Source organism: Spermophilus citellus (genome assembly GCF_964194105.1).
Source record: "Spermophilus citellus genome assembly, chromosome: X".
Taxonomy (NCBI): domain Eukaryota; kingdom Metazoa; phylum Chordata; class Mammalia; order Rodentia; family Sciuridae; genus Spermophilus; species Spermophilus citellus.
Window position 1 is genome coordinate 105,854,924 of NC_138190.1, and position 108,779 is coordinate 105,963,702.

General features: G+C 44.1%; 1 protein-coding gene across 1 annotated transcript; it reads left to right on the top strand.

Moving 5' to 3' along the window:
- Nucleotides 1-19,862: 19,862 nt before the first annotated feature.
- FRMPD3 (FERM and PDZ domain containing 3) lies at nt 19,863-89,268 on the top strand (the record flags this gene model as incomplete). The annotated part of the gene is made up of 14 exons (XM_081278121.1): nt 19,863-20,013; nt 23,749-23,851; nt 26,725-26,770; nt 40,906-41,010; nt 44,947-45,054; nt 48,053-48,184; nt 50,112-50,231; nt 56,802-56,938; nt 57,274-57,400; nt 59,742-59,831; nt 61,961-62,140; nt 72,935-73,079; nt 83,553-84,374; nt 86,186-89,268. The coding sequence occupies exons 1-14, from the start codon at nt 19,866-19,868 to the stop codon at nt 89,266-89,268; spliced, it is 5,346 nt and encodes a 1,781-aa protein (XP_081134247.1). The 5' UTR covers nt 19,863-19,865.
- Nucleotides 89,269-108,779: the final 19,511 nt, after the last annotated feature.

Here is a 108,779-nt window from a genome sequence, read left to right on the forward strand (position 1 = left end):
ATGGGAGAATGTACATAGGTTATATAGAAATACTACACTATTTTATATAAGGGACTTTGAGTGTCCTTGGTTTTTGGAGGATGTCCTGGAATCAATGTCTTGCTGATACAGAGGGATGATTATATTGTAATTTAGATTGTAGGTATATTTGGGGTGGCTTATAGGGGCAAGCTGAGCAAGCTGAAGTCTCTCCCACAGCCTCCACTAGTTCTATGGTGGATCTCAGCTATTGAGGCAGAACACAGAATCTCCAGCTTTCTCATGGTCACCCTCTGCTGTATGACATGAACCCTGTGCTTCCTGAAGGGAGAGTCTCTGGTGGCCTCAAGTGGTTTCTACCCAGATACCTGCAGTTCTAGGGATAGATGGGCTCAGGTGGGAGGAAGCAGCTACTGCCAGAAATCAGAGACCTGGAGCCAAGACTGTACGGCTGGTTCCATTCAAGTCCCAAAAACAATCTCTCCCGCTCAAGGCCAGGTCATCACTAACCCGTGTGTCATAGGCACCACTGAGGGAGAATAATATTTCACAGAGCAGGGACTCCAGCCCAGGTGCAGGCTCAGTGATTCGGAGAAGATGGGCTTCAGTGCAATCAATTTGGGAGAGTCAACCAGGATTTCTTTTAAGCTTTACTTCCTAACAGCCCCCTCCCACCTTGGAGACAGACTAATCCCTGACATTTGTCTAGTGGCTTTATACTTTTCAAAGCTCCCTCACATCCATTATCTCCATCAGGCCTCTCATACACCCCCATAGATTAGGACACAGGAAAGTGTTATTATCCCTGTTTGATCAACAAGAAAACTGAGGTCCTGAAAGGATACATGCATGACTCATCCAGGGTCACACAGCTATTTAGTGAAAGAATAGGACTTTAAATGTTTTCTAACTTCCAGACCTTTGATCTTTCCACCTCTGATGTGGACTCCCCCACAGTTCTGTGGACATATTGTGCCCCCAGCACAGTGCCTGGGACAGGCTAGATGCTTATAGACATTTGGTACATTTATGATTGAATAGATTAGTAAGGACAAGGCAGGAAGGAATGCAAGATCTACAAGGGCTTTTTTTCTCTTTATTTTTTAATTCTTTTTTTTTTGCGGGGGGGGGGGGGTACTAGGAATTGAATGGGGATGGAGATATTTATCACTGAGCTACATCCCCAGCCCTTTTCATTTTCATTTTTAGACAGGGTTCTCTAAATTGCTGAGGTCAGCCTTGAACTTTCGATCCTCCTGCCTCAGCCTCCTGAGTCACTGGGATTATAGGATTACTGTACCCACCAAACAACCCAGATACTGGGCTCTTTTTTAAATGATCAGAACAGGATAAGCATACTGTTTTATTTCATCATCTTGACCAGAAAGGAAGGAGTAAAAGATCTTTCCCATTTCACAGATGTCATTGCCAAAGTATGAACATTTGGGGAGCTCCCACAGGGAAGCTATGGGGCTTAATCTCCCAACAAGGCTGACCTGAACTCACCCTTTGCAGAGAAATGAATACTGTGGGTCCTCATTCCAGAAGCAGGAAGGAGTCAGTAGGAACCCAATGGGAAGAAGATCCTCCCACTTTGTTTCTGCAAGCCCCTTCTCTCCCCAAATCTCCAACTACTGGCTTCCTGCAGTTCTGCTGGGAGGGGTGTCTGAGAATACTAGTTGCCCACTCCTTTATAACCTCAGCACCCCTACTCCTTGACACTTCTAGCATAACCCAGACCTCACAGGCTGAGAGCTGTTCTTCTGGAACACCACCTAGACCCAGACTCCAACCCCCTTTCCTTTTTCTGTCTTCCATGGGGCCTGACACGCGTAGTATGGGCATAATAAATGTTAGATGAGTAAATTTGTTCTCATGGTAAAGAGGTCTCTCCCTGGCTGTAAGCATTACAGTCAGGATCCTGCCTCCCAGGCTCCCACTCCACCTTCACAGGTAAACTGATCTGAAGTTGCCACTTATCCCCCTATTCCAGTCAGAAAAAATAGGGAAACAGGAGGTGAAACACAGATCTTTGAAAGATGCTTCACAGCAACACAAAGTGGTTTTTGACTCAGGTGCTTTGAATTTAAGGTCTCTCAGGTTTCAAATCAGGGAGATGTTCACTTTGCTCCTCTGTACAATGGAAAGGATGTTGGAGGGACAAAAATGAATGTAAAGCACAGTGCCCAGCACCTCAGTGCTCAACAAGCAGCAGTTGGATTATCCGCACACCCCTGTCCGCAACGGGAGGGGTCCTCTAGGGGGCGCCCACTGCCCCGGGCAGCCAGATTGCGGGAGGGTGAGAGACAGCAGACGTGATGTTTACCAGTCCCCTTCCTAGTTGGCCACCTCAGCCTAGGCTCTGGGGCAGAGCCAGTCGTCTCCTACTTTATAATTCTGGTCACAGCAGGGGCTGGGTTTCTAAGACAGGCGTGATCTTTCTCTTCTTACAGACGCTGCCCGCTGCCGCTGCTGCTGACGGTGCTGGGCACAGTGAGGGGCAGCGTGAGAGGGAGACGGTAAGAGGGAGGGTTCCCTGGCTGGGCAGCCACCCAGCCCCAGCCGCGAGGGAGCCTGGACAGTAAGTGCCGCTCGGAACAGTCAGGTTGGGACTCGTCTAGGAAAGGGCCAGAAAGCGGGGGGGGGGGGGGTCGGTGGGGTTGGATGATCTGCAGCCAAGTGCTAGGGTCCTCACGGGTCCCTCAAAGTGAGTTGGGGGCAGTGCTGGCTTGGGCCCCCTACTGGGTGCTCACCTCTGCAGAGGATGGATGGAGTTGCAATGGGAGCCCACATCCTTCTGCATCCCCCACTCTGATACCCTACCCCCAAGGATTCCTTGTGGTCTCCAGGCAGCCCAAGGGTCCCTTCTCCTCGGTGCTGCAGAAGAGGAAAATGCAAGGCAAGATGCACGGGGCTAAGGTTTTGGACGCCAGTGGGAAAGTGGTAGCGCAAGCGAGAAGTTTTCCTGCTGGGGTGGGGGAAGGAGAGAAAAAGAGGGGAAGAGAGCAAGTAGCTGGGGAGCAGCCCTTCCAGGTACTCTGAACCCACCCTTCCCACCAGCCTGCAAGGTGTGGTCCCCCGAGGGGAGCCCTGCATGGGAAGTGCAGGGAACTTCCAGCCACCCTCCTCCAGCACCTCCTCTTCCCCAGGCACACTGGCTGGCCTGCCCTCCTGGGACCTTCCACTATGGGAGCCGGGAAGGGGACAAGTGATGCCTCAGCGTTCTCAAAGCCCGGCAGGGCTGAGAAGCATGACCACCCCCTAGGTATTGAATTAATAATGTGCAAGAGCTTACCTGCCTCTTTCCTTGTCTGTATTAAATTCTGGGGAGAAAGGGGTAGACTGAGATCACAAAGGCGAGTTTATCTTAAGTCAGTCTTTTCTCTGAGAATGCCCAGATCTCCCAGCTGTTCTTCCATCCAGAGCCGCTCATGTGTACAAACTCTTTATCTAACTCTAGTAAGAAGTAATAAGAACCATAGCTGACGTTCACTTGGTGTTTTCTCTGTGATAGGCATGCTTTTAAGTGCTTACTTGCAATTATTTTATTTAATCTTCCCAACAATCCAGTGAGGTAGATACTAATATTATTCCCATTTTACAGATTAGAAAATTGAGAGATCCTTGAGCCCAAGTTTCCACAGCTAGTGAGGGGAAGACTAGGTTTTTTCTTCAGCATACACCCACCCTCAACCCCCACTAAATTCTGGACATATGAAAAGTTAGCCTTAATAAAGTAGTAAAACAGAGTTTGATTTCTCTATGGCCAAGCTTTTTCATTCCATAGATCTGAAGTCAGGGCCCAGGCCCTAAGAGATTTTAATCAGTTTTCAGTTTACCCCCATTACATCCTGTGGAAAAAGTCAAACTAAGTGGGTTATACTAAGACAGCAGATCCTATCAGTAGATGCCCGATAATACTAATAATAGTGGCTATGGAGCATTTACTTTGCACCAGCATATTTGGTCTATTTAATATTCCTGTATGAATTTTGAAGTTGGTGCTGTCATGAATCCCATTGTATAGATAATGGAACTGAGGGTTAAGAGGTGAAATAACTTACCACTGAGTTGGGATTCCAGCGCAGATCTGCTAATTCCAAAGCCCAGTTTGGAACTTCCCTTTGACAGATTTGTGTATGACGAAGGTTTGTCTTCCCTACAGCCCCCTCTCCCCAGGTATTTGCCCATAGCTCCACACTGTTCCTCTCCATTCCCCAGCCCCCTTCCACATCAAGGAAGATTGGCAGAGAAAGGGCTTCCTAGAGAAGATGGAGTGTTCTGCATGGATTTGGGTTTTGTTATCGTACTAAGTGCCGTGCCACTAACATCAATAAGTTGTTCTGCTTTATAAGTTTTATTAATTAGACAAGTGTCTGGTCTGCTGGCTTGGAGTTGTTAATCCGATATTATGACTCTATCTGAGTACCTCTGTTAGGAGTTATTTTCTGAAAAGTTTTTAGAGCTATATTTGCATGCTGGACAAAGTCATCTTCCCTACTCCTAGGGAGGGAAGGGGCTTGTTTCTCAGCCAGGACTTCAGTAGCAGATACTGCAGTCTATACTGAAATCTGAATGTGGCTAAGAACTGTGAGGCTGCCCCTGTGGGTTACATCTGGCCTTGCAGATGGGTTATTTGTAACTTCCCACCATTGCCCCTACCTGTCCATAGGGAGCCTCACATGGACCCTGTCTACTGTGGGCATAACAGGATGTATGAGCTTTATGGTTTTGGTTTCCATTACTATGGCTGGATCCCAGTGCAGGTGCTTGTGGTCCACCCTTCCTGCTCCTCCCACGAGAGGGGGGCCCTTCCATATGCAACTTTATGATGGTGCATAAGACATATGGCTGGTGACCCCAGTGCTGAGCTGTGTCTCTCATTGTCTCTGCAGCCTCTTCAGAGATCACTGCATCATTTTATAAGGCCACATGAAAGGAATCAGTGGGGAACAGCACTCAAAGTTTCACCTGAATTTATTCTGATTTCTTCTTTTAATTGTAGAGTCTTAAATACCTAGAGGTTTTCCTCCTTAGCAAATCTTCCTAACTGTTCATTTGCTGTCACATTTGACATTCATTTCTTGGAATGTCCTTCTCACCTTCACTGTCTGCTTGGCTGGGGTGGAGAGACTCTGCTGTCAGTGTGAAGGAGGCATACCTTCCCTTGTGCTTCCATAACATCCTCTGCTGCCCCCCATGGAGTCAGGTGACACTTAGTTTTATATTTGTTTACATACCTTGCCCCACCTTAGATTGCAAACTTCCTGAAGGCAGAGTCTGGGAACATGTAGGTGCTCAGTCAATTTTTGTCCCATATATGAATGAAGGAGTGAATTACTACATCTAAATGCTGGTGGAGGGAGCCCCTGACTCACAGCAAGAGACTCTGCTATCATTCATTCCCTTTGTAAGAAGGAGATTAGGAGCAGAGCTTGAATTATTCTACAACAGAGAGCCCCAGCTCTATGGATTTGAATCACCAGAAAAAAAAATGCATTTGAGTGCCAAAACCTGAATGCTGGGGGAAAGTCTTTCCTAGTTAATAGAATGTTCCTGGGGAACAGGGTTTGTCACCCCAAATCATTTTTCCTTACCATTTTTGAATCTTTCTAAAAGATCTGGGCCTGCTTTTCTACCTTTGTCCGGGATCTATCGATAAATATATGTGGCTGAGTTGGGAGACTGTGGGTTCTCAGGATTACCCAGGATTCGGTTTGCCCCAAGCCTGGTTGTTGGGACTCAATCTCCTCCCACCATCCCTAACCCTTACCTATTCTTTTTTTGGGGGGAAGGGGATTGAACTCAGGGACACTTGACCATTGAACCACATCCCCAGCCCTATTCTGTATTTTATTTAGACACAGGGTCTCACTGAGTTGCTTAGTGCCTCGCTTTTGCTGAGGCTGGCTTTAATCTCATGATCCTCCTGCCTCAGCCTCCCAAGCTGCTGGGATTACAGGTGTGTGCCACAGCACCTGGATCTTGCCTATTCTTGCTGTACCTAGAGTTAAACCCATGGAGACTTTGAGGCTTATAATTTCCTTACTGCTCACTTCAGGAAGCAAATAGCATGGGAGAGGTACAGGGTGTTTGGGTGCTAACTCATGCCCTCTGAGCTGGTAACTCAGCTGGTGCTCTTGCCCTTGGCTTTTATTCTTAGGTAGAGGGTTCACCAACCTCTCTCCCCATTTTGTAACCCCAGTTTTGGAAAGACCTTATCATTCCTTTCTCCCTCTCAGAAGGAAGATGCAATTACGCAGAGTCAAAGGGGTTTCATACTGAGGCTTCAGTTGGCACCTCTGGACACCTCCATAGGGGTAACAAGACTCTATCAGGCCTCTGTCACATTCTCTCCTATGTCTAGGGACTTCTTGCCCTAATTCCTGTCCTTCCCCTGGAATGTACTGATTGCGCAGGTTAGAGAGGGTACACAGGAAGGAGCTGGGGGGCTGTTCCCTCATGGGAGTTCAGGTTGGCACCTGCAGGGCATAGGGCCCGGGCTTCAGATACCACCTGCATCATGTCAGGCATGTAAGCAAAGTGTTGGGACAGTTGTGCCTTTCTCTGTGCAGCTCTGAATAGACTGGCTTCTCTCCTTACACACCCCCTTGAGGACACTGGTGAGAAGGATCTTGTGCCCCAACAGAGCCAGACATGAGAGATAAGCAAGGGAAAGACCCACTCACTGTATACACTGGGTCAGCTATAGGATCTTGCTTCCCAGCTAACCTCTAACCCATTCAGGCTGTCATTTTCCTGCTTCTTGCCACACGCTTTCTGTTCCCTTTGGTCTCTGAGTCTGTTCTCAACACCCTCCCTTTCAACTGGCCCAAGTCTGGCTCTTCCTGCAGTACCAGCTGCAGTCCTTGTCTAGAAAACCTCCTCCTGCTGCTTCTGGAAATCTACAGAAGGTTTACAAGGGGCAAGTAAATAACTTTGAAGGCTCCTGTCAACTCTGAGATTTTCTAGGAGTTGACCAGAGTCAGGGGTTGAAGATATCCAGGCTGTTGATGCCTAGCAGCCTCACAGAGAAGAGAAAGATGGCACAGCCAGCCAGCTGAATAGGCCCTCATTTGGCTTCAGGAGGCCTTTCCCAGAGCCTTGTGCAGCCAGCGCCTGCCAAGTGGCCCCCAGAGGGGTGCTATTTGAGCCCTGGGTCTTTGGCTACTGGAGGCAGCTACTTGGGAAGTTCCCAGAAGCTCCTGCCCACACCTGCTCCCCTGTCCGCCCTCCAAGCTTTGTTTACAGTTCATCCCTTGGCAGACTAAAGGCTGGGATCCAAGAGAAGAGAGAGAAGGGTGGCCAGGGACCCTCTCCTGGCTTGGCATTCTGTGCTAGAGCTCTGTGGCCCAGTCCCAGTCTGGCCTCAGAGAGCTGTGTGCACTGAGGGGAAGAATTTAGGCCTGCTGCTCCTTTCTTTGCCAATTCCACTTTGCCCATCATGACCGTTCCCTCCCACCTTCTGGATTTCTCCTCCTTCCTATTTGGCTCTTCTTGGTCTCCTTCTCTTTTACAACAAAAAAAATCAGTCTCCAGTGACTGGGAGATTGGCCTAAATCAGGAAGGTGTCTGGGTCTCTCCCTCTGACTGTTTCTCTTTGCTTTCTGCTCATTCCAACCCCATCTGTGAAACAGGTAGGGACTGGTCATGCTGTCGGTACAGCATAAAACCAGTCCCCCATCCCAGAAGAGCTTCATCACCCAAAGTCCTCTAGCAGAAAACTCTTATTGCCATTTGGCCCTTGAGCTGCATTGCGAACCCTCAGAGCAGTGCTGGGGGATAGCTTAAGAGCATTTAGAGAACAAATGAGGAACTGGAGAGGGTCCCCCAAAAGCTAAGGCCACCAGAGTTGGCAGCACAGTACCTCTATAGTGTTCACCTTCCCCAAGCCTGTCCTTTGTCCTTCATTGTCTCCAAGGCCCTGTTGTCTCATCTCTCCTTTTCTGTCTTGTATTTCGCTGCCTCTCCTGGCCTCTCCCCCTTGGCTCTGTCTGGCCCCCTTTCCTGCTCAGCTGTCTTTCCCTCTTGCTTGTCTTTCCTTTCATTCCTCATCTTTCCCCCTCTGGCTCAGTCATTCTGTTTCTGCCTCCTTCAGAAATATTTGGTGTGGTACATGGAGGGTGGGGGCTGGGGTGCCCAGGGCTCTTTGGAGTGACATGACAATTTCTTCAAGCTCCCATGAATATTTCATGACTCCAGTTCCCCCTTAGTGCCTTAGTCAGTGACAGGTAAGTGGGGGCTGAAATGCAAGGATCTCCCCACTAACTCTGCCACAGCTCAGCAACTTCAGACCTTATGACCCAGGGTGCCATATGGCATCAGCCTCACATCTGGCACAGCCCTCACATCTGTCACCCGGCTGGCAGCCCCAGCAGGGAGGGTTTAGGAGCGTGTCTGGGCCTATTAGACAACATGTCGGAATCTATTGAATGTGTAGCCACTGAGGGAAGGAGGAGGAGGAGGAGAAAGAGGAGCTGCTCTCTGAGAGGGTCCTCTACAGCTTCCTCTCAGAACCATTATGGGGTTGCTGTTTTGCAAGGTGACTTCAGGCCCCCAGTATTTGGGAAAAGATAGCTCACCTTGGTCTCTCTACCTACCCCCTTATAACCTGCTAGAACAGGTGACAGGTGTTTCCATTCCAGTCCACTGGGGAAAAGCTATTGTATAGACAACCAGAAAAAATAACCCAGGCACCAGAAGGTTTTCCAAAAGATGCTTTTCTAGGTTTTATTACAAGAGGAATTTGCAGGGCCATAAAGACTTGTAAGGTAAAGAGGGAGGCAGCCCTAGGAAAGTAACCAAATCATCTACCTAGAGACTTTCAGAAATGAGAAGGACTATCCAATACCACTCTACCCATCCCACTGCCTCTTATTATTCTGAAAGGGTAGTTTTCTACCTTTAAAAAATTCTTTCCCTGTAACTGTTCAATTTTCCTACCTTCAAACCTTAAAAGGGATGAAGCCGACTATCTCCCATTTCTTCTTAGATTGTAGCCTTGGACTCTTCCTTTGACTCCATAATCTCTCTATTTTTGTCTTTAGCCAGAGATGTTGAGGGATTTCTCCTATGGGTCAGACTCCCCATCTGGAAACCTGCCTTTCATGGGTTGAGCATAATATGTAGGCATTTGATACTGAGTTGCATGGAGTAACCAAAGGATTCTATTCTGAATGCCTCAAAATCATTCCTATCCACCTATGTATTGGTCCACTTATAAAATGTGCCAGGTGTCATAGTAGGTAGGAAAGGTATACATGGATCCTATTCTTAATGAGATTTACAACCAAATAAACACTTAAATACATAGTTACAAATTATGATGAGTTTCATGAAGGAAATGAACAGGTTGTAATCATAGAAAATAACCAGGCAGATTTTCCAGGAAAGACCTCTGTAAGGAGGTGACATTTAAGCAGAGAGATAAAGGATAAAAGATCAGTCACATGGAAAATGGACAAAAAGGTTTCCAGGAAAAAAAAAGGGGGCAGGGGATACCAAATGGGCTGGCCTCGGGTGACAAAAAGCTTGGTTGTATCAAGAAACTCAAAGGGACCAGACTAAAGCCAGCTACGATAAAAATATTATTGGGGGAGGGTGTGGCAAGGAGGGCAGGAGATCACACAGGGCCTGTGAGACATGGAAAAGGAGTTTGGTAATTATTCACTTGCTGTGGGGGATGGATGAGGGGTTTTAAATAGAGGAGTGTCAGGCCTTAACCTTACTTTTGCAACAGCTGTAGAGACCAGATTGAGAAGGGACAGAAGTCAGGGACACCAGTAAGTAGGCTGCCTCAGCAATCCACAGGAGGAATGATGGTGGCTTAAATTGGTGACAGCCATGGAGATGGAGAAAGCAAGTCAGATTTTGCTTGTGTTTGAAGCCACAGCTGTTACTGGGAGATTGGACACAGAGGATGCAGGAAAAGGGAGAGACAGGCCTCAGGAATGATGCTCTGGTTTCTGGCTTGTGTTATTGAAGAGATGATGGTACCACACACTGAGATGAGGAGTTCCAAGAAAGGCCTAGGCTTGAACTGGTAATCATCAAGAATTCAATTTTGGCCATGTTAAATTTGAGATTCCTGTGAGACATAAAGGTAGCGTTGTCAAAGTCTATGAGTTTGGGAGCTCCAAAATTGGTGTGATTAGAATGAAAATTTAAGAGTTGTCTACATGTAGATTGTATTCAATAGTAATCTTTTTTTTCCTTTTGGCATTACTGGGATGGAATCCAGGGCCTGGAACATGCTAGGCAAGTGTCCTACCACTGAGCTATATCCCCAGCCCTTGTAGATTGTATTTAAGTCCAGGGAACTGGATGAGATCACCTTGGGAAAGAAAGAATATAGAAAGAAGACCCTGGACTGAGTTTGAAAAATTCCAATATCCAGTGCTTAAATTGGGAAAGAGAAACCCACAAAGATGAAGGAAAAGTGGCAAGAGAGGTAGGGGGACAGTCAGGAGATAGTCACAAAATCCAAGAGAGGAGAATATGTCAGAAAAGAGGGAGTGGTCAGCCGAGTCTACAGTTGGTGAGAAGTTGAGTAGGATGGGGACTGAGCGATGACCTTGGAGGCCAGAGGGGACCTTAACAAGAGAAAATGTAGCATTATAGACGGGTAAGCCAGATGATAGCGGATCAAGGAGGAAAAAAGAGATGAAGTAGAGACATTATGTGTAGAACACTCTGCAGTGTGTAGATTTGGTGGTGGTAAGATGAAGGTGCTCTCATCTGATGACTTGCTTTTGGAGATCTCAGATGTGACTTTTTAGAATCTCACATGGAATGGTGAGGAAGATTGAGGAGAGAAGGGGAGCTATGAAATAGGCACTTTAGAGGGAGAGAAGATGGTGGCCAGAAAGTATTGAGAGTTCATGCCAGGTTTGAGATCATGAATTTAAAAATGAAAAACAGCTACCCAGGTGCATGGTTTCTCTCCAGCTACCTTGAGCCCACTGTAAGGCAGGCATGGAGAATACAAATGATTGAGTTCATCAAGGAATGGGGTTTTGCAACAAAAGTATAGCAGAGGGAGAGGAAATAAGGGAGCTGAAGATGTTTGCAATGAATGGTCTATTGCTAGTTAGACTATAATCTCCAATATGGACATGAAGGGAAGTGGATAAAAGAGAAGCTTGAAGGAGAGTTAAGAAAGTGAATAGCTAGTCAGGCATGGTGGCACATGCCTGTAATCCTAACTCGGGAGGCTGAGGCAGAAGGATGGCAAGTTGAGGCCAGCTTTGGCAACTTTTGAAGGCCCTAAGCAACTTTGAGGGATCCTATCTCAAAATAAAAAGGGTTGGGGATGTGGCTCAGTGGTTAAGCCTCTCTGGGTTTAATCCCTGGTATGAAATAAAGAAGAGAGAGAAAGAAAATGAATAACTAAGGGAAAGTGCTTATAGAAGGCCTCCCTGAAAAGGTGACATTTAAGCTGAGACACAAAGATTGAAGAGTTGGTCAGATAAAGAATGGGTGAAGAGATTTCTAGGGAAAGGGATACCAAGTGGGAAGTGAATTGGTGACCATAATGTATTCAGGTGATTTTACAGTGGAAACCCTTGTGGAGGGAAACTGGCAGAATAGATGGTTTAGAAGGGAGTGAGATGTTGGCAATGGAAATCTGGGAGGTGGCATATGGCCTAAAGTCTAGTTGGCTAATAATGGAGTGAGTTCAGTGGAAGAAGCAGTTGTTAGATCCTTCCTTATCACCATGTGGATGTTGAACTCTCCAATAATGATATCAAGAGTTGGAGTGGGCACAACTATTCAGATGGCTATTGTGCAAACAAAACCAAACAAAAAAGAGAAAATGGCTAGTGTTGGCCAGAATGTAGAGAAATTGGAATCTTTGTGCATTGCTGGTGGGAATTTCAAAGGTACAGCTGCTGTGGAAATCAGTATGGCTATTCTTCGAAAAATTAAACACCTATAATTACCAGAAGATCTGGCAATTCCACTTCTAGGTGCAATTTCACTTTCAAAAGAAGTGAAAGCAGGGACTCCAACAGTTATTTGTACATCCATATTCATAGCAGCATTATTCACAATAACCAAAAGGTGGAAACAACTCAAGTATTCATAGACTGATGAATAAAATGTGGCACATACATAGATTACTATGGAGTCTTAAAAGGAAGGAGGTTCTGACACATTCTACAACACAGACAAACCCTGAAGACATTATGCTAACTGAAATAAGCCAGACACAAAAGAACAAACAGTGTATAATTCCTCTTACATGTTGTTCCTACAGTAGTCACATTCACAGAGACAGAAAGTTGAGTGGTGGTTACTTGGAGCTGGGAATAAGGGGAATGGAGGGTCAGTGTTCAATGGGGACAAAGTTTCTGTTTGGGAAGAAGAAAATGTTCCAGAAGTAGATGGTTATGATGGTTGCCTAAGTGTGGATGTAATTAATGCCACTGAACTGTATGCTTAAAATGATTAAAATGATAAATTTTATGTTATGTGTATCTGACAAATATTTTTTTTAAAGAGACAGACTGGGTGTGGTGGTACATATCCATAATCCCAGCAGCTAGGGAGGTTGAGGAAGAAGGATCATGATTTCAAGGCCAGCCTCAGCAACATAGTGAGGTCCTAAGAAACTCAGAGAGATGAGACCCTGTGTCTCTAAATAAGATATAAAAAAGAGCTAGGAAAAAAATTTTAAAAAATAAAAAAGAGCTGGGAATATGGCTCAGTGGTTAAGCACCCCTGGGTTCAATCCCCAGTACCAAAATAAATAAATAAATAAATAGATAGATAAAAATTTAAAAAGAGATAGAGTCAAGGGGGAAGATCAGATGTCACTAGGAACTAAGTAACCATGGGGCCTATCTAGGTAGTCCACAGGTAGCAATGAGGAAGAAGAAAGAATGGTAGAGATAGGCAGCAGGCAGGTTCCTCAAAGGAAAAGGATTTTTTTGCAGAAAGGAGGAGGAATAATGGCCTAGAGGAAGCATTAGCAAGCACAAAAGACACCTACCTTCCCTCCAGGTCCTGGAGGACTTGACATTTGAGAGAGAAAAATAAAAACAAAATTTTAAAAGTCACTGTACAGGCTAGGGTTGTAGCTCAGTGGCAGAGCTGCTTGCCTAGCATGTGTGAGGCACTGAGTCCTCAGCACCACATAAAAATAAATAAATAAAATAAAGGTATCATGTCCATCTAAATAGCAACAACAACAAAAAGCCAGTGTACACTTGTTAGGGCTGGTGGGGAAGTAGTATCCTTGAGAAATAACCAGGTCTCAATTGGGAAAGAAAGTGATAGGTACTCTCAGTGAATAAATTAAGACTATGGAACAGTTTGCTGTTGACTGAGAGTTCCAGAGGACATGATGGAAGAGTTGGAAAGGGAAGAAAAGGGTGAGATTGGAGTATGAATAGACCCCTACAGTAATCTCCTCTTATCCATGGTTTCAGTTTCTGCAATTTCAGTACCTGCATTCAACCATGGTCGGAAAGTATTAAACGGAAAATTTTAGAAATAAACAATTCACATGTTTGAAATAACTTTATTACAGTGTGTTGTTATATTTGTTCTTTTGTTATCGTTGTCAGTCTCTTCCTGTGCCTAATTTTTAAATTTATTGATAGGCATGTATGTATAGGGAAAAAACAGATCTATAGACTTTGGTACTATCTACAGTTTATAGAGTTTGGTTTCAGGCATTGACTGCAGGGTGTTAAGAATAGATATAAGGGGCTGGGGATGTGGCTCAAGCGGTAGCACGCTCGCCTGGCATGCGTACAGCCCGGGTTCGATCCTCAGCACCACATACCAACAAAGATGTTGTGTCTGCCGAAAACTAATATATATATATATATATATATATATATATATATATATATATATATATATATATAAAATTCTCTCTCTCTCTCTCTCTCTCTCTCTCTCTCTCTCTCTTTAAAAAAAATAGATATAAGGATGAGAATCTGGACTCTGAGGAATAGCCAGAGACAAGGAAATTTCTTTTTGTTGGTGACTGAAGTTAACAGGAATGTGAAGCCTGATGGGATGATTCTCCCATACAAGAGAGTGACTTGCAGGCACATAAGAAGTCATTTGATGGCTAGCAGCCCTGATATCTCACTTGTTGCTGTGCTGGCTTTGAGGGAGTCTGCTCTTACAGATAGCACTGGAGCAGCTCTTAGTCCACATGGGCAGCAGTAGTCTACTGAATACTTCCACTGAGCCAACCGCATTGCCTTCTGGGAAACTGCTTGATTCACAGGTTCTCGGCAAAAATTGCATACAATAGTTGACTCTAGAGTTAGCCATTGTAGTTTACATTGTCGTTTCACTCAGTTTATATAGGTGTCTATATTTTAGCAAGTTACCTAATCTCTCTTCTCAAATCCTCAGTTTCCTTATCTATACAATGGCCAAATATACCACTTCACTCAGGGGGTTGCTCGGAAAATGATGTGAGATCATATGTGGACAGCACCAGAAGCGTAGTAAGTCCTCAATAAATGGTAGTCGATACTACTGTTTTCTGCACTGTCCTCTCTTTCGGCATCTTCCTCACCTTATTCCAGATGCCTCTAGTCCTCAGTGTATTCTTTAACCAAATTCTCCATCAGAGCTAAACAGTGCCCCATCTTCCAAATATTTGATTTTCCCTAATGCACCCTTCCCTATGTTACTTCATATGGTTCAGAATCCTCCATAGTCTCCCCTGGGGTGAATCTGATTCAGCCAGCTAGTCCTTTGTTTGCATGAACTTATGTGTCCTCAAAAGATAACAATTGTCCTTTAACTGAAGCCTTTGATGATATAATCCAATGGAATAAAAGCACATCAACTTCCCCCCTCACCTGGCTGTGGTTTAGCCATTGTCTGAGAATAGCATTCTAGATAGATCCTTGCTTCTCAGGGTCTGTGGACCAACAGCATGGCCACTACCCTGGAATTTGCCAGAATCTCAGCCCTTGTTCCAGACCTACTATTTGGGAATTATTTCAGCAATACCTCAGGCGATTCCTGTACCCATAAAAGTGTGAGTAACACTTCTATAGTAAGGAACAGCTAAGTGAAGTAACAGGTGAGGATTCCTTTACAGGAAGAAAAGCTGTGGACACAAAGAGGGGACCCAGAGCAGTTACTTCAGAGCCCTGGGGATGGAGCTCTCATTGCTGCCACTTGGAGAACGTGGCATCTCATGAGGACCCAGCTGCTAATCTGCCATGCTGGATCTCTGGAGCTTCAAGGAGAGTCAGGCTCCAGTTACTGGAATCAGAGGGCTAATTGGCCCCACGTGGCGCCAAATCCTGCCACTCGCAAGGGGAGTGACAAGACTCCCCAAGGAGCCAACCAAATGTAAAGAAAAGGGAGCCAAAAGCAAGGAGGGATGGAGAAATAAAAACAGACACCTTCAAATGTAACTCTTACAAATCTATCTCCCTGCCTAGAAGTACAAGGAGGAAGAGCATTAGCTCAGAACCATTTTGTCGTCTTCTCTGTTCTTCTGTCCTTTTGTTGCATCCTACCTAGCAACAGTAGTTAATATGAGCTCCAGCTACCAGTCCCTTTTTGGACAGTGATGGGGGCAAGGTTCAGTTTAGCCCACAGAGGAGTCAGGGCATCCAGATGGAGTCAGGTCGACTGAGAGCTGGGTCAGGGAAAGGGCTGCCTGGGAAACAAGGGGATGGAGTGCATTGTGGGGCTGTCTCTTAGAAGTAAGGAGTTGATGGAGGAAGGGCCAGGACTGTATGAGACTAGTGAGGTTTATCTTCGGCTCCCTTTCTCTGCTCCTCTGACCACCCTGAATAATGCTACCAGTAATATTGACACCTCTACATTTGTGTGATATGTTTAACCTCCCTAAGTGCTTCTGTAGCCATGATCTCATTTCATTTTCCCAACAACACAGAGTGAATGGGATCAGAGACAGGTTAATTATGATGTGGGCTGAGCATCCAAGCCGGGCCAGAACATAGAGTGCTGCTGGCCATAGGATCAAAGCAGCCCTGCAGTGGAGACTCTAGATACTGAGAGGGTCTAGGACCCTAAGAAGATGCAGGTGGGGGTACTGGGCTTGTGAGCTGTGTCCAAGAGATTTGGTTCCAGTTAGACTGCTAATGTGCTCAGCCTTTCCTTCTTCATCTACCTTGGAGCCTGGGGTGGAGGAGGAGGAGTCACCTAGTCTATTTGGCAGGACAGTGAGAGGGGATAATGGATGTGAAAGTACCTTTTCTCAAATGAGGTAATGGGTGTAGAAATGCAAAGGACCACATGGATCTAAAGTGTTGTTATCATTAGGCAGAAGAGAAAGGCTAGACCCTTACCTGGGTCACTGAATGAAAAGGATGAGCCTGGCACAGGGTGATGGGAGACCTTTAGGGATCTCAAGTAGGAAGGAGACAGAATTAAAGCATTGGACGCTTTGGTGCAAAAGAAGAGAAGAAAATAGCAGGTCCCAGAAATAAAGCAGGAGCAGGGAGCACAAGTTTGGCTGCTTCCCAATTTTGTCCAGGGTCGCCCTGTTTGAGGGGACTAGAAGCTAAACATCTTTCAAAGTCAAATTGCCTGTTTCCCCCAGGAGGGAAGTCATGTGACTCACGGACAGCTGAGCTCCTGTCATCCATCACTGCTTGCCTTCAGTGTCTCCCAAGTCTCCAGGCATTTAGCAAATTTCAGAGGGACTGAGCCGCAGACACTGAAAGATGCAAACCCCAGGAGGGAAGTAACAGCCTCCACCTGAATTGTAAAATGGCCTTCTGGTCTGTGAATGGAGGCATTCCCCCACCTGTCTACCCACCCTAGATGCCCAAGAAGGCCCAGACAGTGTGAGGAAGGGGCTGCTTACAGAATTGAGGGAGGATGCAGTTATGGATAATGAGTCCAGTCCAATTTGGGACAACCTTAAGCAGGGATCAAATAGGTTCCAGTCACATCTGGGGAAGTGCCTGTCATGGTGGGAAAGATACTGGGCCCCCTATGGGAAGATAGGGCATGCCCATGGGCAGTGCTTAGGTTCTTTTTTTTTTTTTTTTTTTTTTTTTTTTTTTTTTTTTTTTTTTAAAGAGAGAGTGAGAGAGGAGAGAGAGAGAGAGAATTTTTAATATTTATTTATTTTTTTTTTTTAGTTCTCGGTGGACACAACATCTTTGTTGGTATGTGGTGCTGAGGATCGAACCCAGGCCGCACGCATGCGAGGCGAGCGCGCTACCGCTTGAGCCACATCCCCAGCCCAGTGCTTAGGTTCTTATCTTTCCAGCCAATACAATCCCCACTTCCTCCATGGACTCTTCTCCACTTTTCCACCCCTCCTCTGAACACCCAAGTTGGCACTAGAGTTTGCCTGCTAATCTCAGCACTCTCAATCTCTTGTGAATTGGACACTAGTCTTCTCCTCCAGCTGAACTGGAAGCTCTTTTTGAATCTTTTTTTTTTTTTTTTGAACCCAGGAGAACTCGACCACTGAGCCACATTCCCAGCCCTAGTTTTTATTTCATTTAGAGACAGGGTCTCACTGACTTGTTAAGCACCTTGCTGTTTTGTTGCTGAGGATGGCTCTGAATTCGTGATCCTGCTGCCTCAGCCTCCTGAGCTGCTGAGATTACAGGTGTGCACCACTGCGCCTTGCCTAGAAGCTCTTTGTAGATAGGGATCTGTGACTTCTCTTGTATCCCACAGACCTCAGGACTGAATAGGCACTGAATAAATACTTGTTGATTGACTAACATGAGTTGAAAACTAATGCAAAATATTCATGTCACAAAAGGCTCATCAGTTGCTCTGGCTTTAGGAAGGCCCGTTTTTATTAGTGCTGGTGCTACCTCAAGGCCCACTAGAGACTGAAGTGTTCCCAACTTCAGAAAAAGGGGCAAAGCTAAGGCTTTAGTGGCCAGTGAGTGGGGGTACTGAGTATAGGACAATGTACCCAGTGCTTCCACAGCATGTGGGCATCTCCCTTGCCAGTGTTCTGCTTCTACACCAGGGGCTCTGCAGCCTTACAGGTACTTGTCCACCAACCTGCCCCACATGGTGCCCACATGATAAATGAGCTAGTGTTTTCTCAGGAAGAGGCCCTTTAGCACTGATGAGGTTGGCTGGCAGGAGTCAGAAGTCTATTTGAGAAGCGGTCCCCAGGATGAGGCAAGATGGCAGCTGCTGGAAGATGTTCTTTGGCTCCCTTCAAAACAGCTCCTGCCTGTCACCAGCAGCAAAAATGAGAGAGGTGCCCATCTGAAGCCACCTTTGCAAAGTCCCTGTCCCAGGAGGGTGCCTATCAAGGACACTGGCCAGCCACATTCCAACGTCTGAGTGTTTTCAGTTATAAAGTGATAATTTATCTCATCAGGGTGGGACCGAGAGAGCCAGCTTCTGAATTCACTTTCTGGAGGCTTGACCTCATCCTAGCATCCCCCCCTGTTCTCCTCTATGGGGTGAGAGACAGTCTCTAAGCCAGCTTGGGTGCAGCCTGAGTGGATGTGGCCTGATGCAAGTCAGACACGGTCTGTTTTCCTTCCCAAGTTCTGGTATGATGGCAACAACTCCAGTCTTCTTTGCTGGCCCATGAATTTCTCTTTCATACAGTTACTCTAAGTCTTATACACTTCCCCCACAAGTAGACCTAATGCTCCACTATAATTATTTGATTTGTGTCCAGATAAACAACCTAACTGCTTGAAACTGTTTGCCACTGATGAATTTAGTATTTTTAGCTAGTCAACAGTTACCTCACTCTCATAGTGTCAAAACCTCCTACTTCTTTTACAAACCTTGTATTAGTTTGATCAATTAACTTCTGGCCCTTTGTATCTTATTCTGAAGGGCCCCACCTGAGATCTTAAATTCAGAGAATATACATACTCATGCAGGGGAACCTAAGCCCATTTGGTAGGCCTAAAAGTCTAGGGCTGAAGTGGTGCCAAGTTGGGGAGCCAAGGCTCTGGGTCACTTGGCTCTGGACCCCTCTATTCCACCCCCACATGCCCTACTCTTTTTCTGGGCCATCATTCCCCTGGCGCCCTGTGCTCTCACAGTGCCCCAGTGCCCTCACCCTCAGGGCTTTCCATATGAACATGACATTCAGGCCTATCTCACCCTGGCCCTTGATGTAGAAGCTTTATAAAGCTCTTGTGTAATTCCTAAGCTTCAGTAACTTTTAAGTTGTGGGCATCTGGAGAACAATCTGTAATCTCTCCCAGGTGTTAGGGGAGCACTTTCTCTTCTGCCAGTTTCTCTGGGTTTCAGGTCTGTGAGCAGCCTCAGAATACAGCTCCCCATATAGCCCACAGGAGCCATTTTCCAGCTGTCCCATTAGGTGAAGTAATTTGGCATAATGTACCATTACGTAAAGTAGTGGTCCTAAACATGAGCATACATGTTTATATATGCCACCCCGATAGTTCCTTTTTAGATACCACCTAAGAGATATTAATGTTTCAAATGACACAAGGACTTCATGAAGATGCTCCACATTCTGGAATGACTTCACATTCTTTTCCCACTTATCTGTCTGTTTTCATTACCCATTCCCTCAAAGTTTTGATTTCCCTTAGGGAGTTAATAGCCAATTAAAATGGGTGATGCCAGTGGACTTCAGAATGACCCATTTGCACTTAGGGTTCTTCTGGCATCCCAATGCCTTGAAGTTTAATCTCAGACTTCATGGCACCAGTTTCTTCTACTGGCTCCAGGCCTGAAGACAAGTGACTTCTCCTTCCTAACTTCCTCTTTCTCCAATCTGAAATATGAGGCTGTCATCATTTCTGTTGATTTTAGAGGATATAGGAAATTAAGCTGTGACATCCCAGGTGCCATGGCCAGAACCCTAACCAGTGTCTCACCTAGCTGGTTCTGAGGTTTAGTTCCCTTTGCATCTTCTTTTGCTCCCATCTTCCCCTTCCCCCAGTCATGTGATGCAGGAAGAGAGCGCAAATGATATGGAATGTGAGCAACTGCCAGCAGGGACGCTGCGTCAAGTGACCATTCACCGAGACCCTATATATGGCTTTGGCTTCGTGGCCGGCAGTGAGAGGCCTGTGGTGGTTCGATCTGTGAGGCCAGGTAGGTGTCCCTCGTAGTGTCCCTCTAGCCCTAGCTCCTATCCCCCCACACCTAACTGGTCTGCCCAGAGAGCACAGTGCCCAAGTACACTGTGTTCCTAAAGAATTCATGAAGAGTAGGTAAAGACTTGCCTACCAATAACAGTGTTTAAGACTGATTAGCCCAAACCATTGAGGTAGCTTGGAGCCTTAGAGGCTGTAGTTGATTTTTTCATAGGACATGGGTCTTAATAAAGCTTCCCTTTGCATAGTACATTCAAAGAAGAGCCACAATGCTTTGGATGACAAAGTGCCATTTATTCAATTCAACAAGTATTTATAGATCACCTACTCTAAGCCCAGAAATGTGGTAGGGAAGTACAAGACACAGTTCCTGTCCACAAGAATCTAATCATCAGGCTGTGGAGACTGGTAAAAACTCATGAAATAAGCTAGGCACAGTGGTACACATCTGTAATCCCGGTGACTGTGGAGGCTGAGGCAGGAGGATTGCAAGTTTGAGGCCGACATTAGCAACTTAGTGAGACCCTGTCTCAAAACAGAAAATAAAAAGGGCTGGGAAATTATCTTGGTGGTAAAGCACCCCTGGATTCAATCTCCACTATCACAAAGGAAAAAAGAAAAATACATCAGCCACTAAAGACTGGAATTAGGATAGAGACCACAGATGGGATAGGAGGAGGGAGAAGAATAAAATATCTGAATGCCACAGTGGAAATAACGATAGCTACCATTGATTAAGCATCTGCTACTATGCACTTTACATCGTCTTGTTTAATCCTCACAGCCAAGCCTACAAGATAAGTGATACCTTTCCCATTGTACAAATGAGGAAACCGAGGCACAGAGGAGGAGGAATGATGTGTGCAGGGCCACTGAGCTAGGAACCAGCAGAGCCAGTGTTTGCTCCAGGGTCTATGTGTTACCATGAGGGGGATACAGGGAATTGATAGGGACCATGTGGAAAGGAACAAGCAAAAGCTCCCCTAAACTGTGAATGATACAGGAAAAGGCTGAAGCACTGTTTTGTTCCAAATCTGCTATCATTGACAGAAGATAGACAGAAAGGAGCTTTATTCCTGACTTGCTGGGCCTGAGGCTTTAGATGTTTACAACAGTTTCTCGCTCAGTCAAGAGAAGCAGCCAGAGTACAAACTGGTCTTGCAGAAATTTGATGAATTTTGCAATCCTCAAAGGAAAAGAAAAAAGATTGTGTAAACCCTCTTCAACTATATGCCACAGAGAAAAAAAATCAATTCAGGAGTTAGGGGCTGACCTAAGGCTCCCAAGACAGTCCTGCTGTTTGACAGGAAAGTTTTGAATCTTTGATCAGAAATCAAATTTGTCCTCAGAAAAAAGGACCAGGTAAAACTTGGTAATGGACCACCAGGCACCCCTGCTTTAGCTTCAAAGGGGACAGAATCATAATTTGTAGGGCCAAAGAAAGCTCCTAGGCCTAGAGAAGGTTAACTGCAAAAGGTATAAGATAAAGATGCAAGAGAAGCCAGGCATGGTGACACACACCTGTAATTCCAGCAGCTTGGGAGGCTGAGGCAAGAGAATCGTGAGTCCCAAGCCAGCCTCAGCAACAGTGAGGCACTAAGCAACTCAGTGAGACCCTGTCTCTAAATAAAAGGGCTGGGGATGTGGCTCAGTGGTCGAGTGCCCCTGAGTTCAATCCCTGGTAAACCCCCCAATCCCCCCAAAAAAAGATGAGGGAGGAGTTAGAGGGGTGAAGAGAAGACCCCAGGAGAGAGCCACAAAAAGCCGTGCAGTAAATGGCACAGCCCTATTAGAGATTCAGGCTGAACCATGTTGCAGCATCTGCTCAGGCAGCTGCCAAGTGGTTCAGTGTTTGAGGACATAAGAAAAGACAAAGAAGGATTCTACACAGGAGCAATTGCAATTGAGTAATCCAACAAACCATTCATGAAAGGATAGTAGATTGAATGTTACCAGTGTCATCACGGGCCCAGGCCTGCAGAGGAGGAAAAATTCTATGAGGACCTCTTCTGTAGTAAGGGAGTGATGGAGAGATGGAGGAAGGAGGGAGGGAAGGAAGGAATGCAATAAGTAGAGTGGCCTTCAACTAAGAGCCTCAAATTTTTGACAGAAATAGATAAAAAGAATGAAATGAGTTGAAGAAATTGTCCCTTGAAAGGATATGATAACTACCATTCATCAAATTCTAACCAACATCAATTAACTGTTTGAAGGACTATATATTCATCATCTCATTTATCCTCCCAACATGCCTATGATGTGTAGGTACTGTTATTTTTCCATTTAGCAGAGAAGATAAGAGAAACTCAGAGACATTCACTGTCTCACCCAAGGTCATATAACTGGTGAATTAATTGCAGGTTCAGGATTCGAGGCCAGGTCTGTCTGACGGCAAAGAGTTTGCTCTTCACCACCATGCTCTCCACTCCTGTTCTGGCAGGAGACTGTATTGGCCTAGAAAGTTCAAGGCAATTGCTATCAGAGTTGTGACTCCTGCTGGCCATGATGGCTCAGCCTTCCTCACCACATAAGGCCCAGGCTCCAGAGCCATTGAGCTGTCCTCAAGTGACATATTTGCTGTGTATGTTCATGTTTTCAGAATTCGGGCAGCACCCTTTTACGTAGAGAAATAGAGAAGTTAGGATCTGGCGTTTTAAAGTAGACACAAATAAGAGTTGAAGCTGGTTTAAACATTAAACATTTCTTTCTGGTTTGAGTCAGGGAAGATCTGACCTCTCATTCTCTGAGGCTGAAAAGCTTTTGTCCAAAAAGGTCTTTGCTGAACAGCAGAAGCAGCACAGCCTCATAGCACCACTCTATCTCTACCCTTTCCCCTAACCAAGAATTATATCTGTTGGGTACAGTGACACATGCCTGCAATCCCAGTGACTTGGGAGGCTGAGGTAGGAGGATGACAAGTTTGAGGCTAGTCTTAGCAAATTAACAAGACCCTATCTCAAAAATAAAAAAGGGATGGGACTGCAGCTCACTGGTAAAGCATGCCTGGGTTAAATCCCCAGTACCATACAAAAAGTATAGCTCTCAGCTAGATCTACTTTCTTAAGCTCAGCAGTAGAGATGGGAAAGGGAGAAACCAAATAAATTTTCAGCATTTTCCTCATTTATTAAACAGTAGCATCTTTCAATGTTAGAAAAGATTAAGCCTTTTAAGTCTTTCAGTCAACCCCTGTCTCCAAGCAAGTGAATACCTAAGCCATTCCAAACCAGAAAGTATGAATAATATTCATGGGCTGGGGCTGTGGCTCAGTGGTAGAGCACTTGCCTAGCATGTGTGAGGCACTGGGTTCAATCCCTGGCACCATATAAAAATAAAACAAATAAAATAAAGGTATTGTGTTCATCTACAACTAAAAGATAATTTTTAAAAAGATTCAAAGAAGAAGTTTCTTCCCCCTCCTCCTGTCACCTGTAACATTGCCAGCAGTCTGAAAGTCTGTGTTCCTCTTTAGAACCAAGCCAATAAAACACTAACCTTGTCTGAGTATGAGGTCTGGGCTTGGGACCTTTTGCTACCACACCATGCCCAATCAAAGGAAGCCCACTGGATTCTCTTTCATTTTTACTCTGTCCCCTCATTTTCCATATGCAGCTGCCAAGAGCATCATTTCCTGCAGGCCTTGCAAGTATCCCTCAGGCACTGTGGCTCTTGCCCAGACTTGTGCTTTCCTAGCAGTAGCTTGAAGCTCTCACGCCTCTCTCCTCTCCTCTGCAGGAGGCCCCTCTGAGGACAAGCTCCTGGCTGGTGACCAGATTGTGGCTATTAATGAGGAGGACGTGAGTGAAGCCCCCAGGGAGAGGTTCATAGAACTCATCAGGTAACAGGGGCCTCTGGGGCCTTGGCAGGAGCTGCGTAATATTCCCCACCCCTGCCCCACCAGAGGCCTAGGTCTACCACTATCCTCCCTGGCCCTGAAAGACGAGAGTTTCTAGGCAGAGCAGCCCCAAGCCAGGGCTCCTGTCTACCCAGAACTTCAGGGCACAGCCAGTCAGGGTTACCATAAGCCTCACACACTCTGGCTTAAACTTGCTGTGATGATATGAGTAGGCACAAAGAAGAATCTCCTGCTATAGCCTCACCTCTACCCTCCCCAACTAATCTCCTCACCTGAGCTGGGGTTACTGTGCAGTGAGACAGACAAAGTGAGTGTTGAGAGTAAGCAAGTCACTAAAGACATTATTCCCACCTCCTCACCCATCCCACAATCACACACACACACACACACACAGAGAGAGAGAGAGAGAGAGAGAGAGAGAGAGAGAAAATCAGATCCCTTCCCAGTGGATTGAGAAATGGAATCTACTCTTGTAGATTCTGCATTCATTGTTTGTAACACCTTAATGTCCATCCTCCCCAGATAGGAGCAGGTAAGAGAGGACGGGAACATTCAGGGGACCTCCACCATCTGTAAATGGAGAGTAATAACATTGTCTTTGCCTGTCCCTCACCACTATACACATTCCACCCACATACTGTGCAAAATCCCCTTCCCCTCACTCATACCACATGTTCATACACTTCCATAGTTTGTTGATAAGGAATGGGAGGATAGAGGTGAAGACTCTAAAGTCCATGTGTTAACGTTGGCTTTGGGGATGCTGGCTATCCTCAAATGGAACCATGTCCTCAATGTATTTCCCCCCCTCCCCAACTTGTATAGTCTGGCTCCAGCCCTGCCTCCATCTCCCTCAATCCTCCATCCCTGTTAATTCAGAGTATTTAATTTTACTCATTTTTATGAGAATTTCCAAAGCCCACTTGGTCCCAGAGCCCCTCCCTAGCTTTCAAAAGCAGACTTAGCATTCTGCATGTGGTATAGCACCCTCTTCTCAGCTCTAAAGGGGTTTGGAATGATCCATCCTGAAGTCCAGAACAAGTCTTCCTCAGCATTCTCCCTCCAGTTCAACATGTGTCTGGGCCCTGATAACCTTCAGTTTGCTTCTTCTCCAAGTTCAGTTGTCTATGCATTCCCCCACTCTTCACCCTCCACCCTCCACCACCACATTGAAATAGGGTGAATTCTTTTCACCCCTTCAGGGTATACTGGAATTCTTTAAGCCTGATCTCCTGGAAGTAGACATCTCTATACCTAGAACAAAGTAGCCTAATTTTTTTTGAGGGATTCCAGGGCTCTTTCAGGATCAAGCAGAACTTACTCTTTTGATAACTTCAGGGACTGGTGGGTCATTCATTCATTCCATGAATAATTATTCTTGAGCATCTTTTATGTGCAAGGCACCAGTCTAGGCACTAAAGAAATAGCAGCAAGTAAGAGACAAAAATCCCTGGCTCATTGGAATTTATATTCTGGTGGAGACCCACAGTTAGCAGTGAACCTGATAAATAATTGTATACTGTATTAGAATTCAATAAATGTTATTGAAGAATAGAAAGTAGATTGGGGTAAAGAGGGTTGAGAGTGCTGGACACAAATTTACAGATTGGAACTTTAAGCAGCATGGCCAGTTTGGGCTTCATTGAGAAGGTGTCATTTGAAGAAAGACTTGAAGGAGGTGAAAGTGTTGGAGAAAGCAAAGAGCCAGTAGAAAGAACCTAAGGCAGGAATGTGTCTGGCCTGATTGAGGAAGAGGAGAGAGGCCAATGTGACTGGCATCAGCTAAGGAAGGGGAAGAGTTGTGGAAGATAAGTCCAGATTATAGAAAGTCTTATAAGCCATTGTAAATGAATGGGAAACACAACTTGCGTTATGCCCCTTCCCTATTCAAGACAGAGGATTTTCCTTGGTTTTTTCCTTGTAACATAACTCTTCCTGGGAACTTCAAGACCTTGAGGCTGATTCATGCCTGGACTTTGCATGATGGAATATGAGAACTGCTCAGAGTCCTTAGGCAAGGGGCATAGGCATTTCTCAAATACCCAGCATCAAGGCTGTCTTAACTCTACTTCTTGAATGCCTTTATTCCCACAAACATTTGAACAAAGCCAACAAGGAAAGGAGAAGCTCCTTCAGGCAAACTATTTCCATTTATTTTAGTTCTTTTACAGGATTATGGATTCCTGGGAGAGAATTTTCATACCTCACAGGCTCTTTGATCGCTGGTATAATTCTTGTCGGAAGAGTTTCAAATTTTTCATCCTTTGAATATTTGCTATCTGCAGAGAGTCTTGGCTTCCATCTGTTGCTCCCTGGCTCTCATTTTTTTTTTTGCTCCCTCAATTAAAACAAATCTGCTGAATATGAGTCATGATGACCAAATGACCTCCTTTGGGTTTTTCCTTTGAGTTTCTCCTCCTGCTTAAATACCAAATTGCCAATAATCATCGTACATGGTTCCCAGGACCCAGTGGCTGGATGCCCTGTGTGTTCCATAATTCAGGCCTTTAGTTTTCCTTGAGAATGTTCTACTCTACAGATAAAATTGCTCCTAAAGTTTGAGGATATCTACAGAGAGGATGGGAGAAGAAATATAAAAAGAAGACCTGAAAAATGACAAGCCCAGAGGTAATGGTAATACCATCATCAGAGGCCTGCATGAACCAATATGGATGGTTTGTGTAAGCCTCCACAAATGATGAGAGGCAAGGAATCCATGCAGACACTCAGATTACCCCCTGTCCTAATCCATATCCTTGAATGCAACCCAGGGGAAAATTCTGGTGTTGCTTTCTGTACTAGATGAATACCTAGTGCATGATACACTGCTCTCCTGTTCCCTCTTTTCTCTGTAGGAGCGCTAAGGAATTCATCGTTCTTACAGTTCTGCACACTCATCAGGTGAGTGAGCCTCTTTGCCATCTGTTCTTCTTCCTGACTGACAAGAGATGACCCCATATTAGAAAGCAACAGCATGGGAAGATGGGGGATCAGAGATTAAGACCAACAAGAATGGTCCTAGGAGGCAAGGATGTAGGAGTAAATTTTATAGAATATTTTATAGAGATCTTGTCTACTCTAATATTGAAGGCTAAAGATTTTAAAGGGCTGTACAGGACTGTGTTCTCTCCCTTGTCCCCTGCTTTACCCACTTAAACTGCCTACTGCCTCCATTCCAAATCTACTTCTACTTCTTTTTTGCTGTGTATCATACAAATGTATCTATCCAGTGTCCAACTCTAATAAAGTCCTGGCAGATAGTGGGTGGTAGTCTTATTCATGCATATAAGTATTTACTAAGCAACCTATGACATCTAAGATACAGCACCATATGTAAGGAGTTTCATATAAAATCCTGAGAGGTACAGTTAGACAAAGAGGTTCATCTTTGCCCTGGGACAGTCACTAAGTGGCTGTGAGAGCTTGGGTGGGTCAGTTCCCTTTTCTAAACCTATTTTTTCATCTGTAAATTAAGAAGTTCATAGAACAGTATTTTTAAATAAGAACACTTATTAAAAGTAAAAATCACCAGGTACAGTGGTGCACTTCTGTAATCCCAGCACCTTGGGAGGCTTGAGACAGGAGGCTCATGAGTTCAGAGCCAGCCTCAGCAAAAGTAAGGCGCTAAGCAACTCAGTGAGACCCTGTCTCTAAATAAAATATAAAATAGGGGGACTAGAGAGTCAAGTGCCCCTGGGTTCAATCCCTGGTACCCCAATAAAAGTAAAAATCTTTTGAGCAGGGCACAGTGGTATGTGTCTGCAGTCCCACCTACTTGGGAAGCTGAAACAGGAGGATTTCTTGAGCCCAGGAGTTCAAGGGCAACCTGAGCAGCATGGTGAGACTCCATCTCAAAAATTAAAAAAAAAAAAAAAAAAAAGAAATGAAGACAGAGCTGAGGGCACTTGTGTAATATGTGTGAGACCCTGGTTTCAATCCCCATCACCACCAAAAAAATAATAATTAATTACATTAAATATTAAAAGTAAATATATTTTTATTTCAGGTCTCTCTCCTCAAGTTGAATTCAGAAACCCCAGTGTCCATTACTTACCGCAATCACACTTGCTCAAATCAAGTAGGTGTAAAACTTCTACAAGCAAAACACATAGCCTTTATTCCACTTCCAGCCCATCTTTCCCCAGCACTAATAGCCCAACCCCTGGAGGAGGCTACACCTGAAGTGGACCTTGAGGGAGGGGAAGGAATTCCCTGACATGGAGTAAGGAGAAGATTTTTCAGAGAGACAATATATCTGTGCAAAGCCAGCGATGTAGCACAGGTGTGAGGCCTGAGCTCACACCTTAAGAGTCAGGGGGTCAAGGCTCAAATCAAGCCCAACAGTAAAGGACTCACCCTGAGGCCCCCAGCCCTCTTCTGAGTCTGTGTGAACTTCACACACACACACACACATACACTCATGTATGTGATCATATATACATATATATGCTTACATATACTCTTATATACATGCAATAGACTCACATACACACACGTGCTTACATATACTTTCACTTACACACTTATACATTCACATTGTTGGACACAAACCCCTCATATATATACACCCACACATACAATGCTCCCAGGCAGACAGGCCTCACTCAATTACATTCTCTGACTCCAACCAGAAGACCCCACCCTTCCTGGGTGTTATGAATAGTTCCCTTCTCACTTCATTGCATGTGTGCAGTTGCCAAATGGTCAATAGGGAGTCAGTTCCCACTCCCTACAACCTCCTGTCTTGAAAATGGCCACCAAGAGCTGGGAGCAGTTGTGCACACCTGTAATCCTAGTGGCTTGGGAGGCTGAAGCAAGAGTATCTCAAGTTCAAAGCCAGGCTCAGCACTGAGCAAGGCCCTAAACAACTCAGTGAGACCCTGTCTCTAAATAAAATATTAAAAAGGGCTAGGGCTGTGGCTCTCAGTGCCAAGTGCCCCTGGGTTAAATCCCTGGTACACCCCCCTAAAGAAACAGAAAATGCCTACCAATGGTCCCCCAAAACATGCTTTTTGTATGGTTAGAATATATTAGTCTGATCAGAGACACATTATAGGGTACTCTGTAGGTTAGTCAGGTTTTCTCAAATGTCACCTCTTTGCAGAAACCTTCTTTGACTACCTTTTTTCTTTGGTATCAGGGATTGAACCCAGGGGCATTTAACCATTGAGCAATGTCCCCAGCCCTTTTTGTATTGTATTTAGAGACAGGGTCTTGCTGAACTGCTTAGGGCTTCTCTAAGTTGCTGAGACTTACTTTGAACTTGTGATCCTCCTGCCTCGGCCTCCCAAGCTACTGGGCAATTTGCCACAGTGCCCAGATTTGACAACTCTTTCTCTAACAGAGTATCTACCGTCATTATCTCCTGATACTGCTTAACTTTTAATCATTGGTAAAATATTATAGTTTTAATTTTTTATTTGAAATAATTGTGGATTCATAGAAAGTTGCAAATCTAGTACAGACATACAATGTATCCTTTAGCCTGTTGCTCCCAGTGGTTACATCTTCTATAACTATAGTGCAATATCAACATCAGGAAAATGACATTTTTTTTCAATGTGCATATATAGTTCAATGTGAATTTTACACATGCATACACAATGTGTTTCAGATGTGTAGGTTTATGAATCCACCAACACAATCAAGATATTGGGCCAGCAACAAATACATGAAAAAATATTCATCATTAGGAATTAGGGAAATGCAAATCAAAACTACACTGAGATTTCATCTCACACCAGCCAGAATGGCAGTCATCAAGAATACAAACAATACTAAGTGTTAGAGAAAAAGGAACAATTTTACACTGTTGGCAGAACTGAAATTAGTACAAACACTATGGAAATAACTATGGTGGTTCCTCTAAAGACTAGGCATGAAACCACCATATGACCCAGCTATACTACTCCTTGGAATTCATCCTAAAGAATTAAAGTCAGCATACTATAACGATACATGCATACCCATGTTTATAGCAGCACAGTTCACAGCCAAATTATGTAACCAGCCTAGATGTCCATCAACGGATGAATGAATGAAGAAAATGTGGTACTGGGCATTGTGCTGTACACCTGTAATCCTAGCAACTCGGGAAGCTGAGACAGGAGGATTGCAAGTTTGAGGCCTGCCTCAGCCATTTAGTAAGACCCTGTCTAAAAAATCAAAAAGATAAAAAAGCTGGGGGTATAGCCCAGTGGTAGAGCACCCCTGTATTCAATCTCCAATACCAAAAAAAATGATACTGAAAAAGTTTGTCACCAAAAAGGTCCCTTATGTCATTCTTTTACTGCAATATCCATTTCCCCTACTCCCTCTGGAAATCCTTGTCAACCACTTCTGCAATGTTATCATTTCAAGACTATTGCATAAATGGAATAATGTAGTATAATATCCTGTTGATGTTTGGGGATTGGCTTTTTTCACTCAGCATATGCCCTTAAGAGTCATCCAACTTGTCAATATTTTGTTCCTTTTATTGCAGTGTAGTGTTCCATGGTGTGACTGTACCACAGTTTGCTTATCATCCACCCATTGAAGGGCATCTAGACTATTTCTCTCTCTCTCTCTCTCTCTCTCTCTCTCTCTCTCTCTCTCTCTCTCTCTCTCTCCTGTTATGAATGAAGCTTCTAGAAACATTTGTGTGGGGGATGTTTTTTGGAGAGTGGTGTACTAGGGATTGAACTCAGGGGCACTCAACCACTGGGCTGCACCCCAAGCCCTATTTTGTATTTTTATTAGAGACAGGTTCTTGTTGAGGCTGGCTCTGAACTTGAGATCCTCCTGCCTTACCTCCTGAGCCACTGGGATTACAGGTGTGCACCACCACACCCAGCCCTGTGTATGGGGTTTTTGTGAGCATGATTTTTCATTTCTCAAGAGCATGATTTCTGGTTCATATAGTAAGTGTATGTTTAGTCTATCAAGGAACTTTAAGACTAATATACATTCCCATGAAATGTTATATTTATATGTGTATTATCTATATCCCTCATTAGAATGTGAGCTCCACAAAGGACAGGGAATTTTTTTTAATTATTATTGCTGTATCACCTAGCACCTGAAACAGCACCTGGCACAGAGTAGCACTAATAAATATAGGTTGAAGGAATGAAGGAAAACCAGCTTCCTAAAAAAAGCAACATAAACCCAAATGTCCAAACTTAGGTACAGAATAAAGAACCTAACACCCCCCCATTTCCATCCAACTTTCCTATCCCAGTGCCTCCAACACTCCCTTGCACCTAGTTCTAATACTTCCACTTGTCCCATCTCGTGGCCCCTTTGCTATGACCAGACTACTTTTCTTCTCTTCCTTGTACACTTTTTAGGTCTTCTGCCCTGCAGAGTTTTGTCCTTGCACTCTTCCACATCTCTTCTAATAACATCTGTTTCCTTTAAAATCTGGCTGGATACTCAAGTTTTCCAAATGGCTTTACCTGACTAACCCCAATGAGAGTTTCTCATTCATTCATTCATTCATCATGAAATAGTTGTATACCTGCTATTCTGGATAGTCTTTTATTTCTTTTCGGGGTGGGGGGCACCAGAGACTGAAACCAAGGGTGCTTAACTCCCAGCACTTTTTGTTTTGAGACAGAGTCTCACTAAGTTGCTTAGGGCTTCACCTTAGTTGCTGAGGCTGGCTTTGAACTTGTGATCCTCCTGCCTCAACCTCTGTTCTGGGCAATCTTATAGGCTGGGAATGTAGCAGTACTTGGGGCAGAGATGGTTGCTGCCCTCTCAAAAGTTTTCATTCTATTTCTTAGCCTTGTGCTTAGCCTGGGAGTATAGAAGTGAGCAAACACACACACACACACACACACACACACACACACACACACACACTCGCGCGCATGCATACACACACAGGTGATAGTCAAACCTTTAACAACCTGAGCTGGATTATGGTGGCACACACTCATAATCCCATCAACTCAGGAGGTTGGGGCAGGAGGATTACAAGATTGAGGCTAGCCTGGACAACTTAGTGATAACCTATCTCAAAGAAAAATTTTTTGAAAAAGGACTGGGGGTGTCACTCACCACCTTTGGGGTCAATCTCCAGTACTCAAAAAAAAATCTTTAATAACCTATACAGGAGCCAACCAATCAGAATGTAAACCAGCAAAAACAACTGGAACATAGTCTTGAAGGAATCCTAGTTGTACCAGGTTTTGGTCTACATTGGTAAAGAGGTCTCAGGGGAGAGGTCAGATGGCACCCAGGAAATTAGGGCAGCATCTACTTACAACCAGTGTGAAAAAAAATCTTTTAATATTTTACAACCAGTGTGGCCATTCCAGCGCATTCCAATTGAATGGCAGCCTTGCATGTGTTCATTTGATCATCATTATCAACAGATTCTGTGTTTGCAAATTTGCCTACTTGCTAAAATTTATAAGTAACCTGCAAAATCAATAATCACAGCACCTTCCTTGTCCTTTGCAGACATGCACAGAGCATGAAAAATTTGAGTTGTCCAGTGCACGCAGTTCCCAGCTAAAGTCAAACAAGACAACACCCAGCCTTCTTGAGTCAGCTTTCATATGGAGATGCCCAGAGGATGGAAACTGTAGGGGGCAGTGCATGGTAGTGAGAAGCTCCCATTCTGGGGCCAGTTGGACAGGGTTTGGATCCCTGCTCTGGTACCTGTGTGTGAGACAGCCACAGACAAGTCACTTAATATTTGTGATCCTCATTTTCTCTTGTGAAACAAAGAAAAAAGAATCTACCAGGATAAGTTACCAGGCATGCCTGTAACACCAGCTATTCCAGAGGCTAAAATAGGAGGATTGCCAGTTTGAGGCTAGCCTGGACAACTTAGTGAAACCTTGTCTCAAAAAAAGAAAAAAATAAAGGCTAAGGTTGTGACTCAGTAGTAGAGCACTTGCTTAGCATGGGCAAGACCCTGAGTTCCATTCCCAGTACCACATACATACACACAGAATACCAAGGTGAGTTGTTTGGGGGTGGGGTAAGATTATACCCTGTATGAAATCTGGAACAACAGTTCAGTATTTACTAATTCAGTGTACACAGTCACTGTATGTGACTAACAAGACTTGACTGAGAATCTTGAATCTTCTCTCTCAAGGTATAGTGAAATTTTCTTGACAGCCCCCAACATGTTCAGTGTTATATTCCTGCTTCTCAGAAAATAGTACTGTGTCCATCACAGGCATTTTGCTCCTCATGGGTTTAAGGAGACTACTGCCTCTTACTGAACTCTTGCCATAAATAAGCTTGATTACCATTTCTTCCAGAAAACAGCCTCCTGATGTATCTAGGATGTGACCTAGGAATCAATGTTTGTAATAAGATCCACAGATGATTCTGATGACCAGTAGAATTTAATAAACACTGGACTAGATAATCTCTAAGGCTTCTTCCTGCTCCTATATTCCATAACTGATAATGGTCTAATACCTACTGCTGCATGCAGTTGTAATGGTTCTTGGTCCTAGCTATTCATTAGAACCACCTGAGCAGCTCTTAAAACTATGGATACTCAGGCTCTAACCCTTACTAATTGAATCAGAATCTGAAAATGGGGCTCTTGAAAAGGTTCCCTCAAATGATTCTGATGTGAAATCTTTCATTTGACATTTTCCTTTTAACAGAATGATTTGTACCATGGAAGATCATTGTGGGGCTATTTTCGGTGTCCTTTCCCAGGACTCCTCAACTCATACTACATAGGCACTTACTAAGCCTCTGTGTATCTACAAGTGTTCCTTAATCTTTGAGTGACCAACTGTTTCCTGTGAGTGACTGAATATTTACAAGTCTTGGTACACTTAGGCCTTGGCCCATAGTAGGTCCTCAATAAATATTTTACAATAGATAAACAAAATACTGGGTTGTCACCTAGAATGGCTCTGGTAAAGCAGGTCCAGACAGTCCCTTCAAAGGAAATCCTAGTTTTCTGATACTGAAAACTTAGCCTATACCAAAAGAGCCTGAATCCCCAGTGCTTGGAGCCACTTGCCCAGGGGGAAATACAAAATAATGGAAACCACTACAGAAGAACTGGTCTTGCACAGAGCTTCTTGAGGTATAGTGTTTTTGACAGATGGCAGGTACTCAAACCATATTTGCTGAATTAATGAACTAATTTATTATTAATCTTAGCTATCAATTAATATATTTTATGTTGTGCTTACTGTGTGCTTAGTACTAGGGGGAGAAATGCTAATATAAAATATAATCTCTTCTTGTACAATCTGATGGGCGAGATAAGCTATATCAGTGTGAATTAATAGGGATACTGCAGGAAATCCAGGGAGGAGAATGGAGGGATTGGGGAAGGATTTAAGACCAAGTTAGAACCTGAACTAAGTTTTTAAAGAGAAATGGCTTTTAGCTGGTCAAAAGGGACACTGGGAGCCAAGTGTGGTGATGCACATCTGTAATCCCAGAGACTTGGAGCCTCAGCAATTTAGTGAAATTTTGCCTCAAAAATAATAATAAAAAAATAAAAGTACTGGCCCAGGGTTCAATCCCCAGTACTGCAAAGGGTGGGGGTGGGGGGCTGTGAAAGATAAGGAGGGGAGGGGAACAGCATGAAGTGAATCCAGAAATGGGAATAAACCCATTGTGTGCACAAAACTGTAGGCAGAACCACCAAATGCAACAGAAGGTGATATTGGAGATAGGTGAAGGAGGAGGTTAGAGTGAAGTGTAGCTTATGGGAGGCCTTGGAAGTCGGGTTCATCGCCAGACAGTCCTGAGTGAAGGAAGAAAGGCTGCCTGGTACCCTCATCAATGGCCTGGTGAAACCATGACCACCCTCCATTATCTTAGATGCCCACAATGGTTGCTATGGGAATTGATTGTAAGTAGGCTCAGGTGTCAAAGACAATGAGCCAGCAAAAAGGCAAAATCAGAAAACCATCAAAGCTTCAGGCAGGAACCTGAGTGCCAGCCATTTACAGTAATCAAAGTGGGGCTGTGGACCAACCTCTCCCAATCTCCCCTACCTTCCCTATCCTCTGGTAACCACCATTTAGCTCTCTACTCCTTGAGATTAACTTTTTTAAATTTCACAGTTAGATAAGAGGAATATATTCTGCTGTTCTTTTCCACAGTAGGGTGACTGTAGTTAATAATAATGTATAGTTCAAAAGAGCTAGAAGAGATTATCTTAAATGCTCTCATCACAAAGAAACGATAAAAGTTTGAGGTGGATTTGCTGATTCCCCTGATTTAATCATTATACAATGTATATATTATGGTTAGGATGTGAGGTATCCCCCAAAAGCTCATGCATGAAACAATGCAAGAAGGCTCAGAGGAGAGAGGTTGGGTTGTGAGAGTCTTAACCCAATCACTGAATTAATCCTCTGATGGGGATTAACTGAAGTGGTAGGGTGTGGCTGGAGGAGGTAGGAATTAGGGCATGGCTTTGGGGTATATATTTGTATCTTGCAAGTGGAGTCTCTCTGCTTCTTGATCACCATGCTGTGAGCTGCTTCCCTCTGCCACACTCTCTCACCATGATGCTTAGCCTCACCTCGAGCCCCAAGGAATGGAGACTGCTGTCTATGGATTGAGACCTCTGAAACTGTGAGCCCCTAAATAAACCTGTGCTGGTTGGATCCTTCAGTCACAGCAGTAAATAGCTGACTAAAACAAAACATGTTAAAACATCAAATTGTACCCCATAAATATGTACAATTATTATGTATTAATAAAAATAAAACTTTAAGAAAGTGGGTTCCTATCTTGCATGAAAAGGTTTGACCATATACCTGACTTTGGCCAAGATATGAATGATCACAGCTCTGAAATCTGTACTAATAGAGCCACCAAATTAAAAAAAAAAAATGGTCAAAGAATCACCAGCTGCTAAATTCATCCCTGAGGGAGAGGCAGGCTCTCTCTCCAATTCCTTATTCCACCTAGCTGCTGGCTTCATATTTGCTTCAAGGGGCTTGCAGTGGCCCCAGAGGTACTTAGCAATTCTACTCCTGTGTTTCAAGCCAAAATTCATTTTAGCCAGAAAGGGTGCCTGTTGCAAAATGAGACTCCCAGCTGCTTGGAGGAAAATAGGGTCAGTGAAGAGCTCAGATGTCCCAGCTTTAAGGCACTCAATTAATCTGTGCTTAATGGGTTAGGACATCTTCACCAATATAGATTCCTGGGCCCCACTCTCTCAGGGATTCTGCCTTTTTAAGTCTGATTTGGGCCTAGGCTTCTGTATTTTAACAAACACTCCCCAGTGATTCGATTCTTTGGGCAAGTTTTAGAAGCAGTGGATTAGCACATTACTAATAAGTTAGTGCAGCAGTCAGCAAACTTTTCATAAAGGGACATATGGTAAATATTTTTGACTTTTCAGACCAATGGAGGTAACCCCAAAGCAACCTCAGTCAATATATAAGTGAAGGTCACAGCCTGCCATGTTCCAATTACAGCTTTCTTTACAAAAACAGATAGTTGGGCAAGTTTTGGCCCATGCAGTCCAGCCATTTGCTGGGACCTGAAGTGTTTGTCACCCTTCCCTGATATCTCATTTGCATTTTGACCTGGGCTTTCCCAATTGTCAATATTTTAATTCAAAAGAGTGATCCTAGTATTAAGAATTTCAGGCCCCACAACTGAGCTTTGACGATGCTTCAGGACAGGGAGACCTCTGAGAGCTGCCTTATGTCCCCCAGTAAGACAGGCCCCACCTGTGTGTCTAAGCATAAGGCTAGACATGACTCCGTGACATCTAGCAGAGACCGGCTGGCAATGTGTGAGTCACCATTAGCAATCGAGGCTGAAGACTGAGAATATGATGGTGTCTTAGAGACCAACAAGACAAGGGTCAATGAGGAATGAGGCATAAACAAGCTAAAAATAGCTCTGAAACAGACACCAGAAATGATTATAATCCCTGAAAATATTGGCAATTCCACTTCCTCCTTTGTGGTTTTGTTCCTGTAAATATCTGAATCTATCACTTTATAGTGATTGAAACAAAACATCTCCAGGACAGAATTTAATTTAGGATTTGGGGGAGGATGAACAAAAATGCTGTTCCCCTCCACTGTGGGGGAATACATAAAAGGATACCAGTTGGAGTTCTTCATCTGTTCGAAATCATTAAATCAGAAACAAGGTGCAACCAGAATCAGTGGATGAAAGATAAGGAATAGACTTCCAGCTTCAGCCTGCTGTGGGGAGACAATCACTAATCCAAGGTTCAAGAACTCCGGGTTCTAGTTTCAGCTCTGCTCTTCAATTATTTTGGTACTTTGGATGAACCATACCTTCTTCCTAGGCCTCTGTTTCACATATAAAAATGAAGGGTAGGGTGCTGGGGTTGTAGCTCAGTAGTAGAGTGCTTGCCTCTACCACTGAAGGTGAGGCCCTGGGTTTGATCCTCAGCACCACATAAAAATAAATAAATAAAATAAAGCCATTGTGTCCATCTACAACTAAAAAAAAAAAAAAATTAGATGAAGAGTGTACTGCACAACCCATTTAGGTCTCTAGAGATGCCTTGCTCCACACTATGCCATGGAGCCATCTGATGGCAGATGATCACAGAGAAGAGAGAGGGTGGCTGTCAGGTACAACAAAGATTCCACCCACCAATTGTCTGTGGCACCTTGGTGGGAAGTCGGGTGACTGTGGAGATGGAGTCAAACAGCTCTGGCTAAGCAGAACTACAGATATTTCTGTCTTGCCCCTTCCCTTTACTTCTGCATCAGCCTGCAGCCCCCACCCTGGATTTGAGCACCCGGCTGTGCAACACACAAAGGCATTTATTGACTCCATGAACAATCGATACTGTAATCACTCTCTACAACCATCTCCAGCCCTGGATTTCATTGCGCTATATCGTCAGCTGCCAACAAATTGCCTCCATGGCTCAGGATAAGTCTAAGGTTCCTTTAGCTCAGCAGTTCTCAGTCTTAGCTGCACCTTGACATCATCAGAAGCTTTAAAAAATAATACTGATGCTTTGGCCTCAACCCCAGCTGTTTGTTTGTTTGTTTTGGTACTGGCGATTGAACCCAACAGTGTTTAACCACTGAGTGAGATCCCTAGCCCCCCCTTTTTTTTTATTTTGACACAGGGCATCACTAAGTTGCTGAGCTGCCTTTGACCTTGCAATCCTCCTGCCTGAGCCTCTTGAGTCACTGGGATTACAGGCATGCACCACCAAGCAGCTCCCAGCCCTTTTTATTTTGAGACAGGGTATCACTAAGTTGCTTAGGGCCTTGCTCAATTTCTGAGGCTGACCTCAAACTTGCAAACCTCCTGCCTCAGCCTCCGGGGTTGCTGGGATTACAGGTATGCATTACTGTGCCTGGCCAACACCAGGACTTCTGATGTAATTGGTCTGGGGTGGGACCTGGACCCTGGAAATTTTAAAAGTTCTAAGCATTTCTACTGTGCAGCCAGGACCAAGACTCACTGCTCAAGTTCCTGCTGGACTCAGGTAGAACAAGTAGCTTTTTGTAATCTGCCCTCTGTATGGAATGAGATTGCTGGTTCCAACCAGAGCTGGGCCAGAGGCCCATGACCAGATAAGGACCTTTGTTTCTGGTGTGTCTTTATCTTATGGCCCTGCCCTCCTATGGCTGATTTGGCAAATGAATCCCAACCACAGTGTAAATGGCATATAATAGCTTAATATATTGTCTTTCCAGCTGTCAGAGACCCTTGCAAGGGCCATAACAAAGAAATTCCTAATTGTAGGACTCACAGTCTCTCCATGGCAAGGCCCTTGGAGGAAGGGGTTTGAAGTGGCCCCAAACCTGATTTGCCCCTATTCTTTATCTCAGTAAATGGAAACCCCATTCTTCTAGTTGACTCCTCTCTCTCTCTCACACCCCATATCCACCCCATCAACATATGATCTTGGCTTAGTGTTCAAACTATATCCTGAAATAGCCCACTTTTCATCATCTCCATTATTAACCATTCCAGCCAAGCCGCCATCATATTTTAATTGTATTACAAATACAGTTACAATATTGCAGTTTGACATGCCTAACTGGTCTTCCTACACTGTAACTGCCCCACCCTTCCAAATACACACACTCTATTTTCCACATGGAAGCCAGAGACATCTTTTAAAATGCACATCAGACACTGTCTGCTCAAAACTGGCCATTGGAGTGAAATCTGAAGTTCTCACTTGGGCTTACAAGACCCTACATGACCCAGCTCCCAGCTGCTTGTCTGAGCATGATCTCACTTATATGTGAGATCTGAAAACATCACACTCATAGAAGCAGAGCAGACGGTGCTTACCAGATGCTGGGGCAAAAGGAGGCAACAGAGAGATGCTGTTCAAATACGAAGTATCAGGAGCTCTGTTCACATTGAAGATCTATTTGAGATCTATTGCACAGCAGGGTGACTAGTTAATAATAATAGGCTTCAAAATTGCTAAAGTAACACCCCTACCACTCCCATCCTCTCTTACACATTCTCTTGTGTAGTTCATTACCATGCTTTAGTTTTCTTCATATAGTAGCACCCCCCATCTGCAGGGAATATGTTCCAAGACTCTCCTCAGTGGATACCCAGAACAGTGAATAGTACTGAACTATAAATATACTATTTTCCTATACATCTATGATAAGCTAAATTTATAAATTAGGCATTGTACAAGGTTAACAACAATAACTAATCTTGGAACAAGAGTAACAATATATTTATAACATGTGAATTATTCCTGGAATTTTCCATTTAGTATTTTCAAATTGATTTTGACCATGGGGAACTGAAGTGACAGAAATTGAAACTATGGATAAGGGGAGACTACTATAGTCCTTATTTGCTACCTTCAAGACACTTGTTCTTCATCTGTTTGGCCCTGATGGAATGGACACTCCATAAGGCCAGGAAGTTTTTGTTGTTATTGTTCAACAGTGTCTGGGGTACATACATAGTAGGACCTTCCTAAATTTGTCAAATGAATAAATGTCCATAAAGACATGAGGATGCCCTTCCACATGTGTTTCCTGGCTGCTAGATTGTCTGGGATCTAAAAATCACCTTGGTATTCATGGTGCATTGGTTCCTAGACCACCACCCCCCCAACCTCCCCACATGGATACCCAATCCTTGTGTGCTCAATTTCCTTATATAAAATTGCATGGTATTTTTATATAATCTACCCACATCCTCCTGTATACTTTAAATCATCTTTAGATTACTTATAATACCAAACACAATGTAAGTGTTTAATAAGTAGTTGTTATACTGTATTATTTAGGGAGTAAAGACAAGAAAAAGATCTGTAAATGTTCAGAGTAAATGCAATTTTTTCAAATATTTTTGATCTGTGGTTGGTTGAATCCAAGGATGCAGAACCTGTGGATATGGAGGTCTGGCTGTAATTTCAAGTGTTTCTTGATCATACTTCCTGCTGAATTTTTGGGAGAGTTTTCTAGAACTACAGAACTTAGCTGATTCTTTGAGCATTTCTTACAAAATTGGATAAACAAAATGGTAGAACCCAGAAGTAGAAATCCAGGAGACCTGGGTTAAATCTCTCAAATCTCTATTCCTGAGTAGTGTGGAAACTAGATGAGTCATTTTGGAGTGCTGAATCTCCTTTCTCCCACATCTAAAAAATATTTATTATGCGCCTCCTTCCTAGGGGCAGGGCATAGCTGTGAAATGAATATGATCATTTCTGTAACTCCTTTGGGAAGCTTGTATTCAGATGTAATAAAATCCACCATTTAGGCATATCCCATATTAAGGAAACCAAATATATAAAAATTCAATATATGTTATTACTAAAGAATTTTTGCAAACTCCCCTAGGCTTAGAGCATTAATAATGGGATTCAATTTACCCAAATTTGGATTCATGCTCAGCTTTTTCACCACTCACCAATCACATTGAGAGATGATCCTTAGCAGATTCCTTGCACCTAGTAGGTAATCAATACTTATTTATTTATTTCATGATCAGTAAGGCAAAGTGCAACTGTACTAAAACATCTTAACTATGATGTGACAAAGTCAAGTTTCTCCCAGGGATGGAGAACTTACCAGCTCTCTGTGTTATTTTTCCAGTCCCCCAAATCTGCCTTCATCAGTGCTGCGAAGAAGGCCAAGCTGAGGTCCAATCCAGTGAAGGTCCGATTTTCTGAGCAGGTGGCAGTTGGAGAAATAGACGCAGTAAGTATAGTCTCAACTCCCTATTCTCAGCCCTTGGCCAGAGTCATCTTGGCTGTCAAAGTCTCGCTCTGGGGCTCCTCTCAGTGGATGGCATTCAGAAGGGGTCGGAGCGGGAGGATCCTGGTGCTGTGAGTGAGTGGATAGTGAGTGGAAAGAAGTGTGCAGCATCCAGAGAGGCCCTAGGCATTGGAGAAGAATCATATATTGATTCACTCAGGATGCTCTTGGTGCTCAGAGAAATTTCTGTCCCTAGTACAATAGCTTTCACTCAGAGCAAGTGCTCCATAAACATCTTTTGGCTACTTGATAGAAGCAGGAAGGAAGTAATGATTTTCTGAAGATCCAGAGAACAAGCAGCTGGTGAAATTGAGCTCTCTTCACATTGAAGTGCTCCTGCAACTCCACATCTTGACTGGAGAAGACTGTGGTGATGGGAAAATCTGCCAAAAGGAAATAATTCAGGCTCTTCTTAAATCATGAGGTTTTTATTAGGTACTTGCTGTGTTCCCAGCCCCATAAGGGATGCAAAGTAAATAACTGATCCCTGGCACTGGATACCTCTCAGTAGTGTTGGGGGACAAGCAACTCAGTTGAGACAATAGAGAACCCATTGCTGGGCAGTAGCATATTGAAAAGCAGTAATATTTGACAGCCCATGTCATGCAGCTGCTAATCTGGGGGATACTGGCCAGCCCACAGTGTTTCTCACTGCATTGTGATGTTTACAGGCAGTCAGCTGTCTGCTTCAGATGAGAAGAGGTGAATGGAGAGCAAAAAGATGTGTGTCCAGTCATCATGGATCCCGGCCAAAGTCCCCTAGGAATCTGTGGAAGTTGGTGACATCCCAGTGGATAGGGATAACTGGAGCTAGCAGGCTCTTGTATGCTTTTGTAGGCAGTGACAGGCTGAGCTGTCAGGGGCCCTTAGCATTTATGTACTGAGGCACAGCTGCAATTGTTGAGAGAAGATAGCAAGCCCAGAACAAGCAGGAAAATGAGCAGGAAAATAGCAGAATGCCAGGCGCTTCTATAAAGCCACTCAGAAGAAAGGATAGAGGACACAGTTGTCTTCCATCTCCATTTCCCTGATACTCATCTCCAAACCTAGCACGTGCCCTCCTCTATCCCTGTATGAAAAAGGCTGGAAAAAACAACAGACCCCACTGACAAGCTATTTGAATAATTTGTAGATGAGATCCATCTCAATCTTGGAAGAAAAGATTGAAGAGTAACAGGAGTTGGTTCACAGAAAGAAGAGGGAGAAGGGGGAGCTCCTGCAGATAGGGTGAAGCAGATCCTGAGGTCCAACTCACCAAGGGGACATGTGTGTTTTGAATCCTTGGATACCCCAAGGACATATGATTTGAATCTGGAAAGTATGGACTATCCTTTCTCAACATTACAGAGGAATCAACTGAGGCCAGGACACCCAGTACAGAACTCCCTCAAAGACCTCCCTTCCCCTCCTTTTCTCTTCCTTCTCTCCTTTTCCCTTCCTCTTTTCCTTTTCCGCTGTCTTTCCTCCACTATGACTCCCTTCTCCATACCTCCCAGGTAGGCCACAGGTAGAATCAAGACCTCACTCCAGCCCAACCTGAATGCACAGTAGTAGCTGCAACCAATCCAGAGTTAATTCTCTTTCTCCTGGACAGGCCACCAAGTGTGGTTTGAGACTCCTATCTGAAGAGGTACACACATCAGTCTTCTAGTTCTCTCTATGTTCAGGAAATCATGTAAAGTCATAACAATGCCCACTGCACCACTGCCACTGGTGTGGATCATAGCAGCCTGTTGGGACCTGGGTGAGTCCAAGTCCAGGTGATTCCGGGCTATCCTATCATCCCTTTCCCCTTGTGTTCCAAGGCTTTATTAAGCAGCCAGAGCAAAAATAAATCCTGTGGGCGTTTCTTGTCAACTCTATTTTTAAGCAAAATCAATTAAGTAATTATCTGAGTCCAACCCAGTGTGCTAAATAAAACCTGCCACCGCTGAGCGTCATCAGCCTGGGGCTCCGGGGCCTCTGGGCTTGGCAGGAGAGAGTCATCTCAGGATCAGGGAGTCACACTTTTCCAACTTTATATCCCATCACCGCCCACCTTGGCTTGACCCCAGACACACTTGACTCTTGACTCCCACCACTGCCAGCCAGTACTCCAAGTCCAGAGAACTTATTTATTTCTGTGGAAATGCTTTGTCTGTGACCAATCACTGTTCGTATCTGGTTTCTCTAATAATCCACATCTACCATCTCCTTGAGAATCAAAACCCAATGCAGCTTATTTGGAAACCTTAACCATTTTATGCTATTGGTTTGGTTTGATTTCATAAGGTATGTGAATGTTGGGTCACTATAACAATAGTGTCAGGCTGGACTCAAGTCCTCCATTTTTGCTGTCACCATCCTGGGGATTTAGCATAGGGCTGATAGAGAGGAGAGGCTTCGTGAATGCCCTCTGAATCAAGAAGTCTGGCCATCTATTCAGCCTGTGAGTTTCTATAGAAAACTGATGATGCTGGCCCAGAGAAATGGTTAGATCCTCTTGATGAGTCTAATTATTCAAGTAAGCACCTACTGCTCATTCATTTAGCAGCCATTTGTTAAGAACCAAGCGTGTGTCAGGAACCCAGTTCAGTGTTGGAATTACAAAGATGAACAGACATGGTCATTGTACTCTGAGTTTACTGTTTGATTATGAAAGACAAATAGTCTTCAAAAATATGAGCACTTATTGGACTGGGGATGTGGCTCAGAGGTAAATAACTTGCTTAGTATATGCAAAGCCATGGGTTCAATCCCCAGCACCACCACACACAAAAAAAAATGAGCACTTATGGAATGATTGAATCAACTCCTAGCCCACTTCTAATTTCATATATATATATTTGAATATACATACATATATTATAGTACATGTGGATTATTAGAGAAACCATGTGTGTGAGTGTGTGTGTGTGTGTATGCAGACACTGAGAAAGGTGTGTATAGGTTGCTATAGGAACATATGGGGAGACAAGGTTCAAGTATATGATGATATTGGACCAAGTCTTTATAAATACATATTTAAGGTGGGTTTTGAAGGATGAATAGGAGCTTTCCAAGAAGGAAAAGAGGAAAGCAGAATGAATGGCTTTTATTTAATGAATTTTTATTGAGAAATTAGCATGCACCACTCTATAAATAAAGAAAACACTGGACCAGGAAAACTGTCGCTATTTAGTTATCAGGTGTTTGAAAAGGGGCCTTGCCAGTGGTTCTTATCAACATCAGTACTGCCCACCCTCCAAGAGCTTTGGAACCATATGGGGATGTTTTGTATCATCCCACTGACTTTTCATGCTATTGTCATTTAGTGTCTCAAGGTCAGAGTTGCTGAGTATCCTGTAGGAAGCAAGATAGTCCCTGAAGGACAAAGAATTATTAAAGATGAAGATATCAAGAATGGTAAGGCATGACTCCAGAGAGGTAGGCAGGGGCCAGGTCAGAGAGGGATAAGGATGCCATAGAAGGGCAGAAACAGTAGAGCAAAGGCACAGACTGGGAAGTGGTCTTGGCTTGTGAAGGACCTGGTGGAAATGGAGGTATAGGTGATAAGCTGAGGTGAGTAAGCTGGGCTCCAAAGGAAGTCTTCAGATTGTATACAGTGGTCTCAAATGGGCCAAGCACTGCCCAAAGCTGCCACACTTTGAATCACAGGAGAATGCAAGTGCACTGTGATGTCATATGAGAGATGTACTTTTGATATTTTCCAATGTCTTTAGGGAATTTGGCTCTGTCTCCACATAACATTATTGTTGATCTTTTTTCTCTGTCTCTGCCCTGCCGTCCCTTTGACTCTCTGTCTCCTTAACCTTCTGTCCCTTCCTTTCCATACCCTTCTCTGGCTTCCCCCTCCTTCTAAATGAGCCTTCTCCTTGACTTTTCCTTACCTGTTCTTAGAAAATGATGAAGAAGGAAGCTCTCCTCCTCATCCCCAACGTCCTGAAGGTTTTCTTAGAGAACGGGCAGATCAAGTCATTCACATTTGATGGCCGGACCACTGTTAAGGTACCTTCAGAGTCTCCTCTCCTGGGTCAACATTGCCCTCTACAGAGGACACACAGCTGTTTGTCTCGCATTCCTCTGAGACTGCACATGCTGCTCCTGCTGGAGCAAGGTGGCCTTTGAGCTCCCGATGCTTATGAACACAAAGCTGCAAAAATGCATAGTCTTCAGATATGGCTGATGGCGGAAATTTGCATGCTCAATTGTGGACTATAATTGTCAAAATGTGTGTGGGCACATGGGTACGCATCTGCTTGTCACCTGCTTTATGTTCATGTAACACAGGGTCATTCAGGACTCTTAGGAACTAAGGAGTGTGAAGATCATTAAGCCATTTATAAAGCAAAAGCAATTTATATTGATACAATAACACCTACACAAGTTTACACACAGAAATAAACAAATGCGGTCTCTTGGGAAATTAGCTGAGCCATGCTTTGCTTTTTAAATAACAACCACATCTTAAGCACCAAACCAAGATTTAAAAAGTCTGGCCACAACTGCTTTGGCTTTTTTTTTTTTTCAGTTCTAGGGATTAAACCCAGGGCCTTGCATATGCTAGACAAGCACACTACCACTGAGCTACACCCTCAGTCCTGGCTGTTATTTACACAGGAAGAGCAATTAATAAAACTGTGATTGTTAACAGATCAGCCAGGTATCAGAAAGTCCTATTGATTCTCTTAGTGCCTAGGAGTATAAGCCATGATATGATTTGCCCCAAGGTTCACTCTACTATAGGACAGGAATATCTGTTCTGCTTCTTCTAGACTATTTCCAGAAAGAAAATATTATCCCCAGAATTAATGTTTTAATGCAATCAATGCTGCCCAAATTGCTATGTAGCTATAGCACCTACCCAGAAAACCTGCTTTGACCCATAGGTAACCTATGGTTCCCACACTGGGGCCAAGACAACCCTATAAATATAAAAGACCCTGGGCCAGTAAATGTTTACAAAAAAAGAGATAACAGATGCCTGGAATGGGCCTTGCCAGTAGTTTTCCAGCAAGGTAAGAACTACACATTCCTAGAAAGCTTTTGGAAATGTCCAAGGGAGTTTTGTATTATCCCAATGATTTGTCATGCCACTAGTGTTTAGTGTCTGAAGGTCAGAGACACTAAATGTTCTCCAGGGGGAGGGGATAGTCCATGAAAGATCAAGAAGTGTGCTTCTCAAAGTTCCAGTAGCATCTTGGGTACAATTTATAGTACTTAATCCATGTTAATTGAATCAAAGCTTTCTTTGGAAGGCTTAGGCCTAGGAAGGTCCCCCAGAGAATTAGGATCAAAATGTACTCCTTAGGGAGTCATGGGATGGTCTCTTAGCTCTTTTTTTATTTATTTTTTAGAGTGAGAGAGGAGAGAGAGAGAAAGAGAGAGAGAGAGAGAATTTTTAATATTTTATTTTTTAGTTCTCGGCGGACACAACATCTTTGTTGGTATGTGGTGCTGAGGATCGAACCCGGGCCGCACGCATGCCAGGCGAGCGCGCTACCGCTTGAGCCACATCCCCACCCGGTCTCTTAGCTCTTGAAGGTCTCAGGATATGGGAGGGACCAGTGAAACAGAACTAATTAGGCCAACCCTGGGTATCTGAATGTCCACTTCTCCAGATGTGGATATCTTATTGTGTCAAAATCTTCCCTGGTGTTTGTTCATGGGTTGCTATGCACATTGTAGCTTGTCTCCACAGTGGAGTGTTTACCCCCTCTCTTTCCCCTTGGAGGCTTCTCGGAGTATTCTTCCCCCAACATGTCACTGCTACCATGGCTTCTCCATAGCCCCAGCCTTCCAGGACAGCAGCGTTCTCCTCACTTGCAGTCTCACTCTGACTTCAGTAAGGGTGCACTGGCTATTCATTGGAACTTTGACAGGCTGCCAAGCCACTTGTCCCAGAGAGGTACCTGGGTGAATTGACAGCCTGGCACAGGGACCATTACACTTGTAACACCAGTTGGCAATTGCTGGCTTGGCTGTCCACAATCCCAGTGCAGCTGAACTGCAAAGAAAACCTCATCTGTCCCTGCCAGAGCTCCAGCAACACTGGTGCCTCTGTGACTACTTGGATAACACAAAAAGATCCTCTCAAGTACCCACCATTTTCCAGCCTACTATTTAAATGGCTGAACGCCTTTCTGTGTTCACTGAAGGGCTTGTTTGGCATTGCTGGCTGTCAGGTAGCTTTGCATTCCCAAGCCTGCTTCTTTCCAGGCTTTGGGGGCTGAGAGATGCTGAACACACACACTGGAACCCAGCGGATATGCTGAAGTCACAACAAATAGATGGCAGAAGTCTCCAAACTGACATTTGGACAGCCCCCACCAATATGTTTCCAGATGCCCTAGTATTAAAAGTAGGGCAGCAGAGCAGACGGAGCCCAGAAGTAGTCAGATTTATGACTGTAAACCAGACACGTGACATAGTTCCTCTGCATGGACACATTTTTCAAGTTGCTAAATTGATTGTCTCTAAAAGCCAGCAATGGTCAAAAATGAACATTTTGCCAGTAACTGAAGTCATTTGAATTAGATTATGAATCTGGAAATAGTATACTTTTTTAATTATAGAAATGTAGCTTTTGCTAATTCCTAAAGGAAAGAGCTGACACACAAACTCGAGTGGGAATTCTGACTTATGAGAGATAAGGGGAGAACCAACACAGTGCCTGGCACTCAGGGAATACTTTGTCAAATGGAAGGAGAAAGGGAGGAAGGAAAGGAAGGAAGGAGAGATGGACATGACCTTCTTTTGCCATATGCATCACCTGGGGAGTTTCTGGAATGCCTGCCTCCATCCCTTATACCTGTGGTGTTCTCCAGGGCCCAGGCCACTGGGCAGCCTTCATGGAGCCCAGTACCTGGGCCACAATAAAGGCTAGTGTCTGTCTCAGCCTTCTCCATGGGACTACTGTGCTTGGCTTTCAATCCCCTCCTCACATGATTGTGAGTCAATTAAAGCCAAAAAAGATCACCCTCTCAAGGTTCTTTTTCTTCCACAGGATGTAATGGTGACATTACAGGACCGCCTCTCCCTGAGGTACATTGAGCACTTTGCTCTTGTTCTTGAATATGCTGGGCCAGAACAGAATCACAAGTTCCTGCTTCTTCAAGACAAGCAGCCCCTGGCTTATGTAAGTAACTCCTTTATCTTGGCCCAGTAGCTTTGTATGTGGCCTGTACTAGAGAAGAGGACCCAAGGCACTCCCTCCCTAGAAGATTCGTAATGATATGCTCAGCCAGCTCCCAGAAGACATATTTCATACCTAAGTTTGTTACTACCCATCACAGAGGGCCTTTGGGCAATGCCCTTTGTGACCTAAGGAAAGCTCATTAGTCTTGGTCTCCAGGGAGAAGAGTGATTCACTGCATGGCACCCAGAATGCTGAACTGACAAATAGACTTCTGTCTCCCAGAAAGCCCACCTGTTAAATTTTTCTCCTTCCTGAAGAGAAATTGGCCTTTTAGATGAGGCTGTGATATAGAAAAGTCAGGAAATGGAATCAAGTGAGAGTTGGGAATTGGCTGAGTAGGGCCAAGAATGGACACCCTGACATCTATATTATCTTCCAAGGTAGAGTAGGAAAAAGTGATCTTCCTGGCCCACACCATTTAGAAAAAAGGCTGAAGAAATCTAGGACTCTGGATGGGATTTTACCAATATGAAGCACCAAGAATTATCAGAGTAGCAAACGGGTTTCCCAAGTAGGATGAGAAAGAATTGGAGAAGGACAATTGGGAAAAAATTCTACTCCATGGCTAAGAGCCTACATGGAAGCCAAACAAAAACCAAAATCTTAAACATACATACACACACACACACACACACACACACACACACATATACAAATGAGTTCTTGGAAAGAAAAATTCTTCAAGCTCAGCTGTCAGCCAGATCCAAACAAGAGCCTCAGCAGTAGGAAAGACAAGGCCATGGGTAAGTGGCTTGGAGGAGGTTTAAGAGCCCCTCCCCAAGCAGCCCTTTGAATACAACCAGACTTCAAAAGAAGTTTCAAACTTTTTATTATGAAAAATTTCAAGCATACACAAAAGTAGAAGGAATATAGTGTTGTGAACTCTATTAGCCATCCCCAGCTTCAACCATTAACAGTATATTGGGAGGTATAGTATTTCATCTATACCTCCAAATAGGTATTCAATTTGATTTGGCCTCTAATTGGAAACTGTTACTGTGCTTGAAGCTGAGCCCCTCTGCAAGAAAAGAGTCCGAGAAGTTCTCAAGAGCCCTCTCTTCCTACCTAGTGTTTAAGCACTTAGACCTGATTGTTGATAAAGTCCATGTCTTAAATAAATGATTTTACACGCGATCTTAGCCCAAAGGCTGAGAAGCAATAGATAAGTGATTTTAAAATAGCAGTCACTTTGGGTCAGAAGGGCAGAAAAGACCTTGTTCTACTTTCCTCTAAGGGTACAGTAGTACCTCTTTATCCACAGGGGATATATTCCAAGACCCCCCCCCCAAGTGAATGCCATAGATAGTACTGAACCATACATGTTCTGTTTTTTTTCCTATACATAGAGACCTATGATAAAGTTTAATTTATAAACTAAGTACAGTAAGAGATTAAAAACAATAATAAGCTGGGAACAGTGGCACATGCCTATAATCCTAGCAATTGGGGAGGCTGAAGCAGGAGAATCGCAAGTTCAAAACTAGCCTCAACAACTTAGGCCCTAAGCAACTTAGTGAGATCCTGACTCAAACAAGGAAAAGGGCTGGGGATTTGGCTCAATGGTTAAATTGCATCTGGGCTCAATTCCTACTGCCCTAAATAAATAAATAAATAATATACATGAATTGTTTATTTCTGGAAATTCCCATTTAATATTCTCAGACTACAGTTGACCATGTCTAACTGAATATGGGGAAAGCAAAACCTTGAACGAAGTTTACTGAATGTGAATCTGCCAGGTGGGAGACAGAGTGGGAAACAACAGCCTAACTCTCCCCTAAGCCCCGCTTGAAGGAGCCACCAAACTGACTGCCCACTACTCGAGCATTGTAGATCCTTACTTTCACCTCTCACCCCTGGGATTTAGGTGGTACAGAGGACACACTATCATGGAATGAAATGCCTGTTCCGAATAAGCTTCTTTCCCAAAGACCCCGTGGAGCTGCTGCGTCGGGATCCTGCTGCTTTCGAGTACCTTTACATCCAGGTAGAATCTGGCTTGGGGATACAGACAAACAGCTAGTAGACAAACAAGCAGGCAGGCTGTTCTGCCATCAACAGTGAAGTCACTATGTAAGTTTTTTCAACCTCCAGGTAGTTCTGAAGGCCCTTCTCTTTTCTGCTACCATTGTACTCTATGGCTAAGTTGACTGGCCTGGTGACCTGAGCTGCCCGTGGCTCAATGTCCTGTCTTTTTGACCTTGCAGCTCATTGGTTTTCAGGAACAATCAACCCAAATAACTCTGGCTCCTTCACAGGATCGCAAGGTCTAACAAGCACATTGGGTTGCAGGGGTCCTCAACCTCCAATACCATGCTCTGATAAGGAGATGATTCCCAACTCACTTCACCCAAAAACATTGAGTGCTTACTCTATTCCAGGCCCTACCCTAGGTATTGGTGATCAAAGATGACAAAAGAACTATCTTGGCTCCTTTAAGCTAGTCTGTGTGTAAATAAATATGACAATGGTGGGGTTTACTGTCAATGAGGGCACCCAGGAAGCAGTTTGCCAACTGCACATGGGAGAGATAGTGAAGGCTTCACAGAGGAAGTGATAAACACATGCTCCTTGCAATGAGATAAATGGAAGTTTGCTGTGTAGAGATACAGAGTAGAGGGAACATATTCTAAGCAAAGGACTTTGCTTTTACAAGAGCAATGGGGGCACTAAATAGCATGGTACAATGAGAGAACTGAGTGATTTTATTATAGCTGCGATACAGGATGTAATGTACGGAGCAGTAGGAAATGAAGTGGGAGAGACAGGAAGCAGACAGTGAAGGGCTTAGCAGGCCATGGCAAGCATAGGCTTTACAGTGGAGGCTGGGCAGTGATTCTCAAAGTGTGGTCCCAAAGGCAGCAGCATCAGCATCAACTGGGACCTTGTTAGAGATGGAAATTCTTGGGGCCTAGCCCAATCCTATTGAGCCAGAAACTTGGAGTTAGAAATCAGTGATCTGCTTTAACAAGCCCTCCATGGTATTCTGATATCCAAAGGAGTTTGGGAATTATTGCTTAAGGACAGTGGTTCTTAACCCTAAATGCACATTAGAATTATCAGGAAAGTTTTGGAAAAAAATGCTCTGTGCCCCACAGTGTCAAAGCAGGAAATATATAGGTGCTCTCAAAGTTAATATTCTCCTTTCCTATCTGACAAGAGACCCACTCTTCCTGCTTTTTTCTGCCTTTGGCTGATTGTTCATTTTCTTATTAAAATTCACACATTTCAAGACCATAAAAATGTCCTGTGCCACCCTCAAGACTGATTAAATCAAGATCTATGAGCTGACTCCCAAACATTGCTATTTTTAAAATTCTTCAGGTGATTCTAATATGCAATCCAGATAAAGAAATTATGTGGAGGCACACAAATGGTGAAAGGAGAATAGCTTGGTCAGATGAGCAATTTCAAAAGATCACACAGTGCCAAGGAAATTCACCAGCTAGAGAACCATGGCAGTTATCCAGAGAAGAAATGATGAGGGCCAGAATCAGAACTATGATAGAGTAGGTGGGAATCAAGAGAGATTTAAGGGCTGCAGTTGTAGCTCAGTGGCAGAGTGCTTGCCTAGCACATGTGAGGCACTGGGTTCAATTCTCGGCACCATATAAATAAACAAATAAATAAATAAATGTATTTAAAAAAGATTTAAAATGAGGATTCAATAGACTTTGACTTGATGAGTGTCTGGCAGAGGTGGTATCATTCCTCAAATTAAGAAACAAAGGCAGTGAAATGGGTTTGGGGACAAGAGGAGATCTTTTGGGGACGTGTGGAGTTTTATTTTTTTTTAAATGGACACAATACCTTTATTTTACTTATTTTTTTATGTGGTGCTGAGGATTGAACCCAGTGCCTCATACATGTGAGGCAAGCGCTCTGCCACTGAGCCACAATCCCAGCCCACGTGTGGAGTTTTAGATGCCCACAGGATGTACACAGCACTTGATGAGAGGAAAAAATAAACCCAGACTTTATCTGTCTCTGATAGTGACAACTGGGAATATGCTATGAAACATCATCATTGTCCTTTCTGCCCTTTTTGACAACTTAAAATGTTAGGAACATTTCTCTGTCTTAAGTTCCTTTACCAACCATCCAGGGGGAAATGAGTTGTGTGGTTGCTCTATGAATTTTAGAAGTTTAATTCTCATTTTGTTTTACCCTGAATTTCTTTGTTCAAGCCTCCTTTTTCCCATTTTTATTGGTGCACTATACTTGTAAATAGTGATGAGATTTATTGTTACATATTTGTACATGCATATGATATAACATCTTCATTTAAGCTTCTGGGGACCACCTTGGTTCTAATATTTCCAAATTTGATGACAAGACCATATCTACCCAAATTCTCCCCTTTATGATGATATGGATATCAGATTTATTCCCTCTTTTTCATATTTTAGTTTTATTGATGTATAATTGACACACAACAAACTGCACATTTGAAGTACACATTGTGTGGGTCATAGTGGTGCATGTCTATAATCTCAGTAGCTTGGGAGGCTGAGGCAGGAGGATTACAGTTTCAATCCTCCTGAGATGTGTGTGCGCGTGTTTACACACACACATACAGTCTCAGTAACTTAGGAAGGCCCTAGGCAACTTAGCAAAACCATGTGTCAAAATAAAAAAATTGACTGGGATGTAGCTCAGTGATAAAGTGCCCCCAGTTTCAATACCTGGCACCAAAAAATAAATAAATAATTGAAACAATAAAGTACATACTGTGACAAATTTTGACACATATATGTATACACCCATATGTGTATATCAACACATTCAAAATATTGAACATATTTATTTGTTGGGAGCCTCTCCGGAAATACACGCCCTTAAGTCCTGAGCAAGAGATACTGAACAATTATTGTACCCTGCAATAACTTTGGCTCTCTCTCTTTCCACGGACCCCTAAGGTCAGAGAGCTGTCCTGGATTTTGAAAAGGTACTTCTGTGTGTTTGCAGGCTTTCTTTGAAGTTTTCTTAAGTTATTGGAATAGTGAGATTTCGTGAACCCAGCATTATGTCACCAGCTAGGATAGATGGCAATATCTATTATTCTTAAAAGTTTCCCCAGGTTCCTTTGTAATTCGTTCCCTCTAATCACCAGGCAACCACTGACCTGCTTTCTATCACTGGAGATCAGTTTTCATTTACAAAAATTTATATATATACATATATATATATATATATATATATATATATATATTATCATACAGTATGTATACTTATTTTAGACTAGCTTCTTTAGCTGAGCATGATGATTTTTTTAAATGTTGTCAATGGATTTTTTGAGAGAGAGAGAGAGAAAGAGAGAATTTTTTAATATTTATTTTTTAGTTCTCGGTGGACACAACGTCTTTGTTTGTATGTGGTGCTGAGGATCGAACCTGGGCCGCACGCATGCCAGGGAGCACGCTACCACTTGACCCACATCCCCAGCCCAATGGATTTTTTTAAAATTTTATTTATTTTTATGTGGTGCTGACTATCGAACCCAGGGCCTCACACATGTCAGGCAAGTGCTCTACCACTGAGCCACTACTCCAGCCCCATGAGCATGATGATTTTGAGAGTTCCAGTTTCTCCACATCATTTTCAACACTTGAGATGTGTGTGCGTGTGTATACACACACACACACACACACACACACGTACTTTTTTATTTTAGTCATTCTATTAGTGTAAAATAGCATCTCATTGTGGTTCCCATTTGCATTTCCCTAATGACTAATGAGGTTGAACAATGTTTCATGTGTTTATTTGCTATCTTGAATCTTCTTTGGTGAAATGTCTGTTCAAATTATTTGCCTCCTTTTCTATTGGACTATTTGTTTTCTTGTTATTGACATTTGAGTCCTTTATGTATTCTGGAAACAAGTTGTTTGTTGGATATGTTATTTGCAATTATTTTCTCCCAGTCTGTGACTTGTATTTTCAATCTCTCAGTAGTGTCTTTCCTAAGAACAAATGTTGAATTTTTATGAAGTCCAGTTTGTTAATTTGTTCTTTTATGTACAGTACTTTTAGTATCACATAGAAGAAATCTTTTTCAACTCAAGATCACAAAGCTCTTCTATATTTTTTCCAGAAGTTTTATCATTTTAGGTTTTGTATTTAGATCTGTGATATATTTTGAGTTGACTTTCATATAAGATGCAAGGTATCCATCAAAGTTTTTTTGTGTGTGTTTTGGCATATGGATATCCATATTCCAACTCCATTTGTTGAAAAGATTGTCCTTTCTCCACTGAATTTCCCTTGTCAAAAATCAGTTGTCCAGCTGGGCACAGTGATGCATAACTATAATCTCAGAGACTCAGGAAGCTGAGACAGGAAGATTGCAAGTTAGAGGCTAGCCTTAGCAACTTAGTGAGACCCTGTTTCAAACTAATAAAAAGACTGAGATGTAGCTCAGTAGTAGAGGGCCCCTGGGTTCAATCCCCAGTACTGCCAAAGAACAAAAGAAAACAAAACAGTCATTTAACCTGGCACACTGTAGTTGGGAAGCTGAGCCAGGATCCAAAGTTTGAGGCTAATATGGGAAACCTAGTGATATCCTGTCCCAAAATAAAATTTAAGAATTGGAATATAGCTCAGTGGTAGAACTATTTGCCCCATATGCTTGGGCCCCTAGGTTCAACCCCCAGTAATGCAAAAAAAAAAAAATCAAAAACAATTCAGTTGTCTATATATTTGTGGAGGTATTCTTGAACTCTATTCTGTTCCATTAATCTACTTATATATCCTTATGCCAACATTATACTACTTTGTTTTTGTAGCTTTATAATAAGTATTGAAATGAAGTAGTATTTGTCCTCCAATTTTTTTTTCTAAATATTTTTTAGTGTTGATGGACCTTTATTTTATTCATTTATTTATATGTGGTGCTGAGAATTGAACCCAGTGCCTCACACATGTGAGGCAAGCACTCTACCACAGAGCCACAACCCCAGCCCCAACTTTGTTCTTTTTCAAAGTCATTTTGGCTATTCTAGATCCTTTTTGTTCTCATGTGAATTTTAGAACCAACACATCAATTTCTGATAAAAACTTGATGTGGTTTGGATTGAGATTGTGTTAAATCTATAGATCAATTTGAGTAGAATTGACATCTTAAAAAATATTAAATCTTCTAACCCATGAACACAGTATTTCTACATTGATTTAGGTCTTTAATTTTTTTTTATTTTTTTTATTGGTTGTTCACAACATTACAAAGCTCTTGACATATCATATTTAATACATTAGAATCAAGTGGGTTATGAACTCCCATTTTTACCCCAAATACAGATTGCAGAATCACATCGGTTACACATCACATTTTTACATACTGCCATATTAGTGACTGTTGTATTCTGCTACCTTTCCTATCCTCTACTATCCCCCCTCCCCTCCCCTCCCATCTTCTCTCTCTACCCCATCTACTGTAATTCATTTCCCTCCATGTTTGTTATCCCATTCCCCTCATAACCTCTTATATGTAATTTTGTATAACAATGAGGGTCTCCCTCCATTTCCATGTGATTTCCCTTTTTTTCTCCCTTTCCCTCCCACCAAGGTCTTTAATTTTTATCAGCAGTGTTTCATAGTTTTTTGTGTACAAGTCTTTCAAATGTTTTGTTAGATTTATTCCTAATTGTTTTATATTTTTGATGCTATTATCAATTATTTGGATTTTTAATTTCAATTTCCAATTGTTTGTTGCTATCAGAAATACAATTAGCTGTCATATATTAACCTTATGTCTTACAACATTACTAAACTCACTTATTTGTTCTAGTAGTTTTTTATAGATTCCATTGGATTTTCTACATAAACGATCATTTCAAAAGTATTCCTTTTCTACCTTCTCCCATGCTATAATTATACCACTGTGACTCCCTAGTCCCTTAACTGGGTCCACCTCAACCAAATGGACAACTGTTCTAACCAAGCTAGATTCATTGATAGCTGGGGGTCCTGGTCCTTAGAGTTTGAGGGTTACCATAATACTTGGCCAGCAATTCCAGGAGACCAACATGAAAACAGCCTAGGAATGATTGGCCCATCAATGTTTTGTCCTTCACACCCCAAGGAACATAATGTCTACCTCATCCCTGCAATCCATCTCTCACCCTGGGTTTCTGAGCCAGAATACTATACAGAGTCCTTCCCCACGTCTCTGTTTCTTTGTTCCCATCTGCTCTTGTGGAAGAGTTTTATATGATTGTGGGGGTGAGTATTGCTACCCCAAATGTGGGAGGGTCTTTTTTAACAGGAGGAAAGAAAGGGAGTGGTATGCTGTGAACTACTTTATGCCCATTTGCACCCTACCATTGTGCACACCTGTCACTGAGAAAACTGTCCACTATCTGCTGAATAAAGCTAATAGTGTCTCTGTGACCTGAGACTTCTCTGTTGTCTCTTCCCCAAGGACAGCATCTTCCTCTTTCCTTTGATCTACCATGTCTTACCAACATGGTGGTTCTTTTCTGAGATATAAAGGAGTAGATAGGGGGTGGGGAGGGAACATTGCCTTTAACTAACAGGTTTGGACTGCCTTCTCTCACAGAGTCGGAATGATGTTATCCGAGAACGCTTTGGAATGGACCCCAAACCGGAGATGCTTCTGGGCCTTGCTGCCCTCCACATCTATATCACTGTCTCAGCCACTCGGCCTAGTCAGAAGATCTCACTCAAGAATGTGGAGTGAGTTGGGCTGGGACCCTTCGGGTTGGGGGCAAATAGCTGTGTAGGAAGAAGGTAAAATGGTTGAGCTATATTGCACTTTATCGGGAATGCAAGAAGTAGAATGGGAGTGAGAATTGGAGTTCCTCACACCTTGCTCTAGCCTATGATGCCCTAGAGCTACCGCTTCTATTAGGGAAGTGTGGCCAGTGTTCTCTTGTTCCAGTCCCTCTTTTTCTTTCTCCCAGTCTCTATTCCTCCATCTGTACTTTTCAGATTCAGTTTCTGACTTACCATCTTCTATTCTCTGTCACATTTTGTCTCTCACTAATCTTTTACTTTTCTTCTGCTTTTAGGAAGGAGTGGGGCCTGGAACCCTTTCTCCCCCCCTCCCTCCTACAAGGCATCAAAGAGAAGAACCTTCGGAAATCTCTCTCACAGCAACTGAAGGCTCACCAAATGCATCCTTCTAGTGGCACCAAGGTACCCAGAGGAGGCCATGGGGTACCATGTTCAGGCACTAGAGGTCTTGGGGTGGGGGGGTGCGTTTTCTCTGGTGATCTTCACCACATTTTTTGACTCAGGTGCACATCCACAATGTCTGGGAATGGGGACAGTTATGGAAAGGAGTTTCCCCAAGCCTGAGCCTGTCCCAGAAACAGCTCAGTGGTACTGACAGACCTCTGGGTCCTGAAAGCTAAGAGACCAATGCCAGAGATCATCCTCAGGTTCTTTTACTAATTAGTTAGTGTGGATTGAGCACCTGTCATGTGGACAGCACTAGACCCTGGGGAGACACATATTTTCCATGGGAATGATCACTCTGTTCCAGACTAGCTTTCTAATTCATCTGTTCTGGTATATGGAATTCTGGAGATAAAAGCCCCCCGCCCCGGGGGGGGGGGTGGTATGACAAAGCCTGACCTGGAGAATGGGTCACTGGGCAAGCATAGGAGGAGGGCTTAGGCCACTGCTACACTAGGACACAACCCTTTGCCTCTGAGAAACTCCCTCTCCCTACCTCTCCTAGCCATGCAAGCCCTTCTTAGGCTTCAAAGGCTCTTTTTGCTTTAGCTTCCTGCCCAAGAGGCAGGAAGATGGTGAGAGGTACTAGCATCAGCATGCAGATGTAGACACAGGACACAGTCACCCCCATGTATTCTACCCATTCCAGATTTCTTGTATTATCAACTAGCTTCTCTTTTAAGATTCAAATTTCCCTGGAGAGTTAAGCCATTCCCACCTTGCTGTGCATATTTAATCGGATTGTTTTTTCCTCAGCTGAGAGCACCAGTGCTCACTGGCTCCTCAGCTGCCTTTTTTTTTTTTTTTTTTTTTTTTTTTTTGAGGCACTCCAATGCTCCTCCTGGAGATATAAAGATGAAGAAGGCCTGACTTTGGCCCTGGAAGCAAGCACAATCTAGTGGGGAAACACAATCAGCAGACTCAACAGTGCTGTAGGCACTGTGCTCTAGCATGGAGGAGGGATCCCAAGCCTAGGTTGAGAATGGAGAATAAGGCCAGGAATTGGTACATTTGAAGCCAGAGCTGGGTCTTGGAGGACAGGCAGACAGGAGTTTTTCTAGATGTGATGGTGGGGGTGGTCAGTAGGAAGAAGACTTTCCCAGGTAGGAGATCCATCTATACAAATGCCCAGGGATAGGAGAGACCTTGGTGCAAGCAAAGAAATGCAAATAGCTGGACCCAAGCAAGTATGCAGAATGCAAGGGATGTGGTAAGGGGGTGGGGAACAAGAGAGGAGGCTGGGTAGGGGAGAGGTGGGCAGGATCCAGTTCCTGAAGGGCCTTGTGTGCTATGAAAAGGGGTTGTATTTCATCCTGTAGGCAGCAGGGAGCCATCTAAGGGTTTAATCAGGAAGCCAATATGATTAAATTACTATGTTTTAGGATGTCCCCTCTAACAGTGTGTGGAAGTGTTTGAGGGGAAAAATATTAGTACTAAAGGTAACCTGGCTGCCACCCTGACACAGGTAGGAATGCCATGCAGTGACTGTGGAGCAAAAGAAGAGGGATGGGTAGATTGGAGAGGGAGTTAGGGGAAAGAATCAAGATAATTTGGTGACTAGTGGCTCTCAGATCCAAGGATGGAGGAGGAGTCCAGTGTCACTCTCAGGTTTCTGATTCAGTTGCCCCAGAGATGCTGATGGAGACCTGGAATGGATGGATATCACCCTTGGGAAGCAGGGGTGCTCAGTATTAAAGCATTAACTGAGACACCCCCACCTGGAGATAGCCAGTATCTAGGTAGTTCTGAGGATTTGAAGAATCTTAGGAGAGATACATAGATTGGGCAGGGTGTCAAAAGTTGGGGAGAGTTGGGCACAGTGGTGCACACCTGTAATCCAGCGGTTTGGGAGGCTGAGGCAAGATCATGAGTTCAAAGCCAGCGTCAGCAACTTAGCAAGACCCTAAGCAACTCAGTGAGGACTTGTCTCTAAATAGAAATATAAAAAAGGATGTGGCTCAGTGGTTTAGTGCCCCTGGGTTTCAATTCCTGGTACAAAAACAAAGAGTTGGGAAAGTGTTGGAATGAATCCAAGAAGAAAAATGTAGTCAGCTGGATGCTTTAGAAATGAGGATCAGGGGGTCAGAGGAGAGTTTAGAAAGTGAGATGGGATGCTAGATGTGAAAGCTCCCTGAACTGGAACCTTCCTGTTATTTTACTCAGGCCTCCTCACATTCCCAATGTAGTAGCTTAATGCCTTCAGCCTGTCCTAGTATGTCAAGACTCCTGTTTGAGAAGATGGTTTGTTTTTTCTGTGCTCCTTGTGCTTCTCATATTTTGAGGTGGGCTGTTTCCACAGGGCTCTGCAATTCAGGCAAAGCTCCAGTACCTTCGAATTCTGAATGAACTTCCCACCTTCACCGGCGTTTTGTTCAACACTGTGGGTCTGGTCAGTGGGGTAAAGGGGGGAGGGGGAAGGGGTGTCATCCTTTTGTTGACATTTGTCCATGGTAGGAACAAGAGAGGAAAATACAGTCCGCCCTCCATATCCGTAGGTCCTGTATCTATTGATTCTACCAACTATGGATCACAGCTATTCAAAAAAAACTGTGTCTGTACTGAATGTGTACAGAATGTTTCTTGACACTATTCCCTAAACAACATAGCATAACCATTGTTTATGTTTATATTGGATTAGGTATTATAAGTAATCTAGAGAAGATTCAAAGTATACAGGAGGATAGGTGATAGGCAAATACTATGCCATTTTCTCTACTGGACTGGAGCATCCATGCATTTTGGTATTTGCAAGGGAGTCCTGAAACAAATTCCCCATGCATACTGAGGGCTGACTGTATTTGTTTTCAGCATCCCTTCATCGCCCCTTTGTGTTCCCCTTCCTCTATTTCAGGGGTTGGCACTTTACTTTTTCTGTAAAAGACCAGATAGTAAATATTTTAGGCTTTTGCAGGTAGACCAAATGGGTCTTTGTGGCGGCAACTTAGCCCTGCTGTCTTAGCATAAAAGCACTCACAGAAGCCTGGCATGGTGGCTCATGCCTGTAATCCCAGCAGCTGGTGGGGGATAGGGAGCTGAGGCAGGAAGATCCTGATTTCAAAGCCAGCTTCATCAATGGTGAGGAGCTAAGCAACTCAGTGACACCCTGTCTCTAAATAAAATACAAAATAGGGGTGGGGATGAGGCTCAGTGGTTGAGTGTTCCTGAGTTCAATTCTCGGTTCCCAAAAGAAAAAAAAAAGCACCCATAGACAATGTATTAACAAATGGGCTTTGCTGCATGCCGAGAATTATTTAGGGACCCAGAAAGTTGAATTTCATATAATTTTCCAGCGTCACAAAATATGGTTCTTTTGATTTATTTACAACCATTTAAAATGTAAAAAGCATTATTAACTCTTTGGCCATACCAAAACAGGTGGTAGGAATCATTTGGCCCTTAGGCCATAGGTTGCCAGAACCATTGCCCTTATAGATACTCCCAATGGCCTCTACCCCAGGTTTCCTGAGTCCTTATTACTGCCCCCCTCCCCCTGTCCCAGCACCTCCACTGCCACAGCAGTATCCTAGGGCTGGCACAGCTTGCTCCACCCACAAGATGTGCCCCAGGCTAGTTGACCTCTGTAAAAGGAAATGCCAATCATCCTGCTGATTGGATCCAGGTGCTCGCCAAGCTCTGGAGGGAGCACACAGGAGGAAAGCAGCTTATCAAAGTGCCTATAACCAGACACAAGAGGTTCCTGGGGTAATGCTAATGGCAGGGAATGGGCCAGCCAAGGGCTCAGGCTTGATGGCTCCAAGGAGCTTGTCAGAACCATTAAAGAGAATCAAGTCCATCAGGCGGAGAGGTAGCCATTTTACATACTGGAATTTGCAGAACACTGAAAGCCCACTGACCTGCCCCACCCCCTGCACACACCATCAAATCTCTCTGCCCTCCACCACTGCTGAAATTCCCATTGGCCATTCTTTTGAATAAAGATTGCTAGAATGCCTATTAAAAGGTACATACCTTCAGGGAAGGAGGCCTCCATTAAGCACTCAATGGACCCTTAACACCTTAGGCAGTTACTTGGTCAGTTCAGCTTTTGGCTTTGGATGAGAAGTTCAGGTTTGAGTAGCTGTTGGAGGGGGGAGGGTAAAGTCCAGACACAATGCTGCCTGCTTAGGCAGAGCACTGGATGGGGACACTGAATGACCCATAGTAACCTTGGAAGGTTTAGCAGGGCTTAGTTAGGGAAGGTTCTCCAAGGGCCCCAAAACAAACTTCACTTATTCTCACCATTTTGCTAGAACCAGCTCTGCTGCTGTCCACTTAGCCTGCTGTTGAGGCTAAGGTATTGATTTAGACAATGGTTTGGGTTCCTATGTTGGAATAGAGAGGTTCCAGACCATTTCCCCTTAAGGTTGTCCTCTGGCCCTGGAACTGAACCCCAGATATTTCCAGCCCTACCAGCAGAACCAGCCCAATGCATATTTTGTGTTTTCTCCTTTTACTTCTTCTTCCTCACATCCTATCCCATTCTTTATGTTAATGCTGCCTGCCACACTTGGGCACCAGGACGAGAAGCAGTCAGCCACCACTCTCCTAGTGGGACCCCGTCACGGCATCAGCCATGTTATTGACCTCAAAACCAACCTCACCACTGTGCTGTCCGAATTCAGCAAGATCAGTAAGATCCAGCTGTTCCGGGAGAACCAGGGCGTGGCCCGTGTGGAGACCAGCATCATGGATGCCAAGGTAAGCACTACTTTGACAGATTACTTCTCTCCAGGAACAGGCTTTGGGACCAGAGGAAGAACTAAACTTCTGAAGAGAGTTTGAGCCTCTGAAGTTGTCACTAGAGGAGTTTCTGGAGAGGGGGACCTCAACTCAGGACAAGTGGGGTCCTTGGCATATGTGAATTTCAGCATGTGCCAGTCAGAGGCACAGACAGATTTATTTAGGAAAGCAAAGACACATTCAAGAGGAAATGTGGGCTATCTTAGGGGAAAGACATCTTTTGGGGTAAGTCAAAGAATACATGTTCAGCCGGGCATAGTGGCGCACACCTGTAATCCCAGAGCCTCGGGAGGCTGAGGCAGGAGGATCTGAGTTCAAAGCCAGCCTCAGCAAAAGAGAGGCACTAAGCAACTCAGTGAAACCCTGTCTCTAAATAAAATACACAAAATACAAAATAGAGCTGGGGATGTGGCTCAGTGGTTGAGTGCCCCTGAGTTCAATCCCACTACCAAAAAAAAAAAAAATAATAATAATAATAATACATGTTCAAGGGAGAATGGGGCACATCTCCAAACAGAGAGACAGCAACCCTTTGTTCTGGGTTGTCAATATTTTACAGAAGAACAGTAGCTAGGGGTGGACTAGAGGAGTAGTCAGAGGAGAATTACCAGTGGGCCAGGGGTGTAGTTTAGGGGAAGAGCATGAGGCAGGCATGAGGCCCTGGGGTCCATCCTCAGCATCACAAAAGATAAAGTAAAAAATAAAATAAAAGACATATCTCAATTTTGCACCAGTTTTCCCTGCACTTTCATACTGCCTGCTACGGGTTACATCTTGCAGGCAAAGATGTGGGCCCAGGGTGCGGGCCAAAAATGAGGGCTAAAGATTTGGGTTGGTTTGCTCTTGAGTTGCTTGTTTTGCATTTCAAAAGTTCATTCCATCATTCTTATTGTTCAAGAGCACTACCTTTGGAGACTCAGGATATTTTTCTCTCTTACTTACTATCTCAAAATTAAGTTCACTGATTCTAAAATGGTTCAGGCCCTGGGCCCCTTTGGGCTGCTCTTTCTTTCCCTTCTCATCCCTCTGGGGCATGGGCTTTAACCTTATAAGGTGAGCCAGCATGAGGGAAGGATAGGGAATGTCAACTCAGCAGGATTCCATTCTACACAGGGCAAGGGACCTGGAGAACTTGGAGCTAACCCAGGCCATTATTTCCCATTCATTCTCATGTCATAGCACACATAGAAAATTATATTCACATGGACCTTTGGGGTCAATGGAGCAGCCCCATAGACTAGCCATCCCAGGCCCCACCTGGCTGCCTCAAAGGCCGAAGGAGTGGATGTTTTGGCTCATTTCTACCCACTCCACCACATACACTGGTTGGGGAACACCCACTTTGTAGTACTGAAGACTGAACCCAAGGGCTCTCTACCACTGAGCCATATCCCAACCCTTTTTAATTTTTAAGATGAGGTCTTGCTCATTTGACGAGGCTGGCCTCGAGCTTGCAATCTTCCTGCCTCACCCTCCCCAATTTGCTGGGATTACAGGCATGTGCCAGGGAGCACTCACTTTGAATCAGCGGGGAGGGGGGCATATGAGCATGTGGACAGAACCAAGAGGGCCTGGGGAGGGGGAAACAGGTAGAGCTTCATCCCCATTTCACGTGTTGGAGCCCAGCTCTTCCAGAACCTCAGAACCTTTCCCACAGAACAGTGCCTTCAGGCAGGAAAGCAGCTGTCTCACCTGGGTAAAGCCTGGCAGCTTTGGTCAGCCGCCTCCTCCACAGCTCTCTGTTTGAATACAGTGACCAGCATGGGCTGGGGGCAGGCCTGCCTGCCAGCTGTCGGAAGCCAGTTTAGAGGAGGTGCAGCTTTCTTTTCTTAAAGGATTTCCCAGGAGGCCATGTTGTTAGCAGATTAAGAGGTGGAGTGTTTGCTGTTTCCAAAAGAGCAAATTATTTATTTTGTATTTGTGAAACCCAGAAAGCTTTAGTATGTTAATTGATTCACAGGCTTCCCATTGGTTTAGGAACCCGCCTGGTGCTTAGGTTTAATTGGCTTGTAGCCACTTCCTCAACCAATGATCGCTGCCCTCCTCAGATGTTGTTAGGTAAAAAGCCAAGTGAACTGGTAGGGAAGGGGGAGGAAAGACGGGACCTGCAGGGGAGGTGTGGCTTCCTGAGAAAGCAAAGGGGTCTAAAACTGAGAATCAGCTTTCTAACAGTCTCCTTCTATGTTCTATGGGTAGTTTTCCACATTTGGTTGCACAACAGAATTTTCTTGAGAGCTTTCACAAAATACAAATGTCTGGGTCTACTTCTAGAAGGGATGATTTCATTGGTTGGAGGTGCAGCCCCTAGGTTGTTTTGTTTTGTTTTTCAGTTTCCCAGGTGATTTTGTAGTACAACCAGTTTGAGAGCATACAGGTTTGAAACCTGTGTCACCAGAGGTCTGCAAGGAAACAGACCAATTCTACAAGTGAGGCAGCCAACTGTTGCCAAAAGTTTGGTTCTTGTCCCCAGATGTCAATCCAATAATGAGGACGTGGTTTTGAGAAAAAGGAAAAAGAAGTTTTATTGCTTTGCTAGCAAAGGAAAACCACAGGGGACTCCTATCCCAAAGGCTGTGATTCTGCTGTTCAGTGGGAACTTGGGGCTTTTAAAGAGATGATTTAAAGGCTACATTTCACCTGTTCTCTGTTGGGGTTGTAATTCATTTGTTAAGTTGGGAGATAGTAATTTCTGAGATCTTTAGTACCATCCCCAAAGAGTGGATTACTTCATTCCTACAGTGGGTGTGTACTCAGGGACAGATAACTCTGCTTAGGATAAGGAAGAAAGGTAATCCTGTTTCCCCTGAGGTTAGGGATGGGGAGATATTAGGGAGGAGCACAGAGAAAGATCTATAGATTTCTGAATCAGACCAGTGTGGTTCAAATTCCAGGCCTACCATTTCCTAGCTCTGTGATCATGAGAAAGTGTCTTAACTTCTAAATTCTAATTCCCTCAACTACAAAATGGAACACCTATCTCAAAAAGTTATTATCAAGATTGAGAGGGGGCTGCAGTTATGGCTTAGTGGCAGAGTGCTTGCCTAGCATATGAGAGGCACTGGGTTCAATCCTTAGCACCACATAAAAATAAATAAAATGAAGATATAAAAAATACAATAACAATTTTAAAAAGATTAAGTGAGAAGGGATGGACATGCTGGCACATGTTTGTAATCCCAGAGGCTCAGGAAGCTGAGGCAGGAGGATTGTGAGTTCAAAGCTAGCCTCAGCAACTTTAGGAGGCCCTAATCAACTTAGTGAGACCCTGTTTGTAAATAAAATACAAAAATGGCTAGGGATGTGACTCAGTGAGTAAGTACACCTAGGTTCAATCCCCAGTACATAATATATATATATATATATATATAAAGATATAAAGTGAGAGGGCTGGGGATGTAGCTCTATGGTAGATCACATGTCTAGCATGTTTAAGGCCCTGTGTTCAATCCTCAGTACCCACCAAAGGAAGAAAAAGACCATTAAATGATAAAATACACATAAAATGGCTTAGTATACTGCCTGGCACATAGTAGGTGCCCAACAAATGATACCTATTGTTTTTTTCAAAAGAAAAACATCAATAATAGGAAATAAATATTATAGATCAGTGTGCAATGGAACATAGAACACAAAAACAGAAAGGAGTTAACCAGAACTGGATTCCCACAAGAGGATGTTTTAAGCTGAATCTTGAAGTGATAGGCATGAATTAGCAGAGAGAAGTGAGATGTGTTCAAAGGCAAGGAGCAAGCATGGAAATAAGCAAGCCATATGTGCAGGTCGATAAGCATAGTTGCTTGGCTGGAGAGGAAAATAACAAGAAAGGAGATCAAACAGATTGGGGGTAGGCAGAATAAGTTGGCCTCAAGGGTCAGTCCAAGGAATTTACATTGAATTAGGTAGGATAGTAGGAATAGTAGGTTGTTGAACAGAAGGGTGATGGTATGCAAGCTGATTTGAACTAGAGTGCAAGATGGGTGGGAACAAGGCTAGTGTGAAGCCAGGGAGGTGAGGAGGGGATTGTGGTACCTGTCCATGGGCAAAGTAATAAGGGCCTGAGCTGGAAGAATAGCAGCGGTTAAAGATAAAGAGTAGGTGTGAAGCACATAGACTCATTAAGATGCACGTGTAACCAGGTACATTAGTGCACACTTGTAATGTCCGGCTGAGGCGGGAGGATGGCAAGTTCAAGGCCTGCCTTGGCAATGTAGTGAGATCCTGTTTCAAAAATAAAAAAATAAAAGGGCTGGGGATGTGGCTTAGTGGTAAAACACCCTGGGTTCAGTCCCCAGTACCCCACCTGCAAATGTACCTTTGTGTCCTCCCACATACACCTCTGTGCCACATACAATGCACATGTTTTGATATATGTAACCCCATTGCCTACTACATGCAACCCAAATGCACTGAAGAACAGTACTGCATGCACAGTACTCCCTCAAGATTATTGTGGGTGTCACGAGTGGGTGTCGAGGAGATACTACATTATGGGATAAACAGGAGATGATATTAGTGAATGGATGGGGCTAGAAGGTTGCACTTTGCAAGTGGGAAATAGCTAATGGTTAGGTAGATGATATGAATGCTTAAAGACACAACTGTCAGGTGGTAGATGGTTCAGGTATACTCCACTTTAAGCAACTGATAACATGCCTGTGGAAAATTAGCCACTTTATGTCAAAATTTCTCTACTTTGTAATGAGATTTACCCTATGAAGTAGTCAGAATAATGCCTCCCCTTAAAATGTCCATGCCCTAATTGTCAGAACCTGTGATATGGTATGCATATGGCAAGAGGGGGATTAAGGTTGCAGATGGAATTAAGATTGCTAATCTACTGACCATAAACTAGGGAGGGTGGCCTAGATTATCAAGGAGGACCAATGTGATCACAAGATTTCTTGGATATGAAAAACAAAGACTGAAGTTCAGAGAGATTTTTGTGGATGTATTGTTTCTTGGATTGAACCCAGGGCCTAGATACCTGTTAGTTAATGCTCTACCACTGAACTACATCTCCAGCCCTAGAGAGATGTGGTATAAGGACTCAGCCCAACTTTGCCGGCCTTGACGATAGAGGAAGGGGCCCTGAGCCAAAGAGTGTGGGAAGCCTCCAGAAAGCCAGAAAAGGCAAGGCAACAGATTGTGCCCTACAGCTCCCAAAAGGGACACAGACAGGCCTACACTTGATTTTAGTTCAGACTTCTGACCTCCAGAACTGAAAGAGAGTAGATGTGTATTATTTAAGCCACTATTTTTTTCATATTTTATTGGTACATTATAATTACATAGAATAGTGGGATTCATTGTTACATATTCAGATATATTTATGATATATCAATATAACTTGGTCAATATCATTCCCCAGTATTTCCTCTTTTCCTCTGCTCCCTCCCCCTGGTCCCTTTCCTATAGTCTACCGATCGCCCTTTGATGTTCATGAGATTTTCCCCATCCCCACCTTTCTTTTCCTTTTTCCTCTCTAGCTTCCACATATGAAAGAAAACATATGACTCTTGAATTTTGGAGTTTGACTTATTTTGCTAAGTATAATGTTAAACCACTGAATTCATAGCCATTTGTTATAGCAGCAACAGGAAATTAATAGACTCTGAGATTCCTTCAAATAGCAAGTATCAATATGATTTCATTGATAAACATGCTGTTCACACCCAACCTCTGTTACATAAAATCAGACACACCTGTAATCAGAGATGTCTTCTGTATTCATCACTGGTTATAAATTTGTGCTCTGTGAGATGGGCAGGACACTTTTTAACCCTTTTTCAGATAAATCAACAGGCAAAATGGATGGATGACATCATATTGTTAGCTTGAAAGCTGCCATAGTGGGAATATGCACACCAGAGAACATGGCAAATACTACAAATCAAGATTTGGAAGAACTGATTACAAAACATTTGCCAGTGCACCACTGTGTAGAGAACACTCTGTTTCAGAGATCTAAATTTTCTTAACAGAGGCATGTAAGTTAAAGACCAAATTTGGCCCATTTCCCCCTAGATATGCCATTCTGGTCTGGGAATATTCTGGAAGGGCCTGATGAAATTAAGATTATTCACTGATTGCTGTTTCAATTTCATTACTTGATATTGGTCTGCTTAAGTTTTCTGTATCTTCTTGGTTCAATTTGGGCAGGTCAATTTTTTTTTAAAAAAGATTATTATTCTCAGCCCTGACTGCATGTAAGAATCACATATGAAGATTTTTAAAAACACTGGATGTTCCAGCTCTTCCTCTCAGATCATTTAAATAAGAATTTCTGGGGGTAAGACACAGGGATATATAGGTCTTTGTGGCTTCCCAGGTGATTCTAATGTACACTGGGCCCAAGAACTCTTGCCTTAAGTGATATTCTGCCTTATCCCCAAATTGGCTGACTATACCCAATTAGCCTTTCCCAGCACTGTGGAACTGAAAGCAAGAACTGAAAGACATTAATCCCCTGGGACTCAAGGACCTCCATCTTGTGCTTTTGCCTCTCCAGACCCCTGGATTTCCATCCTTTCTCTATTGTCAGAGATGCTAGAGTGAACTGAGGCTACTCCGCGGCACCCCAGGAAGGAGATGTGGCTGGAGCATGTCAAATTAATCCTGCTGTACCTTTTCCTGGCTGACTCATGCCTCAGACTCCATTCTCCTTATCTTATTTTCCACTTGAAGATGGCCTGAGCATATTTAGTTACAGTTTTCACTCAGCTGATTTGCTTGTCCTGGAGTGAACATGAGGTAGTGTTCAGATATCTTTCTTTAAGAGATAGCAGTCTGGGACTGACACACCACTGGGCCATTACCATACCCTATTACCACAGAAGCACATAAGGGGAAGAAAGAAACTGTCAAACAAATGTCCCAAGGGATCTCTTGTGGCCCTGTGTGTCTGCCATTGTCATGTTTGAACTGTATTTCTCTAGTACTTTCTGTAGGGACAAGCATTACATTAGATGTCCTGATCATTAAAATCTTACTTAAAGTAAAATGTTGTTTTTGAAGGTTTCTAAGAAACCTACCCAACCTTTTTGCTAGCCTGCCTTTGCCTTGATTTTTACCCCTGTTGGCAAAAAAGCACATCTGTGTTTCTTTTACAAGCCACAATTGGTGTGTGCTGGGGCCCAGTTGGCCATCTGGGATATGTCAAGGAGAGGTTTCTGACGTGCTGTGCTGAGCCAGCTGGAGATGAGCTTGGCCTTCTCTGTGCACAGGATTTCACCTTCATGCTGTTATAGTGCCGACATCATGTTGTATTGGGGGTAAATGGAAACGAATTAAAGTCAGACAGTTAAGTCAATTGACCAGTGAGTCACCAGCCTCCAGTCAGTAATTCTGTTCATTAGCCAAACAACCATCCAGCCAGGTAACTACGCAGGCAGAATGGGAGGCTGTTCAGTATTCTGCCTTCCTGCAGCCATCTTGGCAGCCAATGCCAGAGTGAGTCAGACTGCCCTGCAGTCAGTCAGCCTGTCTGTCCATCAGTCAGCCAGCCACTCAGTCTGTACACTGGTCAAGTGTTTCCCTCATTCTATTTGTTAGTGCCATTTCCTCAAAGAAGCTTCCTCCAGCTTCCAAAATCAAATGTCATACACACACACACATCTTCACACCCACCCACTCACTGCTCTAGGACATTCTATGTACTGATAGCTCTCTGTACTTTTCCTTCATAGTGCTTATCACACCTTGCAGTCATATTCATTTGTGTGAGTATTTGATTTGTATTATTTCCTGCCAGATTATAAGGTCCATGTGATAGAGACTGGGACAGCCTGTTCTGGAATGAATGGATGTAGCCATCCATTGGTCATGTTCTCCAGGGGGCAACTGGCCCATTTGTAGCATCTGGCCAGATGGACAAAACAGCACAGGAGCATTTCAGCCAGAGGGACAGCATAGGTTAATGTTTGGAGGTGTGAAAGAGCATGGTGAACTGTAAATGATGTGTCATAGGGTGAGGGACAGCGATGGGATGAGAAAGACACAGAGAGGTAAGGAAGATGTGTGTGTGTATGACATTGGTTGGGTCCAGGTTCCAAAGGGCTTTCTATGCCATTGTAAGGCAGTCAGATTTTACCCTGTAGGTGATGAACTATGGAAGATTTTAAGTGACAATTAGAGTTGTACTTTAGAAATACCCCTTGGGCAGTATTATGAAGGTGAAGTGGAAGGAAGTGGGAAGAGACTGGAGGCAGAGGGCCAATCAGGAGGCTATTAGAAGGAGGTCCCTAGGTTTATGTGTCCTAACTTTCTCCTTATCAATAGCAAATGTCACAATCTATACAGCAATACATACCCACAGATGAGGCAGCTTTTTGCCATAGCCTGAGAGGCTTGGTATCAGCACACTTGTCAACCATTTACATATCCTTTGAGAAGTTTGGGCCTGGGAGGAAGATGATGAGAGCCTCAAATGAAGTGGTGACAGCAGAGATGGCCGTGGTGTTTATGAATGCTCCTGAGGCAGAGCTAGTGAGTCTTGGTCCCTCAGAGTAATGGTAGTAGCAGCCATTCACACCCAAACCTCTGTGTGTCCTGCTATTGGTGACAGGGTGTAAAACAGGGATATCTAACTCACCCTGCCCAGTTCCATACCCAATGTCTTTTTCCTTATATGTAAGATTGACCATTCTGCTGTGACTGAAAGGTATCCATTAACTAAAAGTACAAACTTCCCCAAGGGCCCCCCCCCCCTTTTTGGTACTAGGGATTGAACCCAGGGGCCCTTAACCACTGAGCAATATCCCCAGCCCTTTTTATATTTTATTTAGAGACAGGGTCTCACTAAGTTGCTTAGAGCCTTATTAAATTGCTAAGGCTGGCTTTGAACCTGTGATCCTCTTGCCTCAAGCCTTCTGAGTCACTGGGATTATAGATGTGTACCATGACACCCAGCCTACTTCTTCTATCTGTTAATGCCTGGTCTGGGAATTCCAAAATTCTGTGGCCACCCACATCCCCATGGCTCCCTCTTTAGACAGTCTTCAGTAGTCATTATATGAAGACCAGGGAGATTGGAACCCTCAATGACTTCAGTGTGATCCATAGGTAATCAAGTCATACTTTTAAAACTATAGTAGAGATATTAGAAAGTTTTCTTGAAAGGGTACTGGTTTTTTGTATATAATTGCTAGATATCTAAGTTAGCCAGCTTACCATCACTGTGACAAAATTACTGAGAAAATCAATTTAAAAGAGGAAAGATTTATTTGGCTCATGATTTCAGAGGTCCATGGTTTCCAGGCAGAACATCATGGCAGGGAGCACATGGTACAGAAAAGCTGTCACATCACAACAGCGAGGAAGCAAGGAGAGAGCTCACTTTTAAAACAAAGTCACTCCTCCAAAATGCTTGAAGCTATGAATCCATAAATGAATTAATCCACTGATGAATTCAGAGCCCTCATAATCCAATCACCTCTCCAAGGCCCTGCCTCTGAACACTGCTGCACTGAGGACCAAGCTTTCAACACCTGAATCTTTGGCAATCATTTTTCATCCAAACCATAGCTGCATACAGTGGTGCACATCTATAATTTCAGCTAGCCAGGCACCATGGCACATGCCTGTAATCCCAGTGGCTGCGGAGGCTGAGGCAAGAGGATTGCAAGTTTAAAGCCCACCTCAGCAATTTGGGGAGACACTTAGCAACTAAGCCCACCTCAGCAATTTGGGGAGACACTTAGCAACTCAGCAAGACCCTGTCTCTAAATAAAATACAAAAAGGGGCTGGGGATCCATGGTCCAGTGGTTAAGTGCCTCTGGGTTCAATCGTGTGTGTGTGTGTGTGTGTGTGTGTGTGTGTGTGTGTGTGTGTATTTTTTTCCCCAGCTACTTGGAAGTCTGAGGCAAGAGGATCACAAGTGTGAGGCCAGCCTCAGCAACCTACTGAAATCCTATCTGGAAATGAAATAAAAAGGGTTGGGGATGTAGTTCAGTGGTAGGGCCCTCATGTACAAGGCCCTGGGTTCAATCCCCAGTACCAACATAAAAAGCAGCACCAATGCAAATTTCAAGGCCACTTTGGGAAAGAGAGGGCATTCAAGAAGATCTGAGCAGGACTGCAGGCCAGAAAGTATTTGGCCCTAAAAGGACAGTTAGGACTTGATTCCATAGAGTGTCCCCTATGTTCAGGGACTGCTCTGGGTATTTTAGGGGCCTATGTAGATGAGTATGAGATGATTCTTGCACACAAGTTGCTTACAGTTAAAGATGTCCCAGGTTGGGCTGGGGATATAGCTCAGTTGGTACAGTACTTGCCTTGCATGCACAAGGCCCTGGATTTGATCCCCAGTAACACACACACACACACACACACACACACACACACACACACACACAAATAAAGATGTTCCAGGTCATTCCTCAGCCTAGCCAAGACCCCCAGCTCTCTCAACTGGCCTGCACATCTGCTGAGCTGTGAAAAGCACAAATACAACCAGCCACAATAGTTATGTGATGTTATATAATTCTGGTCTTTTTCAGTAAAGGTGCTTCATCAAATGTGTGAGTAAAGGTTGATTGAATTTTGATATGTGGGTAAGAAAATACTACACAGAAATTCTCAAATCAGAAGAAACTGTTTGTCAGGTTATTTGCCTCAATTTTTGGTTCAGAAAACATGGTTCTTATAACAATAGAAGCCATCTTTTTTCTTGTTGGTGTTGTTACAATCCTCCTGGAAATGTACTTGCCTTCCACTTTCTCACAACTGTATGTTTCTTTGCATCTTTTCTGCAGCCTCTGGTGCTGTTGATGGAGTGGCCTGAAGCCACCAACTTTGCCTGCCTGATTGCGGGGTACTGCCGCCTCTTGCTGGATTCCAGGAAAATGGTCTTCTCTAGGCCTGCCAGCCAGCCTCTTCCACCTCCAATGATCAAGGCAGGTAGGGCTCAGCCTCAGTTTTCCATGTGCCAGAGGCCCTTTGGACCCTAGAGATGTGGAGGGAGGAGCTCTGCTGCCATAGCACTTACTCCTTGCAAAAAAAAAAAAAAAAAAACAGCACCAGGTTTCCCACTAGTGAGCACTGTAGCATGCATCTTAACTGGCACACCCTGACCCCATGGGAAAGACAGCAGGACTTCGCATGTGCCTATTCTGCAAAGGATGCCTGTGGCAACACATTCTGATTAAGTTGGTGAATAAGATAAAAATAGCACACACACAGGAGAGCCAATTAAAGAATTGCTTTGGCAAGGCATAGTGGTGCACACCTGTAATCCCAGCTACTCCTGAGACTGAAGTTGAAGGATTGCAAGTTCAAGACAAGAATGGAAAACACAGTGAGATCCTGTCTCAAAATAACAGTTGCAATGGAATTAAGACAAAGCTTTAGAGGTATAGTAAGCCACAGGGAGATTGCTGCATGTTCTGGCTTAGTTGAAGTGGGTTTGATAATGAGGAGAGACCTCCTTTTTTGATCATCATAGTGGGGCTTTACAAACTTGTCTGAAATACAAGGTCATTGAAGGCTGGGGTGGGGTAGGTGGCAGGGAGTCTGGGCAGGCCAAGAAGAAGGTTTTGGGATAGGAAAGGATTATGATGAAGAACAAGTGCAGCCTCTGGACAGAAGACTTCCCAGTTAGGCAACTCAGTGTAGATACTTCTCAAAGCTCTCCAGGGGCCTTGGGAAAAATTAGCCTAGTCCAGACACTGCTGCCCAGAACTGAAGCTAGAGAAAAAGGTGACCCTAAGAGCAGGTATTCCACATATTAGACCTCAGGCTCATATACATGCAGGAAGTGCTCCCCCACCCCAGCTCCCAAGTATCATGGGCAAAGCTGAAACTTAACATCTAGTAGTCACCCTTTCCACATGCTTAAATCTTTTGATCCACTTGCCTTTGCCTGTTGACTATTTCTTCTCTCTTCATGACTTTCTCGTGGGCTAGGGATGTGGCTCAGTGATAGAGCACTTCTGTAGCATGCACTAAGCACCAGGTTCAATCCGTAGCACTGAAAAAAAAAATAATTAACTAATTAAAAAGAATACTTTCTTGGTTTTTAGAATTTTTCACTTCTGATCTAGACTGAGGTGTTTTTTAAAAAATATATTCTTGGGGCTGGGGATGTGGCTCAAGCGGTAATGCGCTCACCTGGCAGGCACGGGGTGCTGGGTTCAATCCTCACCACCACATAAAAATAAAATAAAGATGTTGTGTCCACTGAAAAATAAATATTAAAAAATTCTCTCTCTCTCTTCTCTCCCTCTCTCTCTCTCTTTAAAAAATATATTCTTAGTTGTAGATGGACAAAATACCTGTATTTTATTTATTTTTATGTGGTGTTGAGGATTGAACCCAGTACCTCATACATGCTAGGCAAGTACTCTACCACTGAGCCACAACCCCAGCCCCCTGAGGTGTTTTTGAGAATAGAAACACAGTCCTGATGGATGTCCTGCCTGTGTGTCATTTCCCTACATACATGTCTTCTTCCCTCTCTTTATCACAAACAAGTCCATCACAAATCTCATGACAAGCCCAAAATATTGTCCATAAGAATTAAAAGAAAATCTGCTAAACATATTTGGGAAATGATAGGTGGCCCCAAAGCACATGAAGGGGGCTTCACAGAGAGATGCAAAAGAGCTGAGTTGGAATATGAAGAAACCAGAGGAGGGTGGTGCTACACATCTTCAGGTGAATAGCTCTGAAGAGGCAGGTGCATACTTGCAAACCTACAGATGGCCAAAAATTAGAAAACCCAGCATTAGCATTATCAGTGTCACCTGTGGTCCTCTTCTGTTTAATCACATCCGAGTAAACTGTACCTCTTACTGAGCAGGATGGAGAGAGAAAAAGGGAAATGGGAAGGCAGAAGAAAGAACCTGGAACCCAGCCAAGGACCAGATGTGACAGAGTTTTTCAGGGGGATCCACTTTTAGCAGGTGCTAGTGATAGCTCGTAGTCCCAATCTGTCTGAGAAAAAGTTTGACATCCCATCAACACCTTAACCAATGCTGGCTCCAAGTGTTCCCCTTGCTCTGGGATAGTAGCACCAAGTGAAGGACATGGTATCACGAGTCCCTGCAGCCTTACTGAGCAAACACCTCCCATGTTGCTTCCCTGTCACTTTTCCAAAGGCAAATCTGCTTCATGGGATTCTCTTACAGCTAGGCATAGCTTTAGAGCCCTCCTCCCTGATTCCTGATAAACCCTTGTATCTGCAAATTGACAGAGGCTCAGGGTATTTATGAACATTCAGGAGCCAAACAGACCACTGTGGTGTCTCTGTTGTTTATAGGGCTTTTTCTTCTTAGTGTAAAAATAGCTCAGGGACAGATGGAAATAGCTTCTGATCTTCCTTTCCCATCTCTTCTGGCTAAATAGACAAGAGCCACAACTTGAGCTTGGTAGCACCTCACCAGGGCCTTGGTTTCTTATCCTTCTGAGCTGTTAGATACTGGGTTGATAGCAGATACCCAGAACTCTTGCTACTAGGTGCTGTGAGGTGATCTTCCTGTCTCTGCATGAGTTCACAGAACGGTGGCTATCCCAGCAAAGCAGGAGGGATGGGGTGCACTTCTTATTTCATGGTCCCAGGGAAAGAAAGGATGCTATTGAGGAGACCTCAGCCCAGGTTATATTGCAGAGATTATCAGTTCTGCTCTTGTAGAATCCTAGGACCAAAATCCAAAGCTCAGATCCATTCCCTCTCAACATTCATTCCAGAACAGATGCCCCAGTGCTGACTGTTGTTCTTTAGCAAAAGCCTTTAGGGTTTAGGCCTCCACCCAACCTCAGCTGGGCCTTTTCCTGAGGAGCCAAAGCCTTAGCCTACTCAGGACCTTGTCTCTCTCAAAAGGAGGAAGATGTATGGCTAGCTCTGTATTCTTATCCCACAGGAGTTTCTGGGTGCCAGCTTGTCTAACATGGTGTTTAGCCTACCTGACCTTTAAACCAAAAACTGGGAAAGAGAAGCCATCACCACTCCCATACCCAGGAAAAAATGAGAATGTGATGTTGTAAGGAAGGAATTCCCTCTCAGTAATTTCACCAAAGTTGGTATTTTACTTGTTTATTATGCACACATTTCTCAAATATTCTTTGTACCAGGCATTGGGGGGCCACACCTGGGAATAATAGACATGATCCTTGACTTTACATAGCTTAGAGTCCAGTGGGGGTAAATATACACAGATGATTAAGGGGAGAATGCTTATATAGTTAGTATCTTTATATTTATAGAGGGGAAATTCAATAGTCACAACAAAACAACACCTGTGTTTGAAGGCCCAGAAAGGCTGTAAACTTAGAGAATGGCTCACATGAATGCCAATTCTCCATCTAGTCTGAGGGGTCAGAAAATCCAGAGGCGGCTGCCATCTCTCTCTAACCCTGAGCTCCCTATATCCTGAGGGAATCCCAGAAAATAAAGCCTTGGGGACCCCTATTAGAACCTCAGTTGGAGGAATTCACTCTACATTTTCTATCATGGCTAGAAACAGTTTATTGTGGTAAATTGAATATTCTAGTTAATGGCTACTGAATATTCTACACATGACTTATCACTTTTCATGTAGGTAAAACCCAGCAACATGCATGGAATATTAAAATTAGACTGAATATAATAGACATTTGTTTTGGTGGTACTGAAGATGGAACCCAGGGCCTCACCAATGCTAGACAAGTACTCTGCCACTGAATAGACCTTTTGATTTTTAATTTTTTTTGATGATTCAGAAAGAACATGAGTTTCTTGCAAGGCCCTAGGTCATCATTATGACCAATGATTATTGGATTGTAGAATACAGAATAACCAAGTACTAGAAAGCTGGATGAGTCAATGTTATTCAGACTGTGTATATATGCATGTGCATCTACATATACTGTTTAGTAACTCCTGTCAGTTTACTGTCCTGTTCTTTGTAAGCATTTTAAGTCAATCTTCTGAGTGGCTGAATATAGAAGAATAAACTAGGACATCCCCCCTCAGGGAAAGCTCATGAGCAATTTACAAAGATTTGAAATCTAGGAGTCATGGTGTCCCAGCCATCCGCCAAACACACCTAGTTTCACTGGCTTTTCTAACCTTCTGCATGGAGTTGCTTTGAGCTTCTCCAGGCATACTCTCTTCTCTGACCTAAAAGTCACAGTACCAAGTGGTAGGTGGGGCATGACCTGGCCTTGACAGTCTACTATTGGGAGATGCTTCCAGCTTATAGGGAGAATTCCAGCCTTTGGCTGGGAGCAGTGGCTCAGATCTGTAATCCCAGTGACTCAGGAGGCTAAGGCAAGAAGACCACAGATTTGATTCCAGCCTCAGTCTTAGTGAGGCCCTAGGCAAATTAGCAAGACCCTGTTTCAAGATAAAATAAATAAATAAAATGGCTGGAGGTGTAGTTAATTGGTAAAGCAGGTCTGGATTCAATAAGCAGTACCAAAACAAACAAAAAAACTCCAACCTTTGCCTAAGAGGAGTTACCACCCGGTACATCCCCAAAAACCTGCAGACAATACTTTGAGGTGGATAGACATCATATATAGATAGTTCGTTCTTCTGGCTCAATGTTCCCCTGGAGCGCTTCTTCCATAAGCCTCAGAGGCCTGGTATGAGGGTCATTAAATACTATTTCCCCAAGAGATCCAGAGGTCCATAGATATAACCAGTAAGGCCAGATATGAACCCATTCAATCTAATTATTGAATTTCTATTTGGAAGGGCACCATGAGCTTTAGAAAACCAGAAGAACTTGGCATCTGAAGACAGAGACTTGGATTCCAGTCCCGGCTCTGCCATATCTTGGTTGTTTAAATGGAATCTTAGTGTCCTCATCTGTAAAATGAAGATAATAATATTATCTACTTCACAGGGAATTTGACAGGATTACATGAGATAAACTGCACAAAGTGGTTTCACAGTGCAGTGCACTTTTTTTTTTTTTTTTTTTTTTTGCTTCTCATAAGGATTGAGAGTTTATCATGTGCCCAGCACTTTTTATTTTTAAATAGTTAAATTTGGGGCTGGGGATGTGGCTCAAGCGGTAGCGCGCTCGCCTGGCATGCGTGCGGCCTGGGTTCGATCCTCAGCACCACATACAAACAAAGGTGTTGTATCTGCCGAAAACTAAAAAATAAACATTAAAAATTCTCTCCCTCTCTCTTTAAAAAAAAATAGTTAAATTTTGTTTAGATATAATTTCCAAACCATGCAATTTACCCATTTAAAGTACATAAACCAGTGTTTTTAAATATATTTAGTAGAGTCACTGGGTTGTATAACTATCTCCAAATTTTAATTTTAGAACATTTTCACCTCTCCTCTAAAAGAGCATGCCTGTAATCCCAGCGGCTTGGGAAGCTGTGGCAGGAAGATCACGAGTTCAAAACCAGCCTCAGCAAAAGTGAGGCACTCAGCCACTCAGTGAGACCCTGTCTCTAAATAAAATACAAAATAGGGCTGGGGATGTGGCTCAGTGGTCATGTGCCCTGAGTTCAATCCCCAATAACAAAAACACACACACACACACACACACACACACACTAGTAGTCACTCCTCTTTTCCCTCTAATTGCCACACAGCCCTAAGCAATCACTGATGTACTTTTTGTCTCCATAGCTTAGCCTATTCTGAATGTTTCATATAAATGAAATCATGCAATATATGGTCTTTTGTGACATGCTTTTTTCAGTTAGCTTAATATTTTCAGGGGTCATTCAAGTTGTAGCATGTATCAGTACTTCATTCCTTTTATGACTGTGTAATATTTCATTGAATGGATATATTTTCTTTATCCATTCATCAGTTGATGGACACTTGGGTTGTTTCTTCTTTTTGGCTATTATAAATAATAATTTTATAAACATTTGGGCTGGGGATGTGGCTCAAGCAGTAGCGCGCTCGTCTGGCATGCGTGCGGCCCGGGTTCGATCCTCAGCACCACATACAAACAAAGATGTTGTGTCCGCTGAGAACTAAGAAAAAATAAATAAATATTTAAAAATTCTCTCTCTCTCTGTCCCCCTCTCTCTCTCACTCTCTCTTTAAAAAAAAATAAAAAATAAACATTCATGTCCAGCTTTTTATAAGCTGGTACCAAAAATATTTTTTAAATATTTTTTTAGTTGAAGATGGACATAATACTTCATTTTATTTATTTATTTTTATATGGTGCTGAGAATCTAACCCAGTGCCTCAAACATGCTAGGCAAGTGCTCTACCAGTGAGCCACACCCCCAGCCCCAAGGACATGTATTTTCATTATCTACTTAGGAACAGAATAGCTGATCAACTGATAACCCTGTGTTTAACCTTTAGAGGAACAACCAAAGTGACCATACCGCTTTACATTCCACAAGCAATGGATTACAGTTACAATTTCACCATAGCCTAACACTTGTTATTGTCTGTCTTTTTTTAATGTCCATCATATTGGGTGTGAAATGATGATATGCAAACTCTCAGTTCTTATTTGCGGTTCCCTTGTGGCTAATCATGTTGAACATCTTTCATGCATTTATTGTCTATTTATATATCTTCTTTGATGAAACATTTTTTCAAATAATTTGTCCCTTTTTTATGTAATACTGGGGAGGAACCTTGAACCCAGGGGTACTCTACCATTGAGCTACATCCCCACCCCTTTTTATTTTATTTTTGAGACAGGGTCTTTCTTTTTTTTGCATTTTAAAAACATTTTATTGAGAAATAGTAATAAGAAAAAACTTACAACAAAAACATGAAATGTAGCTAAAGTTGAACTTAGAGGGAAAATGATAACAGCAAATAATTAACTTTTTAAAAAACATAAACAGTGAAGTAATTATTTCAGAAAATCAAGTTAAAAGGCAATATATCAAATAGTGAAAAAAATTATAATTGAGACAGGGTTTTTCTATATTGCCAAGGCTGGCCTTAAACTTGCAATTTTCCTGCCTCAGCCTGCAGAGTCACTGTGATTACAGGTGTGTGTCGTTATGCCTGACTATGTCCATTTTTAAATTGAGCTATTCAACCATAAATATGAGGGTTTATTTCAGGACTCTCAATTCTATTGCATTGATCTGCCAGCACTACACTATTTTGATTATTATTGCTTTGTTTTATATTTTGAAATCAAGAAGCATGAGTCTTCCTCCTTTGTTCTTTTTCAAGATAATTTTGGTTATTCTGGGTCCCTTGCAATTATGTATGAGTTTTTGAATTAGCTTGTAAATTTCTACAAATTCAGCTTGAATTCTGATAAGGACTTCATTGAATCTGTAGATTAATTTGGGAAAGTATTTCCATCTTAATATTAAGTCTGTCAAACCATGAACATAGAATATCTTTTCCCTTTATTTACATCTTCATTACTGTCTTTGACAAATATTTTGTAGTTTTCAGGATACAAATGTTCTTTTGTTAAATTCATATTTATTTTATTCTTTTGGTACTATCATAAATAGAATTGTTTTCTGATTTTATTTTTCAGATTGATGGTTGCAAAAAGATAAATTTGATTTATCTTCTCAAAGAAACAAGTTTTAGTTTTGTTAATTTTCTCTACTTTCCAATCCTCTATCCTCCAGTATTTCCTTATGCTTGCCTTATATTTAGATAGCTCTTTTTCTGTTTTTTTTAAGGTGGAAGTTTAGGTTATTGATTTGAAATCTTTCTTCTTTTTAAGTATAGGCATTTATAGCTACATTACCTCTTTAAGAACTGCTTTAGCTAGATCCCAAAAGTTTTGGCATATCGTATATTCATTTTCATTGATCTCAAAGTATTTTATAATTTTTCTGGTGATTTCTTCTTTGATCTATTGGTTATTTACGAGTATTTTGTTAAATTCCACTTATTTGTGAATTTCCCAAATTTCTATTATTGATTTTTAATTGAATTCTGTTCTGTGCAGGAAAAATGCTTTATATTATTTCTTTTCTTTTAAATTTATTGAGACTTATTTTATGGCCAACACATAGTCTATCTGGGACAACATTCCAAGTGCAATTAAGAAGAATGTATATTCTGCTGGTGTTGGGGAGAGTGCTCTATAAGATGTGTTAGATCTAGTTGGTTTATAATATTGTTCAGGTCCTCTATTTCCTTGTTTATCTGCTTTTGTTTTAACTATTATAAAAAGTAGAATATTGAATTCTTCAACTACAACCAGGCATTTTGGTGCTTGCCTGTAATTCCAGCAGCTCAGGAGGCTGAAGCAGGAGGATCACAAGTTTGAGGCCAATCTCAGCAACTTAGCAAGACCCTCAGCAACTTAGTAAGACTCTGTCTCAAAATTTAAAATATAAAGGGCTGGGGATGTGGCTCAGCAGTTAAATGTCCCTGGATTCAATCCCTGGTACCAAAAAAAAAAAAAAAAAAAAAAGATAAATTCTCCAATTACAGTTGCATTGTGTATTTATTCCTTAAATTCAGTTTTTCCTTCATGTGTTTTGGGGCTCTGTTGTTATTTCCAGTGTTGTGCATTTGTCAAAGGTATAAACTCTAACAAGAGTTAACACTGACATACTGACCCTGCCAAACTAAAGTTTGTTTGTTGTTCTTGTTTTTGTACTGGGATTAAACACAGAAGCACATTACCACTGAACCCTAGCCCTTTTTATTTTATTTAAATTGCCAAGGCTGGCCTCATACTTGCCATCCTCCTGCCACAGCCTCCAAAGTCTCTGGGATTATAGACATGAGCCACCACGCCCTATTCAACTGGAGATGGAAAGGCATTTTTTTTGTGTTTTGTTTGTATTTATAGTACTGGGTATTGAACCCAGGGCCTTGTGTATGCTGGGCAAGTGCTCTATCAGTGAGCTACATCCCCAGCCGGAAAGCATTTTGAAGTCTTGTTTTATAGATTCTTGACCACAATGATAAACTGTAGAGTAATGGTTGAAAACATGGGTTTTGAAGCCCCTCATATCTGGGATCAAATTCAAATTGTCATTTATGACTCATGTGACTTTAGATAAGTCATGTGACCATCTGGGTCAGTTTCTTCCTCTCATTGGATTGTGAAGATTAAATGGGATCATGTTTAATAAATTGACCTGTTAATGCTTGCTGTCTACCTGCTGATAGCAGAAAGAGCTGTTGCTGTCTGAGTGCATCCTCACAGATAACATGCAGAAGGGCTCCCAAAACAGCATGAGAGAGAAGCCATTCAGAAATAAAGCATTTGCTACCAGGTGCAGTGGCACATTCCTGTAATCCCAGCAGCTTGGGAGGCTGAGGCAGGAGGATCATGAATTCAAGCCAGCTTCTGAAACAGTGAGGCACTAAGCAACTCAGTGAGACCCTGTTTCTAAATAAAATACAAAATAGGGCTGGGGATGTGGCTCAGTGGTCGAGTGCCCCTGAGTTCAATCCCCAGTACCTACCCCCCAAAAAGAAATAAAACATTTACTGCAAATAGTTCTCAGATGTAAGCACCTACCATCAAGAGCTATTAATGCCAGTGGGGTGGTACATGCCTATAATCTTAGTTATTTGGGAGGCTAGGGCAAGAGGATTGCAAGTTCAAGGCCAGCCTCAGGTACTTGGGCCCTAAGCACCTGAGACCCTGTCTCAAAAAATAGAAGTAAAATTGAAAAGGGCTGGGTGTGTAGCTCAGTGGTAAAGCACCCCTAAGTTCAATGCCCAGTACCAAAAATAAAGAACAAACTATTGATAAGAGCATTTTATCACATGTATGTGTAGCAGGCGGGGCTGGCCCTGCATGAACACAGGAAAGTAATAAGCTTTGAAGAATTATGAGAATTCAACCCCACCCTTCTTCCACATAGCACATCCTGTCATATCTGCCATACCCTTTACACATTCAGATACCCAGAATTCTACTAAGTAGACAGCTATTCTTTTAGGGCCCCTCTGTCAACAGTCCACTTTGAACCACAAATTATTGGGCATTACACTAGTTGGATTAACACTTTCTCAGTAAAGTATTAGCAGCTTGTCAGATGCATTTCCTTGGGCTAGGAGAGAACCAAGATAACAGGAGCAATAGAGCACTGGAGGCTGAGATAGCTCTGAAAAAGTGCAGGTCCCACAGTGACAGTTCTCAAAGGAGAAAAGTAAACCTCACCTCTTTAAATGTTTATAGCTGACTGCATACCAGAGGTAGGAGTCCAGCAGTGCTCAGCTGTCAGGCATTTCCCCACCCCCACCTCACCCCATGCTTTTTCCCATTTCAAAGGTGATGGGGTTATTAGCAGTTCAGGCCTTAAGATTCACTCACTCCACTTTCAGGGTCAGCAGGGACATGGCCCATCAACTCCCCTCCCTGTGATCTCTAGCCAGATAATGCTTTCTCTTGGTATCTGCTTGCCATCTGTGCAACAGGGACAAGATCCAGACATGTCAAGGGAGCTCAGCCACTGTCCTCAGCATTAGGGCTCATCTGTTGATTCTCTTTCTGGGTTTAGATTACATGCACAGTGCCCACCGCCCTGTCACTGGGGGCCACCTGGGGAAAAAGGAGAGTAGTTATGTGGGCAGCGTGGGCGCCAGCCCCAGGAAGTCGAGCCGCTGCACGCCCCCGCCTACCGACTCTGAGCTTGTCAGCTTCTGCTACCTCCACCTGCGGGAACAAAGGAAGGAGCAGGAAAGCCGGACAGATGTCAACGAGAACCTAATCTTCTTTGAGGAGACCAGGCCCCGGACCAAGTCTGACCCCACGTCCAAAAGCTCTGGCCAAGGTTACGACGTGGTCCCTGATGACTTTGATGCAGCCAGCCTAGACCACGAGCCTTGTGCCAGCAGGGCCCGGTCCTACACCTTGGACAATTCCTTAGGGGCTGAAGCCCTGAATTTCTACTGTGACTCATGCAAAGCCAAATTCCAGGAGCAGCAGGGCCCTCGCAAAGGCGGGAGGCCTGGCTCCTCTCATGACAATATGGTAGACTTGATGTCCCTCCCACCACCTGGGAGTGAGGAGGAGGAGGAAGAGGAAGATGAAACAACTTCTCTGTTGCCTGCCATTGCCGCCCCACCCCCTGGTTTCCGAGACAACAGCTCTGATGAGGATGACCCCAAGCGCCGAGCCGTCCAAAGCCAGGAGCAAGGACGCCACCTTCGTGGGCTCTTGTATGATGAGATTCCAGTGACGCTGATTGACAGTGTGCAGACCCGGACAGTTCGAGATCATGCCCAGGAGCTAGATGATGCTCTAGTGTCCACCCTGCAGGCTCTGGAAGCTCTGGCTGCTTCAGAAGATGGACCACACCCCCAACCCCCACAGACTGCAGGTAATGGCCTGTTCCTTCTCCCTTTTTCCTCCTCTTCCTTCTTCCGGCCAGGAAGAGCCAACAGATAATGTTGCTTCTTCTCAAACAGACATTAAAGTCACTGTGGTGTGTCAGAGCAGTAGCAGTAGATGGCACAGAGGTCATCCAGTTAGTGTTTGCAGAGCAACAATGCTGTGACCAGGATGGGCTGCTCAGCTCTAGCCAGAGGTCTGCCCCTTACCATTCCATCTCTAGTCCATCTCTCTGGACATGTCTTATAGATAGAACCCAGGGATTAGAGCCATGACAGCTACAGAGCCAGGCTAGGAGGAAGGATGAGAGAAAAAAAATCTTGAGATATACAGAAGCTAGGCAAATAATATCAGCATGCACATGACTGGAAGAAAAACAACAGGACTAACTAACCACCTAGTGACCTAGGATTGGGGAAGCCAACACTGCTAAGGGCTAAGGTCTTTATCTTACCTGAGAACATGGCTCTAAGTCAGGGGCATCGGAGTCCTGGTTTCCTCATTCACAGACAGTGTGACCCGATGCAAGGCACTTTTTGTTTCAGAGCCTCTCTGTTATCTTAAATTGGGTTGAGAACAGTAGTCAGTCACATCATGTTGGGTTATTGTGAGGATTAAATGTGATCATTTAGTCAAAGCACTTAAACACTGTTTTGCACAACAGTAAGGACTCAGTAAGTGGGAGCTACTGCTATTAACTATTAATGGATAGGAGAGTCATCAAACATGGCTGAAATAGTCACATGTATGTCCACTCTAGACAAACACATCAGACATGTACCCATAGTTACAAATACATACCTTCATATATATATTTTAAAGAGGTAGCTGTGCACAGTAGTGCATACCTGAATCCTAGCAACTCAGGAAACAGAGACAGGAGAATCACAAATTCAAGGCTAGGCTCAGCAATTTAGTGAGGCCCTAAGCAACTTAGTGAGACCCTATTTCAAGATAAAAATTTAAAGGGGCTAGGAATGTAACTCATTGTAAAGTACCCCTGGAATCAATCCCCAGTGCAAAAGAGAGAGAGAGAGAGAGAGAGAGAGAGAGAGAGAGAGAGAGAGAGAGAGAGGTAAATGACATAGTAACAGAAAAGAAATAGGGAGCAATAAGGGATCTGAACAAGCACATGAGGCCAGGAAGACTGTGGACAGAGAGGGTGATGGGATGCTGCATCAGAGGAAGCCTGCCATTTCTGTATATGAGGGCCCCCTTGACATGGGCAGCCCCTACATGTTTGTTATCACCTCCCCCCACCCTGGGGCCAATATTTCTCTCTGCTTAGACTCTGGATCTCCAAGAGCTAGCTACTCCCAGGCCTGAGGCCCATGTGACTGCCAGAGAGGGGACATGCTCAGCTAAATGGCCTCAGCTGCAAAGACTGTGGGCAGCCTGGCCAGATGAGGAGGGATAGAGAGGGTTCTCTCATTGCCAGCCCTCTTAAAAGGACAATTAACAGAAATTTCCTAGCTGTTGAATCTAAAAATAATGTTGATTAGCATGGCTGTTTTTTTGCATGTGATTTGCATGTTAATTTGCCACCAAACTGCCCAGATCTTCTCTTCGCCTCTTTTGTTACTTTTTTGGATTCCATCCTTTCATACCCCTTCTTACAACTTGCTCCTCTCTGTCCCCTCCCCACCTCTCCTCCCATCCTCAGCCCTGAATTCCTCTCAGGCCTTAGTTTTCCCCAGTTTTAAACACTGTTGGCTAACCTTGGCCTCCACCAACTCTATATCTGATTGGAAAAGAACTTGATATCAGTAAGTATAACAAATCCCATCCCTGTTCATTCAGGTCTGATTGTGCTGGCCACAATCACTCCCGAATCATCGCTGGACTCGGGCCATGAAACTAACTCTTCAGAGCTCACAGACATGTCTGAGATGATGTCGGCCATGAAGCAGCACCAGAATACCACCTACTTCCTGGCCCAACACCTGAACAAGGACAGCCTCCTTGCCCGCAAGGACCTGCCCTTCCGGATCCAGAGTTGTGCAGCCCAGGCCGTTCTCACGGCCCCTTACTCTCTTGGGCGCCCGGATCCCAACCCATCCCTCCAGCCAACTGTCACAGGCCAGAGTCCTGGCCCCCCAGGGGCTCGGAGAAAGCTGCCCCACTCAGAGACCCAAACACAGGGAGAGCGATCATACTCCTTGGCAGTGCACCCAGCACTGTCTCCACAGCTTAGTGAGCAGAAGAATCTGAGCCTACTTCCCCCAGTTCCTGAGGACAAAGGGCCTGGCCACACTAAGGCAGGCCTAGAGATGTCACTGAGAGCAGCCACACCATCCATTAGTGAAGAACAGGTCTCAGAGATGAGAGAGAATCTGCCCAAGGAGGTCAGGTTGAGCCCCAAGCTTATCCTGGACCCAAAAGGCAGTGTGACTCCAGCCATCATCTCGGCTGCCCTACAACAGGTGGTTCACAGTAAGAGTCTAGCCACTCCTGGCGGGGCTTTGGTGAACCCCCCAAGCAGAGGGGAGAGACAGTTGGAGGCCAGTGGGGGGAGGCCAGAAGTCAGCATGGGCAGACCAGAAGTCAGCATGGGCAGACCAGAAGTCAGCATGGTGAGCAGCAGCGCCAATAAGAATTTGAAGTTTAAAATGAGCCCCGGTGCTCCAGAGACCTCACGGAATTCCCAGCAGCAGCTGGGCACAGAGGTCTCTTCCAGCCCCAGAGCACCCCCAGGCAGCCGGGCTGACAGCCTACACCTCTCCCCACAAGAGGATAGGCTTCCTGTTCCAAGTTTCCCTCCCAAAAGCTATCATCTTTCACGAGCAAGTCGAGAGTCAGTGGTCAAGCAAGCTCCAGGGGAGGTGGCAGGCAAGGGTGGAGCAGAGGGTGCAAAGCCTCCGCCACACAAGCAGGGCACTGTCTCCAGCCAGGGAGAGAAGGGGCAACTGGAAAGTACTTCCAAGAGCAGCAAACTTGAGGAGACAAGCCTGGCCCCCCGAGCTGGGTACCCGATGGCTCTGCAGAGCCCCAGCTGCCAGCCTCGAAGCCACAGCCCTAGCTGCCAGCCCCGTGGTCACAGCCCCAGCAGCCAGTCGCGAGGCCAGAGCCCTAGCTGCCAACCTCAAGGCCAGAGTCCATTAAGGCCACAGGCTAGCAGCCGGCAGGTGAGCACCATGCCCTCCAGGAAGCTTGAGACGACACTGGATGGAGCCCACTCATCCTCTGAAGGTCCCACAAAGCCCAAGTCATCCCGTGGTCCTTTCCGGCTACGCAATTTATTCTCTGCCACCTTCCCCACCCGCCAGAAGAAGGAGACTGACGAGCGACAGGCGCAGCTGCAGAAGGTAAAGCAGTATGAGCTGGAGTTCCTCGAGGAACTTCTAAAGCCACCAAGCCAGGGGGAGCTACCAGGCACTGAGTACCTGCAACCTCCCGCACCTGGCCGCTGCAGCTGCCAGCTACGCAGCAGTCCCGTGCAACAGGGGCCTGGCATGTCCCGCGAGCAAAGGCGTAGCTGTGACTGTAAGCGCATCTGCCGAGGGGGCCGACCACAGGCCGCCCAGACACCGGTGCCTGGCCTCCAGGGGAGGGAGAGGGACAGGGTCCCCCCTACCCAGAGACAGCCAGAGGCTGGCCCAGGCTTGAGCCTTGGTAGCCCCATCAATATTCGACGCATCCGTTCCACCAGCCTGGAATCTCGAGAGTGCCGATCGGACCCAGAAAGTGGTGTTTCGTGCCTGACCACGTGTGCCTCGGGGGGTGAGTGTCTGGGAGCTCCCAACTACAGGAAGCTGATGCGCCGTTACAGCATCAGTGAGCTGGACCAAGGTGACAGGGCTTCGCTGACCTCAGATGTCTACCCACACCCACCCCTGGGCATGCTGCCCAGGGAGGCCAAGGAGGTAGAGGCAGGCCTCCCCCTAGGCTTGGGTCCCAAAAGCAAGTCTGTGGAATCACCAACCCTGGGAGACCCCTCGTATGTCCAGGTTACCCCTGAGACCAAAGGCCCCAGGCCAATGGCCGTGTTCTCACTGCCAGAGGAGGTGTACCGGAAGCCTGCCGATCTAGATGAGGACAGTGAGACTAGCAAGTGCTGCTCCATTCGCTATTGCTTCTACTACCGCAAGTGTGATATGGCAGATGATGCCAGTGATGGCAAGGATGAGCTCTCCTACTCCATCCCCATGAAGATTCTGCCTGGCATGAAGTTGGATGAGCAGGTGGTGCCTGTAGTAAGCAGGACCCTGCAGGTGCTGGATGCTGCCACCTGCAGCAGCAGCCCTGAGGCCTCCCGCACCCAGGAGATTGACCTTCGGGTGTCCACCTTCGAGGGGAGCCTGGCCAAGATCAATGCCCTGCGTGCCCATGCCTATGGCCTCCCTGATGGCTTCCTGGCTGCCCGGCTAGATACCAATGAACTGCTGACAGTCTTGAGGCAGTGTGTGGCCAGCCCCGAGGCTCGTGCCCCTAAGCCCTATGTCTCTCAGATCTCTGAGTACAAGCTTGAGCTAGCTCTCAAGTTCAAGGAGCTCCGGGCCTCCTGCCGCCGGGTGGCCAATGTGGACAAGAGCCCGACTCACATGTTGGCAGCCATCACAGGCAGTTTCCAGGTGCTGAGCAGCCTCATTGAGACCTTCGTGCGGCTGGTATTCATCGTGCGCTCCGAGGCCCAGCGCCAAGAGCTTCTGGCCAAGGTGGAAGAGGTGGTGAGGAATTACACCTTCCTGCTGCGTGCAGCTGAGGAGTCCACAGCCCGAAACCTTAACCAGCAGCAGCAGCAGCAGCAACAGCAGCAGCAGCAGCAGGCAGCTGCAGCAGCAGCAGCAGCTACAGGGGCAGCCACAGGGCCCCCACCAGGCTCCCCAACTTCAGCGACTGTTATGAGCACATTCACCCGCTCCTTAAAAACCATTATTAAGTAGGGCATCTGCCCAGGCCTGCCCCCCTCCCCACCCACAGCCCCAGGTTTGAGCTTTGTGGTCCTTGCATCTTGTGGTGAGTGTGTGTGTGTGTGTGTGTATGTGTGCGTGTGTGTGCGCGCGCTGGGCCAATCAGGGTCCAAGAGCCCATCAGTCTCCAGGGAGTGAAAATTCCCTTGACTGAGGCTCTCTCTTAAGGGCTGCAGGCCTAGCTGCCGCCCTGGGTGTCTTCACCCCTTCCCTGGCCTCTTGGTGTCACTGTGAGGGCAGAGGCCCCTCGCCACTACGCTCACCACAGAGCTGTATTTTATCTCTTCTCTGGGGCTGAGAGGTGACATCAGGCTCACTTCCTGCTCCGAGTCGGGCAGCAGGGGAGCCAAGGTCTCAAGCTCCTCCTGGCATCTGCTCCCTTCCCGGGAACAGTGGTAGTAGCAGTAGGCCACAGCGCCAAGCTGAGGAGAGAGGCGCTCTGTCCAGATCTGCCCACCCACCCTTGGGCTCCCGCTCACCAGGCAGGAGCCACCCCAAGGGCCTATGCCCAGGTGGGTTGTGTGCGGAAAACAGCCGTGCCTGGCTGTCAGTGGCCAGCCCAACAGGCTGGTAGCCTTGGGAGCCCTTGCCCCCAGGTCCAGCAGCTCCACACCAGCCATCTCCAAAGCACCCTGCCCCTTACTGATGGGCAGGGCAGCTCAGTCCACTAGGGAGCAAGCCTCTGGGATCACCCCACTCGTTGGGTAAGGTACCTGGTGAAAACGTCTGCCCTGGGGAGACCCAGCGCAGGCCTGGGAGTCCACACGGTGCAGCCCAGCTCCACGCAGGGGCTGTTGCCAAAGGTGTGTGGCTCCTCTTTCAACATCTCTACCAGACAGACTGTCCTTAGGAGTTGACTTAGCTATGGTTGGGGTGGGGGGTGGGGGGAGGGGGGAAGGGGATGGGGTGGGGGGGCGTCGATGACTATATCTTAAATTTCTGGAAGCTAGCGTGATATGTTAATCCTGAGTATATGCTTTTGGCTGTGTATTGACCCTGTGGATTTGTCTCTCTAAGAAAAGAAGCTGAGCGCCTTACCCGGTGCAGCCCTGCACCTCTCTCTCCCTCTCCAGAGCCATCTGGAAGGGAATTCACACTGTTTAGCATCCTCCTCGACACATCTCCTATTGCCGCTGCCGCCACCGCCACCACCACCACCACCTCCGTTGCTGCCGCTGCCATCCTGCCATCGCCGCCACCACCAGTGCTTCCCCCGACCCCCACCCCTGCAACCTTCCTAGGAGTGAAGACACGGAGTCCCTACCAATCCTCTCATTGTAGGGAACAAGGAAAGCCAATGTTTCTTCTGTATAGATTGATTCTCATCCACCTCTCCATCCCTCCCTGTTCCTGCGCCCTCAGGCTCTGTGTCTGCCTCTCTTTCATCACTGTGCGAGAGGCCCATGTGAAATCTCTCGTTCTTCTGTGAGTTTTATAAAGATGTACACTGTGCTGAACCCCTGCCCATCCTTGGTAACCCCTAGCGCAATAACCCCCCTGAGTGGTTAGTTCTCCCTCCCTGCAAGGAGGGGGGGTGCTCCTTCTGAAGAAGCCAGCCCCCTTCCTTGCCCCTGCTCCCACAGGACCAAGTTGTTTAATGGGCCAGAGATGCAGCCAGTGGGGAACCCTGTCCCCCACGACCACTGCCAGCCAGAGCGCTCGCGTGGTCTTCCTCTTCTCCCAACTTCTTGATCCTATACCTTCACCACTCAGGCCCTGCCTGTGTCATTCCACTGCCATCATTCACCTCTCCCTCAGCCTCATAGAGAGGGAACATTTTCTAATGTCTGTATATAGTATATATACTACATAAATATATAAATTATATATATATATACACTAATTTATGTCTTGTTTTTCAGACAAGAATGATTAAATCTATTCATCTTATTATCCCAATAAGTCTTTGCAGTGCCTCTGTGTGGGTGTCCTTGAATTATTGTTCAGTGGCAGCCCTGTGAATGCTCCACCTGTGTCTCTACTCCCAGGTACCAGGGCCCCAGTGGGTAATGAGAGCTAAGGATCCTCCTCCTCCCATGTCCTTACCAACATGCAAGGGATCCTCTGTGATTCTTTTAGAAGCTAAAGCCACTTGTCACAAGTATTGGATGTTGTCTACCCTTTTCTCTCAACCAACCATCATGGCTGTGAATTTGGAGCTGAAAAGTTAGGGGCAGACAAAAACATTGCTCCATGCCTAGTGTGCCAGATGATCTGGGAGTTAGGACACAGGTTTTTTGGCTAGCATTTGGGTTGGGATTGGGAAATTAAAGGGACTGGCCCCCTGAAGTTGAAGCCAGCAAATCCCCTCCAATAGCCTCTGATTTAGATAGGATAGAAACATCAGGACCCTAAGCAGGGCCAACCTCTCTGGCTTTTCTGAATTACTTAATGATGAGAAATTATTTTGTTTCTCCTGTTCTCTTCACTGTTTCTGGGAATCACAGGTCCCCACTAGTCTATAATGTGCCTTTGTGCAAATTAGAAAAAAAAAGGTTCTCCCTGCTGCTTTCACCCATGATGAACTGGAAAAGAAAAGAAAATCTCTAGCCATGGCACACACCTGTAATTCCAGGGACTCTGGAGACAGGCAGGAGGATGGCAAGTTTGAGGCCAGCCTCAGCAACTTAGCTAGGCCCGGTCTCAAAATAAAAAATAAAATAAAATAAAAAGGACTGGGGATGTAACCATGTGATAGAATATCCCTGGTTTCAATCTCCAATTCCAAAAAAAGAAAAAAGGAAAGAATGGAAAAAGTAAAGAAAGAAAGGCCTTTAAGGTAATGATAGCCCTGAAGGCACATGGCTTGGTAGTTTCAGCTCTGTCTAGCCCCACTTGCCTCATTGGCTAGGTACACAAACCACACAATCATGTACAGTGACCATGATGAGTCATTTCCTCCCAAAGATTGACTTATTTTTATGTCTGAAAAGGTACTGGTTAAGCCATGTAAGGTGGTGTATGCCTGTAGTTCCAGCGGCTGAGAAGGTTGAAGCAGGAGGATCATGAGTTCAAAGCCAACCTCAAAAGCTTACCAAGACACTGAGCAACTCCATGAGACCTTATCTTGAAATAAAATATATAACAAAAGGACTGGGGATGTGGCTCAGTGGTTAAGTGCCCCTGGGTTCAATCCTGGATACCAAAAAAAAAAAAAAAAAAAAAAAAGGCCTCGCTAAAGAGGTTTGGAAGCAAAGTATTGAGGAAAGAGGAGCCAGAGGCAGCCCCAGCAGCCTGGGCTGCTCTGTGGGTTCCCCAATGCCAAAGTGATGTGCATTCAGCACATTAGAAGGAACCACAGGTGACTGTCTAGGACTATGGGTAGTGCTCTTCTTATGATGGCCTGCCGGGAATACTGGCCCACAACACCAGGGTTGGGGTTCAGTGGAAGTCAATGCCAGTATAAAGTGAATTATATTGACTGACACTTAAAATGGCCTAAGAACAGTCTAAAAACTTGAGCCCCTATGGCCCTGCACTAACTACACTGATAGCCCCTTGAGATTAAAAGGTTGTTTTTTGTTGTTGTTTTGTTTTGTTTTGTTTTTGGTACTATGGATTGAACCCAGGGATGCTTTGCCACTGAGCTACTGTTTTAGTCAACTTCTTTGCTGCTGTGACTAAAAGATCTGACCAGAAAAATTATAAAGGAGGAAAAGTTTATTTGAGGGTTCACGGTTTCAGAGGTCTCAGTCCATAGAAGGCAGGCTCCATTCCTCAAGACTCGAGGTGAAGCTGAACATCATGGTGGAAGAGTGTGGCAAAGGGAAGCAGTTCACATGGTGATCAGAAAGTAGAGAGACTCCACTTGCCAGATACAAATATATAGCTCAAAGCCACGCTCCAGTTCCCACCTCCTCCAGCCACACCCCACCACTTCAATTACCACTCAGTTAATCCCTATCAGGGGATTAAATCACTAATTGGGTTGAGACTCTTACAACCCAATCGTTTCTCCTCTGAACCTTCTTACATTGTATCACACATGAGCTTTTGGGGGACAATTCACATCCAAACCATAACAGCTACATTACCAGCTCTTTTTATTCTTTTTTCTTTTTATTTTGAGACAGGGTCTAACTAAGTTGCTGAGGGTCTCTCTAAATTGCTGAGGCTGGCCTCACGATTGCAATTCTTCTACTTCAGCCTCCCGAGTCACTGGGATTATAGACATGTGGTGTGCCACTGCACCCAGCTTGAAAGCATTTTTATAGCCAAGTACAATGGCACATGCCTGTAATCCCCATGACTCGGGAGGTTGTGGCAGGAGAATTATAAGTTTGAGGCCAGCCTTAGCAACTTAGCAAGATCCTGTCTCAATTAAAAAAAAAAAATTAAAAGGACTAGGGATGTAACTCAGTGGTCAAATGCCTCTGAGTTCAATCCAAATTACAGAAAAAGAGAATTTTTATTTGATTCTATATTCTGGGTACCTACCTATATAGTACTGGGCACATAGTAGGTCTTCAAACAAATGTGTGTTGAGTGAATGAGTGTTGAATGCCTCATAAGAGAACCCTCTCAGGCCCCAATACCATGTGAAAAGGCCCCTTTGCTCTGGGAATGGTTAATCTAGAGCAGTGTAGTTGACTGTGGCTGAGCAGCCTAGCCTTCTTCTATTGAAGGAAGACTCAGGGCCATTGTCCAGTGTTCCACCAACTACTTCCCAAGTCACCCTGAGGTGACTGTTGGTCTCCCTTTCTGTGGATCCAGAGCCACTCTCTTAAATAGCTAGGAGCACTGGGTGGGGGACTATATTCCCACCAGCATCTTCTTCACCATCTTCAGTCTGAGCCAAAGCCTGGAGCTAATGCTCTCCAGCTGCCCCATGCCAGCCCCCTGGAGGCTGAGCCCGCCTTTCTGACTTCAGCCAATTAAAGGAAAACAGGTTTTGACTGTTGGTATGGGTCCAAAATGCCAGTGGTGCTGGTACAGTCATATTTTTAAAGCTGTTGTCAAGGCACTGTGGATAGTAGGCAATTTCATCAGCAATGAATTGAAAGGATCTGCTTCAGCCAGAATTTTTACTGCCAAAGGGACAGGGACAGATCAATTGCTGACACTGGGAAGGAGCATAAATGTAGGTCTTAGAATCAAATTCCTCCAAGCAGCCAATTGGATGGGAGAAAACCGCATCCTATTCCTCATTCCGCAGCCTGCAAGCCAGACTGTGGGTGTGCATCTAGAGCAAAGAGGAGGTCCTCCTCCATGGAGTGGGAGGAAGTGATCTTTGAGGATTCAGTCTTGGGCCCTGGAGAAATGTCTTGGACTCCAGGCAGGACCTGCTACAAACCACCATTAGAAGGAAATAATGAAGGTCTGCTTTCTCACAAGATACAGGACAGCTTGTTTCTGGTGACTGCCTCTCACACATGCCCACACACCCACACACTAGGTCCTTGGGTGGCATCCATGTCCCAGCATCACAGGGACATATTCCAGTGCTGGTGCTGATGTTTTCAGCTGCAGGTGATGGACCTACCACTTAGAAATGAGCTCAGTTGGAGCTTCCTTGCTCTCCCGTCTGGGAAGGCCTTCCTTCAGGGTAATCATTCCTCATTCTTATTTTCTAGCCTTTGTCTGAAAGGAACATGTGTCTGTACTATGTTGGGATCCTCTGTAACACAGAAAAATTGATCTCTGCCCTTAAGTAGGCAAAACCAACTGTGTATGAACACTTGCCATATGCCAGGCACTCTGCTAAGTACTTTACACACAGAAGCTCATTTAATCTTCACAAAAATCCTTTCAGAGAAGCACTGTTATTATGCCCATTTCTCAGAGAAGTAAACTGAAGCCCAAAGAGGTTAAGTCACTAGCCCAAGGTCACACAACATTAAGTGATAAACCAGTCAGTTGGCAAATCCAGCCATACTTCCAACTGCTACCCTCCAGTACTCAGCCCAGCCCCACCTTTAAAGCACTTCCCTGGAAACAGGCAGAGATACAACCACATTGATCAGAAGATGGATTGGAATTGTTGCTCAGGGTCCAGGCAGCCTGTAGGTAACAAGTGGTAGGTAATGTTGGAGTATGAAATGTACGATACAGGGAAACTCACCTCCCCCAACTTCTCTTTACTATTCTACCCATGTACTGTATGTCTCTTGTGGAGCCAGAAATGACACAGTTTATGTGGATGGAAATTTGTGGATAGAGCATTGATGCTTCCAAAAGCCACCCTCAAAATAGACACGTGATCCCAGTGGCTTGGGAGGCTGAGGCAGGAAGATCTTGAGCTCAAAGCCAGCCTCAGCAACTATGAGGCACTAAGCAACTCAGTGAGACCCTGTCTCTAAATAAAATACAAAATAGGGTTGGGGATGTGGCTCAGTGGTTGAGTACCCCTGGGTTCAATCCCTATTAACCCCCTCAAAAAAATACACATGTGAGTTCTCACGTAGGCCCTTACACTCTCCTATCTACCCATTTTTATGGGACCCCCATGTGCTCCTCAACTGGGGTCTGAATCTCTCAGGGTATGTGGAAATTTGCTGGCAGACATTAAAAGTCACAGTTACAGTGTGGTCCATACTCCTGACACATGAGTTTTTCTCAAAGATTTTGAAGGAAAATACCATTTGAATGACATGTTAAATATTTTTATGTAAAAATATCATGGTGAGGAATTCAAGAGTTGCATGCCTTTTAAAGAATGTGTGTAATTTCAAAGACACTTGAGACTGTCTGGTGCTTCTAGCTACATTCCCATGCCCACCCACATGGCTTCCAGTTCACTCTCCTCTACTATGAGATATGCTTTCAAGAAAACATTGGACACACTTAAGGTCTATCAGCTCTAGCTAGTGGCATAAGCCCTAAGGGAAGGACATCTAAGACTGGTCTGTTTCCATGAATCTGGGCACAGGTAAGTGTGAGGCACTTCTTCAGGGATAAGGGACCTGGAAGGAATGAAGACCAGGAGAAAGAGACCAGGAGAAGTGCCACAGAAGGAGACCAAGAGAAGAGACAGTGTTAGCCTGGTGCGGTGGTACACACCTGTAATCCCAGGAGCTCAGGAGGCTGAGGGAGGATGAGTGCGAGTTCAAAACCAGTCTCAGCAACTTAGTGAGGCCCTAAGCAACTCAGCTACTCAGGAAGACCCTGTCTCTAAAATTAAAAAAAAAATGCTGGGGGCATGGCTTAGTGGTTAAACACCCCAGGGTTCAATTCCTGGTACCAAAAAAGAACCAAACCAAACCAAACAAACAAAAAGACTCCCTCTCCTCCTCCATCCCCACCCCATATTGCCTATTACATGCTTAAATAGAGGGTCAGCCCTGAACACAGACTCAGGGGGAACCAGGCTCCCTACAAGTTGGAGGTTTCTGCACATACAATGAGCAAGCAGAGCAGGAAGGTTCTGTGGACTAAATTGAGCCATTCATTTCAGAATTGGAGCTTGGTTCTATTTTGAAATCAGCCAACGACTGGCTATATGATGGTACAAGTCATTTATTCTATTTGGGCCTCTTCCCTAAAATGAAAGAAGACTGAGCCTTCAGCCTCCCCCTGCAGCTGTGAGGACTAATAAGGTGATGCTGAAAAAGCAGCTATAAAAACTCCTGACTCCTAGCTATACAAGCTTAACAAGTCAAATCCAGCCATTTCATTTGCAGTCGGTCCACAGAAACTAATTAAGCTTACATCAAGGTCCTAGAACTGGCAACTTGGCCCAAGCAGGTTTGGGGGTCTATTTCTTCCAAATAGTTATTCAAGGCAAAACCATCTTCTGTCAGTTCCCTTCAAAAGCAACATGCAAGGGGGCTGGGATTGTGGCTCAGCGGTAGAGCACTAGCCTAGTAAAAAGAAATAGAGGGTCCTTCCTCTCTACCTATCTATGAGTAAGTTTTAAAGAAATGGAGTATTAACAAAAGCAACATGCAAGATCTTGCCCCGCCCCTCATTTTAAAATCACAAAGCTCCTGGCTAGCTCTGCAGAGAATCCCTATTCTAAGTGAAAAGCCAGGCAGAACGGAGGCTCTTCTTGGCCTTTGGCCATTACCTGGCTTGTGGCTTGTTTCTCTGACATCCTCCTCCTGCCCTTTCTTTTTTTCCCCCACGTACTGGGGATTAAACCCAAGGGCGCTCTACCACTAGATCACATCCCCAGCCCTTTTTTATTTTTGATTTTGAGACAAATTCTCACTAGGTTGCCCAGGCTGGCCTCAAACCTGCAATCCTCCTGCCTCAGCCTGGAGTAGTAATTAAGTAATTAAGCTTGCACCACCATGCCTGGCCCTCCTGCCCTTTAGTCATCCTTATCCTCCTTGCTAGAATAGCAAGTAGCTATCATTAAAGGAGATTTGGATTTCTAATTATTCTTCAACATTTAGACTTACCTTGCTGGAAAAAGTGGGGGTGGGAGCCTTGGCTACCGTACACAAGGCCCCAGGTTTGATCCCTTGCACTGAAAAAAAAAAAAAAGAAAGAAAGAAAGAAGGAAGGAAGGAAGGAAGGGAGGGAGGGAGGGAGGAAGGAAGGGAGGGAGGGTGGGTGGGTATTGTCTATTTTTTCTTTTCTTTTTTTTTCTGGGGATTGAACCCAGGGGCAGTTTACCAATGACCTACACCCCCAGCCCTTTTTATTTTTTATTTTGAGACAGGTTCTTACTAAGTTGTTCCGGCCTGGATATGTTGTTGAAACCACCCTCAAATTTGTAATCCTCCTGCCTCAGACTCCCAAGATGCTGGGATTACAGACAGGTGTTATCATACCCAAATGTTTGTCTTTTAAAAGAACAGTCACTTTAATTTTTTTTTTTTTTTTTTTTTTTTTTTTTTTGCTGGGCCTGGCTTCAAACTAATGTCCTCCTCTACTTTCTCTCCAAAAGCAAAAAACTGGCATTAAGGACACATGTTAGGTTTTGAGTCATGTGATTAACTGAATAAAGTACTTTGTGCTGAGCCTAAGGGTTTCCTACAAAGTCACGTACACTATACTCACACTGAATGCAAGATGTGATGAATATGATCTTTTAATTGCTATGCATGCTGTATGATCCTGGTAATGTGGCTGTCAGAAATTCCTTCTCTCAATTATAGGATATGACAGCGAGGAATACCCAAGCCACTGAGGTAACATCTGTTCTCTTTGCCTTTTCTAGAACCCTAATCACTCAGTCCTACACCTGCTCCCTTATAAATCAAGGGCCTCAGCCAGATGCAGTAGCACACACCTGTAATCCCAGTGACTCAGGAGGCTGAGGCAGGAAGATCACAAATTCAAAGCCAGCCTGAGTAATTTAGTGAGACCCTAAGCAATATAGAGAGACCCTGGCTCAAAATAATAAATAAAAAGGGATGGGGGCTTTAGCTGTAGCTGAGTGGCAGAACACTTGTCTAGCATGTGTGAGGCTGTGGGTTTAGTCCTTAGCATTGCATAAAAATAAATAAATAAAATAAAGGCATGATGTCCATCTACAACTACAAAATTTTTTTAATTAAAAAAAGGGCTAAGGATGTGGTTCAGTGGTTAAGCATCCCTGGGTTCAATCCCCAGTACCTCGATAAATAAATAAACAAGAAAACAAGGGTCTCATCTCTCTCTCTCTACTTAATATAAATCTGCAGTATGGACAAGTCGTTTGCAATTCCTGCTTCCTAGTATGACTCATAGGCCAAAAAAAAGTGCTATATGGCCTTGGCCACACAGAACGCAGGAATTTGTAGGAAAGCAAGAGGGTACTGATAAACATTCCTGCCCCTTCCTTAATCTGGCACAGTGGGAATGTACCATGCCTCCAGGGACCTGAATAATGGATAGATTTTTTTTCCCCTGTGGAACAATTGGAGACACTTTAATTTGATTTGTGGTTCCTGCAACTTTGAGCCCATTCTCACTTGGCTCTACAAGAAAGAGCCCAATACCACAAGCCAGAAGATATTGGTTCTTCTTGAAGCTCTTCTAAAAACTAGCAGTGAGACCTTGGGCATTTACTCCCCCTCTCTGGTTATCAGTTTCTTGCTACATAAAATGAATCAGTTGAACTAGAGGGTCTATTAGCTTTAAAGGAGCCCTTTTTCTCTCTATTCTTTCACTTGAGCATTTTTAAATGAAGGCAAATTCTTCTAGCATCACCCAAACAGTAATTAAACTGGAAGAATTCCCCAGTTCATAAAAGTTAAGCATCAGAACAACCACAAAGCCCACTTGGGCCTTCAGCTTTCATCTAATTACCATGGGGGTGGGGGCTGAAGCCTCCCATCTTTTAATTCCTGAGATGATTCTAACTCCCAGTGATAATGACCTTGCACAATGACACCAACATGTATAAGAAACAAACTCACAAGAGCCATAGGAGATTGAAATACACCTAAAGGTTTCACCAAATTCTACCTAAGGTGAAACAAACTTTGCTTTATGAGATAAATATTCCAGAACAGAAATCATTTTAAAATAGAGATATGTAAATCATGGTGCTGTGTTAATAAAACTATGATTAACATATATAATAATTTGCTCTTTTTGTTTAACTGAACTGGGGATGTAGCTCAGTGTTAGAGCACTTATGTAGCATAGGAGGCCCTGAGTTCCAGCCCCAGCCCTATTTGCTTTTTTTTTTTTTGGGGGGGGGTGGTACTAGAGATTGAACCCAGGAGCACTTAACCACTGAGCCACATCCCTAGCCCTTTTTATTTTTGATTTTGAGACAGGGTCTCACTAAGTTGCTTAGGGCCTCAATAAATTGCTGAGCTTGACTTTGAACTTGTGATCCTCCTGCTTCAGCCCCCAGAGCCTCTGAGATTACCACCATGCCTGGCCTCCTTTGCTCTTCCAAAGGACTCCATATTGAATCCTTTGGAAAAATCATTAATAGCTGGGCACAACAGCACACTCTTATAATCCCAGCCACTCAGAAGGATAAAGCTGAAGGAGTGCAAGTTTGAGGCTAGTCTGGGCAACTTAATGAGACCCTGTCTCAAAATAAATTTTAGAAAGGGCTGAGGGGGCTGGAAGTGGTGGCACATGCCTGTAATCCTAGTGACTCAGGAGACTGAGGCAGGAAGATTGCAAGTTCAAGACCAGCCTCAGCAATTAGTGAGACCCTAAGCAATTTAACAAGGCCCTGTCTCAAAATAAAAAAGAAAAAAGGCTGGGGATGTAAATCAGTGGTTAAGTGCCTCTGGGTTCCATCCCTGGTACAAAAAAAAAAAAAAAAAAGAAAAAGAAAAAAAATTAAAGAAGGTCCGAGGGTGTAGTTATTGTTGCTCAGAGCTCAGTGGTAGTAAACTTGCCTAGTATGTGTGAGGCCCTGGGTTCAATCTCTCAAACTGCAAAAGAGAGGCGGGGGGGGGGGGGGTGTAGTGGAGGCCCATCTTTCATTACTTAGGCATTGAGTTGGCTGAGAAGGCCAAGGTGGGGATATGAACAATGGGCAGGCTCCACTGGCTATCCTCAAAAGGGGAAAAGTAAAGTGGGGCATTATGGCACAAGCCTGTAACCCCAGTAACTCGGGAGGCTAAGGCAGGAAGATCACAAGTTCGAGCCCAGCCTCAGCAACTTAGTGAGGCCCTAAGCAACTTAGTGAGACCCTGTCTCAAAAAATAAAAAGGGCTGAGGATGTCTCTCAGAATTAGAGCACCCCTGGGTTCAATCCCCAATCCCCAGTACCAAAAAATAAAATAAAAGAGGGAAAACTCAGAAGAGACATAAGCAGATTTAAGAGAGAAAACATCTTGAAAGGAATGCCAATAACTAGAAGGAGCAGGAAAGATTACTGGAAGATGACTAGGAAGCCCAGCAAGGCAGAGCTAATGCTAGAAGCAGCCCAGCATAATGGGATGGAAGTGACAGGCCCAGAAAGGGAGGACTTTGTGGCAACTACCTCCTTTTATTCCTGTAAAGATGGGGGGGGGGGTGGTTCTTTCCCTCAGTTTATATTAAAGTTAGTCATTCACAAGTCTGTTTGGAAAACATCTTGGGGACAAGGGCCCTGTCTTATTCATGTCTATAATCCAGAGGCTGAGCACTATACTTTGTGCAAGCTACCAGAGACATGCCTGCAGAAGAAATAACTAATTGAACAAAAGGGTGTAATTAGACTCTCCTGTAATGTCTGGGATCTTAGAGGAAGGCTAAACCAGACAGGCAGAAACACCCCATGGGGAAGGGGGAGGGAGAAAGACTTTTCAATGAGAAGTGTGTTTACAAAATTCTCTCAGTAGCCCTGGGCTTTGGAGTTTGTTAGAAATGTGGGCAAGAGGGCATCCCTCTACATTTTCTTGAACAAAATGATGTTCTCTTCCCCTTCCCTTTCCCTCCAGGTCAAGGATCAGATCACCCCTCATCAGGGCTCTAACTCTTACCCTCAGCACCTTCAAACTGACATTCAAACTCCTCCACAATATGGTTTTACATTGACAGAGTCAACCAGAGAAACCAAACCAATAGGAGATGTATATGAAGGGATTTTTTTTTTTTTTGGTACCAGAGATTGAACTCAGGGGCACTCTGCCACTTGAGCCACATCCCCAGCCCTAGTTTGTATTTTATTCAGAGACAGAGTCTCACTGAGATGCTTAGGGCCTTGCTTTTGCTGAGGCTGACTTTGAATTCATGATCTTCCTGCCTCAGCCTCTCCAGCTGCTGGGATTTCAGGTGTGCCCAACTGAGGGATTTATTTTAAGGAATTGGCTTACACCATTTCGGAGGCTGTCTAAGCTAGTCTGAAATCCATGGCTCAGGCCATCAGGAAGGACAACAGCTGAAGGAATTTCTTTTTCTTCAGGAAAATCTCAGGCTCCTAAAGCCTTTCAACAGATTGAATCAGGCACCTTATCCAGATTAACTAGGGAAATCTCTTTTAGGGGCTGGGGTTTTAGCTTAGTGATAGAGTATTTGCCTAGCACATGTAAGACACTGAACTCAATCCTTAGCACCACATAAAAAAATAAAGAATTAAAATAAAGGTATTGAGACCATCTACAACTAAAATCATTAAAACAAAACTCTCTTTTACCTAAAAATCAACCCAATAAACTGGTGGAGAGTACACACCTGTAATCCCAGTTATTTGGGAGGCTGAGGCAGGAGGATTGCAAGTTCAAGGTCAGCCTCAGCAATTTATCAAGGCCCTCAGCAACTTAATGAGATCCTGTCTCAAAAAAAAATTAAAAATATGCTGGATAAGTAGCTCAGTGGTAAAGCCCTACCTGCCTGGGTTCAATCCCTAGTACCAAAAAACAAACAAAAACCCAAACAATAATGAACGTTAATCACATCTACAAAGTATCTCTACTGCAATACCTAGATCTGTGTTTGATTCAGTTACAGGAACTACAGCCTAAGCCAAGCTGATTCCTAAAAACTGATCCTTGTCAACTTATAGTTTTTTTGTTGTTGTTGTTGTTGTTGTTTTCAGTACTGGATATTGAACCCAGGGCCTTGCACAGGCTAGGCAAGCATTTCACCACTGAGCTACATCTGCAGCCCTTTAAAAAGATTGTTTTATTTTGGGCTGGGGTTGTAGCTCAATGGTAGAGTGCTTGCCTAACCCATGTGAGGCACTAGGTTTGTATAAGGTCCTTGCTTAGCATCTGGATGGCCATCTTAAGTGACAGCCACCATTTTAAGGAAAAAGTTTCGCTTTCCGCCCAAGGGTGTTTCTGAGAAAGGCTCACCACTCCCTCATACCATCCCAACCCTTAACCCAATGGACCCAATGGCTTTGATTCCTGAGCCTCTCCCATAAAAGTCCCAGAACTCAAGCCTGTTTTGCCTCTCTCCTATAGAGAGATGGCCTTTATTTATCAGCTCTGACAAATAAACTCTCATGTATGTCTCTACCTGGTCTCTGCTTTCATTTCTCACTTACCTGTCTCTCGTTCCTCATTTTCCCTTTAGTTTGATCCTCAGCACCACATACAAATAAATAAATAGTTTTATTTTGTTCTTTTGTTTTTAGAGTCTTACTAAATTACCCAGTTTGGCCTCAAACTTGCAATGCTCCTGCCTCAGCCTCCAAAGTAGTTGGGATTATAGTTGTGTGCTAGTTACCCTTCTCACCTGATCTGTCAACACACCCCCCTTCACCTCATCTCACCCCACACTTGCATTCACCTGCTCTGGCCTTTGTTAAAGCTCTTCTCTCTGCTCTGTTTCAGGTTGTGATCCTTGTCTTATGGAGCCTCTTTCCTGAAAGACCATTTCCAGATCCTCCCTATTTGATTGCATTTCTCATGCCCCTATATCAACCTTAGTTCTGTATCTCCTGCCTGCTAGAAAGGATTGTGGATTGTTCATTCTCTGTATGACCACTCTCAAGAGGCCCTGATATAAAGGAGCTTAGCTCATGTCTTCTGAATTATATTAAACTCATAGAACCCACCACAATATACATATAACTCAGTCATACTTTCTTTTCCTTTTCTATTTTATTTTATTTTATTTTATTTGCAGTACTGGGGAATGGACCCTGGGGCACTCTACCACTGAGCTTCAATCTCCAGCCTTTTTATTTTGAGATTGTGTCTCCCTAAATTCCCCGGGCTGGCTTTGAATTTGCAAGAGCCTCCTACCTCAGTCTTCTGAGTCCCTGGGTTTAGAGGTTTGTGCCATCACGCCTAGTCAGAGGTGACTTCTTTTAGCCCTGGACCTGAATAATATTTTGAGCCTTGTGAGAGACTTCTAGCTGCCTCTACAAAATCCACTCACCTTCCTGGGAACAGGGCCATCCAATAAAACATTTCCTAATCTTTCTTTCAGTCATGTGAATAAGCTCTTGTCAAAGGGATTCGAGAGAAAGTGAGATAGACAAATATCATCTCATTTGCTTAAAAGGGAAATCCCTTGCACTAACCTTTTCACTTTCCTTCTTCCCATGATCTGGAAAGTGGATGCGCCCATGACCTAGCATGCAACAGAATTGTCCCATTGGCCTAGCTGAGCAGCCTGTTATGAAGAGAGAAATAATGTCTTACTTGATCAGCTGAATTTTAGTGGCTCATTGCTACAGCAGCTCACCCACCCTTTATCCAAATGCAGGTTTTTTGATGGTACTATGTTAAATTGTACTGCACCTTAAAATTATTCATATAAATGTATCATCTCTTCTACTAGGAAACCAACTCCTAATTGGTCCCTCTGGTTCCTATCTTGCCTCCTGCATTTATTCTTAGAAGCCGGGACGAACCTTTTAAAAGGGAGATCAGGTCATGTCATTCCTTGCTGAAAACCCTTACTCAGTAAAAGCAAAGTTCCTAAAATAGCCTACAATAGCCTACAAGGTCCTACATGACCCACCCCTTCTTCCTAATCACTCTTATCTCACTGACCTTACTATTCTCCCTCTCCCTCTCCCTCTCCCTCTCCCTCTCCCTCTCCCTCTCCCTCTCCCTCTCCCTCTCCCTCTCCCTCTCCCTCTCCCTCTCCCTCTCCCTCTCCCTCTCCCTCTCTCTCTCTTTCTCTCTCATACTGGGGATTGAACCCAGGGGTGCTTAACCACTGAGCCACATAGCCAGCCATTTTTTTTTTTTTTGAGACAGGGTCTCACTAAGATTTTTTGAGCCTTACTAAATGGCTAAGGCTGGCTTTGAAGCTGCCATCCTCCTGCGTCACTGGGATTACAGGTATGAACCACCACGCCCGGCTGATATTTTCTTTATTTCCATGATTATTGCTTTTGTGTGTGTTTGTGCTATTGGAGATTGAACCCAGGGGTTCTCTACCACTGAGCTGAATATCCAGCCCTTCTTATTTATTTTTATTTTTATTTTGAGATAGGATCTCACTAGGCTGGTCTGAAACTTTAAAAAAAAATGTACTTGGTACTGTGGATTGAACCCAGAGGTGCTTTACTGCTGAGCTACATCCCAAGACCTTTTTTTTAAAAAAATTGAAACTGGATCTCAATAAGTTGCCTAGGGCCTTACTAAATTGCTGAGGCTGGCTTTGAACTTGTGATCCTCCTGCCTCAGCCTCTTGAGGTGCTGGGATTATAGCCATGCACCACCATGCCTTGTGCTTTAGTCAGCATTTTTGCTGCTCTGACTAAATGGCCTGATCAGCACAACTGTAGAGGAGGAAGAGTTTATTTGAGAGCCCATGGTTTCTGAGGTCTCAATCCATAGACAGCTGGCTTCATTCTTCAGGGCTCCAGGTAAGGCAGAACAACATGGCATAAGAGTGTGGCAGAAGGAAGTGGCTTATGTGGTGATCAGGAATCAGACAGTCTACTAGCCAGATACAAATACATACCCAAAGCAATGCTCCAATTCCCACCTCCTTCAGCCACACCCCACCACTTCAGTTACCACTCAGTTAATCCCTATCAGGGGATTAAATCACTGATTGGTTTAAGACTTTATAACCCAATCATTTCTCCTCTGAACCTTCTTGCACTGTTTCACACATGACCTTTGGGGGGACACCTAACATCCAAACTATAACACCTGGCTTACAAAATCACTTTAATTTTTTTTAGTTGTGGGCACAATATTTTATTTATTTTTATGTGGTGCTGAGGATTGAATCCAGTGCCTCACACACGCTATGCAAACACTCTACCACTGAGCTACAACTGCAGCACCACAACTTCACTTTTGATTCTAAAATTGCATGAGAATTTTCTCTTACTTTTCCTAATTTACGGACAGAAGAATGTGCTTAATGAAAATGTGATATGATAATAAAGGCTGAAGCCAAGCATGGTAGTGTAAAGTTGTAATCCCAACAACTCAGGAGGCTAAGGCAGGAGGATTGCAAGTTCAAAGACAGCCTCAGCCACTTAGTGAGGCTCTAAGTAACTTAGTGAGACCCTGTCTCAAAATAAATAACAAAGGGCTGGGGATGTGGCTTGGTGGTTAAGCATTCCTGGGTTCAATCCCTGGTTCCAAAATAAATAAATAATAAAGGCTGAAACACGGCTGTGATCCCAGCTGCTCAGAAGGTTAAGGCAGAAGGATGGCAAGTTCCAGGCAAGCCTGGACAATGGAGGAAGATCCTGTTTCAAATAATGAATTAAAAATTCTGGGGAGGGGCTGGAGTTGTAGCTCAGTGGTAGAGTGCTAGTCTAGAATGTGTGAGGCAATGGGTTTGAATCTCAACCATACAAATAAATTAATTAATTAAATAAAGATCTATCAATGACTAAAAAATATTTTTTAAAAAAAGTTCTGGAATAGAGAAAGCAATCATGAAATTCATATGGAAAAATAAAAGACCCAGAATAGCAAAAACAATGCTAAGCAGGAAGTGTGAATCAGGTGGTATAGCGATACCAGACTTCAAACTATACTACAGAGCAATAGTAACAAAAACAGCATGGTATTGGTACCAAAACAGGCGGGTGGACCAATGGTACAGAATAGAGGACACAGAAACCAACCCACAAAACTACAACTTTCTTATATTTGATAAAGGGGCTAAAAGCATGCAATGGAGGAAGGATAGCATCTTCAACAAATTGTGCTGGGAAAACTGGAAATCCATATGCAACAAAATGAAACTGAATCCCTTTCTCTCGCCATGCACAAAAGTTAACTCAAAATGGATCAAGGAGCTTGATATCAAACCAGAGACAAGGCATCTGATAGAAGAAAAAGTTGGCTACGACCTACATACTGTGGGGTCGGGCTCCAAATTCCTCAATAGGACACCCATAGCACAAGAATTAATATCTAGAATCAACAAATGGGACTTGCTCAAACTAAAAAGTTTTTTCTCAGCAAAAGAAACAATAAGAGAGGTAAATAGGGAGCCTACATCCTGGGAACAAATCTTTACTCCTCACACTTCAGATAGAGCCCTAATATCCAGAGTATATAAAGAACTCAAAAAATTAGACAATAAGATAACAAATAACCCAATCATCAACAAATGGGCCAAGGACCTAAACAGACACTTCTCAGAAGAGGACATACAATCAATCAACAAGTACATGAAAAAATGCTCACCATCTCTAGCAGTCAGAGAAATGCAAATCAAAACCACCCTAAGATATCATCTCACTCCAGTAAGATTGGCAGCCATTATGAAGTCAAACAACAACAAGTGCTGGCGAGGATGTGGGGAAAAGGGTACACTTGTACATTGTTGGTGGGACTGCAAATTGGTGCAAACAATTTGGAAAGCAGTATGGAGATTTCTTGGAAAGCTGGGAATGGAACCACCATTTGATCCAGCTATTCCCCTTCTGGGTTTATTCCCTAAAGACCTAAAAACAGCATGCTACAGGGATACTGCTACATCGATGTTCATAGCAGTACAATTCACAATAGCAAGACTGTGGAAGCAACCTAGATGCCCTTCAATAGACGAATGGATAAAAAAAATGTGGCATTTATACACAATGGAGTATTACTCTGCATTAAAAAATGACAAAATTATAGAATTTGGAGGGAAATGGATGGCATTAGAGCAGATTATGCTAAGTGAAGCTAGCCAATCCCTAAAAAACAAATGCCAAATGTCTTCTTTGATATAAGGAGAGTAACTAAGAACAGAGTAGGGAAGAAGAGCATGAGAAGATGACTAACATTAAACAGGGATGAGAGGTGGGAGGGACAGGGAGAGAGAAGGGAAATTGCTTGGAAATGGAAGGAGACCCTTAGGGTTATACAAAATTACATACAAGAGGAAGTAGGGGAAAGGGGAAAATAATACAAGGGGGAGAAATGAATTACAGTAGAGGGGGTAGAGAGAGAAGAGGGGAGGGGAGGGGAGGGGAGGGGGGATAGTGGAGGATAGGAAAGGCAGCAGAATACAACAGACATGAGTATGTCAATATGTAAATCAGTGGAAGTGTAACTGATGTGACTCTGCAATCTGTATACGGGGTAAAAATGGGAATTCATAACCCACTTGAATCAAAGTGTGAAATATGATATATCAAGAACTATGTAATGTTTTGAACAACCAATAAAAAAAAAGAAAAAAAAGTTCTGGGGATGTAGCTCATTAGAAGAGCATCCTTGGGTTCAATTAATTCCCAGTACTGAGAGAGAAAGAGAGGAGAGAGAGAGAGAGAGAGAGAGAGAGAGAGAGAGAGAGAGAGAGAGAGAAACAAAAAGAAGAAAAGCTCACATTGGTACAATTAGCAAGTATCACTATAAAAATAGGGTTAAATATCACATTGGCAACACAAACTGAACATGATGCCATTGAAGGTCATATGAGGTGGACATGATGGAAAACCATGTTTTCTGATTCCTTCCAGTTTTTTTTTTTTTTTTTTTTTTGTCAGTACTGTGAATTGAACCAGTGGCATTCTACCACTAAGCTATATCCCTCTAGCTGGGATTGCAGGCATGTGCCACCATGCCAGATAAGAAGGTAATAATGTAAGACCCTTCCCTCTGTAGGGCTTTCTTCCTATTTTCATGCTGTACTGGGGATGGAACTCAGGGCCTCAAGCATGCTAGGCAAATTTTCTGCCACTAAGTTACACTCTCAGCCTCCTTTGGGCTTCTTTATCTGCAGTCTCATATAATATTAATTTTTTTTTTTGTACTGGGGATTGAACTCAGGGGCACTGAACCATATCC